Source organism: Passer domesticus, chromosome 27, assembly GCF_036417665.1.
Source record: "Passer domesticus isolate bPasDom1 chromosome 27, bPasDom1.hap1, whole genome shotgun sequence".
Classification (NCBI taxonomy): domain Eukaryota; kingdom Metazoa; phylum Chordata; class Aves; order Passeriformes; family Passeridae; genus Passer; species Passer domesticus.
The window spans coordinates 222,602-344,220 of NC_087500.1; the positions used below are offsets into that span (position 1 = coordinate 222,602).

General features: G+C 47.1%; 3 protein-coding genes and 1 long non-coding RNA gene across 30 annotated transcripts; 1 reads left to right on the forward strand and 3 right to left on the reverse strand.

Annotated features, from left to right (window-relative positions):
• Positions 1–6,299: 6,299 nt before the first annotated feature.
• On the reverse strand, positions 6,300–34,847 carry MRC2 (mannose receptor C type 2). Its single transcript, XM_064399642.1, has 30 exons — positions 34,701–34,847; positions 23,718–24,116; positions 23,275–23,448; positions 22,921–23,085; positions 22,640–22,753; positions 21,812–21,955; positions 21,107–21,295; positions 20,193–20,347; positions 19,813–19,920; positions 17,405–17,520; positions 17,119–17,267; positions 16,785–17,002; positions 16,427–16,569; positions 15,880–15,982; positions 15,653–15,791; positions 15,380–15,415; positions 14,725–14,885; positions 14,342–14,409; positions 13,978–14,078; positions 13,734–13,879; positions 13,210–13,324; positions 12,966–13,129; positions 12,647–12,755; positions 11,958–12,196; positions 11,702–11,870; positions 11,379–11,528; positions 10,986–11,105; positions 10,320–10,499; positions 9,889–9,915; positions 6,300–9,038 (listed from the first exon to the last, which is right to left on the reverse strand). The coding sequence occupies exons 1-30, from the start codon at positions 34,813–34,815 to the stop codon at positions 8,818–8,820; spliced, it is 4,437 nt and encodes a 1,478-aa protein (XP_064255712.1). The 5' UTR covers positions 34,816–34,847; the 3' UTR covers positions 6,300–8,817.
• A 6,625-nt stretch (positions 34,848–41,472) lies between these two features.
• On the reverse strand, positions 41,473–98,336 carry TLK2 (tousled like kinase 2). 15 transcript variants are annotated; one of them, XM_064399933.1, is made up of 24 exons: positions 98,130–98,336; positions 92,990–93,090; positions 82,074–82,162; positions 80,274–80,339; positions 73,676–73,747; positions 71,253–71,322; positions 70,184–70,227; positions 69,006–69,101; positions 66,183–66,347; positions 65,534–65,629; positions 62,703–62,795; positions 61,035–61,145; positions 59,742–59,878; positions 58,215–58,367; positions 54,348–54,414; positions 52,387–52,484; positions 51,934–52,015; positions 50,182–50,273; positions 49,041–49,130; positions 48,394–48,563; positions 46,815–46,953; positions 45,598–45,709; positions 44,582–44,689; positions 41,473–44,106 (listed from the first exon to the last, which is right to left on the reverse strand). In XM_064399933.1, the coding sequence occupies exons 1-24, from the start codon at positions 98,180–98,182 to the stop codon at positions 43,933–43,935; spliced, it is 2,478 nt and encodes an 825-aa protein (XP_064256003.1). In that variant the 5' UTR covers positions 98,183–98,336; the 3' UTR covers positions 41,473–43,932. The 15 variants fall into 15 exon arrangements, with proteins under 15 accessions (XP_064256003.1, XP_064256009.1, XP_064256011.1 ...); XM_064399939.1 differs by lacking the exon at positions 92,990–93,090 and having other exon boundaries at positions 98,130–98,269; XM_064399941.1 differs by lacking the exons at positions 92,990–93,090; positions 98,130–98,336 and adding an exon at positions 83,982–84,383 and having other exon boundaries at positions 82,074–82,159.
• Positions 84,828–94,096, forward strand: LOC135286744 (uncharacterized). Of its 13 annotated transcripts, none has more exons than XR_010350818.1 (5): positions 84,828–87,713; positions 87,820–88,940; positions 89,101–89,991; positions 90,162–91,113; positions 93,070–94,096. It is a non-coding gene; the product is annotated as an uncharacterized LOC135286744 (long non-coding RNA). The 13 variants fall into 13 exon arrangements; XR_010350811.1 differs by having other exon boundaries at positions 89,101–89,176; positions 89,621–91,113; XR_010350810.1 differs by having other exon boundaries at positions 87,820–87,932; positions 88,383–88,940; positions 89,101–91,113.
• A 6,102-nt stretch (positions 98,337–104,438) lies between the features above and the next one.
• LOC135286743 (tRNA N(3)-methylcytidine methyltransferase METTL2-like) lies at positions 104,439–118,961 on the reverse strand. Its single transcript, XM_064399947.1, has 9 exons — positions 118,812–118,961; positions 117,199–117,290; positions 113,105–113,466; positions 110,791–110,840; positions 110,117–110,177; positions 108,791–108,930; positions 107,942–108,048; positions 107,680–107,745; positions 104,439–106,391 (listed from the first exon to the last, which is right to left on the reverse strand). The coding sequence occupies exons 1-9, from the start codon at positions 118,898–118,900 to the stop codon at positions 106,240–106,242; spliced, it is 1,119 nt and encodes a 372-aa protein (XP_064256017.1). The 5' UTR covers positions 118,901–118,961; the 3' UTR covers positions 104,439–106,239.
• Positions 118,962–121,619: the final 2,658 nt, after the last annotated feature.

The following is a 121,619-nucleotide window of genomic DNA, read 5'->3' on the forward strand; positions in this document are numbered from 1 at the left end:
TTACCTTGAATTCCAGACAGGAATTTTAAAGAGGTGCTGGTATTACTGATTTTAAAAAAATATGTTTTCAGCAGTCTTTATTGTTCAACAAACTCTTTCAATCTGTGCCCCCTTTCCCTCCCTTCAAATTCCATTTTTCCTCACAGCTTTTCCTGAATGTGACCATTACTGCAGGAAAATAAAATCATCTTCAATCCTGCAGTACATCTAAGCCACTGCAATACCTACCCTAGAACATATTCTATGAACAAGAGGGTTTTTTATTGAATCAATGAGAAAATGAGAAGAAAATTTCAAATGTTGTTATGAAACTTGCTTGAACTTATTTTTTTATTGATACTTCTATAACCTGGTGAGTCAGGGATCACTCACTTCCTATGTCTGAGTATAACATTTTACATTTGCTCTTTGCCTTGCAATTGTAAATCTGCTGCCTCCAAAGTTCCTACTCACAACCTTCACTTTGATCTTGGGGTTAAACTGTCCAATGCACAGGTATTTTATCTATTTTCCATTACAGAGGTATTTTCTTTGTCCCCAATTCTGTTTTTTTTAATGGCTATTTAGGCAAAGTAAACTTCATATTTAACTAACTTTTGTGGACAATGATTGTTAGCTATAAAGAGATTAACTCCCTGTTCCTGATGTAACACTGCTGAATTGTGTTACAGAACAGGAACTCCTGTCCCTCAACTGATAAATGGGTTTGCATTTCTTTAAAAGGTTGAAATAAAATGCAAATACAAGGGCAAGAAAACTTTCTTAATAGTAAATTATTTATTACCATAGCATAATAATATTCTCCAGAGTGTGAATTTGCCTTCTTTGGCCAAACCAGATGCTTTTCCTTCACCTTCCAGGTCCTATTGCAATCTATTGTCTGTGCAATGAAAAGAAAATTGAGAATGCATATTTTAAACAGGCATTTTCCTGGTGACTGACAGATATTTTGTTATCTTGTAGATCCGTCTACTGAGGAGCTGATGATGAAGTTGCAGATTGTGATGCTGCTGCTAAAGTGACATTTCTCTTTCAAACATGCCAGTTACAGGAAAAATACCACATATAAATTGGATTTAAAAGGCTTGAAATGACTGGGAACAATGTGAAATGCCAAATGAGTGGAGCAAGGCTTCAGCTCCTGTGTCTGTAACACAACTCAGGTTCTCAGCAAAGCATGAGCAGCTGGAGTGAGTCCCTTTCTTTTCATGGATGCGCTTCCCCTTCCATGGGTTTTGGCCAAAGGAGAACTCTTCTGGTGCTGTTGGCTGGAGCTGCAGTAACATCTAGTAACTGCCTGCCTGATTACAGCTGGGACTTTCACAAGCTCTATCCCATTATCTCCAGCAGTGAGGAATTCCTATAGCAGGACTTGCTCTTTCCATTTCCAGCATATCATCTTCCATTACAGCACGGGGCAAAATATTCTCAAATACAGAGAGAAAAAAAGTGATTTGTTCATGCTTACACATTCCTTAGAGTATAAAATCGTGTTTTGAATTAAATTTTAATTAATTAGTGATCATGTCTCTTCTAAATAGACCTTCCTGCTTTTTTTTTTTTTAACACTGTCCCCATCTAGCCAGTATGCCAAAAGAACTACATCTGGTAGTTACTGAATGGACTAAATTTACTTCTTATATAATATTGGAGAGTTAACAATGCTATAAATTTGACAAACCCATCAAAAAGAAAACTGCTTTTTCAGCTGTATTGTAAATAATAGCTAAGCTAAGCAAGGAGGACTCTGCATGATTTTGCATGATTTGCAAGCAGTGGCTTGAAAAGCTTTTCCACATATTAAAGCTTACCAACACTACTGTAAGGATTACAAAATTCCCATTTTAAGCAAAAAGACACAGCAGTTCTTAGAAGTTTATCTGTAATCAGAAAACCTTATTTACACCTTATACTTTCTCACAGTAAGTCAAACTGTATAAATGAAGGCTACATCACAGCCTTTGATAAACAGCCTTTGAATGCGGAGGAAGCTTTTGTACCCTCAGATGGGCAGTAGAACCAAGTTTGGAAGGGATTGTGCAGGTGCCTTAGAGAGCAGAACAGCAAGATAACTGTGCAGATAACTGGCAATCAAAATAATTATTCAGTGATTGTTCTCTATTTCCAAGCTTAAGAGAAAGCAATGTCTTTTCATCTTGAAAACTTCACTTAGTTTTTTTTCTTGTTGATGAAGAAAGGAATTCTAAACCACCCTTCGTTCTTCCTGAGATCCTGACTCTGAGAAAAACATTTAAACTCTTATGACCTTGGAATTCCACCAAGAAGCCTTTGTATTAAGTACCCTTTTCACTGTTTTTTTAATACTCCTACTTTTCTCCTACTTTAACTAAAGCTAAAACAAGCATGTTTATGTCACACAGTGCTTTTAAATTTCTACTGTTGTCTTTTAAAGTCCAAGCACTGACAGCTAATTACTTTCAAAGACCATAGGTTAAGGTAACTAGTAGTGAAGTCAACGGCATTTCTGTTGATTATGTCCTAAAACTGCCTCGCCTAATTGGAAACAGTTGGCTAGTAAGTTGTGTTTATAACTAAGCTCCTTTAACCTTTAAAATCACAAGCTGTGGAGATTCCTGCAGTCCCCTGGTGTGTCTGGAGTCACATCTAACACTGACATATTTTACTTCTGAGGTTTCTTCTGATTAGAGTTTGAGCTTATAAAGTGATGTGATCCTGTCCACAGCTTCCAGCCAAGGGGAGCAGAGCACACTTTTACATCTGTGAATAACACACAGAGTGTTTTCTCTCAGCTTGAGTGTGATGAACTTTCAGGAAAGTTCTTGTATTTGACATTGTCTAACAAATTCCATGGCCTCAACAAAGTGGGAATTTTCCTTTGTTTTATGAGGGAGAATGTAGGCAGAAGGAAAACAATTGCTCAGATCTTGACTTGAATGCTGACACACAGAGTTGAATCCATGGAAAGCAACTAGAAAATGCAGCTATTATTTGGAAGTGAAGCTAGGAAAGAGCCTGAAGGCTTCGCTGCACTTTACAGTAAGAAGCCTAGACCATTTGCATCTCAGCAACATAATTGATCAGTACAAATTTGCTGTATGAATTCTTTTAAGCTTATTTTTAAGGCTCAGATTTGTACATGAATGTTGTAGTGTGTTTTTATACTTTGTAATGGTTTTGTCTTTGTATCCCCTTACTTTTCCCAAATGGCTTACCCCAGATTGTATCCCCTCCCTCTGTGTATTCCTTCTCCTGTGTTGAGATCATCCCCAAATCCCCGCCCTGGCTCTCTGTCAGTCACTCAGCATCCCATCCTCTCTATCTAGAACTTTTGGTCCAGGTCGTCAAGTGATTAGTCCGAGGCCAGGGGTCAACCCCCCAAGTGCTACCCCATACGCTATCCCAAATATCCATTCCCTAAGTTTCCATCCCTGAAGTTTCTTTTACTGGTTAGCAAATGTATCTACTTTTGGTTTCCACCTTCCTTTAAATGTAACCTTGGCACCTCTCCGGGGGCTCTCAGCAGCAGGCCCCCTGAGGTGTGGGAGCTCCCAGGAGCTCAGAATAAAACCTTGGATTAACCCCTGCTAAGAGTCTGCCCTTTTACCCTCTACCGACATCTCTAGCGTCTCCTCTGATGCAAAGGCGACTAGCCCACCTGCCTTCAGTATCCTCGCGGCACCAGAGAGTGTCCCCTTGCTGTCAGTCGGGGCTGGCCGGGGTTCTTGGGAGGGACCCAGAGAGACGGAGACACAAGAACTTTTTGAATTCTTGCCTGATTTACACATTTTCTCAATTACATGAACTTGGAACATATTGCTTAATACATTTCAATTCTTTTTACTCTGTGATGAGATGGTATAATTTTGTACATTTTAAGGGACTTATTATCCCCTATGTTGCTGGTTAACTCCATACTGGTTATTGTCCATCACTGGAAACCTGATCCATATGTGGAACTGTGCTCACTGGTGTTCACATTGGACCTTAAAAACTGAGTACTGACTGTGTGAATTATAAGGCAACAATTAAGCATGAACGAGGAATCATCCCAAGTGAGGAGCACCCAGCATATTTGATTATTCCTGAACAAAATCACTTACTAAGCAGACACCACATTCACAGAACATTGGATTCCCCCTTTATCCCACACAGATGAGTACCTTCTGAGTCAGGCTTATTCTTGGCTTCTGGGAATGAGGAAACAAAGGTCTTGTGGTGACTCGTTTTGCACAAACTGGTTGTTTTCAGAGTAGCGGCTTTTACCACAGGGTGAAATAAAAACAGCTGCCAAGAGCAATTTGAGTCAAAAAGGCAGTGGCCACTGGTCACAGCCCAGACACATCCATGGCTCTGCAAAGCCCTGACCTCTGTTGTGCTGCAGCCCCTCAGCATATTCATGCTCCTGAACATATAACATTGAATTTTGACCTTCACAAGCACTACTATGTTGAATCTGAGTGGCAAAGAGCAGCTCAGCTGAGCAGGCTCCTCACCCTGTCTGCACTCTGCTAGCTACAGCTTGTAGACAAACCTACCACATGCCTTAAGTAGAACTGAGCATAGTTTCTGCATGGCCTGTGCTTCCCACACACTGTGGATATTGGGGCCATCTCAGTGCATGGCTACAAGTATTCAATGCAGATGATGAGTAAGGCATGAGCAGCTTAGGTCTGTTTTTACCTATCAAATTGAGGGATTTAGTCTTTGAGGGCAGGATTCTGTTCACCTGCCATCAGGTGCGATGTAGACACTGCAGCTCACCAAGCTGCCCTAGTCTCCTGTTTTTATTCAAAATAGGTACCTGTTCACCTGACCCAATTTAGATCTCCCAGCGCCCAGTGAGTGCACCAGAGCAGGCACAACGGCAGGCTCAGGCTGTGCCAACACCCTGAGCTGACTCAGATTTATCAGATGAAGCCCAGCCTGGGGTCTGGGTGTGGTGTGCTGCCCTTACATGCGCTATAAACGTCTTCTGAAAATAAAAGGGACATTTCCCTTCCACACTCCCACACTAGCCCATGATCCAGGGCTGATCTGTGGGCTAATGGGCAGCTCACCTACCAGAGACTAATTTAGAATGTGCTGGTTGCCTGCTTTGGATGCGATGCCTTCCCTCTATCTGATACCTTGGTATTCAGCAGGGAAATTAAAGGGGATTGCAATAATGAGGCTATTTTGTATCCTTCTCCAGATTAACCCATTCTGAACCAGATCTCATGGAATTTTCTAAAACGTCTTTTAAAATGAGCATGCTCAGTTCAAGTTTAGAAGAGTTGATAAAAGGCATTCTTCAGGCCTGTGAGGAAGGGCCTCTGCCTACTAGAAATTTTTCTTTTCCCCAAAGGCCACATTCCTTTTAGATTAAAATATAAATAAAACACATTCTGATCTTCACTGTCTCACACCAGTAGTACAAGCTTTGCTGAGCTTTGTTTGAAAAGGAAACACATACCTGAATTCAGGTCAGGTCACCCTGAGGAGGGTTTAAGCTCCAGAAGGAAGGTGAGTCCAGTCTCCTTTTCCCTGCTGCAGTGGAGTGTCCCTCTGCGTTGTTTCCACTGCTGTTTGCAATTAAACAGAGCAGCCCTCCCGAGATCCTCCCATCTCTTGGGTGAAAAACAATAGAAGAGAGAAAGAATTTCTTCCTTCAAAGCATCCTGAAAGTTTCTGCTCCAGGTGCCTGCCCTGTGGTCTTCACCCAATCAAAGACAAAATCAAATGGCCCCAGCAAACCCAAAAGAAACTTCATTGAAATTTAAAAGCTGTGGATGAGGCAACTGGGAACATGGGTTAGTGGTAGGCTTTACAGTGCTGGGGGAACAGCAGAACTTGAAGAGCTTAGAGGATTTTCCCAACCTAAACAATTCCATGATTAAGTGATTCTGAGATTATGAAATTGCATCTCTCCCGGGCACAGTGAGCAATGGGGGACAGTGCTGGTTCTGACCCCAGGGAAAGGAGTGGTGGGTGTGGACAGCCCCAGCCTACTGAAAGGACCAGGAAGCCCCAAAGAAGAGTGAGGTGAGGAAACAGCACCAAGTGACCAGTGCAAGCAAGGGAAGGTGTGTGGGAGCGCTCCAGCCAACGCTTCAAAACAACCAGTGGAGCAGAGACATAATATCCATGGGCCATGCAACCAAAAAACACAAGGAATCAATACAACATCCCCCTCACCTGGGCACCTTGGAACCTCCTCTGCTGCAGGCATCTAAGTGTCATTTCAGCTTTATATTCATTACTTGTTTGAGACATAGGGAAAGACAAGTTTTGCTTTTCCCAATTAAAAGGAAGGGGAAAAAATAAAAGGAAGAAAAGAAGTGGGTAAGGAAATTTTATTTCCAAGCTTCTAAAAGGATCTTACAAATCACAGAGAGTAAAAAAAAAAGCATATATATATATATGAATATATATATATATATATATATTTGACAGGGTCCTGTTAAGCAATTCTTCACATTATCTAATGGTGATAGACGATGCCATGTAACCATATATGCATTTCCCTGTAATCCTGATCACTGCCCACAGCTCACAGAACTCTTCTCAGACAGTATTTCTCCTAGACAGTACAGATTTATTTTCTCAAAAGCAAAGGAGAAGGAAAAAATACAAAGTAATCCAGAAGAAAGGAAAAAAGAAAACACTGTTAAGGTCTTCTCACTGCGTGAGAGCCAAGTTTAATACCTCCTGCATGGCTATGGAGCTCCTTCCCAGCCTCTCCATGGCACAGAATTTCCTCCAGCACCTATCACTCCCCACCATCTCACCCAAAATGCCTTACATTGCCCTGCTCCCACCCTGCACAGGGTCTCACCACTTCAAAGGAGCCCCAGCACCCTCAGCACTGCTCCGCTCTCACACCTGCCCATCAATCCTAACCTCAATCTTTATTTTTTAGGACTTCCTAACTCCTCTGCCCATCCAAAAGGAGTTAATCCTAGACCTCCACCCCACCAGCAGCACATCTTCCAGCTCAGTATGCTATTCCAAGCACCCCTGCAGCAGGAATTCCAGCTGCTGGGGATGATAAGGGATTCACACTTGGCTTTTCAGGCTCTAGCTCCCACATCAGGAAGGCATGGGCTCATGGACAGAACCAACTGCTCCAAACAGAAAGGACCTCAGGAAATAAAGGCAGAGAAAGCTGAGAGAGAGAAATGGAGCTGGGGCAGATCTATGTGCTCCAGATTCTTCCTCACCCTGAAATGTCATGGCAGCTTTTGTAGGTTGCCAAAAATTAAACAAAAACTCAGCGGTACCTGGTTCCCCCATTCCACCCCCCAACAGTTTCTTAAACACTTAATGTCCAGCTTAAGTGAAATCAACAGATTTTAAAATCCACACGGGTGTCAAAAAAGTGACTTACATAAATTTTCTTGTTCCTGTTTTTGCAGCAAAACCAACCCCAACTCGAGCCTCAGAGGCAGAGGACTAAAGGCAACATCTTTTGTAGGGCTGTCACCCCACTTCAGAGGTCCAAGGGGCTCTTTGGATCCCATTCTTAGCAGGTAACCATCGTCAAGGTCCTAACAACTCTTGCTGTCTCCAGGCATCCTTCATCAGAGGGATGCTGCTGCATGCAGCTGATGGAGGATGGCTCAGCCCTGGGCACCCCCACTCCTCCCTGCACAGCTCAAAAGCAAGGCAGGAAGCCACACACTGCCTTCCTCCTTCTCCTTCTCCTCCACCTCCTCCTCTGCTACACCCTACATGGAAACAGGCAACCACACACACCCCAGTCAGCTGTGTGAAAAAACGTATATATTCAGCACGCACTCAGTACAGTATAGCAACAAAAGCTACCATAATTTCCTTAAAAAACCAACCACCAACTTCAAAACAACCACAAAAACTTCGAAATCCTCCCCACCCTGCAGCACTGATCCTCAGGCTTTTGGGCCCAGCAAGGCACCAATGGCAAGTGACCTCAGCCTCATGCCATCCCCGCCTGGCAAGGCACAGAGGGTGGTCCCAGATCTCTGGCAGCATCTCCTGCCTCAGCACCCAACTCCTCTTGAGGGGTCTGGGGTGCTGAAGGTCCTCCATCAGAGGGGCTGGGCCAGCAGTTTGCTGTGCTGCTCTCCCATGCAGTTATTTGGGAGATATACACATCAAAGAAAATGGGTCAAGCTCTGGCTTACGGAACAGGGAAGCTGCCACAGCGTCACTGGGCCTGTACACAGCCCTAGGAATGTGCCAGGGAGGAGAGGATTCCATCGCTGATCCTGTGGGGCGCCACGCTGGGATCGCTGCAACAGTCTCTCTGCTGCTTTCTGGTGGAGGCAGGGATGAGGCCGAAGAGAGGGAAGGAGCGGCACAGTGGTGGGGCTGGGAGCTGGCAGGGCCCTTGCCGCTGCACACAGAGGGGAGGTAGATCGGCTTTGGAGACCTCTTGCCTGGGACTATGTCTTCGCGGACACCAGCTCGGTTCCTGGAGGAAGAGCCTGCTGCAGGGCCCTGAATCCCTGCCCTTGCCTTCTCCCAAGGCAAAGGTGTCTTGGAGCCTGTTCGTGCCGCTGGAAAGCTCTCAAACTTGTGCAGCAACTTCTCTCAAAACTTTTTAGCTCTGAAACTGCCACCACAGCTGCTGCAGGGAAAATCCCAGCACGTTGGGACAAGCCCAGAGGTGATGGCAGTGACATGTGGGGCAGGAGGGACCCTGGCTCCCTCCTCTTGCCCACCTGGCTGGACTGCAACCCTGACCCCAGCCCCTCTCCCTGCCCTGCTGCACCAGTCCTGCTGCCACCCCTGCCCCGTGCACCATGGGGATAGCGTGCATGATGCTCTCCATCCTCCCCCCTCCCCAGATCCCCATCCCCAGCATCCCCTCTGCCATTAGTCTTGCTGCTCGTTCATCTCCATGTCCGACACCAGGATGTTCTTCTCAGCAGATTCACTGGGGTTGGAGGTGGTGCGACTGTAGCGAGCGCTCTCAAAGGCGCCGCGCGCTGCGCTCTGTCGGCGCTTGTACAGGAAGACAACAACCCCCAGCACGGTGCACAGTGCCAGCGTCGACAGCACAACCACAGCGATGGCTGTTGTGTTCTCTGGCAGAGCTGCAGGGAGGAAAGGCTGTTAAGAGGCAGGCAGATGGCTCCTGTTCCTCCTCAGCCTGCAGGAGAGGCTGAGGCTGCTGGGGCTCCAGCTAGACCCATGTTTCTGGGCAGGGTGATTTAATCATAGAATGTCCTGAGTTGGAAGGAACCCACAAAGGCCACCAAGTCCAACTCCTGGACCTGCACAGGACACCCCAAGAATCCCACCCTGTGCCTAAGTGCTGACCAAACACTTCCTTAGCTCTGACCACTGCCCTGGAGAGCCTGTTTCTCCTGGTCTGGGTCAAAGCAGGACAGGACTGGAATGAGATTACTCAGTTGGTTGAGCATGATGCTAATAACACCAAGGTTGTGGATTTGATTTCCGTATGGGTCGTTCACTTAAAGAGCTGGACACAATGATACTTGATCCGGTGGGTCCCTTCCAGCTCAGCATATTCTGTGACTCTGCCAATCTGCTTAGGTGTTTTGTGGACATCTTCCTCCTGGCAGACCTCCTGGGGCTGGGCAGACTCCTTGGGTCTTTTATGGTGTGTATGAACATTTAGCAGCTGCCTGGGATGGATCTTTGGGATCCTACCAGCAGACATGCTGGTCATCCCCCTGACTAACCAGGCAGTGTGGACACTGGAAGGAGAGTCTGGCAAGCAGCTGGGCACACACACACCTTCATCAAAGGATGGCTCCTGCTGCTGAGGAGTGCTAAGTCAAGGCCAAAGTCACTTGGGAATGGCATTCCCCACCTGTAAACCCCATTCCTTTTATTATTTACACAAGTCAGGATGCGGCACAGGCTCCCAGTCCTGGTTTCCAGTCCTAGTACTATGCCCAGGCTGATGGTGCTACTCACCTGCCCTGGAAAAGCTGCTCTCCTCCACTGCAATGGCAACATAGATAGGTGAGTGTATAGCCACGACACCCTCCCATCTTCCCACAAGCAGCACCTCTGGACCCACACCCTGCACTGCTCCCAGTGCTGCACCACATGGGCAATGGGTGATGAATAGCTGGGGTGGTCCTCTGGCTTTGCTCTACCACTGTACCACCGGCCCCATCCTACCCCAAGGAGCTGATGCAGCCAATGAGACATGCACGCCCATCACTGAGCCCAATGGAGACCTGCAGACCCCAACACCAACCCATACAAGCCCCTGCACGGGAATTACCCAAAACATGTGCTTGGTGCTGCCACTGTGCCAGTTCTGCCATGCACCACCCTGCCCAGACCCCCAGCTCACCCTACATCAGCCCAGAAGCCTTGGGCAGCAGAGGGAGCCCTACCTCGGGGGATCTTGCAAATGACCCCCATGGTTACGTTTGTGCAGGAGCCTAGACGCCACACGCCATTGCTGCTCTGGATCCAGTAGCAGCTGTTCTGGCTAAGCATGCTGGGCCCTGTGTCGTGCTGGCCCCAGTTGGAGTAGTTCACAGCACTGTTGTCATGCCAAACCAAGGTGCCACCTGGGAAATGGGAAAATTAGACTTAAGGACGCTGAAGAGGACACCCCACCTTTGCCCCAGTTCAGAAAGTACAAGGAAGTGTGACAGAGCTCTAGGAAACCTGGTGTGGTGGAAGGTGGCCCTGTCCACGGCAGGGGGTGGGACTGGATTGGCCTTAAGATCTCTTTCAACCCAAATCATGCCATGATTCTGTGATTCTATGGTGGGGAGGTGTAATGGGGAAGACCAGAGGCTACAGCACACCTTCCTGAATTCGCAGACTCCGGTGCCTTGAAGAAGGCTTTGGGTTTCCTATCCCATCAAGCCAGAGGAGGACACACGCAGTATGTCTAGCACAGCCTGAGACAGTGGTGTGCCTGTCACACTATGGTATAAGCCCTCCTCACTGGTGCCACCACCAAGGGCTTCCTCTGCTCACCACAGACTTGGTGGGAATTCATGGAGGTGCCTGACGGAGTATTTCAAACCTCAGTCCTTCCTTTGTACCTTTGGGGTTGAAGGTCATGCCCAGCCAGGCTCCTTTGGAAAGGCCCTCGTATGCCTGGAGATGCTCCCACACAAAGACATTCTCCATCTCATCCTGGATGGACAACACTGTGCCGCCAACTGCAGAGAGAAGACTGTTAGGGAGGAGCCCAGAACTAAGAGGATTGAGTTAGGAAGCAGCAGTGACCAACAGGACAAAGTTCAGGACCCACCTGTGAACCACATGATGATTGGGGAACCCTAACACAAAACAGCAAGGAGACAGCTGACCAAGGCTGGACAGGGGCACAGGGACAAGGGGACTCTGTTGCACCCACAAACATCCTGGGGATCCCACTCTCTTCCATTTCCAAGAATTCATCACTCTCCTTTACAACCCCAGCTCCCTCATACCTTTCTGACACCTCTTCATGGCATCCTTCTGCCCAAGAGTGATCTCCATGTGGAAGGTGTAGCAGTGGTCCCGGAAGGGGATCCAGGACGAGTCCTCTAGTGATTTGGGACAGCTGCCACTGTAGGTCCACTTGTGCATGCGGGAGTGACCTGGGGAGCACATAGTACATTAAAGGTGTGGTGGGGGACAGGATGTTGGGATCCCAGAGCACACTGGGGCACCCAGACCCACAAGGACATGTTCCAGAAGATCCCTGGTGGGATGCCACCTCCAACCCTTGGTCACACCCCACCCAGACTAACCCAGGTCCCCTGGCCAGCACCTGTTTGGAGCTGGCAGATGCCCCCCTGCAGCCTGGTATCACAGCCAGCTGTGCGCCAGCTCCCATCCGTGTCCATGTAGGAGCAGCCGGTGATCTGCTGGGGCTCCCCATCCTGCCAGTTAGTGTAGATGAGATTCTCCTCCGTCAGCCACGAGTAGCTCCGGCCTCCCTGGAACACCACAGGGTGGAGGTGCCTGGGAGGCTGCTATGATCCCTCTGGGGACCCATGCCCCAGGTGCCTGCCCCCTTCCCTCACCTCATCATTGGCCAACCCAATCCAGAGCGGAGCCTGCAGGCTGCTGACGGCCTGCGTGAGGAAGGCCTGGCTGTAGGGATTGGGGATGGTGGCCAGGGTGGCATTGAGGGTCTCACAGAGCAGCAGTGCCTCGTGCCACCTGAGGGGTTTCTGCAGGATGCGGTAAGTGCTGTTGTGGTAAAAGAGGGTGCCGGTAGGAGAAGGGGGGAATGGTGCCTGCACAGGGCTCAGGACCGGGTCTGGAGGAGCAAAGAGATATGGTCAGAGGGCACAGAGGACATTCCTGCATCCCAGGTCGGTCACCCCTTTGTCCATCCCTACCCAGGCCAGGCTGTCCCTGGCAGTATTGTGCTGGTTGCACCTGGCGACATCCTTGTGCAACTGGGGAGGGCAGAGGGACATCCTCAGGAACGAGAAGCAGTGACACCCTAGCACCATCCCCACCTAGGAGCTGTCCACCAGGATGCACGTCCCTGTGGGGACACACTGAACCTGGCTGGTGTGCACAGGTTTGGGGCTGTCCCAAAAAAGGCTGGGACCAGGGACCCACCTGCCCAAGTTAAGTCTGTCTCCCCAAGGTAAACCCATTGCCCCAGGCTCCCCAGTCCTACCACAGCATGGGGCACCAGGGTGGCAGTGGCAGATCCCCACCCAAGAGAGCTGGGGCTGTCCCCTCATCCCCCTCCTACCTATGCTCCTCTGGCAGATATAGCCATGTTTCTCCTCCAGGCAGTTCCGGTCATCCCAGCGTCCCGTGAAGAGGGGGGGTGAGCCATGCCACACCACAACACAGTTGGTCTGCACAGCCAAACCACAAGGTCAGCACTGCCCTTAGCACTGCTGTCCTACACCAGAGATCCCTATGCCAGAAACCCCCACCCTGCAGGGCTGCATCCTGCACTGCCCTTGGAGAGCCACCCCAGCCCACTCAATCTTTCCTTTTCCAAGGCTGGGCCTGGCACTGAAACCTTCCTGGGGGATGGGGGTGCTATGAGGAATCTCCCTCACCAGCTTGTCACTGGGGCTGGAAGAGCTGGAGCCTGAGGGCTCTCCAGGTGCCCAGCTCACGTGCCGCAGCGGTTCCCCCTCCACCCACTGGAACTCCCCCTGGGCATCGTGTAGGCCAATCCAGAGGTCCAAGGAGATGTTGGGCAGCATGGATGTGATGAAGGCTGCAAATGACAGGTGAAATGTTGAGGACCACCCCTGGCAGGTAGAAACCTGGTGGGGTGGTGGGGCAGAGGAGACCTACCCTGCTCCAGGGGGCTGGCAATGGTGGCCAAGATGGCGCCCTGGCTCTCACACACTTGCTTTGCCTCTGGCCACTTCACTATCTCGCCTTTGTTGTGGCCATTGAAGCTGAAACACTGCACAGGCAGGGGCACAGGATGGGCCAGGAGGTGCAGCTGACCCCAACTCTGAGCGCTACACCTTCCCCACTCATCCACCCTCTGCAGCCCCATTCTGCCCCAATGGTCCTTCTCCCCTTCACACCCTCATGCAGGCCACCCCCAACCCCTCTGGACCTTCCACATCTCTCCTGGCAAACCTGTGCACACACCTCACCTTCGCCATCCCAGAGCATGTTTCCCAGCATCCCTGTAAATGCACCCCCCAGCACTCCCCACAAAACATGTGCACTTTTCCATCCTGCCATTTTGCAGCCACCCCCTCTGTGCCTCTGCAGGGCTGGTGGGAAGACCAGGAAGTAGCAATCACCTCTCCATCCTGCCATCCCCTCTCCCATCCTGCTGTCCCCTCTCCCTCCAGTGGTACCTTGTTGAGGAAGGGCACCCAGCCTTGGGGACAGCCCCCACTTGTGGCAGCAGGTACCGGAAAGAGGGAGGGCTTCACAGCTGTCCCGTTGCTTCGCTTGCAGATGTAAGGCAGCGCCGTCATGCACTTCTGGTCCCCCCAGTCCTCTGCAGGAAGGGACGCGCTGGGCATGATGCCCCCCTGCATGGGTACCAGTGCCCCAGCCCCTCAGAGCCCCCCACGTGGAGCCCTGCCCTGCCCTCACCTCGGCTGGCTGTCATGTACACACACTTCCTGTCCTTGCTGATGGGCCGAGGCTTGCCTGGTGCCCAAGAGACAAAGTTGAGGAGGGACCCATCAGACCACCTGGAACAGCATCAGGAGGATGAGCAGTGACTTGTTGAATGGGACCACTTGAATGCCCTAACTGGGAGTGTTTCCCACCACTACTCTCTTCGGTGAGGAACCTCCAGCCCAGCACCCCAGGATGAGACCCCTGAGATGCAGCTGCTGAGTCACAGCACTCTGAGATGTGGGGACAGTAGTGTGCAGGGACATAGTGGTGTGGGGATGTAGTGGGGACTGTAGGGTAGGGATGTCCAGGGATACAGTGGCTGTCTGTGACTTACTTGAACCTCCCGTCGTTCTCGTAGGTGTGCAGCCCAATCCACCAGTGCTGCTCCTGGCCCCTGGAGAACTGCATGCCCAGAGAGGACGTATCAGTGCCCTTCAGGGACTGGAGAGTCTTTGGGGGCAACCGAGGCTGCCATGGGATCAGACACCCTTCCCCAGCTTGCAAAAGCAAGGTAAAAACCATCACTCTGCTAAGCCCCAAACCCACCCCAGGCATCAGGACCAGCCACCACACAAATCCATCATGACCCCAGCAAAGTCCAGCACCCCCAAATATGGTCCCTCCAGAAAAGGGTGAAAAAAGACAAGGAAGAGCAGCCCGCAAGGCAGCAGAGCCTATGGCCACTGGTGCCCTGGGAAGTTCCTGTCCCCTTGGTACCTTCTTCAGGTTCTGGCCCAGGAAGTGCAGCTCAGCCTTGCTATGCACTGACGTCAGCTCAGCCTGGAACCAGCTGCAGATGCGCTGTGCCTGCAGCCACGTTGAGTGGTGTTCAAAGAACTTGTACTCGGCCTCCTGGTACTTCACCCACTCTTTGCTGCCTGCAGGCAGAGACCAGTGTCACGCTGAGGCTGACACCCCTGCCATGGCCACCCTGCCAGGACACCCACGTCCCTGTCTGTTGGGCTGCTTTGCTTTTGTCCCTCTCCTGCAACGGAGCTGCAGCGGGATGCCTGGGTTCCCTTCCTTCCCACAACCCTGCCCACGATCTATCATGTGTTAATGACACTGCAACAGACACCCATTGAAGACATCAGGTGGTCTACGCATGACCTGCAGTTGAGCCAGGAGAGGTTGAGGTTGGATATCAGGAAAAGGTTCTTCTCCCAGAGGATGGTCAGGCTCTGAAAAGGCTCCCTAGGGCAGTAACTATGGCTCCAAGGCTGCCAGAGCTCAAGGAGCATTTGGACAACACTCTCAAGAACAGGGTGGGATTGTTGGGGTTGAGGGCCAGGAGCTGGACTCAGTGGTCCTTGTGGGTCCTGTCCAACTCAGAATATTCTGTGACTGTGTCAAAAGGCTGTGGCTAACACACCTTGGGTTGTGATCTCCGGCTCCTTCACATCGGCACCTGGAGAAAGGGTAAGGGAAGTTGTCAGTGGGGTGCAGGCTGGGATGCTTCTCTGCAAACCATCCATGGGCTACAACAGCAGGATGCCCCTCCAGAATTCCCCCAGAAGTGACAGCACCTCTCCCAGTCCCTGAATTAGGAATCACCCTCCCTCCTCCCAAGGATTCCACCACCCCACAGCCCATGCTCCTCCAGGTCAGACACAGCTGATGGGTTTGGGGACCCCTTTGCCAGTACCTTTTGGCAGTTTGCAGATCCAGTCCAGCTGGGCCTCACACTGCATTGGCATCCACTGCAGGGAGGCCAGATCCAGCACTGCGCAGCTCCGGATGTCATCGTCATCATAGTTACTGCGGTCAAAGTTGTGGTAGAAAAACTGGGGATTGAGAGAGATGGACAGTGTTGGTCCTTTCCACCAGCACCAGATTTGTCCCTCCCACAACTCAAATGCCCCTTGGGCTCACCCCCAGCCCGTCGCTCCACCTCCAGCTCTGGTCTCCAGCAGGGTCCCGCCGGTTCAGGCCGATCCAGAACCAGTGCTGCTCATGGAGCTCCGGCTCTGACTCCCTATGGGGACCCAGGGGGACAGATGAGTATAAAACCCCCTCCAAACCAGAGGGGTTTATACTTATTTACAAATATACATTTATAATCAAGGCTTTTTCTGTTTGTTTTCAAAGCCTGCCATCCCCCACACACCTGAAGATAGGAACTGGGATAACAGACATGCCATCTCAGGACTGGAGCCGCTTTAAACCCAAGCTGCATCCCCAAATTACGCTGAACTTCCTGCACATCTCCCATATTAGCCACACCAACTGATGCACCTTCTGTATACCAGTCTGTGCTCAGAGAGATCCATCCATCCATCCATCCATCCATCCATCCATCCATCCATCCATCCATCCATCCATCCATCCACTCACATGTGCTAGACCATCAGGAAGGCTGTGCCCTTGTGGCAAGCACACACCAGCAGTGGGACACACACTGATGCCCCCAGCCTCTCACCCAAAAATCTTGTTAAGGGTGTTGGCGACAAAATGCTCCTCCTCGTAGCTGCCTAGGCTGAGCAGCTGGGCTCCCAGCTCCCGGCAGAATTCCAGTGCAGTGATCCACGTCTTCTTCTCTTGCAGCTTTTCAAAGCTGAATACCTGGGAAAGGGAAAACCCACAGCATGGGGGGCTCAGCAGCAGAACAGGAGCAGAGCCCAGAGTTCCCACCTGCAGGCAGCCACGTCCCAGTGCTGCCATCCAGCCCCAGCCAGGGCTGTGGAGTGCCTCTTGCAAGCACCAAAATGTGCCCCTTCACTCCCCTGCACTGGGGAGGCATGTGCATCCCCACACCAACCTGTCCAACCCCCCTTCACCTTGTAGCAGTGACGAAGTTTGGGGTCGGAGCTCCATCCTGGGGGGCAGGTGGCAGTGAGGCTGGGTGTGGGGAAAGGACTGGGCAGTTCAGGATTGACTGGGGTGCCCAAGTTCTGTCGACAGATGTACTTGGCTTTGAAGGTGCTGCAGTTCTTCACCTCCCATAGCCCCATGGAGCTGCCAGTGGCCAGGGCCACGCAGCCACCCTTGTTGTAACCTGGAGTGCTCACAAGAGAAGGGGAGATGCCAGCCTTAGAGTTGGACTGTGCTGGAGGGCAGTGCCAGCCCTGCCCTGCATGAAGGGGGAGTCCTCATCCCACCTCCATCCCTTACCGGGCTGGTTGCGGTTCCAGTGAGTGTACATCACTTCATCCCCGCTCAGCCAGTGGAAAGCGCCTGTCTCATTGATGTCCTGCAGAGCTGTCCAAAAATACTCCCCATCCCAGCCATAAATGAGACTGCTCACGTATGCCTGCTCGAACCTGGAGGGACAGTGAGAGTGGGTGATGCAGTGAGCTGAGACACTGAGCTGCCCATGATGCTCCAGCCCTTGGAAGTCACTCCCCACATTGCAGGGCTTGTTTTGGGGCAAACCCACCACCACTGGCATGGCACTGACCTGTTGGTGATGGTAACCAGCGTGGAGCTGTAGTCAGAGCACGTCTTGCGGGCGTCACTGTAGGGGACACGGTCCTCGCCCAGCCAGAAGCAGGATGGGCTGTGCCACTTCCAGCCCTGGGGACGGGTGACAGGGAACATCCACCACTGCCCACCTGGACCTCCCCAGAAGGATGGAAGCAATACCAGGGCACGAGAGCAACATCCCAAGTTCCTCACCACCACCTCTGCCTTCTCCTGGGAGGTCTTCTGCCCCCAGCTACCCCAGCTTGACCCCGCTCAGCTTTGAGCTTCAACAAGCCCCTGGCCCTAGAGGACATGGCTACAAGGGAAAACAAACACCCAGGCAGCTTCAAAGCTGGGAAAACAGCTCTCCCTGCCAGCGTCCAGCCCTGGCCGGGGAGCAGGCAGGGAAACACAATCCTCCTCTTTACACTGCAGGACAGAGTCCAAAGCGAGTACCACCACGGCCAGCTTTAATCCCTTGCCTTGTTGATATTGGAGCCTCTCCGGGGTTGGAGGCACAATAGTGTCTGTTTTCTGCCAGAGCAAGCAGTGGTGGTGGTAGTCGGGAGGAACATGGGGGCTCATCTGCAAGAGGGGAGACACACACCCTTCAAAAGGGTGAAATGGGTCAGCCAAGGAGCTCAGGGACCCCCTGGAAGGGGGAAGCATCACTACGGTTCTACTCCTGGGTCCTCCGAACATTGGAACAACAGTGGGGGCACATGCCATATGCAGTGTCATCAGCACAGTGGGGAAAGAAGCAGGAGAGCAGCTTTGGGAAATGAAAACAACTACAAATCCCAGATTTTCCTCCAAGTTCTTGCTCCTACAGCCTTTCTCCGAAGCTAGCAAATCTAGGTACAGACCCATAATCTGCATCCCTCTGGAACAGCATCGATGCAACTGAGCAGACAAGAAAGGAGGCCTATCCTGGGACAATGCAATGTCCCCAGATGGGTCCCCAACCAGCACCAGCCTCAGCACCCCTAATACTCCAAGGGTACACTCCCACACACTGAGCACCACAAGTCCCTGTGATCTAAAAGAGGACCAGGACAGGATCCCCAACTCCAAGTGCTGCCTCCAGCTTCCAATCCCAGTGCGCCCCCACATCCCTCTCCTGATCTGCCTTTCCCATTGCCGAAAACTCTATCCTTCATTGCTTCCTTTTTAAGGTTGTCCCTGAAATAAAGGAGATTTTTAAAGGGGGGGAAATGCAGCAAGGTCACCATGAAAAACCAGCACAGTGGCTGGAGTGGATAGGACCAAATGCCTGAGCGAGATCTGCCTCCTCTCCACCAGCTTCTGCTTCTGGGTGGCAAAAGTCCTCATTGAGAATGAGTAAGTAGAAGAAGGATGGTTCTTGGTTCATTTGTCCCTTGCACTGGTTCATTGGTTCATTTATCCCCACAGTTTGTTTCCCAGTGCATCTCTGCTGGGCACCCAGGGCCAGGATAAGACTGTGGCTGGAGAGCCAGGAGGGAGTTAAATCTGAGCAGGGAGTCCTCAGGACTGCTTTGGGGACACACAGATGCATGATAGCAGAACTTTGCAACTGAGTGTCTCATCCCCAACACCTGTGGACACAGGGGCTCTTCCAGCTATGTCTGGCAGCCCTCAAATCTGGCTCTGCATGGCAGCTCTCCTGGCTGCTGTGCTCCCCTGAGCTCTGGTATAGCCAAGCAGCTGCTAGAAATGGGGCAAGGACAAGGGAGGAGCCCAGCAGCACCTCTGGGAGCTAGCCTGGAGTGGCTGTTTGCTAGCCAGGGCACAAGCATGCTGGCCAGCTATGAAAGGCTGGGAGAGGTTCAAGAGCCAGACTGCTGCCAGACTCAGTGCTTGGAAGCTTTGCAGAGAACCACAAAAGCCACTTCTCAGCAAGCGTGGGAACAGGCCGGCTTCAGCCCCGTGCGACAGCTGGGGAAACCAAGGCAGGGCACAGGCTGAGTGAGAATCTGCTGGTTTGGTGTCCCCAAAATGCCCATGCCCTGCCCCAGAGGAGGCAACCTGCCATCACGCCAAGGCATAGGGCTGTCAGCCACCTCCATCCTGCCAGGCTCCCACGTGCTCCTGTATTTTGGCACAAAGAGAGGGAAGGGGGGATAAAATGAACATCCCTGCTGGCAGCCAAGGCTGCCTGATGGGGAGAGTCTTGGACAACATGCCCAGACATATGTGTTTTGTGTCCCAATTTCTTCCCATGGATTCCTCCACCACAGCAGCGAGGGGCTCAGCAGCCCCAGAAGGCTCCAGCTCAACAGCTCTCAGGCACAGACCAGCTGCTCTGGGTGCTGCTCATCGGGGCTCCCCAAAATGGTTTTAGGGAAAGGTCCCCTTGAAGCCTCAAGCACCATGCAGAGCCACGGAGCAGCCAGAACCACTGCTGCCCCACGTGCCCCTCACCTTTCGGCAACCGTGGTCATCTTCCTCCTTCTCCTGGCTCACCCGACCAGGCTTTTTGCAGATGGAAGGCAGGGTCTGGTTGCAGGGGCTGTCATTCCACCTCCCTTCCTGCAGGGTGGTAAGAAGAGCGGCAGTGAGCCCATCTGACAGCCTGGGAAATGTCCCAGCCCCTTCATCCCTACCTCGGGTCCAAAGACTTTACTTCCCTACACCAAATCCCCAAGGATGATGAGATAGATTCCTCCTGTCCTAAAGGCTCAGATGAGCTAGGCTGAACCCAGCTGGAGACACTCCCTGAGGAATGCCTTCCTCAGCAATGAGGATGCTGCAGTACTCCCTGCAGAGACACAGGATAACCCCCATCCCCTCCAGGTTCTCACCGGTCCCCAGATGGTAACACAGTCCTCCAGGCTGTCACGGAAGTTGTTGGGCTCAAAGGGGTGCCAGTATGTGAACCGCACAGGCGTCCCATCTGACCACTCAAAGTTCATCTGCAGCTTGAGGTCATTTAGGCCAATCCAGAGCTCCTCCACATCTGCCAGGACAGGAAAGGAGGCATTGACGTTCCCTCCTCCTGGCTGACCCCATGCAGAACCCCCCATGACTTCAACCCTCGTGATGGAACTGGTCTCTGTACCAGCACCTGCCAAAATTCACTCAGGGCTCAGCTCTGACGTCCTTGTGCCAGTGGGCAGGAGAGGGCAGGACAGGGCAGGGCAGCTCCTGCCTGCAAGGATGGACCCCTGAAGTGTGAAATTACAAGGACATGGACCCCCAGAGTGGGAAACACAGGGACATTTGCCTGCTGCTTTCAGAGAGGGGCTAGCAGTTTGGGAGTAGAAGTCCAGGACTGCAAGCTCAGATCCAATGAACTACTGGTTTTCAACCATTCCTTTCCAGCACATCCCAGTCTGCTCCCAGCCTGGGAGGCAGAAGTATTTCCTCTCCTTCCTCCACTCTCCTATGCCTTCTTGCTGGCCTCCTCCAGCAAGTCCAGCAGGATTTTTTTTCCCATCTTTTCCTACATTAACTAGCTGGGACTAGCACCATTCCCAGCTGCAGCTGTGTAGTTTTGACTTAGCACTGCAGGCTCTGGGAACAGCTTTTACATTTGCTGGACAGAGGATGCACGCAGATTATGGGCTTCTCCAAGGAACACAGCACCTCCCAGACTGGGACCTCTGCTCCCAGCACAAGCACAAAGTCAACTCTGCAGCCTCCAGCACATCCAGGGACTTTTCCACGGACCCCATAAAACAGGAAAGGGGCTGCTGGCACAGAAAGCTCCTCTTACCTTGCTTGATCTCCTTGGTGACAAATTCCAGCTCAGAGAGGGTGTGGATGCTGACCAAATCACCCCCGCTCCGCAGGCAGGTCTTCTTCGCGTCCTGCCAGCTCTTCTTCTCTCCTACCAGCCGGTAGCAGTTGGACTGGAAGGGCTGCCAGCTGGGCTCGCAGTCCACCTTCACCTCCGACCACGAGTCTGGCAGGACACAAGGCAGCCTGAGAGTTCTTGCCCAGCTATCCAGCCCTCTCCTTGGCAGGGAAAGGATTGCAGTCCTACGGGTGCTCAGCAGGCGAAGCCAAAGCCGCGGTGGGAAAGCCATGGCCCAAATATAACAGGCAGTGCAAGGTGTGGGAATGGTGGCTTCAGAGCTCCAGGGACAAAACAAAATAAAATCCCTTCTGTCTGCAGAAGAATGAGGGCAGAGTAGAGCAGAGAGCATCCCCTCCCCTGGGGACCAGGAGTACAGGCTGCTTTCCATCCCTCCTTTACCACTCAACCTGGAATGGCACCAAGCACTTCTTGGAAATGTTCCTTGGGGATGACTTTTCCTAAATCTAGAGAGCTCAAGCCCTGCTCTGCACACCTAGGACACCTGCAAGCTGAGGACACCATGGGCACCTATATGGGCAGCATCCCCTGACCATGCTTGGGTGGGAGGACCAGATGGGTTACAGAGCTGCCCATTCCCAATGCTGGTCATCCCCTGCTCACCCGTCAGGAAGGGGTCAGCCGTGGCGTTGGGCTTCTTCTTGCAGACATAGGGGAGGGCGATGCCACAGTCACGGTTCTGCCATCCCCCGGATGACTCAGTACGAATCACCCCGCAGTTCTCCTCACTGGGGTTGTCGGGCTGGTCTGCAGAGTGGGATAAGGAGGGGACAGGCTACTGGGGATAAAGAGGAGTCAGGACAGAGCCACCAATGCAGCTCTCCTGGCTTCAACACCATTAAAACCCCTTTTAGTTTGTTATTTTGCACAATGAAGACATGACCCCAACATGCCCAGTGCCTCAATGCACAAGAACCCAAAGGGTCACTGTATTACCTGGAAATGTCAATAGCAGTCAAGGGGTCAAAATACCAGACCTGAACTTCTCCTGACTGTCCTCAAACCTACTCCAAGCGTATCACTGTTTTCCCCTAAGTGTTGTTAGGTGATGGCACCAGGCATGATCAATGGGCCCCCTTCCCTCTGAGTACCCCAGGGTTAGGGATGGGTGTCTGCAGCTGGGAACCATTCCTCAGCCACACTCCAGCACTAAGCAGGGATGCAGCAACCCACCAAACAAGGAATGTCAATCCACGTTATCCACAGGGTCAACGAGTGTTTGCAGAGGGCCAATTCCCCCTCAGTACCCTGTGTCCCTGCTCCAGCCTCACAGATGTCCCAGGCTGTTACAGGCCCCTGGGGCTCTCTGTCCCCATGCAGCAAGGGGACACCCTGCAGCAGCCTGGGCCACCTCCCTTGCCATGGAGCCACCTCTGGTGGTCATAGGGTGTTCCTCAAGCCCCATCACCACCATAACCTCCCCTGTCTCACCATTCTCCCAGTTGAGGTACTTGAGGGGTGAGTTGTCTGACCACTGCCAGCCTCCATTGATGTCCAGGTCATTCAGGCCAATCCAGAGCGTAGAGCTGTACCCGGTCAACAGGCCTGGAGCCAACACAGCCAGAGAGGCAGAATCAGTCCCCCAAGCCCAGCTCAGTCGCCAGCGTGTCATCCCCCCAAACCTGGGGCAGACAGAGCAAACTGGCTCTGCCCACAGTGCCATCAGCTCTGCTCCAGATGAGTGGTGCACAGATAGGCTGCCAGAATCTCACCATTGATGTAGGTCTGCTCATGGATCTCTGTGATGCTCAGCAGGTTGGCCCCTTGTTGCTCACAGCTATTCCAGGCTTCCTGCCATGACAGGGTCGACTGGAAGTTGAACTGGTAGCAGCTGTTTGTGAGGTGATCCTTGTCCCAAAAGGTCTCACAGTCATTGCCTGTGGGGATGAGCAGGGTGAGCACCCAACACAGACACAAAAAAAACCACAATAACCCAATAAATCCCAAAAACATGCTGCTCTGGCACTGCAGACTGCTCACAGTGGGAGACGAGAAACCTGGAAGTCCCCAAGAGGGATTGGCATGGGGTTTTTACTTTTTCCCATGGGATGTGTCCCCCTACTTACTCTTTATGGGGCAGAAGCCCCACCGCTCGTCCTTGCCATAGTCCTGGGTGGTGGCACACCAGAGGTGCCCGTCCTCCCGTCCTGTGCTGGTGCACTCATGAAACCACTGGTTGTCGTACTTGAAGGGGATGGTGCAGGGCTTCCCGTGAGAGTTGCCCTGGATGGTGTAAATCTCTGAGGAAAAAGAGGAGCCCTTGCTTGAGGATGTGTCTATGGAGGCTGGAGGGAGATTTGGGGTGAGGGGTGCAGGTTGGCCCAGTGTGGGGAGCTATGCAGTGCCCGAAGGCTTCCCAGTCCCCATCGCCCTGATCCCGCCTGGTTCTGTAGCCCCAACAAGCTGGGACTGAGCTTCCCAGGCAGGACCCAGTTGATGCAGCACCATAGCCTCAGCTCACATTTTGGGGTGGTTATTAGGATAACACTAATTCCCAAGGAGGTGTTACCAGAGTAGGACATGGAGCACAGATCTTCCTCAGTGCCATACGTCCTCCACTGTGAGCCATGCACCTGGTCCCCTCTGTCCAGGGAGGAATTGCCCAAGCGGGCACCTAGATGCTGCGAGAGCTGCTCCCCGAGCCCACGGCAGCTCCAGCGCATGTTGACTGACTCGCGGTCGCACTCATAGGTGGCCAAGAGGTGCAGCCCTGCTGTGGCATTAGTCCCATGCCATGATACTCCCAGGCACTGCATGGCCCCCACATTGAAGAGGCGATTTCGGGAGACCCATTTCCACTGCTGGGCTGGGGTACTGGCGTTGCAGCCCTTGGCCAGTCGCACCAGCGAGTCCTTGGTCTCCAGGCAGCCCTGCACGCCCGTGTTGTAGATGAGAAAGACTTTGGAGTCTGGGGAGAGAACACATGGAAAGGGTGAAAGCATCACTGGGTGAGATTCAGTATGTGCCATGCATGGTCCTGAGTCCTGACAGGACATTCTGGCACTGTGAAAAGCAAGTTTTGGCATGCATCCCTGGGCACAGCACCCGGGACCACCACTTCCCTTCAGCATTGACTCGGGATTTGCCCCACTGCCTATTCCTGCTGGAGGGCTCTGGGAGGAGTGACACAGGTGGGTGTCTGTGTCCAGCGTGGCATCACCAAGGGTGGCTCTTGGGCATCAGAGCCAGCACAAAGTGCTCACCCACTCTAACTGCATCGTCTCAGAGCCGTTCTGAATTGACCTCCCATGGGCAGCACCTGGCTGCAGCATTCCCAGGCATTGCAATGATGCCAGTGCTGGAGGAGCCAATGGCTTTGGCACCAGCCATTTGCTCCAGGCGGAGAAAAACAGAGCAGGGAAAAGCACATCCATCACTGCTATGCATGTCTGGGGGACCTGTTAAAAACTGCGGAGCAAACAGGAAGTGCTGGGGAAGGTCTCCCATCCTGTGAAGGAACATGCCTGCACAGGCCCAGCCCCAGCAAATACAAAATGTCACGTCAGGACCCTTTGGAATCCCAGCCCAGGCATTTGGAGGCAGAAGCCAAGTGACCAGAATCGCTGCCAGCAGACAGAGGTACAGCCAACAAGGGAAGACAGGCCGAGATCAACCCTAACTCCACACACATCCCACAGTCCTGCCTGCTGCCACGGGCCAACCATGCTTCTCCAAGGAAATTCCCTGACCCACAGCATCATTGGGGGCCACTCCACGATGTGACTTTATCCCAAAACCTGCATAAATCAGTAAATCCCAGACATTATGCTGGGACATGCTGCTTCAGCTGATGTGTCAAATTTAAAAGACATTTTATTTCTTCAAATGAATGCTTCTAAGCTAAAAAGCTACCTCAGGGCTTGTCACTGTCTCTTCTTACCCCAATACCCCAGCAAGAATCTTCCTAAAGCACCACATCAACACCACCACTTTTGTTGTTCTTTGTTATAAAACAAAGATTCACCACAAACATTCACCAGAAGTCCAAGTGAACTCACGGGCCCCACTATATTTAGCTTTGGTTTGCTTTGGTTTTTTGCCATTGTATGAATTTTTTGGGCTGAAAAGGTTTTCATTTACTATTTCCCCACAACCTCACCCTGCCCCAGCCCTGCTGTTGCAGACAGCTCCTGCACATTCAAGCAACAAACATCTTGGCTCACAGAACTTCTCTGCCCTGTGTATGAAAGGAAGAAAGAAGTGGAGGAAGACAGGACAGGCATCCCCATTTCTTCTGGGAGTTCCAGCATTGACCCAGCTTTGTGTCCGAAATTATGTCAGAGGCCCCTTCTCCAGCCTAGATGACATTTTTTTGATGATGAACAAAAGTGAAGCTTGTTGGCGGGGCTTTATTTAATTTAAAGGAAACATTTAATTTCACTGAAAATATTTTTTAAATCATGGCAAGTGAGAAAATAAGCAAAAATCTAGACAGGGCTAATTCTGGCTGGCCGAAGCTCAGGCTCCTTAAGCTGGTGCTGGTGTTTCTCCAGCTGGAACTGGCCTGATCCCGACCTACACAGTGGGAGACCAACTCATCTCCCACCAAACACCTTCTCCCCATGCCAGCACCACCCATGCCACACCCAGCCCATTGCTTTCCCCTTCCCACCTACAGAGAGGGCAGTGAAGCCCTTCCAGCACCAGAGCTATGGGGGTCTTTAAGCAGGTTTGGGTGATGTAGCATCAGTGCTGTGACCCCATGGAGCAGGATGAGGCCTCCCTGGGGCCTGATGCCACAGTGGCTCCTCTGCAAGGAGCCAAACACCAGTCCTTTGCTCCTTAGAACAGAAAAGATGCTGCTCTATCACAGAGAGCATCAGCAACAGGACACCTGTGAGCCCTGTCTTGCAAGAAAAAAATAATAATGAGTTGGAAAAGCCCTGGAGCAGCTCAGGAATCAGTGTCAGGTGCTCAGTGCTGCACTGGGGCTGGCAGCAGCACCATGCAAGGGCCACACTCACCAGTGGTCGTGCAGTGGCACCATGTTCAAGGAAGCCATCCAGACTGGAGGGGGCAGGCCTGGGGCCAGAGAAGCACAAAATACCATTTTACTTTAAAAAGAGTAAAATGAGGAAGAGCTGGATGCAGGAAATTATAGGCTATGGGATTTGGGCAGCCTCTGCATGCTGCAAGCAGCTCAGCCCCTTGGCTCAAAGAAGGCAGGAGAGGCCATGCAGTGTGTGTCCCCAGTGTCTGCTGGGCCATGGAGGAACAGCAAAGCTCCAGCACCAGCTCAGCCCTGGCACCACCCCCAGCTCTTCCAGCAAAACCGCTCGCTGTGCACTGCTGGGGAGGAGCTGGGGGGATGACCCGCATGAGCTCAACACAAGGCAGCAAAGCTGTGCTTCATCAGAAATACACCTTTCTTTCCCTTATTTCTACGGAATTTGGAACTGACTGGGTCCATGGTGTCCATGACATTGGCAGTGGTGCTTGGACAAGCTGCTGGGTACTGAAAGGAGCATTCAGCATTCCTGACCCCAGGATAGATGTGTAGTTGGGTAGGAGGAGACACGTTGGGATCAATGAATCCCTTTTCTCAAGATGGTATTCTGCAGAGCAAACCCAGTCCTTGTAGGAGGTGGCTCCAGAGGAGCATCCCAAAGGGACTGGGAATGTCCCCGTCCCTTCCAGGGCCTGCTCTCCTTCACTGCCCTCAGTAGCCACGGCACAGTATGGCTGACTCCTTTCAGAGATGTTCCTCAGGTTTTGGTACCCACCTGAAGATCTGAAATCACACAGGCAGAGCTTTCCAAACGCCCCCCAGTTATGCAAACCCACCTACATCAACACCTGAAGATCCTTCCCAAAGAGGAGCTGTCCTCTGGCACAGGACAAAGAGCACTGGAAAATGCAATCCTGCTGGATGCTCTGCCTGGAATCACCAAAACTAAACCAGGGCTGGTATTAGCATGCTCTGTCTCTCCCTCCTGCATCCTCCCTCTTTTGAGCAGGGCAAGCTTGGAGCAGCTCTGACCCATCACATCCTGGTCCTCCTCCTCTGCGGAGGACTTGTGAAAGCAAAGCAAAATCCCACACACTTCCATCAAGGATGGTGTCTTGCTCCAGCCATGCAGCCACGAGGATGCTGCCTTCAGCCTACTAGTGGGATCATGGAAAGCAGCTGGTGCTACACAGCAGTGTGATGGTGGGGACAGGGGGAACTAGGACTGAAAGCAGGACACTGGCTCTGCCAGCAGAAACATTCTCCTCACCCATGTGGGAAATACTGGGTGCTCATGCCTGAGCACCACAGGAGAAATTGTCCTTGGCACTGGTGGCTGAACACTGCAGGGATGGAGTAGCTGCCATCTTTTGAGGCAGCCCTCAAGGGAGCTTTTACACCCTGTGCTGGCTCCAGGTTCTTTTTCTTACTCAAAAAAAGCAAGTTCTTGGCCAGCAGGAAGCCTGAACTGAAGGAACTCAGCTCAATCCATCCCACAACAGCTTTATCACCTCCAAGCAAATATGGAAAACTTAACAAACTTTCAGCAATTTTGGGGACTGTGGACAGCACCAGATGAAAGAGGCCACAAGGACAGCGGACAGAAAAACCCTACAGCACAGCATGGATGGGCATCTTTGGTATCACCGAGCCCCAAGCACATTCCAGCTCAGCCACCCACAACACCCAGAGCATCCTTGCTCCATTGCATTTGTCACCCTCCTATCACCATCAGGGAGCAAATTCAAGAAAGGACTCCGGCCCCAGTTATCCTGGACTGGAGCAGCTCCAGGGTTCTGGCTTCAGTTACAACTGAAAGCAAATGCTGTCCCAAACCTGTCAGCGCTGCGAGGTTTGGGACAGCAAAAATACAGCTCCAAGTTGCTTGTGCAGGAGGCTGAACACACTTGCAGGCACAGGGATGGATCCCTCTCGGAGGTTCCTGTGCTGCAGACACACGATGGGTATGATTTGCTCCAGCCTAGAGGGTAAAGGCAGCAAAGCCTTGGAGCCCACAAGGCGCCCTAGCCACTCCAGCAAACAGGGCTCCACTGGCACTCCGAGACTCATGAGCTCCCTCAGGGCCTGCAGACCTCTGTGCTTACTAACACCTTCATTTGGATTTGTGAGCCCAGGAAAAGCTTTTACCTGTAACATCCTACAGCAAGAAACCCACCCTTCACTTGGAAGGTGCAAAGGAATCCCCATTTCAGCCTTAATATCCTCATGTAATGTGTCTCACCTGCCAGCAGACAGGGCACAGCAGCCCCAAGCCACCTAGTCCAAACCACCATCTTTTCACCCCATTTTTGCAGCCCAAGGGTGAGCAGTGGCTCTGAAACCCACATGGCACCAATGAGTGAAAAACTGCAGGAACCAGGAACTCATTCACAATAAACATGGTGGGGATGCACCAAGTACAGGGGAAAGATCAGCAGCAAATAAAACTTCCCCTGGAATTTAAAAAAAAAAAAAAAAAAAAAAAAAACACAGAAAAATATGACCAAAAAATGCAGACAGGCTGGGAGAGCGGGGGATGTTCAGCCTGGAGAAGTTTCCAGGGAGACCTTAGAGCCCCTTTCAGTGCCTAAAGGGGCTCCAGGAGAGCTGGACAGGGACTTTGGACAAGGGCCTGGAGTGACAGGACAGTGGCTTGAAGCTGGAGGAGGGCGGGGTTAGATGGCACATTGGGAAGAAATCCTTTCCTGTGAGGGTGGAGTGGCCCTGGCACAGGTTGCCCAGAGAATCTGTGGCTTTCCCACCCTGGGAATGTCCAAGGCCTGGTTAGATGCAGTCCATACTGGTGGAAGGTGTCCCTGCCCATGGCAGAGGGTGGAAGGAGATGGTCTTTAAGTACCCTTTCAACCCAAGCCATTTTGGGACTCCACAAAGAACCAAAAATCACTGCTCGTGGAATACAGGAGAGTTTCACCTGACAGAGCCTCAGCTAGGCCTAGCCTGCACAGCCCTGAGGAAGAGAAGGAACTGCTGGAATGGGGAGAGACCAGCCCAACAATTCACCTTCCAGTGACATTTGGGACGGCAGGACTCCAGGACTGCCCCTCACCATGCCCAGCCATTTCTGCTGAGGGATACAGCAGGGTCACAGAAAAGTCCCAACTCCATCTTGAATTTCACATTACTAGACAAATTATTCCTCTGGAGGAAAATCCCCTTTCTGGAGAGAAGTTCCCAGCAAAGCCCAGGTCCAGCAGTCAGCCCGGGCATGGCTGATGCTTACAGTCTTGGTGTGGAGAAGAGTAAAAAGCACAGCCACTGCCATGAAGAGCATCAATTTTTGGCCAAAGGAAGGAGGCCTGTGCATCCTTCTGTGGGCTGGGAATGGGAAACAGTGACAAAAGCTGTGCCCATGGGAGCTCCCAACACCAGAGCTGGACCATCCCTGCTGCCAGCGACCACACGACACAAGAGCATTCCTAGCCTGCAGGAGGGACATCACAGCTCTCCCCAGCTGCTTCTGGCATCAGTAACTCCATGAAACTACTTAGAGAGGAACTTCAGACTAAAAAAAAATAAAGGGGAAGGAAATGCAGCCATTCCGGCAGGCCCAGGACACGTCTGGCTCAGGAAAGGCACCAGTCCCGTCTCCAGAGCTGAGAGGAGACACAACCCCCAACCCTGATGCTCCTAAATTAGAGGTTTACAGCAAATGAGCAATGATGCCCAACATCCCACAGCATCCCCCAGCACAGCACAACCCTGAGGCTTGGCTGGGGCCAGACTTGCCAGAAGCAGCTCTGGGTGCTCCAAGCCAAGTTCCAGAATAAAAGAGGGTGGTTGTTGTTTTGTTTTAAAAACAGACCTCAGGGAGTTAAGACCTCTTGCTACAAAAAAGGAAGTGAAGTGTCTGACAGTCTGGTTGGGGGTATGGAGAAGCTGGATGTGCACTTGGAGCTGAGAAACTCCTCTTGGCTGGCCCAGCAGACAGAGAGAAGCTGCTGTTTATATGGTGGGAGCTGTATGTGATGAGCCCCTTACTTGGCTACAGTGATGATGGCTACCCACCACCCTGCTCACTCCTGCTCTCTCACAAAGATTTTGGAAAGGGGCCCCATACTTCACTTCAGTCTCTCTGCAGACATTAAGAAGCCCATTCTCCCAGCACGCTGCCTGGGTGACAGATGAATGAATGCATTCCAGAAGGGATGCTTGTCCCTTGGCAGCCCAAGGGACTCACCACAGCAGTGGCCACAAAGGAGACAACAGCTCCAGAATCTGCCCTCCGGTACCCAGCAAAGGATAGAAGGATGGAAATTTTCCCCAATTTCTCCTTTGACCTGGCCCAGGCTCCAGCCCTGCAGCAGCTGCATCCATCTGGAGGTTCTGACTCCCAAGGAACACAGGGAGATCAAGGCAGCACTATCCATTGAATAGGTTCCAGCCAGGATGGAGGAGTGCAATGGATTCCACCAAGAACACAGTGGGAGAGGCAAAGGCTCTTTCCCAGGACACAGTGGTAAAACACTCACCCCTGAGCACTGCTCTGGCCCCAGATCCTCTGACTGTTCCCATTCCTTAAACCACCAGCACACCAGACCCCTGGACAGCAAAATGGCCAGTGGTGTGATATCACGTGCAGGACAGCTCTGACATGTCCTCATAGACAAGGTGGCACAGTTGGCAGAGGACTTATCAAATATTTCAGAACTACTAAAGAAACTCCCCCCAAAACGATGAAAGATCCATAGATTTCTCCTCCCTTGTTTTTCCAGTACCACTCCTAATGATACTTTCCTGAGCAGTGGTATCACTGTCTCTGGATAGGGACACCACTATTCACCAAACCCAAGAACATTCACACTTACCAGGGGCAGTCTCTGGTGTCCCACATATATATATATTTATTTTTTTTTTTAATTAAAATTATATTTACCATGGAACTTCCCACTGGCTGCCCTTTGTCTGCCTCATGCCCAGCACCTCCAGACCAGGCATTACTGGGGTAATGGGGTCTTTACTACAGAGCCCCAAGTTGCTGTGTCGGGATTCAGATGGAGAAATGGGAAAAGCTCAGTCTGTCCATTCCACCTATGCACCATCCTGCAAACAAGGCTATTTTACATGGAAAATCCCATATGCATCCCTATTGTGACATCACGAAGTGCAGTGCAGGACTGAGCAGTGGGATGGAAATTAGACTGGAAAATACCCTTGAAACCACCAAACCTTTGCTCCCAGACTAAAGAGTGCTCCCAGGAATTTGCAAGTCAATCCACTAATCATCTTCTAATCCTTAAGAAATTACAGATGGGCTCTTTAAGAACAAGAGCATCTGTGTGGGTCTCTTTTGGGCTCCAAACAATCTTAGGAATGAGAAAAATGTTGATGCTGTGTGAGCTGTGCACAGTTCAGATTATTTAAAATCCTGCTCCTCACTGCACGTGAAGAACCAAATTTTACAAATTGCTTAAACAACCCTTCAGGAAATGCTGGCTTAGGCTGGGCTGGAGTGGGTGGGAGGGCAGCTACCACTCCCCCTCCCACCCAAGATCCAGCCACATTCATGGAGCTGAGCAGGGCTTGATGGTCTAGTGTGTAACACTGGGACCTCTGGCAGAGCTGGACCAAAGCCTTCCCTTCCCTGCTCCAAGCACCCACTGAGGCAATGGGACCAGAGCCTCTTGTGATGGATTTATCATCTGGAAAACATTATTTAGTACAGAGGGATGATAAGACCCTCAGCACACATTTGCTTTGATTTTGGGGCAAAATGTTTCCTTGGAAAACACTTAAGGAAGTAATACTTAAGGAGAGTGCCTCTGCCTGCAGGGAAAGGTGAAAAATCCAGCCAGAGAGAAAATGAAACCAGAGAGAAAAATCTGCAACGTGGCTTTAACCATCACCACGACCTCAATGCCTGAAAATGCCTTTGCACATGCTGTCAAGGAGCACCTCCCCATGGGAAACCACCTGGGGTCCCCACACCAGCTGAGTGGCTTTAGGGGAAGGAGACATTTTGCAGTTGAACAGTTTTGCATGGAAGGTTAAATTAAATCTCTTTTCACTCTTGTCATTCTTGCACAAGCACCATCCCCAACCCTGCTGCCACGTCCCAGTGGCTGCTGTAGCTGCAGATGGTGGGGAGGTGAGATCGCCAGTCCCTTGTGCCCTGCCAAGCTCCAGCAGCAAAGCTAACACCTCTGACACCTTTTCCCACTCCCAAACAGTCTGAAGAAGATCGAGATATAATTTCTTGGGGCTGCATTTGCCATGCAACACGCTATTTCCATTAGGAAGGGGAAAATGGGGGGGGAAATTCATGTAAAGGCTGCTCTGTTTGCTCTACAGGCTGTAAATTCTTTCCAGGTCCCTTTTGCATTCTCTTTTGCCCCACAGAACACTGGATAACTGGGAAGTCGATCTAGCACCAAGTCCTGGCATTGAGACAAGGAGCTTGTCCTGCCTGCAGCCATGGCAGGATGGGAGCTGCTGCCTCAGTTTCCCTGAGAAGGTATGTGGATGCCCACACAATGCTGCACAGATGGGTGAACTGCCCCAAGCCTCCGGCCAAGAGCTCTGCTCTGCCTTTCTGGCTGTCCTGGAGGTAAGGGTTTGGCACAAACCTCTCAAAGAAGCAAGAGCTCCCCAGGGAATCAATGCTTGTCTGCTGGGCTGGCCCGCACTGAAAGTGTCCTCGGGAACAAGGAACTCTTAGGACTACTCCAACCTGATCCCAAACTCCCAGTAAGGATCCTCTCTGAGCTGCAATGCAGGCTGGTGCTGGGGGATCCTGGATGTGGCACTTACATTGGCACCATCCTCTGCCCCCTTCATCCACCAGGCCCAAAGCAGGACGGACACAGGGCAGAAGGAGCTGAAAATGGGGATGGGGAGGAGAAAGAGCTGAGGGTGCTCAGCACCAGCAAGGCATGAGTGACATGGCCCTGTGGGCTGGCGGCCGCTGAAAGCTGCCTTGTTCCTCGCCCAGGCCCGGCATGGGGTCGGCGGCTGCCACCGCTCCCGCCCCACGGCCGGGATAGAGGTGCCTCTGTCCTCGAACTGCCAGACTTGGATCCCACTGACATTTTTTGGGATGAAACAGCCTGTAAAGGTAGCAAAACCTTGCTGAAATGAAATAACCCCCTAAAAGCCCACAGAAGGAGGAATTCACGGCCCTCAAGTAAATTATGGGGAGGTCTAACAGGAATTCAGCTGTGAAAAGTCCAGCTGAGATGTCTACACACAGCAGCAAACCCTGACCGCTCTTCCAAGTGCCCCAGGATGCAGGGGTCTCCTTTCCCATTGCTTTCTACTTTCTCCATCTCCCAGCCAAGCAGTTTCCAGTTTCTCCTCTGATCCCAGAACCAACCCTTTGCTTGGCATGGGATTGCTGCCCACTGTCATCAAGTCCATGACCACATGTTTGCCCCTTGAGTGAGGCATCTCAGCCCCAAGGCACTGGGAGACTGAAGGGAGAGGGGAAAGCCCTGGAGGGGCAAGGGGAGATGGGGGAGGGGATCAGTGTCTTCCTATGCTGCCACTTCCAAATCTGCTCTGGATTTGCTAAATGTGCTCTGACAAAATAGGCCAAGGGATTACAGTTGTTATTTTTAGGTAAAAGTAGCCAATTTTGCTTTCTTTTCAAATCTTAAAATTTCCTGAATAGAGCCAAAATAATTCAAGGAAGCCCCAAAAGCAGTTCCTCAGTTCTAGGCTAGACTGTCCCGGCATGAAAAGGGTCTCAAACGGCAATTTCAGGGGCCATGCAGAGGAGCCTCCAGTGTCAGGCTCATGGTGCCTTCAGAAGGTTAAAAAAAGGTAAAATACAACCCGTTGACTTTATTGTGAAGACTTACTAGAAAAAAAAAAAAACAACAAAAAAGTTTGCAAATACCCACTCGGGCCCCGATCCTATCAGTAAAAGACTTTATGAAAATCTTTTTCATAAAATTAACACATCGGGAGAGGGGAGTGGGTCAGGATGGGAGAGAGCGGCAAGCTCCAACAAACCCCTTCGGCTGCTTCCCGACCTCCCGCTCCGCGAACTGCCCTCCCCGGAGAGACAAAGGGCTGGAGCGGGCTGCGGAGCGCAGCGAGCCGCCGGCCGCCCCCGGCCCCGGAGCCCCCCTGCCCTCCCCCGCGGCCGCAGAAGCGTTTCCGCCGCCTCGGCCGGCGCTGCGTGGCCGCTCGGCGCGGGGAGTTAAACTCAACAGTGATAAAAGGGAGTGAAAACGCGGCGGCACGGGAAGAAAACACGGCGCGACCAAAATGGAGAAAACAAAACGCGGCGGAAGGCGCCAGGACCGGAGAGGATGGAGTAAAACAAACCGTAGTAAAAGCAAATAAAACATTCCGCGAGGAAATAAGCCACAGCTATGTGACCCGCGTTAGAGCGAGGCGGCCCCCCCGCCCTGCGCGCCGCCGCCGGGGTCCCGCCACCCCCACCCGGGGGAGCCCGGACTGGGGGGCGTCCCCAGCCCCGGTCTGGCTCCTCGACGAGGTCTGGCTCCTCGCCCCCCTTTTCCTCCCGATAAGAAAACTCGGGAAAGTGGAGGGAGGGACGGAGGGAGAGCGCGGTCCCACCTGGGTGCGCAGCGCCGAGCACCAGCTGGAGCCCGAGGAGGCAGCACAGGGGGCCGCGGAGAGGGGGGCACCGCAGGGAGCACACGGGCCGCGCTCCCGCCGAGCCGCGCCCCATCCCCGGCGCTGCCCGCTCCGCTCCGCTCCGCTCCGCTCCGCTCCGCTCGGGCCCCGATCGCGGACGGGGAGGGGGCTGAGGGGAGGGGGAGAAGGAGGAGGAGGAGGAGGGACGCGAGCGGGAAAGGGAGGGAAAGAAAGGGGGGGGAGAATGTTACAAAATAAAATAAGAAAAAAAAACGAAGCGTGCTCGCCGGGCTCAGACACTGCGTCAGCAGACCGGGGCCCGGCCCAGCGGCGGCGCGGCCCGAGCCCGGGGGGGCTCCGCCCGCTGCAGCGCATCGCTGGGACGGGGGGTCCGGGGATGAAGAGGGGGAGTGGCAGAAACGAAACCCAGCCTGGCCAGGGCATCCCTGCAGACGCTCGGGGATGCCTGGCTCCCCCAGCACAGTGCCCATGCAGCCTTCTCCACACCCCGGTGGTCGCAATGCCCCGGTGCGGGGCGGAGGCTGTGGGGCAGATGCCGCCGGTCCCGCGTCGGGTCCCGCTGCGGGTCCTCAGCGTGGGAACCCACCTCTCCCGGGAGAGGAGCCAAGGGCTGCCTTGAGCTCCCACCACACATCGTCACTTGCGCCTCTGGATGCCCGGCAGTTATCTCATTCCAAGCGCAGCTGGCCCAGCTGGATCCTGTGGCACAAAGCTAGGCAGCTCCCAGTCCAGCTGAGGATGCTGAAGTTGGACATGGCTCACTGCACCTTCCACCACAAGCCCAGTACCTCCAGTCATGGGGTGCTGGTGTAGCTCTCCAGCTTCTGGTGCTCTGCTTAGGGCATGAGACAAAGAACATACACAATATCCAATGTAGGCTCCACATCCAGAAGCTGAACATAAAAGGCTTTTAAAAACTTTTAAAGAACTTTAAAACTTTTATTTTCACACCTCCACTCCAGCAGGCCACAAAAAACAAACAAAAAACCCAACCAATCAACCACCCAAAACAAACAAACAAAACCCCAAAAAGAAAAAAAACAAACAAACAAACACTTCCATGGCCACAAAAGCCACCCAAAGAAGGCAGTATACATGGAAAACACTGGAAGTTAGCATATTTCTGGCTTCTTATATCCATTTGGTGTATTTGGATGATGGTCATGGTGCCCATTCTTGTGGGAGCATCCCTCAGTCTGTAGAAGCCCCACCTCCTCAAACTCTCCTGGGATCTGAGCAGTGCAGGGAAGGTCAGTCAGCCCTTGAAACACAAACTCTGCCATACAGATTCAGGGGAGATGATGCTTCGAGGAGACCAAGCTGATGGCAGAGCTCCCTTGAGCAGGGAGCAGGATCTGGCACCAAGAGCACAAACCCCGGAGGGGGTGAGGAAGGGGTGTGAGCCAGCCATATTTTGGCTGTTTTTCAGAAAATGAAGGAATCTGTTGTTTCCCAGTGAGGCAGGAAGGACCTCCAGGCTGGTGCCAGGATGGGCTTTGGGGATGCAAACCCTCTGGGGGGCTAATTAAGCACATCAGCATCTGGACTGTTGGTTTTTCTAAAGCAGGGATTATTTTTTAATTGAAATAGCACTGAGAGAAAGGCCTTGCTGGCCCCCATGGCTGCCACAGGAAACAAGCATGACAGCCCAGAGGAAAGGAAGGAATCATCCAGATCCTCTCTCCTATCCCAAAAACTTGGAGACCACTCCAGAGGGATGCCACCTCCTGAGACATCAGTGGCTGGACATGATGGGGCTGTGAAGTCCCATGACTGGGACCCTCCACACATCCTGGACAAACCTGACATCCATTTCAAGGAAGTTAAACCCATCCAAAAGAAGGAACATATTGGAGTCAAAAGGTTTTGGATCCCATGGAGCAGTGCTGCTTCCTGGCCTGGTTCATCCTGTGTCTTGGAGGCCCCTATGCTGCATGTGACTAGCAGATAATTAGCACTTAATTAATTTCTTCAACACAGGCCAACAGATCCTTACCTACTCTCTTCCTAATCCGGTTTAGTACCACTTGAGTCTCTGCTCAGCAGAGTGGATCAGGAGGAAATGTGTTTTTTTCTTGGAACGTTTCCAGGCTGTCTGATCCCTCTGGCCCTATGAATTGTTGCCAGGCAAGGACAGGGGAACATGGCTGAGTGCAGGGGATGGCCAACTGCACCTCTGACCACAATCTCAGCAGAGCTCCTTGCCTCAGAAGATTGATTTGGAGCAATGGGCTTATCCCAGGTTTACCCTGAACTTGGGATACTCAGTGTCAGTAGCTGATTTCCAGATTGAAGCATCTGTATCTTGTAATTTAATTGAAAAAATAAACTCTGTGTTTTGGCCAGAGCAATATCCCATGTAGGGAGTGGTCACAGTTGTGGGACTGCAGTAGGAGGGGGTGAAACAGCATTGGCTCAAGTGAAAGTCTTTCTGCAGAAGGTTTGAAAAACATTTCTGGAGGTAGATCCAAGCCACTTGCCTGCCTTTGGCTGGAGGTCAGGAGCACTTGGGTGAAAGCAGGTCAGTCAGGATGCTCAGCAAGTTGCAAAATATGTCACCAACGTGGAGGGGGACCCAACCATAGTGGTGGGGGAGAAACCTCGGATTTGGAGCTGGGGTGCTCAGTGGCAGTGAGGCACCCCATGGCTTCCTAAGTTTGCGGCTGTCACGGGGCACGTTTGGTGATTGCTTGTATGAGAGGCATTAGAGGAAATGATTTGGGGACCTCTGGACAGCAATTGTAGCCTTCAGAATTTTCTGAAGGAAAGGTCTGGCCATTTCTGAGGACTGACAGGTTCTAGGGGTCTATTTATTATACGACCAGGGAGGCAGCATGTCCTGCTCTGTTGCACTCTTCCAAAGGTATTCCCCCCAGCCCATGGTTCTCTGTGGATCTGAGGGCTCCAGGAGAGCAAAGCTCTGTGTATGGGCAGCCGCTGTTGGGGAACTCTGGTGTCAGGGATTTTGCTTTTTGAGGGACCAGCAGGACTTGCCAGGTTCTGCCAACAGCTCAGCACCACCTTGGCCTCATTCTGGCCCCAAATAGGACTGGTTGGGCCAAGATCAACACCCACCTGGCAGGCACTGTGCACTGAGGTCACTGCTTGGGGAAGAGGCTGTCTTGGCGTCTGCTGGCTCCTTCTCCCCCATGCTGGCAGCAGCAGCAGCAGGGAGTGGCCATGTTGCTCTCTCTATTGGAGACAGGCAGGAACAGCCAGTCCACCTCAATCTCCAAGCTCCAGGCTTCGCACGGCAGGCAGCAAGGGTGATTGGTATCCTCTCACTGGGATGTGAGGTTTGGTGGGGAATCCCATGGGGGAACAGCAAGGGACTCATCCCCAAGCTTTGCATTTGCACCCTTCCCTTTGGGGAGAAGCCTGGGGACACCATGCAGGAGCTCAGCTCCTGCGCAGCCCCAGGCATGTTGGTTGTCATCAGAGCCCCATAGTGATGCCCCTGAGGGTTTGGTTTTCTCATTATGGTTCAACATTGCAACAGCAGTCTCAGTGCTGGTGGCTGAGGCTCCACCAAGCAGGGAGTGTCAGGAGGCACCTCCTGTTTTTGTCCCATGCTCCTCCCCCAGGAGCTGAAATGCAGTGTTTGGGATCAGCCCCTCAACACTCAGCTGCGAGTAGAGGGATCCTGGCCAAAATGAAGGGCCCTTTCCCTGCCTCCAGCCCAACCATCCCTTTGGCTCTTGCAAGGAGCAGATGGAGCTTTGCCAGGGTCCCTTAACATGCTTGGTCAGCCTCATTCCCCCTGACCTCCTTCCCAAATTTGCTGTCTCCCAGCACTGCAAAGGGGGTCCCTTTGTGGGCGCCCCACACAGCAGCTCTCGGAGCTCTTTGCTGCTCTGTCTTCTGCAGCCCTGAAAAGTCAGACAAGTTCAAGCTGCAAATAGTTTATTAAAACCAGATGTGCTCACTTGGAGCTGCCATGAGGAATTTCAGGGCGCTCCAGCCTTGTGAAGACCAGCGCTGAGATCCTGGCCTTCCGCTGCGGGGGCGAGAAAAGGCTGGGGGCTGTCCAAAGAGAAGTGCTGCCTTCTGAGCCTGTTGCCTCTCCTTCCTGCCTGGCCTCTCCTGGAAGGCTCCCGGAAAGGGGCAGAGAGAGAATTCCAGCCATTTACAAGAAATTTTCCTTTTAGAAAAACAGTTGCTCCGCATGATTCAAGAGCAAATTGGCAGAACTGGACTGCAGAGTGGGGAGGGAAAGCAGATGGAGAGTAGTGAGGACAGCACATCCTGAACAGCATCTTCCTCCTGCCAGAAGTGGGTATAGGACCACAGAGCAGAGATCTCACCCTGTTCCTTGGCCCTTTCCAGCAAGAGCAGCACGATCCAGTTGGCCCCGAGTGTTTCATTTCCACCTCTGCCACTGCCTTACTTCACAGCCACGGGCACGTTCCCTTCCACTTCCATGCCTCACCAGTTCCTTTAGCCTGGAGGGGTTTTGGCATCAATCCCAGCCACTCTCCTGGGTTTGGGTGTGAGTGCATGGATTTTCAGGGTTAGTGGGAGCTGGGATGAGCCAATGCTGAACAAAGCAGGTTTGGAGTACTGATCCTGATGTGGAGCTGAGCCAAGAGCAATGCAGTTGCCGACAGGGCAGCGCGTGCTTGTGGTTCCTACACAGCCAGAACCTTCAGTCGGGAGAGGACAGGGCTGAGCAGAGCTCTGGATTTTTTCTTCCCCTGAATGCAAAGCAGAGCCAATCACCTTGTAACTTTGCTGCTGGTGTTCCCCAGGGCAGCCCAAGGGCGAATGGGAGATCTGGCCTGAACATGAGGCTGAATCTCCCTGTCTTCAACCTGCTGCTGCTCACAGCATTCCTGCATTTTTATCTCCATCCCTATATTTTAACTCCATTTGGACCATGGCATAGCTCTGCACCATCCCTGCAGCCCGAGCAGGGAGGATGGAAAAGCAGTTCCTGGCCAAGGCTGCCTGGGGGCTAGTGAGCCTCATCCCACACTAGCAGGGCAGAGGGTGGATAACCTCTATTTTCAGGCTTTCCTGAATCAGCTTAAAGCACTTCAGCCACCCACCCCTCCACTGACTGTGTTTTGAAATGAGTAGCAACAGAGTGAGCGAAACACAAGCTGCAGCTGAAGGTGGAGAGAGAAGAAAGACTACAGTAACCCATCATCCCGGGAGGAGATGCAGGCTGGGAGCACAGAGGAGCAGGGAAGAGAACATGGAGCTGGTGGTATCATGCAGCTCCTCACCATCAGCACATCGCAGCAGCTTCTCCTGGCCTTCACACCCTCATGCAGCTAAAGTATGGAATGGGGGTGTGTCTCAGGCCCACTCCCAGAACAGACAATAGTGTCCTTGTGGGCAAGAGCCTGCTCCTGGGTGTGAATGTAGCGAGCAGAGGCCGAGCTGCTCTGCGTTTGTTTGGCCTTTTGCCCCCACCCAGGGTGATGGCCAGGGGGCACCCAACTGCCCCTGAGGGCAGCACTGGGGCCAGGGAGAGCCATGTGCAGCTGTGGAAAATCAGTGCCTTGGTGCAAAGATGCATCAGCATGTGGTAGCAAAGTTTAGGTCCAGGCTCGGTGGCTGTCAGGGTTGTGCCTAATTAGGCTTCCACACACTCCAGGTCTCCTGTCCTCCTCCAAGCTGTGACTAGGAAGATTTAGTTTAAGGCTGCTTGAGCCAAGCTTGTGTAGCACCATAAAACAGCATCCTCCAGCAGCAGATCCCAGGCAGACAGTGGCAGCAGTTGCAAAGCTCACACTGTGGGTTTGTCAGGTCACAAAATAAACTGGGACTGGCCCATTTAGCAGAGGGGAAGCTCGTTTATAGCATGACTCCCAACTGCGAATGCAAGAGGCAAAGCATCCAGTAAGGCAACCCCTTGGTGAATCTTGGTCCTGTGGGTGTCAAGGTGTGTCCCCATGTTGAGACTGCTGTTGCACATGTCCCTGCACGTGTGGGCACCTGCCTACCCACTGCAGGACAATGATGATGCTGCTGAAGTACCATTGCTGCCTCTCCTGGCCCAAATCCGTGTCACATCATCTGAACTGGAAGAGGGGGCTGGAAATGATCAATCACAGCAGCAGCGAGGGAGCCAAGCTCGCTCAATGTTTGGTTTCACTTGCACTCACTGAGTTTGACTTCAGGTACCGTGAAGGTCAGGTCAGGTCTGCAGAGTAACCTGGGGCCTGGTGACTGTTCATCTGAGGAACAGAGAGGGCCTCAGCACTCCCCACTCCAGATACAAACAAACTCAACATTTTCAGCTACCACCATCCTTTTTCATTTTCTGTTGCGTTCGTAAAGCTGACAAAGCCCAGCCCCAAGAAATCAAAGGAGCAGAGTTTCATCACTGCTCAGGGTGGTTATTATGGGTGACTGAGACTTGGGTGTCCATGGGCTAGGGAGTGGATGGGGGGTTGTGACCCACAGATTTTCATCAACAGAAAAGGTGTTTTTTTATGTCCTCGACATATATGGCTTCTAAAGGGCAGCTGCTATTCTACAGGAAATGAGGGACAAATCGACCTCAGCTTTATAATTTATATTCCAGAACAAGATCAATACCAGTAATTGACTCAGTGATTTTCAGCAATTCCCCCTCTGATGCAGAGATCTCACTGCTCTGAGCTATGGAATACACCCTTCCTCCATCCTTCCTCATCCTGTCTTGTGTCATCTCTGCGGAGCCCATGCAAGAGAGCTCATGCCAATGCCAAGGGCAGAAAAACAGTAAAAGCCAAGCAAATCAGTTTCTTAAAACTTATTTTAATATCCATATCTCATCTGTTGGGTAGAGCCAAAACAGTCTGGCCTGGTTTAAGTTACAAATTCTTCATACACTTTAAGTAAATGAACAATGTGGCAATAGGGTCTGTTATTGGAAGTGAAACCCATCTTAACAAGGGAAGTGTTGCAGCCAGAATTCTACCAGGGTTCTTCCCTGCTATGAGCCCCAAAAAGCTGTCACTGTCCCCTGGCCCTGAATGGGTGTCGCACAGCAGGAATAAATGCTTTTGACACAAAACTAATCACACCCACAGAGATGCACACACTGGATGGCCAAGAAACAATGGGACCAGGATAGAAAAAAACCCTTTTAGAATTCTCCTCGATGTGGACAGATACCAAATCACCAGTTTCGGAAAATGGGATGAAGCACCAACCCCGATTTCTCCTGACAGAGGCTTAATAAACATGTTGAAGCTCCTTGCTGGACAATTAACTTCTGGCTTAGAGCAGCAGGCATGGAAAGGGCTAAGAGAGGATGGCTGAGAATTTAAAAATGCAGTATTTCTGTTCTTTGTATAAAACACTACAGCAGTTTAGACACCACCCTAAATGCAGCTGCAAGGGAGTAAATCCAATTAAAAGCCCAAGAGTCACTACAAAAATAGTAAGAAAAATCAAAGCAGCAGAGTTCTCCACTTCCCTGGCCTGTTGCTTAATTCCAACAGACTGCTCCATTTCTCTGTTAACAAGTTCCTGATCAGGTTTAAGCACAGTATTTGCAGATGATGGCTTACAATAAGGCGGACAAGTGGCAGTTCTGAGTGCACATGATAGAGAACAGCACTTGCCACGAGATGCCAGTGGGGTGACAGAATCACCCAAACAGCCCACAGGCTGCCACAGTTGTGGGTACAATCCTGGAGCTGTCCCACAAAGGATCCCCCAGCCCACAGTGGTCCAGGGACTGAGTTGGGAAGTGCACACAGGGTGGTTTGTTTTTTAACCAGCATCCTGAACTGCAGTAGTGCAGGGCTCACCCCCCACCCCAGGACAAACCCTACTCCTTGACACTGCATCTTTAAATACTTCTGGCTAAGAACACCCACCACATGTTAGGAGAACTCCAGCCTGGCCGCCACATGTTCAATTGCTGCGCTTTTTGTGTTTTCAGTTTTCCTTCTGTGTGGGAGGGAAAAGGAAGCAAGAGTGGGAGGCTCCCATTTCACAGCAGGCAGATCCAGCTGAAGGTACAAGACCCCTCCATGCAGTCTACATGAGGGAGACAATAATTAGGGTGTTTGCTGCTTTCAAGAACATTATCTCATTCCCTGCCATCTGAAATCGGATGCAGTGATGGCAGCAAGTTTCATGAGTCAGCAAGTTTGAAATTGTTGAGGGAGAGAGAAAGCTTTGCTGCCAAGTCACCCAACAGAGAGGAGCAGACAAGGCTTCAGCTTCAGAACACTCTAACATGAGAGCTGTGTGGGCACAGATGTGACAGCTGAGCCATGCTTCAATCTCCACCTGCTCTCTGACTGCCAAGCCAAGATCAGGCTCACAAGTGTGGAGAGCAATATGAGCATGATGGGCTGGGTTTGCAAAAACAACAGCACTTCAACACATTAAAACGGTACAACTGTTGTCAGAGTGATGAAGCAGCAGCTGAGACCTTGTGGCAGCCTGAGCTGTGATTCACTCTGATCATAGAATGACGCAGGCCTGTCCTCCCAGGGCTTCACCACCCTCCTGAGAAGGTGAATCATTCCTAAGAGACCATCCCAAAGGAGCAGAAAGCTGCACCAGCTGCAGAATGGACACTGCCACAAACCTGCTAATACGGGTTTCACTGAGACCAGAAAACTGTTTTCTTCCAAAAAATTGTTATTTTAAAAAAATTGAAATTAATTAGGGGTAAAACACTAACTCTAGTGCCATGAACAGGCAGGATCAACTTTTTTCCCCTCCAAAGGGCAAAGAGTCATATACCATCCCCAGCTGAACCTTGGTGCTTCGAGCTTTTCAAGGAGATGTTACCTAAACTTTATTAAAAGAAAAAGAACAATGTTTAAATATCAACACTGGACTAGCCCAGTCTTTTTCCAAAGTCCACATTCTTCATATGAAGCACACACGGCGTCCTGGATTCCCCAAGGCTGCATGTTCAGAAGTTCACAGTACATGAAACCATGTCTTTTTGTATTTTTTCTTGAGTTTCCCCTCCTTGCTCAGAGCAGCCACCCTTTTGTGGTCACTGACTGGATAAACCTTAAGCCATCTCCTATCCACATGGCTTGGCCTAGATGCTGAAGGCTTTCTTGATGAGAGTTGATGTTGTCATGCTCTATGGATGGAAAAAAGCAAGAGAAAAAAGCACCTGGTACAGGTTTCTTGAGACCCTTGTGGATTCCTCTGTTCCAAAGGTGTTTCTGAGTCTTTTTGCCGGTTTCTCAAGCAGTTTTTGGCCTATTACTCTGTCTCAGTTTGAAGAGCTGTTATTGGATGATCCAGAGGTTGATGCAATTGCAGCTCCAGCTGGGCTGCTTGTGGATACAGATTTGCGGATGTGAGGCAGCAAGTAGGGGTCACAGGCCAGCTGCTGGACATCTATCCTGTCCTCCTTTCGATAGGCCAGACACCGCCTGATGAACGCCTGCAGCACCCCAAAGCCAAAGCAAGAATTAGTTTCTACTACAGAAACAGGAAGCTTTTGATTCTTTGGGAGCAGGGCCAGTGTGACAACCCCAGTGCCAAAATTCCTTCCCTAGACACAGCCCAGCTCTTGCACTAAATCTCATTTTGGACCAGGAGAATCATGGGCAGAGGCACCCAGTGTTCAATGCTCAGCCTGACAGCTGCACCGATCATGGAATCACAGAATGGCTTGGATTGGAAGGATGTCATAGCTCATGTCATTCCAACCTCCCTGCCGTGGGCAGGGACACCTTTCCCTAGACCAGGCTGCTCAGAGCTCCACCCAGCCTGGCCTTGAACACCTCCAAGGATGGGACATGCAAAGCCACTGATGACTGTGTGATAGGTGAGCATTAAACACAGGACTCCTGCTGGTTTTATGAAAATCAGGAGGCTGGAACTGCCTGTGCTGCCTAACCCTCAAGCAGATTTACCTTTGCTTCTGGTGTGACTACTGGTTTTGGAGGGAACTGCACCTCAGTAGCTTTCAGGATTGTGTTCTCCTGCAAAATATCCTGTTGTGACTGGTTGTGACCGAAGGGCTACCAAAAGAAAGAAAAAAGTTGTTAAAGGTTGGTGACAGGCATAAAAATCCCATAGCTCTACTGTTTATCATCACCTGACATCAGCATTTTTCCAGGCAAGCAGCCCACAACTGCTGGGAAGGTGCTGTGGATACCAGAGGACCAGGACATATTGCTCCCATGCTCAACTGAACAAAAGGGATCAAGCTGGAACATGTCTGGCTTGCCCAGCAGGGATCTTCACCTGCTTCCAGACCTTGTGGGTCTGTTACAGCATTTGTCATCCATCTGAGCTGGCAGAGATTCACGCATCTCTGTTGGGCTGGTTCCACGTGTCTGACTGGCAGCACTGAGCAGCACATGTGTCAACCCCAGCTTTCACAACGCTTAGTTACCAGGGACTCCCAAAAACAAGAGCCCATGGACTCCTTTCCCTTCTCCATCCTATCTTTCCTGTTGTCATAAAGCTGACAAATTACTTTTTCCTGATCCATGCTTTTCCCTTCCAAATAAGCCATCCTAAAAACTTCTAAAGTGGGTCTTTGTACCTACTTTTCACCCCCCAAGCACTTGCAGCCATCAAGACCAACAAAGATTCAGGGCATGGAAAGTGTCACAGACAAGACCAGAGCAAAAACCTCAGATGACAAATGACACACCTGTCCTGCCCAAAACAGCCTCAATGGGAACATGCCCAGTGGAAAGAGATGTTCTGCAGAATGTCTTTTCTGCAGGAAATGCTAAAGGTGCACGACACAGCCTAGTCTATGCCCCCCACTTCCATCAGCATGCAGTCTGCCCTGGAACTGATGGCAAGGAGATAAGGGAGCACATTCTAAGTCTGTGGAGGAGGAAGCAGAAACCTGGGTTGCCCCCCAAAAGGTTTAGGAAACACCACTAAGAAAAGAAATTAAACGCCTTCTTACCTTTCTGCCATATAGACACTGGTAGAAGATGACTCCCACTGACCAGACATCAACTTTATTTGAAATCTTTGGAGGTTCTTTCCCAACCACAAAACATTCCGGTGGCAAATACCTGATTAGAAGGAAGCATTAAGAAGTTATGAGCAGCAGCTTCAAGTATTTTTGATGATTTCCTTTGGAACAGAAAATTTGGTGATAAGATACTGGCTTGGGATTCAAGGGTCCCATTTCGTTCCTGTGCATCTCTGGGCCAAGATCACCGATGCCTACTCCTTCTGGGAACAGTGATCCCAAGGACTCTCCAGAGTCTCGTGTTCTGAGCTAGTCAGCACAGTCAGTTTCTTTTCACCAGAGCACATAAAACAAGCCCATTCTCTTTTATCTTCAGAACTCGTATTTGCTGTTGAAAGGGCTTGGCCAACAATTCCACAATGAAAAGCACACAGCCATATTTTTAGAAATACAACCCCAGATGACATGCCCCCATTAAAGACACTCAGCTTCACTCAGGGTACAGCTAGTTTAACTTTTAGGAACAAAACAAAGCTGTACAACACATAAAGGCTCAACAAATTTTCTGTTGCCCATGGTGACAGCTTGCAGCTTAGGTGACATCTAAGAGTCACACTCGGCAGCACTCACCAAGGGTCTGCTCTCAGCCAAGGGTGATACAGTGACACTTGGCACAGAAGATAAAGAACTGCTGAAAACATGGCATTCAGGTGAAGCTCTGGCTATGAACAACCGTGAGATTTACATGTTTTTCGAGAGCTAGCTATGGATCTTCACCTCCTAATTTCAGAGGAATACTCTTTTCATCTCCCTGATGCACCTGAATTTCCAAATAGGTACAGTATTTCCCTTGGTCTTGCTTAAGATGCGAGACAGAGCCACTCTGGATTGTGAAAGAGCAGCCAAGCTCCACTCCAGAGCTCACTATCTCAGCAGCATATGCAGCTTTTCACCAGCCTTTTGAATATGAGCTGATTTTCAAATGCTGACCTGTTAACAGTGAAAAGCTGCCAGCCTCAAAAGGAGCTGTGTGACAACAAAAGCAGTTTCCAGTGTGATAACAAAAGCAGTTTCCAGGGTCTCAAACCTCCGGTGTTATCAAGCTATCACAGCTATATAGCAGCACACACAAAGCTGGCACACTTCCAAATCTGTTTATACACTGTTCTTGATCTTAACTTGCAAGGGCCCCAGGCATTGCTTACCAGTAAGTACCAGCCCCCTGCGATGTCAGCTCCATGCCATCAACTGAGTTGTAGCTGTCATCATCCATGATTTTGGAAAGTCCAAAATCTGTGATTTTTATCTCTCCACATGCAGTACCATTGACTAGAAGAATGTTACCTAGACAGAGGAAGGAAACAGCCCTTAGGACACACATTTAGCAAGAATAAAATTGCATTGAGCCCTGCACTGCACAAGAACAGGGGACCTGCAGTGAACTGCACACCAGATGTTTTTACTCTCAAAACCTTGAACTTCACAGACAACTCAGGGACTACCAAGTGCTACAGCTGATCTGCTCATTTTGAATGACCTAGTGACCTCATATTGCTTGGAGCCTCCAGATCCTGAGCCCTATTAGCCAAATAAGCTTCAAGCCCAGGCTGTTTTGACCCCTCCCAAAGGTCTTGTTGGAAGGACAGGTCAAAAAGGAGGATTAAGGAGAGAAGTACACATACACAGTTATGACTCATTCTGCCCAGAGATTCTGACTTGCCTGCCTTCTAAACATGCCAGAAACTCTCTCTCCTTCCTGGGAGTGCTCCCAGTGACTTTCTAAGCTCAAAAAGGACAATTACAGCTTAGGCAAGAATCTTTCATAAACCCATCAAGAAGTCAGATCATCACTGTTTTTCTCCAAGCCTACAATAAAGTAGCAAAACTGTGTGTGATGGCAGCAGATGAATCACAGCTCTAGGCAGCTGCAGGCAGAGCGCAGACAACTTGAGAACAGCCAGGGAGGAAACAGGGTCACTACAACCAGTGCAACAGCACCATCTCCTGTACACATTCCTCATGCTGATGCAACAAACCACATCACATACCAGTTACACAATGCTGATGAGGTGTCACCAGTACAGGGAGACAAGCCAGGGATAACTGCCCAAAGAGATGGATGAATTTACTGGACTAGGAAAAAAGCTATGTAGCCCATATGCATCATCCCAAAATGGAGCATTTCCATTTTCTCCCTTGTGGCTCTGCCCCAGTTGTAGAAGGAAAATATACAACACCATTTGGGGAGGATCTTCTCCCCAGCAGATGTAAGGGAATTAACTCAAAGGCAAACCTGAGCCGTCTGTGTATCCTCAGCTTTGGGAGCTGACACACAATATGAAAAAACAAACATTTCAAAACAAAACATTTCAAAGTTAGCTTCTGCCATCAAATTCTCAGCTGGATGATTACAGAAAGAATAAGCCAGAAGAATGGAACATGAAGCACACCACTAATTGTGGGAGCCTTTATGAAGCAGTAACAAGCTCTCAACAGCAGAATATAAGCAGGACATTAAGAAAATGAACACAGCCACTTGGTGGTTCAAGGTCTCATTCTTGAAAATGTTACTCCTCCTTGTTTCATGTTGCAATTCTGGCAGAAAACACCCTTTACACATTTTCCAAAGGTTTATGTTTTTTTTTTTTCTTGTTGCAAGTTAGCCTTCCAAGACAGCCCTGTCTTCTTTTTGCTGTTTTGCTGTCTGAACAAAGGAAACTGCCTCCTATTACCTGTAACCCATTACATTTTCTTAGCATCCTTAAGCATGCCAGCACAGCATACCTGGTTTAAGGTCATAGTGTATGATGGGAGGTTTGATTTCATTTAAGTATTTTAAAGCATTCACAATCTGCATGATAATGGATCGTGCCTCTTTCTCCGACATCAGCTTGTGCTGTTTCAGGTAGAAGTCCAGATCATTCCCCTCACAGTATTCTAACACTGTACAAAACCTGAAAGAAAAACAGGAGTTGTTGCAATTAAGGCACCTGATAGAAACCAGAACACTTTGTTACTGCTTGTCTGTAACTCATCCATTTGGCCAATATATTACATTAAGAGTACTTCAGCCTATGAATCCCTTTCTAAAAGTAAGCTACCAGGAGCACAGGCCTCAATGCTCAACAGTACAAAGGTCAGAGATTCCCCATTAAAGACCCAGAGGCTAAAAGCTGTATCAGCTGTGGCATTTGCCCAGGGCCAAGAGCAGGATTTACCAGTAAAGCACCATATCTGACAGAATATACCACATTAGTTTGTGAGCTGAAGTCTCCAGAAAACGAGTGTCTGCTGGAAGTACACCTTCGTTATCTCTGCAGCAAAGTCTAACATTGGTGTGGACACCTTCTGGACTTTCCGGAAAAGTTTTAAATACTTTGCTTTTAGTGAATTGGTCAAACCATGGGAAAGGACAGAGCAACACAACTTACGAGTCAGTATCCAGTGAGAAGTAGTCGTATAGCTTAACTATTCGAGGGTGATCCAGTTCTTTGTGAATTCTGTACTCTCTACATGCATGTCTGAAAACAGCAAAGTCTGAGCATTAGTCATACAAGTGACTTAATTCTAATTTCTCCAGATAGTGAATCCAGACACATCACACAGTATCCAGCTTCAATCAAACCCATGCATGTTCCTCAGACAGCTTGAGACAAATCAAGTGAAGGAGGAACTGCACAGAACAGCTCTTGAGAACCACAAAACGCCAGTGCAGCTCCAACCCTGGCAATGCTACAAAATAACTCATCTTGATTAATGGTACTGCTTGCCAAAATAGAATAGCTTCATAAATCCTTAAGAGACCCAAGACAGCTGAATACAAAAAATCAGCAAGTTCTAGAAGAATTCCATGATGCTTAGCAGCCTAATTTCCAGGCTTCAAATTCAGCTTAATTTGTCCCAGTGACTTTTTGGGGAATTAAGAACACAGCTTTATCTTGGAAGTCCGATACAGAAGGCTTGGCTGTCACTCTGAAGAGTTGTCTAAGCCATGGCATTTGGGAACAAGAGCTACCAACAGCAAAAGGCTTCCAGTAAAGAATTTCTTCCTAATATTTAATTTAACCCTGCTCTCTGTCAGGCTGAAGCCATTCCTCCCTTGTCCTGTCACTCCAGGCCCTTGTACATAAGTCTCTTTTCATCTTTCTTGCAGGCTCCCTTCAGGTAGTGGAAAGCCACAATTACGATCACTTATTCTATGAAACAAAGGGAAGGGGGAGACTTCCAGAGAGCACAATTCAGGTGTGTACCTGAATGATGGGGAGGAAAAACCATTTCCCATGGAACTGCTTGAACATTTCAGAGAGAAGCCACTTCAGCACTTTTCTCACAGAGCACTGATGCTTTAAAATGCAGAGGCACAGGGCTTATACAAAACTTTGTGTGAGTATGCACACATTTAAAACATCTCTAATCTGATCAGAACTTTTCCAAGTAGCTACTGGGATAGAAAGTGGCTTTTGAAACGTAACAGAGACAGGAAACAAAATTGGCAGCCTGTTCACAGGCACTGAATAACCAAATGCAGGAGGAACTGGGAAACATGGCTGTCTGCTTTACAAACTCACTTACTTGTGATAGTTTTCTTTCTTCTCATCCCTCCAGTTTTTATTTAACTGGTGTATTTTCACAGCTACATATCTCTGTTCTGTTAAATCAAATGCCTGCAGAGAGAAGAGCTGAAGATCAGTAGGAATCACAGGCTCAAGTTAATACTGCACAACCAGACAAGCTCTAACACCAATATCCTCACCCAGGAAATCAGCATTAAAACAGAGTGAGGGAAAAGCAAACCCACATTTTGATTTGATAAGTTGCACTAATGAATTCAAGCAACTTTGATCTGATTTTCCCCATGGGATCTAACTTGCACTGCATTGATTTTGGCGTTTTATTACCACAGTTACAAAAGGATCAGAAAGACCAAATTACGAAAATATAGACAGTTTTTATACTGGGATATTCCCCCAAGTCCAAAATTCATTTTCTACACTTGGATTAATAAACCACAACAAACAAAATACAGAAGACTTTTCAATGCTTTGTTTCACACTGGTAGCACAGCTCTCCAACTTAGAGCATAACATTTCAGCACATATAAAAGCTGGAGAATTCAAGAATTTAGCAGAGCTGTGTAATCTTGTGCTTTATCCTTCCCTCCACTTCTTTATTATTTAAACAGTCCTTAATAAATGGACCTCTAAAAATGCACTCACAGAGCAATGCAGAAATCTTCTACCTTGCCTGAGAGCAGCAACAATAACATGATTTCCAGGACAGAACAAAATGCTGTGGTAAGCAAACAGGCATAATGTGTGTTCATCTCAAAAGCTGTCTACTTAATTCCTAATGCTTAATAGATTGGCCAAGAGGAAGGGCTAAGCAGTTCTTTGTTTTAATAACAGTTACAACTCTTAAGAGCAGGCAGGTAGGAAACATTCATGCCCTCTTGCTTTCATCTGCAGAGCCAAAACTTACTGCTTAGTCAGCAAAGCAGTTCAAAGTTCTTACACACAGCTCACACTTCCCCCCCACCACCTGAGCAGTCTAGACCCCTTAGTTTAGGTTCCTATTGTTGTGCTACATCAAAACAAAGCACCACAAAGTTTCCAATATTTGCACTGGCACAATTATTTCCATTCTAGCCAAATTCAATATGAATTCTAAACTTCTGAGTACAAATGGGGAATACTGAGAACTGGAATAGCTCTGAGTGTAATAGTCAAATAACAAGCACCAAAGTATCCCAGGTCTTGGCTGTTAAGTGTGTTGACACCAGGAATCCTCAGCTCTAAGGAATTCCCAAAACTACATACACACACACACACACACACACACACACACACACACACACACACACACTGCCCCCAGTCTGCTATTTCAGAGGGTAAAATGAAGGCACAAGAAAAAGAGGCACAAGAGCCTTATACCCTCAGGAAGTACAGGCTTTGCTTTTATTATTGGAGTTATTTTCACTTTTTTACAGAGATGTTCAGACTTGCTGTGCCATCTCAGTAAGGCTTAGCCACTGCAGGTATTTGTGCGTAGAATTTGAATAAACAAGCGGTTTTCTTCTCTGTCCTAACAAAAATTGAAGACTCGGTGCAACACTTTTTGACACACGTTTGAAGGAAACTTGACCCCTGAGGACACGGCCAGCACCTGGAAAATCTCAGCTCTGATGAGATGTCTAATACAAGCCAGATGCACCATGACCTTTGTATTCCTTTCTTCCCTCCATAACTCAGAAACATTGAGAAAACAAGTGTAAAAACTCTGCTTCCTGCAGATCTAGATTACACCAGATTGCCACTTCCAAGTTACCTTATATACTTCACTGAAGCCACCTCTACCCAGAAGATGTAGCAACAAATATCTATCATTTAGCGTTGGATGGTCTTTAAATCTGGTAAGAAAGACACAGTTTAAGAAGACAGAAATAATGACCTCCTCTGCACAATTACAGCTACTGCACATCTAAGAAATGACGTTGTTACTTTTAGACAGAGAAATATAATTGTGTTAATGACTGACAAATTTGATGCTATTTGATCAGTTTGCACCAATTAAAGACTATTTAAGGGCACCTTGATGAACGTGGAAGCCTGTCTTACATGAACTTCAAGCTATACCTGTACCACCCCACAATTGAGTGACTATTGAGTTATAACATCAATTTAAAGAGGATTAAGTAAAAGATTATTAAAATATTGTTTCTCATTATGAAGAAAATAAAAAATTACTTTAAGTTCTTATCCCTGAATTCCATGTACTTACTGTGAATTATCTTCATTGTGTATCCTTTTCAATTCCCTGATGTGCAGATTTCTAACCCTCTCTAGCCGTTCCAGTTCTGCCTGGATCTCAGCTTCTTCCTGCACAAGGAAAAACCAAAAAGAAAACACAACACTCTGTAAGCTACTGCAGGCAGCATTTCCACCTGACTTATGGAAACACAAATGCAATTCAATTTCTGAAGAGGTTACTGGCATAAAACTTGTCTGGGAGATCAGAGAGATGTTCAGAGTTAATTTGCAGTCATGTGGCAAGTAACAGGAATGAAAACTGACTGGGCAGTTCTGTTCACACCTACACAGACAGGAGGAGACATATCTTTACACCTCCTTGTTTATACTGTTTACAGTATTTTCTGTAATTAAGAAGCCTTGTTGCTGTGGTCTCACTCTTTCCCTGAATAAGTGCCATGCAGCTGTTTTTGAAGGAATTTCAATTCTGGTGGAACAAGAGAAAGAAGACAGCCCTCAGCAGTAAGAACAGGGATGTCATGATGACATATGGGATGGGGCAGCATCTGGACAGGGTGGGAAGTGTGGGAGAATGACATTGTATTCTACTAGTGGTAACTGCTCAAACAGGTCAGAGGGTTGCTCAATGCCACGCGGAAGTTCTGACATAGTGTTTGTCTAGCTGGAAGTTCTGGTGCCCTCCAAAATGACATGAGAATTCACATCACTGTGGCCAGGGCTGCAAACCTCAATTCAAACGTGCTCCCTGAGCAGTACAATTTGTGTATGTGACTCAGGGGACACTGTTACCCATCTGTCTTGTGACTCCACTCCTTCCCTTTCCAACTGGTTCTATTTTTAGACATAAAGAATGAGGCAGTTTCCAAAAGTGGAGAAGGATAAGCATAGCTTCAGACAATGCCGCGATCCCAACACATTACTTCACTTTCTATTAAGGTTGATTTCCAGATGGATTCCTCCATTCCAGGGTGGCAATGTTATGCCAGGATAGATGGACCTGCAGTTAATCCCCTGAAGCAACCTGTAGAGCCAGCATGTCAGCAGCATTCTCCTGCCTGTGTCACTTCTCTTTGTTTACAGGTCAATAAAACATAATGGGCAGACTGCCAGCAGATTCTGGGTGTGCAGTAACTTTCCCTTCCACAGAAAATAACAAGAAGTACAGATACATTTATGAGGCCTTGCATTCAGCTTGTGTGCCAAGGTGACAGGAAAAAAACTAAACACAGAGCTCGAGCACCACCTGAGAAAGGAAGGGGTGCTCCAGCAAGACATTTACTTCTTCTTTGGTTCATTTCCAAAAGAAAACACCTTGGCCTCAGCAAAGATCACACCTAACCAGGAAATGGCAGAAGACATCTTTTCTCCCCAGTATTTAATCTGTTGAAGTGTCCCGGAAAACTTATTTATAGGTCACTGCAATCACTTTCAAGGTAACCAACAGCTTATCTAAATATAACCTTACTTGCAGGTACAGTTCCTACTGAGTCCAAGGTATTTGAGAACAAACATGCATTGCCACTGCCTGAACAGGACTAGTTTGCAACAGCCCAAGAAATTTTATTGGAGTGATAACATTGGTTACTCAATATTGCAAAGAACTGAAAAAGTCAATGACTTGCATTTTTTTTTGTGTGTTTTTACAATTTTCTTCCCTTGGTCCATTCCTTATTGTTCCCTCATGTTACACACATTCAGAGTTGACCACCAGGCAGGTCACAGTGACAGAAGAGGTATCAAAAAAGTAGAATTTCTGCATGAAATCCTAATTGTAAGGACAGAGAAAGCTATTTATTGAAGCAAAGAACATCTGTGAATATCACCGCCCCAAAAAAACTATTACAAAATTCTGGCTATCCCTTTTAAGTGAAAAACCCTCTTGATTATCAAACGAGTAGTGACCTCTACAGAGAAATGCTCTTGTGTCCACAGAATACTGCACAAAATGCCCTTGCTGCAACTAGTTCTTACCTTTTTAAGATGACCTAGTCGGAGCTTGAAGATTTCCTCCTGTTCATGGTATTCTGCTAATGTTAACCTGCATGAAAAAGGAAGACTCAACATATTAGGTTTCCAAACATTATAAAGTGAACGATCTGCAGAATGCACAATGCCAGTGGAGTAACAAATCCACAGAGTAGATCAACCACCAGCACAAAAATTTTTAGGTAAATTCTGCAACCTATATTTTTAAATAATCAGTCTAAAGGAGAACACAACCTTAAACCTCAACAATATCCATTAACTTCCAATTCAAGTACCTAAATAAGACCTATCTAGGCTACTGACTGACTTTTAAAGAAGACAGCTAAACCATAATCTAAAAATAGAAAAGTGAAGCTCAAATATTCCACATCTTATTTTTCGATGTAAAGTTTGCTTTACTGACTCATTTTCAAATTTTTCTTTGTAATAAAAGCTGGATAATTCAATCCAGCATTCACTCTGAGACTAGAAGCACACCTGGCCACACAGCCACGTGTGCTTCTAGTCTCAGAGCAATGACCTGGAATTCAGAACTTTTTCCTGTTTCAGGTTCTGCCAAGCAGCTTCCAGGGAAACCTTTGGAAATCTATTTTATCATATTTTTGACCTCACATGTAGTTAGGAGAAGCAATGGGATAAGGGGAATAATCCCTATTTTATTGATAGTAAATGATGTGCAAAGTTTCTGCTCTAGGTGGTTGGTCAAAAGAAGTTTCATAATCTTTTCAACCTCTCTTCCATGCCAAGCATGCTACGTAGGACAAAGCAAAGCCTTACACTAAGTGACAGAGCCCATCACTAGCAAAATGCAATGACATGCTGAGGTCTTTAGCACTAGAAAAATGAATCACTATATTAATTGTCTCATTACTACCATCAAGGAATTGGTAAAAGTATCACACGTGAACATAAAACTATGACATGCTTATCAATTGCACCTGCTCACTTTGTAAACAAGACCTGCATATGACAGCATACAAATATATTCTCTTAAACCTAAACTGAGTTCAAAGCATATCTCAGGAGGATTTATGCAACAGCAATTATGCTCTACACAGTGCTTTCACACAAGGTTAGTGCAGGAGGCCTCCAGAGCATCAACACCTCAACTTCTTTCAAGGGGGGACCGAGTCCTGTGTCCGTGCAGGGAGACCTTACTCAGTAAATGGAGAGGAGAGAGCATTCAGCTCATCAAGTGCTCATCTTGAAATGTTCCAACTTCCCTCTGTTGCTAATGCAGAGAGTCCAGGTACTTAAAACAAGTCCTAAAGCAGTTGTCACCTGATAAATTTAATGAAAAACTCATAGGCCCTATGAAAGAATCTTGAGCAGAAGGAACTGCTTCTTACAAATTAAAGATATATAAAAAACAAAGTCAGTACCAAAGATGGTCACATGTTGTCTCATTTCTTATAAAACTGCTGACAGCCCTGAGGATCCTTGGGAGATCCCCCCCACCCCAGCTCAGAATATTCTGTGATTGTAATTCATGCACATAGTGTGAATTTTAATTAGATTCACATAATCTAAAAGACCATCCCAAGAGTTTAGGTCTCTGTGATTTTGCGATTCTTTGGTTGCTGTTGGTGTATAAGGAACAAAGAGTAAACTGAATAAACCAGCAACAAGGTTTGCACATATGTTTGTGCACAAATAACAAACACCATCAGTCTACTCATTAGGGCAGAGATGTAACGAGCACCACCAGGCTAACAATGCCCAAAATAGCTGTCTGTCACAGCAACCATCACAAAAATCAAGGGGGCTCTGAGACAAACACCGCCCTGTTTCACAGAAACATACTAGAAACATCTCTAGCACAGCTGAAGGCTGCCCTAATGAATCTCAACCAGCGCCAGCAGAATAATCCTCCTGAATGAAACCTCTTTTTCTCATTCACAGGCTAGAAAACTCATTTTGGGAGAGCTTGTGTTTAAATTTGCATCTCAGAACCTTCCTATCCTTTTTAAGACACAGCAGCAGCCATAAACCAGAGAGGAACCAAAAATCAAAATGGAACTTGGCTGTCTGCTTCTCATTCGACTTTTAGAAACATTTATATTTAAATTGCCTAAAAAATCAGCCTCTGTAAGAGTTCCACAATGAAAAGCCTCTCTCCAGAGGTCATAAAATTTTGTTCCTGATACACAATGGTCCAACAAATGCACTTACTGGATAACTAATGATTATGCAAGTTGTCAGTCAGTCCAGTTGCTACAGCTGACTTGCAAAAATCCCAGTGTTTTTACATAAGTTACAACACTTCACATGAACCATATCCATACCCTGGGCAAGCAGTTTTTATCAAGTACATGACAAGAAGCTTTTCTAAACCACAAAAATATCACCCTAAAATGTATCAGTGAAGAATGATAAACCAGTAAGAAACAGAGAAAAAGTCTTGGGAGCGCAAGAGGCTTCCTAGCAGAGCATGGTAAAGGTGGATTATGCCAAGGCAGGCTCACAGCACAACCAGAAGCATCACAGACATGACCAGGATTCCCAGGGCACGCCAGGACCTGTGCTGCCATGTCTCCAGAATAAGCCACGCTACAGCTGCACCAGACTGCTGGAGAAAAAGAAGCCCACAAAAATGGGGAAAGCTCATCCTGCCCTTTGGAAGTGAAAGGTCACCACAGTGAATAGCAGTATTTCAAAATATCAATGTACAGACATGCCATTTGCTTCTCCCAGCTCAAACCTGGCAATAAAAAGGATGACTTTAAAGTTTTATTTAATTATTTTCAGACTCCCTTGGCCAGAATGAGGGGGAAATGTCTCCAACCAACTTAGTTATTTGCAGAAAGCACACAGTACTCTCCAACACAATCCACCTGATCTGCAGGCACCTGTATCCCACTCAGGAGGCACAGCCCTGGAGGTGAAGGCACCCTGAATACCAGGATTCACACAGCCTTGTGCCATCTCTGCTGAGATTGTGAAGGCAGTGGGAGCTTTTGCTTTCACATGTCCTTTTAAAGATTAAGACCAAGAATTCAAAGGGCTTCTGGAACTTTGAGTTCAAGTCAAGTCCAGGAGATTTAATAATGAAAAAGGAAAAGTGTCAATGAGGGTTATGGTATTAGCCTACAGCAAAAAAATGAAGTCTTATAAAGGAAACTAGGAGAAGGCAGGGCTAAGTCTCTGACTAAATCCAACTCACAAAAGCTTCTGAAAAAATAATGTTCTAAATTTATTTCAAGCCCCAGCTTTACTCTAGAAGAATATCAAGTCTCTTAGAGCATCAGTAACTTCAGAAGAGGCAGGGAAAAAAAAACACATAAGAAGAGTAGTACTTCCACCATTTCCCTGAGTCATGTATGTGTGAAGAACTGTTTTGGAGAACAGGGCAACGCTCAATGCACGGTCTCTATAGAGAGCATCTTATTGCTTCAGTATCCCAAATGAATTGTTTCAAAACTCTTAACTCAGAATTCTCCACCGTAAATATATAAAAAACAAGGCTTCTAAATGTGTACAATTTTGTTTTCCTTAAAAAAAAACACCATGTATACCCTGATACTGATATCAATTCTGAACTTACAACACTAAAGTCAGAGCCTACTTTTCAAACCTGACCACAACAGAACACTGAAAAAATTACTGGACTCATAAAAAAAAATAAAGTTAAGCTCATACAAAGTCTGGACTCAGCAAGGATCCATATTTTACTTCAATGAAAACTACGTAGAACTGGAGTAAGATGTTGCTGAATGCCAGGCTAATTCCACAACATTCATTTCTGCATGGAGTGAAGCCTGGAGGCAAGGGCAAGCTTCCATTTCCCAGGAGATATCTTGTGCTCTAATCAAAGCATGTGGCTTTGCCATGCACCAAGGCCACAGAACCTACGTTTCATTTTCTGCTCCGTTAGTCTTGCTCTTGCGCTGCTTCTGCTCGGTGCTTGCTGGAGGGGTCTGGCCCATCGCGGGTGGCTTCCGCTTTGCTAACATTTTTCGTTGTCTTTCTATTTCTTCCCGCTGGGAATTTATCCTTTCCTGCTGCCTGAAAAGCAGAGAGGAGAAAAAACGTAACAGATAATTCAGGGTGTGCACCTGGTTGTCTTCAGCATCTGTTCTTACTAGATTGGACCCATGAATTTCCAATCAGTTGCACTTTTAAGATTTATAACAAAATATTTTTGTACAGAAAAAGGAGATGTGCCAAATATGACGAGTCAGACTTTTAAAGGTATTTTTACGTAAAATGGGATTCTTTTCCTGGCTCACATAAACATTCCAGTAAGTGAAAGGCTTAATTCACGCAGAGGACATCCAAAGGAGTTGCTAACCCCATGGAAACCTAGGATCCATGGCAAGTCACTAACCTTCCACGCACTTTTTCCTAAAAGCCTCTGTTCAGCATCTCAGATTTTCCTGTTAAAACTACTCCTGAAGTCTGGCACTGTCTGAGAAAGTATCCTTACACTTCAAAAGTACAGCTAAGCTATCCTAAATTCTCTGGAATGTAACCAACATAATTTCCGACTTCACTAAGGAACTGTCTCTCCTCCAAGATAAAAAGATTATCTCAAACATTTTACAGTGATAAGAGCACTCTTGAAATTTCAAGTCTAAATGACCTAAGCATTTGTTTACTTATTTCCCTTTTATAAAGGGACTGACACTGCAGCTGAGTATTCCATAAGTATTTTTTTCCAGAACTTCCAGCATAAACGAAGGAAGAATTATAAAGTCCTTAATCTGTGCCTAACAAGAGCTGCACCTCCCTATCAGAGTACAGAGAAGTGGTGTGATTTTAAAGGATCACACATAACTCTCTAGTGCAATTAATTTGCCAAGTCCTACTTAAAGGTCTAGGCCAGGTGGGAATTGACTAGATATTTCCATTAACATCCTGCATAAAGGGTCTCTGATCTTCATTTCCAGGTTTCTGCAGCCCCTTTGATCACTGTTACCAGAAGGCACAACAAGTTAAATAGTATGGATTTTCTCTTTCAAGCTTCTATACTTTCTACTTAAGGAGGGGAAAAAAAAGTGCAAGCTAATTAGCCTTCTTTGACTAATATATGCAACGATGCAAATCAAATTACTGACTCACAATATACGTGAGATTTTGGTCCACCCCAAGCACCACACAGCTGGGTGGGTGTACTGAGGATTCCTGACAGGCAGTAACAGTTGGCCCAAAGGCCAACTCAAACCATTTCATTCCAGTTCAAGTCTCTGGAAGTTTCAGTGGAAATGGGTTTCTCACTTCAGTGTGAAAAAGTTCCCCACTGTCAGGAGTTCCTATCTGATCCTTCCATGCATCAGTCACACCATTCTCACATTCTGACATGCAAGACATCACACACAACTGCTAGGTTTTTTTTCCATTTCTGCCTCTGAAGTCAAAGACAATCCTGTTTGTCCTCACTTGATGAGGTTCTGGAAGGCATAGCCATCTGTCCACTGCTCGGTGAAGGATGCGCCGTGCCGCACTGTGGTGAAATGCCCCAGCCTCAATCGATCCTGCATGCTCTTATCTCGGCATGCCATCTTCTCCTGCTTTGACTGAAAGCAAAAGAAAGCCACGTAAAAATACAAACCATAAATTACTAGCTAAGGGCTGTGTTGCATTATAAATCACCACCAATTCCTTCCACTTTCTATTATTTCAGTTCTGATTATCTGAAACCCAGCTGAATATCACCGATTATTTCTGTGGAATATCAAATTATTGCTGGGGCTTCACACTGGTCTGGCAGGCATTTGTTCACCTCCATCATGACATTTCAGCCTCACTCTTCCTTCCTGATGACTACCTGGGCAGCTCACCCATCCTATCATCAGCTGAGATCAGCCTGGCAGTAGGATTAAAACTGTCTCTTTGTATCAGTAGCTCAGACAGACTGCAGGCCCAGCTCCGACCAGGCCCTTATTCAGGAGATGAAGAAACAAAATGTACCTTGAATCACTATTAAGACTAAGATACAGTGATCAGCCAGCTCAGTCCTAGTCTTCCACATGTCCAGAAGTGACACAGTCTCAGCTAGGTCACCAGTCTGGAGAGGGGAGCCCTGCTCAGCCAAGAACGATCAGCTCTGTGACAAAATCAACTCAAACAGACTGCATGTCCCAGCCAGCACCCGGGTAGTTTTGCCCATCCAGTACCCACAAACAATAGGTATAACTGGCCAACAGGTGAAAGAGCAAACAAACCCTCACACTGTTTAACCATCAGGAAAGCTGGAAATCTTTCCATAATGAGCCAGGCTGGATGCTGGTGAACCTGGCACTGTCCCCAGTGTGTTTTTAGTGTTACACAAATCAACGATCTCCAACTTTGCCATTTGAAAGGTCTAAATCGCCTGCCCATGTCCCAGAGCATATCTGCAATTCCAATGCACAATGGGACACTTCTCCAGCATTCCCAGAGCTGCACAGTATTGCTTTTCAAGTGTATGGGTTTCCAAATCAAGCAATGCCTGCTGCATTTAGAGTGCTTTCATTTAAGCAAGAGATCACTCTGTCACTGTAGAAAGTGACCAGATCTGAACATTGTGAACCACTTCAGTCTTTGGATTACATTCCTATTTGCAGGGAAGTAATTCAAGACAGAATTCCAGTTATCTTCTATCACTGAAGCAAAAGGAGCAGGTTTTTACTGCTAAGAAGACAGATGTTTTCAAGGACATGAACTGTGGCCGCAGAGATGTCCCCTGCTCACCTTTTCTATAAGAAGCTTCTTGCTCATCGTTACACATCGATTCAACCGCTCCTTGTACTTCTCCAGCATCTTTTGCTGCTCATCTATCTGCCGTCTCAAATCACAGTTGGCCTAAAAATGAACAGAGAACAAAGCCTGAGACTTCAAACCACTCAGAAGAGCTAAACTAAGCATCACTTAGGAAGAAGTTTCTCCAGTGAGCCACGTAGCTCAGATTAAAGTCAGCAAACCAGCAGGATAAAAGAACAGGTTTTGTTTAGCAAAACATCCAAGACAAACTCTTAAGTTTTTAACTCACACCTTAACAGCCCTCTAGAAGAGGGAAGTTCTGTTATCCTGGTTTACACATAAGGAACTAGGGTACAAAGAGACTGAAGATAAGCAAAAGTATTGTATTTTTTTTTCTTGTTAAGCATTTAAGACCTTGCCACAGCTACAAAGTCTCAAAATAGCTTAGTCATTGCTGGACTATCCTCCCACTTTAGCCACAATATTGACAGAGTAAAAGGACGGGGGAACTCTGTATTTTCAGGTAAATTCTTGAGTCACTTTCCATCAGTCCTTCTACACAGACTGCTCCCAGTGGCAGCTGCTGTTTCACACCACCACAGTATGCAGCAGGACTGTACATGCAACCACTTTTATTAACAGAGTTAAATTTAACCACTTCCCTTCCAACTAGTAGTCTGGTAAAAGCAAAAATAATAATTTAAAAAAAACCAAACAACTATTTCCTGCCTCATGGATTGTTTCCCACAAGCACACATGTGCTCCATGTCTCCAATGAGCTTGACTGAGCTTTTTCAGGTGCTGAGACCAGACACACAAAGCCTTTCCTCTACTCCCTTTAATGTGCTTTCTAATGCTTTCCAACACTTTACAAGTGCCTCTCCCAGCTGATGAAAGCTAAGTCAATTAGAACTTCTCCATTAAAACAAGATCGTTGATTTAAAGGTATTTATCTTGTACTGAAAAATACTAATGGGTTAAGAACTTTATTCTTTTGGTTTGGCCAAAGGATATTCTCATCTCTATACATGTCTGATTCTCCTCAATGAGCATTTCAGAACACTGCTTCCCAGGCTACTGAGAGGCTAGTGAACATGCTGCCAAACAGAAGGCAGAGTCAGCTCCTCAGGACTTAGAAGAGGGGAGTAACTGGCTGGAGGGAAAAGGGAGTCACCAGTCACCATCCCTGGAAGTGTTCAAAAAACATGCAGATGTGGCACTTGAGGACATGGTTTTATGAGAACATGGTGGTAGTGCTACACTGATGGTTGGACTTGGTGAGCTTCAAAGTCTTTTCCAACCTTAATGATTCCATGATTCTGTGCATTCTGCAGAGAAGCCTGTTAGGTTAACCAGCAAAATACACAAGTGTGCAACAGATCAAAGGAAGGCCAACACTGCTGAGGACACAAACAACTGAGCTACAACAACTCTGCATTGTACATCCCCAGATTCTGCTTAGGTTCAAGCAGGCCCAAACAGTGTCCCCAGGCCAGACAATTATCCTGCTGGTAAGGGATTATTGGATTTGTTTTACCGTGCAAGTGTTGGTTCTACACCTGGTATAAAAGCCCCTGCTCTGCAGCTTGGCTGGCACAAGCATTCTAAGCACCTTTAAATAGCAGCATTTAGAAGAGTTGCCCCACCTTAAATACTTACTCTTAATAAGTCATCTATCCTCCCCTCCTTCTTCTCCAAGTCAGAGTTCTTACTGTTTTCTAGTGCAGATATTTTTTCCATTGTGAGGTCAGACTGTAGGGAAAAATCACCATAAACCATGTTTAAGACAAATGGATAATGTTTCAACAGTCAGCACTAAAGTCCCAGTGTAACCCCCTGACATTCAGGGGAAGAACGTTCTCCATTATTAATTTTGTTGTTGCACGGTGGGCTCCTCCAGCACAGGAGGTGCAGTCAGCCAGCACAGAGCTCTGAAGAGCACAAACTGGTAACTCTCAACAGCCTAAAATATCCTCTGTGTCCTGTGAATTTTACATTTATAGCTGAGTTTTGCACACTCTTTGGTGGTCTCTATGCAGGAGAGCTTGCACAGAAAAAAGGCTTAAGAAAAAAACCCACACCAAATCCCAGTCCTTAACTGGAATATCAAATTTATGTTCTTTCATGAGCACACACAACCATCAGCAGACAAAGACAAGACCTGTGGGCTCCAAAGTGGTCCTGACAGAAAACACAGTATTCATCTTAAAATACAGTAACAGACTGACAGCAAGAATATTGGGCACAAGCTTTTATTTCTGATAAACTGATGTATTAGTAACCAATGGGGACAGGAGCTTTATAGCTCTTGAGTGAAAACTACCTGCAAAATTTTATGGGATGTAGAACATCTCAAATACCTTCAGTGAAGCAATGAAGTGAGAGTTATACCTAAGAACAGAAGATACACACTATATTCAGCACTCCAATTAAAGGGTGGCAAAGGGGAAGGAGTCAGTATGTACCTGAACACAGAATCTAAAACAGCCAAGTCAACACAGAGGAAACTCTTCAGGACTGTACACACAGATTTCACACTTGTGTTAGCAGGCACCTATTCCATTTCTGAGAAGAGATTGCAGAAGCTTACCTGTGGAGTTGTTATATAACAACTATTCTCCAAATTTCAAGCTTGCCTGGAAGCCAACACCATGGAGTAAGAGACAAACTTGGCTAAGTGTTGCTTCTCAAAATATGCCCAAGTATGGAAAAGCTCAAACAGAGCTCCTGGTAGCACGGCATATCAAGCAAGATGGGTCTAAAATCCCAAGAGACAAAGAGGTCTGACTCAACTTGGTGCATGCTTCCTTGCCTGCAGGAAAAGCTTTGCCATGGGAGGCACCATGCAGGATGTCTGTGCAGAACCTGGTGCAGCTGGTGGCCAAACAGCAGAAAGTTTCTTTAGTAAGTGACTGTTATTTCACTTCGGCAAGTGCACAGACATGCTTGCCCCATGTCAGATGAAGTCACAATACACACCCTTACATGTGACTTCACCCCAAGTCACCTCAGAGCACTCGGGCCCCAGCACTAACTGAAAACACTGAGGAAATCATGCTGATTTGTTTCTGGCACTGCCGCAAGTGATTCAAGCTGGGAATCACTGAAGTGTATCTATTTTTTAACTCTATGAACTCCTAACAGGCTTGGGAAGGAAAAACCAAGAATGCGTACAAGACCTCATCACGCCACCGAACATCTTCCTAGATTCTTTCCTGCACATATATGCCCCACCTAGACCTCTGGGGAATATCATGAAACTCAACACCAGCAGAAAGCTTGTTTAGATAATGTCTTGTAAGAACACAGAACTTGTGAGTGTGTTAAACACAGAAGAAAATAAAAACCTTTTGTATTTTCCTCCAGGCAGGACCACTGTTTTAAGCACAGGTGTTTGGACAGTAAAGATTGATATAATCTCTGGCAGGTTCTCGAGTTGTGGCATCATTCTCACACACAGACCTCTCCACGCACTGCCAGGAAACAAGGATCTTCCCAAACCAATATTTTAACATTACAGACAAGAAATGTGACCCTAGTGGCAAAACAGAGCCCAGACTCGAGCAAGTGAGTACCCCCAGGTGGAGGACTGCTGTCCTTGAACAGAGAACTTGTACAACCTGCAGGGTTAATGGAGAATGGACCTTCCCAGCAACAAAATAATCTCTGACACAAACTAGTGTGAGGAAATAATTGTTTAAAAATTGCTCAAGGGAAGGCACAGAGAGATCTGAGATGAAAATCCAAGACTAAAAGCAGGCTTGGAGAAGAGATAAACCAAGTGCATTGCAGATAGAGCTGGGCATCCTGGTAAGCAACAGAAGACGACACAGCTAAAAGAATCTCAGTAACTTAAAAGGTACCAAAAAGATAGCAGGGGAGCCAGAAGAGCTACTCCTCTTCTTGACTCCACGTCAGTGAAGTTGCTGGGAAGCACTTTCAGATATACACCATGTTCCATCCTGACAGGACAACTATTCCATGAGTGGACTCTGCGGAGGTCAAAGAGCTGCCAGTAAGACTGTGGCGATCTGTACTGTAAGCAACATGACCATGACCCAGTGCCTGAACAGACCAAGCGCCTGAACAGAGACATTCACAACTATCACTCAGGTTTCCTTCTCACCTTCACTTCCAGAGAGAGGAAGAACATTGAGGATACAACAGAGCAGAAACAGACAGAGCTGAGGTGTTCCTCTCCCAAGCACAGTCACACACAGCTGACAAACTGCCCACAGCACTGACACAGAAAAGCCTCAGTAGCAGACTGGACAAACTCCAGCAGCAGCAACTGAAAACGTTTTTTACAGGATGAGGAACAAAGCTCAGAACAATTAACTGCATTCAGTAGTTACAGATGGACTTGGGAATACTGGTTCTTCTCACTGGAAACATCAAGTCCACTACCAGCAGCACTCTCTAGCACAGCAGATAAGCTGCATCAAGCTTAAACCTCACATCCAAGAGCTATGTTGTCTAGTGAGCTATACCTGTGACTGTTTGTGCTGGATGGAAATCTGTTTTTGGGAGGTGCAGGAATGCTCAGTGTTCCCTGATCCGGTAGAAGATGGGCTGCCTTGCTGGGCCTGTAAAAGAAAGTTGTGTATTGTTACATGTCCCTCAGCACGACCAGCAGTGCCTGTGCAGATATATTTATCTCCACACTGGAGCTGCAGTCTGGCCTGCACCACACTTTCATGTTTAAGGATGCTTTAGAGATACAGTTCACTAAAAGCAGAGTCAGTTTCTTCCAAGAAGCCTGGTCCAACCTGCTGAAGACAAAGCTTTTAAAAGCCTGATATAATTCATAGCAGCTGAGATTAAGCAAGGCTAAACCAAACACTTCTCGCAACAAGACTATACTTCAATCCTCTGGTTTTCTGCATCTATCACATTATCCCCTCAGATGACATCATTTTGATCTAGGCAATATTTTGAGCTGTTAACTTAAAACTCACGCCATTTTTTTAAACAAGCAAAGCCTGGGACCTAGAACTCTTCACAAGGAAGATGAACTTACCAGAGGTGACAGACTGGGGTCTGCAAAAATGAGGCTGCACTTGGGCAGAAAAGCTTTAAATTCCCCATCTCTTAACTAGACACATGCCTTAGGATTCAAATCTTTTCGGAGCTGCTCACCGAGACAAAAGTAAAACAGAGGCCACCTCCCCTCTGTGCCAGCTGCTCATTCTCTAGCCGCTGCTTCAGCATCACCGACATCAGCGTTGGCAGAGCAGAGTGTTCCTCCTGCGGCTCCTTGGCTGCGCTGCCGTCTACCCCATACAGCGGCTGCTCCACTCGCCGCTGCAACACAGTCAAAAAACAGACAATGAACTACTTTTTTTTTTTAATTAAAAGAAGCGATTCTCTGACTCTGCCAAAACTGTTGTCAGCGAAGCAGCAGCTCAGGAATGAGCAGGCAGCATGGTGAGGATCTGATAACTCACACAGGACTCCTGCAGTCATAGTTGCAATGGCAGGCAGCAACAAGGAAATTAAGTTAACAATTGAAAAAAACTCTAACAAATGAACACAGGACAGACTTCCTTTTGAGTTAACACATCCTCTTCCTTTGCAAATACATGTGCTTCAGAGTCAGTGGAGACTGACTGATTACAGGTCCAAAAATCTACATTGGGAATGTGGTCAATGCATTCACAATTATAATTTTTTATGTTTCTTAAGGACTCATTTTCAAACAGCCAATTTCATGATACATTGCTATTCTGGCAGAGCAAACTGAGTCAGAAGTGCTAAATGTCAGCAACCTAACCATGTCTAGGACCCAGACAGGGTATGCTCACTTCTATCATTACAGCTGGGGCCCATCTCCTGCAAGGTAAGCGAAGTACTAATTCATTACCAAAATCCTTTAAAGGTTCATTACACCTCTTAAGGGCCAGCTCCTTTCTCCTGTAGTAGATTAGTTTTCCAACTGTGGTAAAGGAACTGAGTTTAACAAGAAGAATCATCTGAGCTACACTGATCACAGCACACAGCATCTCAATGCCCTGGCTTCCAAAGCCACACCATCACTACTAAGACTTGGCAATCTGGGTAATAATCATGCAAGTCCTTCCAAGCTGTAACTCCAGGCCAGGCAAACGCCTCCAAGAAAGCAAACAGTCAGGTCAGGCTTCAGTTTTTCTTAAAAACCTAAATTGCAACCTGTTTTCCGGTTAACATTACCAATTCCTAGTGTGCATTTCCTTCCCCAAAAGAATGCTTGTGCCTGACAGTGGCCTCACAAGAGTCTCAAGACCTGCAGATCATTCTAATCAAATGAGAAGTGAGGCAATTCAAATCAGCCGAGAGATTTGAAGAGAAGTAGTTACATCCTGAGGCCATTACAATTCCTCTGCAAGTTCTGATTGCAGAAATTTTCCAGTACAGTACAGATAAATTCATATCTGGAGGAGGTTTGTATCATGTGAAAGACATTTTAACACTCTGCTTCCTTCCAAGATCATTACTAACACCTGTAACAGGTAAGACACTGAGCATGCTCCAATTTTCACTCATTCCCCCATTTTTCTGGGGATTAGATCAAACTGTTGACATTCAGTTTGTAAGAAGAGGACAGATCTTGCAAAGGCCCAGAATAGTTTGTTATGAATAAGCAAACATCACAGGTTTAGCTGCAAGAGCAAAGAACAGCAGATAAGCACCTGTGTAAGGAGAGAGATAAACTGGCCTGGCTGAAACTGCGACGTCAATATTCATCAGAAACACTCTGTTCAACTTGTACCTACTCAACATATACAAGCATAGAAGAAGAAAACCAAAGGAAGAATCCACTTGTTCCATTGTGGATTATCTAATCTGCCTGAATAAAGAATTGTCCCTAATCCCTCACACATCTGCAACATTCAGAGATGCTATTTCTTCATTAACTTCTCTTTAAAGAGATGTATTAGTGAATTGATACATGATAGCATGAAAGTCCATTCAATTAATAAGATACTTTTTAATGTTTCTAAAAATTAAAATATATCTAGAAGCATATGCGAAGCTCTCCCTACAAGCAGCATTACAAAGCTTCTGAAATTTATCAACACATGGAATTCTGAGCAGTGTTTAGTGTTGGGGTTTAGCTCAGTACACTCAGGAACTGCGCAAAAGTCTCTGCAGAATAATGTATCCAGTGAAGACTTTGCATTTGGCTTTGGGAATACCAACCTTTCCCACAATGTCTCCAGTCTTTTGTAACACTCAACAAATGCTGAAAATTTTTGAAGAGGAGTCCAGCCAATGATCAATACTAAAGCCCAGGTAACAGAGCCTCTGAATACTGCTGTGCTAGTTGCAACAAATTTTTTTAGCTGCTCTGTCCTAAAATGGTTTAAAAACACTTGTTACTTCTTCACATCCAGACCTCACAGAAATGCTGCAAGTAAAGTGAAATTACATGCCAAAAACCAGCACCAGCTGGGCATGTACACACATTTCTCTGGAAGCTTTTGCTAATGCCCCTTGCAAGTCATGTGCACACAAACAGAAGTAAAAAGCCTTCCCAAAACAATTATGGTGGGCACATTGTTCAAGATACCCAAGGGGTCCAATCAAGATCAGAATAGCCCTGACTAGTGCTGCACAAACACACAACATAGTCCCAACTCCATGGAGAAGTTCATGTGCTAGAACAGAATAAAGGGTAACTAACAGGTCAGTTAGTTTTATTAAGGACCGGCATCCCTCTGTACTCCGACAGCATGTTAGAAACATTCATCCTGTACAATTTAAGCTCAGACATTCATGACAGCTATGGCTGGAATAGCCGCTGTCCCAGGGTCCTAGACATGGCTTTGCTCTCAGAACCCAGTTTCACATTTTAAATGGAGAACAAGCCAAATCACTCACCAAGAGACACTTCCCTGTCCAGAACCTTGTATCACCTGTCTGAAGCATGGCCAACACGTTAACTGACACCAGGCCACCAGCTGTGTCCCCAAGAACACTCACCGGCAAGGGGTTGGACAGGGAATGCTGTGGAGAGGATCTGGCAACGGGCGGCACGCTTCTACCGGGACTAGTTCCTGGGCCACTGCCCCCAGCAAACTGCGCACACAAACAGATTTGATCATCAGGATTTCCACAGAGATACTACATTTAATCAAATTTAGCACAGACAGAAGAAACACATTCACCTTAAAATTGAAGCCGTATAGGCTTCAGGGAATAATTTACATAAACTGAACAAAAATTAAGAGGAAAACCTTAACAGTTCACAGAGTTTTCAAAATAATGGAAGTACCTAAGACAAACACTTGAATTTGCACTGAGTATATTTTCCTTTGTAACACAAAAATATATACACCTGCATGCTTGGCCATGATCACTTATTTACTCTCTGGTATTAGGAAGCCCATTCCCTATGAGGAGACATGTCTGATATGCACCACAGGAGTGGTAGGGGATGTTCATCTCCACTGAAGCACCTGTGCCAGTCACTGTTAAGAGGCAGGACAGGTAAGGAGCTGGGAAACTGCTGCAGTTGGCACAGAAACCCCTACAGTGTAGTGCTCATAAAAAATTTTACCCGGGAAAGAAGTAAGCACTAATAAGCACTTAATTTCTGACTCCAAGTTACTTCATAAAATAAAGAACAAATTTGAAAGAAAAGATACAGCTCTGGATTGTGCAGACCTAGATAAACTTTAGATATTATACAGTGCAAAAAGAATACTGACTTTAGAATGTCCATCACTGTTTTGGGGAGGGGTTTGGCCCCTATAGCGCCAGCCTCCCATGGGAAATTTTTCTGAAGAGGGAACTCTGTAAACAACTTCCCACTCCAATCAGCAGGATTCTGCAGGTGGGCTCTTTTGCAACACTGGATCCTTATCAAAATTGTTTGCAAACCTAGAGATATCCTCAACTGAGATGCAGGTTCCAATGGAAATCAACCTCAAACCTATACTTAAGTGGAAAAAAATGCCGTATCAACTATTCAACTAACAGTTAATTTAAAAATAAATTTCCTCATACCCTCTGCCTAATCAGATCTGAGCATATCAGGTTGACATCATCAATCCATGATCCCAATGACAGATCAGTAACACATGTCACATCACAAATTTCTATCCACAGATTTTGCAAAATGTGAATTAAGGCAGATTTGTCAATGAAAAGATTCTTACCTCAAAATAATCACTAATTTTATGTCCTCTAGGAGTGCCTTTCCCTAAAAAGGAAAGCAAAGGATTAAAATAAGAGTTGTACTTTAAAGAAGTTACCATGTCATCCTAAATCTCCTCCAACGTCTTGACACTCCTTTTCTTGTTCAGTGCAACACCTATCACAACAAAGCTTCCACACGACAAAAGCCCACCCCAGGGTTACAGTCCTTGTGCTGTTTTTGGGAGGCTCTACAGTTGACAATTCAATTAACTCTCAATTCCAAACATGTCACATCCAATCAAACAGCATTTGCACTTGCTGAAGTACTTAGAAAACACTAAAGGTCTTGACTGTTGCACAGGTTCTCCAAAATGTCCTTCAAGATAAGGAGAGAGCAAAGGGTACTTTTACTCCTCCGCCTTCAGCTAAATTACTGCATATTAGATCTCTCACAAGCATTCCTGTAAGAGTTTGAGAGATAATTAGCAGTGGCTTAACATCAGCTCATTAAAACCTAGTCCTTTTTTCTTACTATCACATTATCAAAGCAGTTCTGTCAACACAATTCTCATTACTTTCTTGTTGAAGAATGAAAGAACTCAAAATCCGCCCCTCTTCCCATTTGCTAGAAAATGTGAGCTTGGATTGAACACATCAGGTTTTCCACTCAGGACAGCACTGCCTGCTTGGGCACAGCTTGTTCCTGATTTGTTGTGGTGAGAACTTGCTCCAACAAGGCAGGCACGCGTCTTGGAAAGTAATGAAGAGAGTACAGGCCGTATTCTGAAGTCTGGTTGCTGTATATGTAGCGACACAGGACCAAAACAAGACTTCAGAGCAGAATACAAAACCTCTGGGCAGCCTGTCCCATAAAAATGCAAGAGTTTGTGCAAATAAGCCAAGTATTTTCCTGCCAATAAAGGTAACAAGGCTCCCATAAGAGAATACACCATCATGGAGTAGTTTATAATAAGCTGCCTGACACACCCTTGAGAAGAGCCATTAGTTTCCTAGGACACTGCCTGTGCACATGGTGCCCAAGTTACAAAGCAAGCAGCAATCCTTTGGCAAGGTGAGAGTATGGATTACCTTGACTGGTCTCGTAGGCTTCTGCTTTCCTCTTCCTATTCCGCTGGTCATTCTGCTTTTTCTCGGGAGTCTGTTAAACAATACTTCAAAATTAACGTTACTGCAGTTATTCCAAGATTTAAAGAAAATGTCCAAACACAATGACCTGTTCCATACCCCCAGTGGCCATTTCATTTCTCTGGTTGGTACTTAAAGAAACAACTCTCTCAAAGAGTTGCTACCTTCTCATAGATGTGCTGCAAGAGGGAGAGAATGTGGTTAACAAGGAGGTAATTTTTTCTATTTCAGCTGCTGCAAAGCCAGTGACCTTACAGGGTTAGCAGAGCAAGCTCAAACATTTATAAAAACCTATGTAAACCCCTTCAAGGTGATCATAGTACTGGTACAAGGGGAATAATGATGAGAGGTTTAAGTACTGACATCCAAATCTGCAGTCCAATCACAGTCTCTTAAGCCAATTCACCTTGCCTGCAGGTAATGCTTCTTCTCAAAGCCCACTGCAGATGGCTGCAAGAACTATCCCGGGACAGCAGGCAGGACAAAGTTGTTACAGATGCAGCAATTCACCAAGACTTCTGTTTGCCCCTCACCAGATGTCATTAAAGCCATGGGTCAGTTGCATGTGCCATTTCTGTGAGCACCCAGAGACCTGATGGGCAGCTGATCAGTGGATTTGTGCACAATCAATTTATTTATGCACAGGCACAACATAGAGCACAGCTGACAGGCCTGATGGCTCCAGAAGTGTCATGCCTATCTGTCTACATGAGGCTAGCAAGCCTAAACATGAGAATGGAGGAGACCCTGGTGCTTTCCCCATCACCAGGGTCACATCTCTGGCCAAACCTGCTGAAGACATTGGGAAGCACTGAGGTTGCTGGAAAGAGATGTCTTGTCATTCCAATTACCCACTGTCATTTTAAAATTGCCCCAAATAATTCCCAAGCTGTATGTTCTCCAATCACTGCAGCCACCACTGAACTATAGCCTGGGGGCAGGGAGGAAAATGCTGTGCAAAACACAGCTCTGGAGGAGGGAAAGCCATGGTCAGAGAGTTGGTGGTAAACGTAAGTTTCATGCTCTTTGGAAACCCAAATCTCAAGCACCCTCTTTGAAGATCTCTACCAAAAGACTTACACATGCTGAGCACAGAAATCAATCTCCCTCCTTTAGTAGGATAAAAAGGACAAAGTTGAATCGAAACCTGGCTGTGTGTTCCCAGTGGGTGCTGGACATCTACAGCCCCATGTTACCAGCTGGGCACTCACAGACAGAGTATTGTTTTGGTAAGAGGATGGAGGGGATGTTAAGACAAAAGTGGTTATTGTGTCTGAAAGGTACTTTTTTAGAATGAGGGGACTGAAAACTCCAAAACTAACTAGAGACTTGCTGCTCCAGCCTCTCTATGTATAAAAGTCAGAGACATTGTCTCCTCAGTGTAGTAAAGAGCAGCTCCTGAACAGCGTTGGTGTGACTGTAACACCACAGGCTCCATTACAGCCTCCATGGAGCTGTGAGCATATTAATGAGAATCAGTTTAAGTTGTTTTTCCATTCAAGTACTTACATAACAAATGACATACAACATTATCTGTTACAGACTGAAAAAGCAAGGAATGGGAGATTCGAGTACATCACCTTGGTCAATTTACATCTCTCCACAGAAGTTCATTAAAAAGAAAAACAAAAGAATGAATACTCAGATTTTCACTATTATCTACACTTACTTTATGGAGTTTAAGATATTGCATTCCCAAAAGCCCCTCATACTAGTACGCCATATAATAGAGGGAAATATGACCCAAAACTTACCTGGTAACTGTGGGGGAAGTTCGTAAGAAATACATAAGAAAACACACTTAAATTTGAGGTTTTGGTTTACTAACATAGAATTTTAGAATAAAATTAGATTTAGATTTTAGAATAAAAATCCAACTACAATTTATTTTGCTGCTTTAATGAGTATTTTGAAATTGTTAATCCTGAAGAAGTGAGACTAACCATGGACAAAGCATCAATTTTCACCTCCCCACACTTCTACAGAGTAAACTACAAAATGCTCTGCCTTGTACAGGCTTAGGCAAACTCACATTTTTTGACAGATATGGCAAACTTCCCCATTAATGCTCTCTGGCTCTTTATGCACACCCAAAAATGTATCCCAATGAGCTGAAAACAGTTTCTCAAGCCGAGCCTTTATGAATGCTGTGTTTGGGATTAGGTAAAACCTTCCTGGAATGGTGGGAAGTTTTGAGGAGGAGCTTCACAGAGTAGTTGAAACCAGGGTCAAGCTAAATACTTCCCTGGTCCATTTCACTCTCCAAACTAAGATGACTGTCACTGACTCTCACAATTTCTTCCATGCTTTGAGATGGATCATGTTCACCTTAAACCCAGCTACCCCAAGCAGTTGTGCCTGCTTACCTCCAATTCTTTATCACTCAGAGAGCCCACGCTGCACAAGCTCTGGTTGGAAGACTCACTATTTAACGGACCCTGGTGAAAAGCAAGCAAAGACTGTTAGAAACAACTTCCCTACAACGCAGACCCATCCTAAAAAAACATTCAATCTCTGGACTAACTACAGTTGCAGCAGCACCATGGGTCAAACTCCCAGACAGGGGATGGGGTACTAAGAGGCTTCAGAAGCCATCTACAGCAGGACAGCTGGATTGTTCAACAATTTTTTCTCAGGATAACGATCCAGCCTTTGCAGTATTTCTGCATCAGTTCATTTCCTAACTGGTCCATTTACCCACATCCACAAAACAGCCAAAGTGGTATTTATAGAAGCCTAAGGCTTGAGGAAGAAAACCTAATTTGTTGAGTAGCAGGAGTTCCAAGCTCAACTCTCCAGGCAAGCATTTAGACATATCCTCATCTGGCAAGCCAGCTACTACTGTTATCAGATGCTGGCCATGTCATTGATTTAAACGTGTCATTTTATGCTTTTTTCAACACTAGGAAAGTAAACAAATAAAACTTGTGTTAAGAGCAGTACAACTGGTACCCACAATACAACCTTTCCCACTTGGCTATTTTACGGACCCATGTGTCACCTGCCCACAGAGCAGCTGCTCCCACTAGGCCAAAGCAGAAACTCAAGAGCCTAGAAAAGATTTACCAAAATTGTAACCAGGTACCTCAAAAGTCTGCCGCATCTTTGCGGGCTCTGCTGGATATACATCTGCATTTTGACATATCCAAGTAATCTGAAAATTATTTAAGCTCTCTAATAAAACTGGTTTTAAAAGGAAAAAGTGAATCATGCAAAGTCACTGTGTTTTATCCTGACACAAAAGTATCCTCCTACAGATCTAACTTAAGAAATTAAGACAAATTTGACAAAGATGTAAAAACAAGACTCACAATTAATGATGGAATGTATTAACAGGAAGAATGACATGATAAAGCCCGTTCTCCATTAATAACTTGCAAGCATCTTTTCCCAAGATGCATTGTATTTCAGCATTTTTAACTTTGCAGTAACACTTCCCACCAATCAATCTTTCCTCAAAGCAAAGCCACTTCTCACTATACACTTGAGCAGAAGACTCAAGTGGTGGAGCAGGGGAGAACACCACAGAGAAACCCCACACTAGGTAATTTTTGAATAGATCAGTTCTCTCTCCCCTGTTTAAGGGACAAACACCACTATCAAATTGTGACATAACCTAGCTATTACTAACCCAAATTCCTAAGCAGGCATGTGCTGAAAGTAAAAGTTTACCTTCTGTGTTCCCTGTGAGTGTTAAATATCAAATTCACTTCTCGTAAACCAACATGCTCAGTTGCTTAAAAAAAAAGAAAAAAAAAGGAAGAAAGAAAGAAAACCCAACAGCTGAATAGCTCAAGAAGTTGAACATTTAGGATTCCCTTAAGGAAAAATTACAGGTTTACATTCTTTAAGCCATACTATTATCCCTTCAAGGGAGCACACAAACAGCTCAGGACCAGAAAAAATGTTTCACCTCATCTCTTCAGCAGTAGTTTCTTTTAAGCAAAGCAACAAGCTCCTTACCACCCAAAGTGATGGCTCACAAATGTTATAGGTACAACTCCTGGTTATTCCAGGAATTTACTCATGGGCCAACAAGACTTAACAGAAGTGCCAACACTAACCTTAGTCACATCCACATGAAAGTCTCACTGCTAAAAAAATTATAAAATCTTATGGCAAGTGGCAACAGAAAGTGAATCCTTTCACCCATGAAAAAAACTTGTTTATAAACTGCTCAAATGCTGCTCTCCAAAATCTTTCCATTCTCTCAGGAACTCCAACCTCAACAGCACATCCGAGGCATCAATCAATCTTCTGTGCCAGGTGAGAACTTTTTGAGATACAGGAGCATCTCTCCAAATGAGTGTTTGCTGGGCTCACACTGGGGTTCTGACATGATAAAGATGAAAGTGAAAGTTGTTTCCACATTTGCTTAAATTTCGCTGCCTCCATTTTGCAGATGGATAGCAAATGACAGGAGCAGCTGTTTCAAAAACACCACATTTGAACTTTCCACGAACATTATGATTGAAGGGGAATGTCAGTGGCTCACACAAGACCATTCCTCTGCAAGGTTCCTGTATTCTGGGATCACCTGGAAAATAAACTGATGGGGCCACTTCTAGCTAGAAATGATACTAACATTTTTTTCAGAATTACAAGTTTATATTGTCCAGTACAATAAATCCACTCAGTTTGCACCTGAATGTAAAGTTCTGGGATGCAAGAAGCTGGAAAAATGCCTAATACAAAATCCACAATGTTTTTCTTTCTTTCAGTACTACAAGTACCTGCACTGACTATCCTGTGTGGGAAATTTTTAGCTCTACCAGCTAGAATCAAAACCATGTCTCACATCAATAAAAGAGGAGTTCGATGCTGCTCAGATTCTTGACCAGAAAAAGCCCTTTTCTTTTTTTCTTTATTTTAAACCTTACTCTAGAACCTACACTGATGATGTGGTGAAATTCAACTCAGTGCAGTATTAGAAAGGGTGAAAAGGAACCAACTTCTTCATTCCGGAACTGGAACATAACAGCTTGTCATTGTCTACAGGTATCCAGCAATTTCACTGTCACATGTATTGATTTGTGAACAAATGCATAATTAATTCTTTGTAGACATGTTCTAACCCATGCAATGGATCAAATGCATCACTTTCCTTTTTGCTTGCTTATATCTAAGAAGACCTTCCATCGACACTTTTCTTACTCTAAAGGTTAAGACCCTTACAGACAAGAGCAGAACTTGGCAAAAAGTCTTGTTTTGAGGCATTTTGGCTATGGAAACCCAAACTGTTCACTAGAATGTGCTGTACTCAAAGCAACAAAGATGCAATACCTAGGATGTTTCAGGAACATGACCTCGTGCTCAGCTGCACCTCTTCTCATGTAGTATGTCAAGAGAAAGGAAAAGCACATTTTTGTGATTATCCAGATAACATGGGGTTATGTGTGAAATTAGGTATCAACTGCTTATAGCAACAAGTTTAGGTATGGATGTGAGAAACCACATATCCAAGTATGTCCCTTCAGCTAACAGTCAGTTAATGTGTCTATAAAAAATGTTTCAAATTTATATTTTATCATTTAACTCAGCAACTGACTTGGAATAAATGTTCAGTACTTAATTTAGCATACCATTTTTAAGTGGACATGACACAAAAGGAATTAAAGGAATGAACGTGAATTTTGGAAAAAAACCCTGAAGTAAGCAAAGAACATTAACATGAGTATATTGCCAGGGAACTACAAGGTAGTATTAGTGCATAATAAACATGCAATAGTTTATACAGATAAGGCTTATGAATTTTATTCCAGAAGTTATCTGATTTTTCCAGCATATACCACTCTGGATAATACTGCACCTTCTCTGCTCTCACTTCCAGCCCACTCATCCACTGTGCCCTGTCAAGGCACTTGGTGATGGGGCTCAGCAACAATTCAAAATACGTGGGTCATCTGAAACAAGCTAATAGTTCCTATAGTGTTTACCCAAATGACAAGCACAAGAACAGCACACACTTCCTCCTCCACAAGGAATTTCTCTCAAAGATAAGCTGGCATGCTTTTTTTCCCTTGTGATTCACCTATCAACCGCTGCTTCGAAGTCTGTGACCTACCTATGCACAATAAAGCCTCCATGTTGAGAACTGGATGCAACAGCAGCAGGCACTTTGAAGACTCCTACTCAAGAGGCAAGAATCTAAAATCTGGCCACTCACAGGAGCTGGTTAGTCATTTCTCCCTTTGCCAGAGCCCCTGGAAAGCCCACAGTGAGGCTTCAACCGCTGACACTTCTAAAGAAACAATTTATCCTGTTAATAGCTCCCACCAGATAATCTAGAACAACACCAAGCTGACTCAGCCCCTCTTACCATTTCCTACCTCCCATGACTTGTGCATTTCCACAGCCTCCCCAAGTTCCCAGAAATGATCCATCACTCCACAACTCAAGCTGGGCAGTCTCCATTTTGTGCTCTCCAATTCCTCATACTGAAAGGGAGCACTAGGAATTCCAGCTGCCTAGCCAGAGTCTCCAACACAGGCTTACAGCAACATGCACAGCAAAATTCTCTTGCTGTCTAAATGAAGGAGACATGGAGATAGACATGCTTCATTACCTCAAGCCAGGATAACCCAAGTTCCTCTGAATTCTGCAGCAGATCAATGGATTTCAAAGGCAAAGAGTCAATCTTTCATTCCACTAAAGGTTAGTGCTGACTCCACACAGGTTTACACCAAAGTGTCAAATGGTTTCACAGTTACTCTAGTCTAGTGCTACTATGTCAGGTTTAAGTAACATATTTCAAGCATCACTTAATTATGAGAATTACAACCTACTTCTTCACTGGACTTTTCAAAAATCTCAGTATTACTGCTGATAATGAAATCCCTGAATCACTGAGGAGGTCTTTTTGCCATGAGAAGCTGATCTACTCCCAGATGTTCACAGGTAACCCCCACTCTATCAGATGGGCAAGCAGATTTGCATCAGGATTTGCTTGGTTTCCATTATGCTTTGAGAGTTCCCTCTGACTGGAAATACAGTATTTTTATTTTACTGATGGCAAACTGGACAGAAGGGTCACGTGACTCATCCTAACCCTCAGCTCAGGAGCAGAAATAGGGCTGAGATCTGACAACTATTTCTGGGCTCTAGCAGCCAGACAATACATTTGAAGTAATGTTGCACACAGAAGCATCCAAACAATTTTCAAGTATCTGGCATAAAGTCCTGACACATTCTGTGGTAGCTTCAAAATTCAATTCTAAGTTTTAAAACTCTTATTTACTGGTTCTTCTCATGGCCTATGACACCTGTTGGGGACCACCACTGTGCAGCACCACTTCCCTTCAAGTAAGACATGATTATCCTCAAACACGAATTCTCAACATGGCAACCTTGCTGCTAAAACTATTGCTGAGTATATCACAGAACTGGAGTTGCTGAAGTAATAAAGACTTCAAAAGTTTCAGAGAATAAGTAAAAACTAAACTAATACAAGCAAATACTGATCTTTATGAACAATTCTTTGGCAGCATATATCCTGCATCATTACCTCAAAGCAGGAGGCAAGGGAGCACTAGCTACCAAGACCGAGACTTTTTAAATTCTGACAGTCAAATGGATCTACTAGATTCCTACAGCCCAGCTACACCCCTTAGAAGTACTTCAGCCATTTTCGTTTAACAATAAAAGTGGCACAGAGAGCTTGCTTCAGAGATCTTCTGAAAACCAAACCGTAGAAGATACATGTGCTGCTGTGAGGACCCACCCTGGTTAAGCTGAGACAGGCTGTGTACAAACCAGGTTAACCCACCACAATTACTTACTCAAATTCTTATCCAGGAAAAGTCTTTGGAAATTACACAAATCCCTTCAAGTTAACTCGCTCGATATCTTAAAGGCAGCACCCAAATAAGAGGAAAGGAGGCAGAAGATGAGAACAGACTAAATTAAACAATACTATCTAGAGAAACAGCTCACATTTTGTCTCCTGGGCCTCCTGACCCAAGGAAGATGTCTAGTCAGCATAATGCCTCATGGGAATACACTTAGGTTTTCCCAGTACGTAAATATAAACAGGAGCTAAATAAGCAGGAACAGTCAATGTCAGTGTCACGTGTTAATTCAGGGACTTGCTCTGGGAATTTGGGGAAAAATGGCACTTCACCATATGGCAAGAATAGACCTCTAAAGCATCACCAGCTTTATGAAGCTATCTAGTGACATGGGTGAAGCACAGGAGTATAACAGTTGCCTAGAAACATTCCTTGCTCATAAATTTGATTCAATGAATTAACTCCAAGCTTCTAGTGAAATACATTCTTCAGCTACTAAGAAACTTCATCACAGACCTGCAACAGAATTTTGAGGCTTCTGGAGCTGCAAGTGACCTTGGTCATTGGGTTGTGCCTTCAGCTACCACAGGAGGTGACAAACACACAGCTGTTTCCAAAACAGTTCAGGATTTCTGTCCTCTACTGTTGTTACTGGAAAGCTCTTCCAAAATCCCATGACTCTGAAGACTAGAAGCTTTTTTCTTGTTTCCAGCCTGAAAACTTGTTCTAGATCAGCTTGCTCTCGTTCGTACTTCCAAACACTTACAGCTGCTCTTTAACAACACAGAGGGCTTGAAACTAAAGTTGTATTAAGGTATAAACAAATGCTTTTGTTTTATACAGGTGCAAAATATACCCTGTGCTTCTAAACATTAAAGTAAGAATCCGTACACAGCAAGATACACCCAGTGGGAGGAAGGCAGGAAGCTCAATACAACTGCCTGCTGCCTTCACCCAATCACATCTGAGATGACATTTCTTCCTTTTATGCAATAAACAGCACCAGATACCTTCCATCCCAGGAGGATGGGCCAGGCCCTGTCCCACTAGATGGCACTCACTTACTCCACAGTTCTTTCCTTAAACATTTCATTGGAGCCAGCTAAAAATCTTAGCTGAATCACACAAAACCGTATCACAGCTTTCCCAATATATTCCCTTTAAGACAGTGACCTACCAATGCCAGTGCGGAGCATGACGGACGGAGGCTTGGGGGGGTAGGGAGGGAATTTGAAGCACCAACCTGGGAGGGAATGTAGTAGCTGAAATTAATATTGCAACCAAGATTTGCTGCAAAATAGTAGTCATGCTAATTTATATCAATGGTTGGCTGATCTATCGCAAATTACCAAGAATGCAAGTAAATAAATAAATATATTGTTTGCAGTAAGTGTAATACACTTTAACAGTTTACTGGCTAGTACAACATAAAACCGCATAACAACAGGTAAAAATACAACCCAGTAACAGAACAGCTTTGCTCAAAGTGACGCCTCCAATAAATGAGGCTTTTTTTCCCTGGATTGCTTTAAAAACGAGTTCTCAGTATTCACCCCTACTGAAAAGGGCATGTACTTTCTGCTCCAAACATATTGGAAACATAATTAAGATTTGCATTCCTGTATCTCTCAAAGATTATTCCTTTAAAAGGAAGAGTTCCTAACATTCTTTGTGAAAGCTGAGTACATTGGCACTGCTTTAAAGCTATACCAGTGTCTAATGGTTTTAGCTGTTCCAGTAAGATGTTTGGGTTTATCTGTGCTGGTACAGCTAAAGACTCTGAAGTGACAAAATGGGGGAAAAGAGGCAAGAAACAGGTGATAAAGTACATGAAAAGTTGTAATGTTGTATGAAACAAGATCATAAATGCCATCAACTTTCATGCAATAACAAGAACTTAACATATTAAAAGTCTTAAGAGTAGGGAAAAAGATAAAAAAGCCCCACACTCTTACTTCAGCAACTGAAATTGTTACCTCTTAACTTCTAGTGTTAATCTTTCTTACAGCTGAGCATTTGGCTTCCTTTCACTCTCTTCCCAGACTCAACTTTGTCTGAGAGGCAGAGCAGAAAGAAAAGTGAGAATTCAAACAATACTCTTTCAAGTTTTGAATCACTGTGTTTTTCTCAGAAATGCAGCATCTACAAGGTTTTATCTCAAAATAATTCTAAGTGGCTTTAGAAAATCACCTAATGATGTGTTGCTTTACCTTCATGTTCAAAATTCAGTATCTCCCTCAAAAATTAACTCATTATCCCTGACCTAGTTTAAAATGAGTTCTGTCACCATTCATTGCTCAGAAAGTCTGACATTAACACTACCAGCACCTTGAGAACTCACAGCTTAATGCCAGGACACCAAGCAATGACACAAGGTTGTTACTCAGGTGCCTTGCTTTAGATAGGGCCTGACCAAGTAGAAGCTGTACATGAGGATAAAGATGGGATTTTATTAGCAGGTTGTGGACCAGACACAGGAGAGCTGCCATGCAAACCCTTTTTTTGTGTGTTCCATGTGATGGGGTAGACAATTTTAGCTCCTGCACCCCAAAGAATAGGACTCAATGTTTCAGTCTGGTTATGTGTTGTATCCAACACACAACACTTGAAACTGTATCCCATCAGCAGCCAAATTCAGCTCTCAAAGGTATTCTTGGAGAAAGGAAGAGCCAGATGAGATTCCCACTTCTGCAAAGTTGTCATGGAGTTTTTTGGGCATATAAGCTGCCTTAAGATGGAACAATTCCTAAGAACTTAATTAGAGCCCAAAATTTTCTGTACAGCAAAACATCTGCTCAGAGATCCCATTTTCATTCCTCTCTAAGATACTTCACATGTTAAGAGTTCAAAACACAACGAGTGGCACAGAATTTGTTTGCAACGAAAAATTATCCATGTAAAAATTAAAAAGCCCAATCAAAGCACAAGGCAGGATGGCTAAGCAGTCACACCTGTCACCACAGGTACTCACACTCACCTTGGCAACCCCAACCCCGGTGAATCTGGCCTCCAGGAGCTCCTGCCTGCGTGGGTCCAGGCTATGCAATTCTTCCATCATTTCTGCTGCTATGGAAGAATAACACTCAGATTATGAAATGCAGGGAAAGGAGAGAGACATTTCATATTCTGTGCCACTGATGAGACTTAAAAGCGCCTGTTCTCCAGCACAACCGCGTAGAGAGCATTTTCTTGCAAGAGAAATGCAAGATTACCACGTAGTAACAACATGACTTTGCCACCATATTATAGTATTTAAACCATAACCCTGCTGGAGTTTCCTCTCCTCTGTTGTACCAGCCATTTCAAGATCTCTAAATCCAAGAAACCAATTATGTCACATTCTCCCACTGGATGCTTTATTAAAACGAAAACATGGGACCAGAGTGTTATGACTAAAAGCTTCAGAGCTTTTCATCCGTGCTGCATGACTAGAAGAAAAAAAAGCAACATTCTTTACCCCATAATTTATTTTTGGCCAATCCTGGAAATACTCAAGCTCCACGAACTCCAGATTTCACTGATAACAGCTTTGCTTCTTCCAAGCACAGAATGGGATTATAAGAAGAAAATAACGCACGATTAAACCTTTTAATTTACAAGGCAAAGCATCAGATACTTCTAAAATAACAGCAGCTTTTATACCCTGGATGTACCTGGGGTACTTCTTGGCAACCCAACACTATGGATACCTTATTTGAAGGGTCAAAAATCTACCCTGCATAACTGTGTAAACAGGTTAAAAATCAGAAAATACATAATTCAAATCCTGAACTGAGAAAAAATGGGACAAAATTCACTGTTCATTATAACCGTGAATCACATCTTCCCAACTGCACCAATCAAATTCATTTCCAGAAATGTCTGTTCCAGTTTCATTTTCTGGACTAAGGTAGGAAAAAAAAAAGGCCAGAAACAGAAGATAAAGATTTGCTGTGTAAAGAGCATATGCGATGAGGAAAGTTCTTGAAGGGCAGCAAGTGCCCTCTAGAAGAGGCAGTGCACAATTGTTCCTTTTATGAACTGTCCATTTTGTCCCTGCCGCTTCCTCCAAACACTGCGGCTCCAAGTCACAGGGGCAAAGTGAATCCATCCGGGGGCATTCTCAACTGCTCTCCCAAATCAGTCCCAAGCTTCAAAAACCAATGGGATCCTAAACCTGGTTATTAAACCATATTTCTGCCACTGGCTCTAAAAGCCCAACAAAGCTCTCAGCCCAGTTTTCAAAACAGGAAATCTGAGCAGCGAGGAAAATGACAGACAAGCTGCAAACGCCAAGATGTTCAAGCGCTCCCAGGGCTCTCGTCCATCATGGGGCGACCATCCGCAGGGAATCGCATCCCCGCACCGTGATGCTGCTCTGGGGAAGGGGCTGACACAAGTTCCCCCCGCCGGGGGCTGCTCCGGGACCCGTTGCACCCCTCCAGGCAGGGCTGGCATTCCCTCCTGTCCTCCTGGGAGGGGATTTCCAGCACCCCTCTCCTACCCACTCGGGGCGCAGAGGCACCAGCCGCCAAGCGAGCAGCCTTGCCCCGCTACCAGCTGCTGCACCGCCTCGGCCTCTTCCTCCTCCCCTCCAGCACCGCCTCAACCCTCATCCCGAGGCTTCGCAGGCCATGCCCCTCTGCCGCCCCCGCGCTGCCCCCAGCTCTCACCCCCGCCCGCCAGGCCGCAGGGCCTGCACTGCTCCGTGCCCGGCGAGGGGCCCAGGCCGCGCTGCCGCCGCCCTGGGTCTCAGGCCGCGGCCCTGTCACCGTGACCCGAGCCGGCCCGCGGTGCCAGCCCCCACCACCGCCTTCGCCGTGGCCACCCCCACCCACTCTCGGGCCGGGCGGGGACGAGGCGAGAGGTGTCCCCACGCTGCCCCCGCCGCCCCTGGGGGTCTCACCTGGCGCTGCCGCTCCTGCCGCCGCCGCCCGGCCCAGCGCTCCCCGGGCACCGCGCGGATCCCGCCGCCGCCGGGGGCAGGAGCAGCAGCAGCAGCAGGAGGAGGAGGAGGAGGAGGAGGGAGGGAAGGAACCTGCTGCAGCGGCGGCGGCAGCACAGGCGGGAGGAGGAGGCCGGGGGCGGCTCCGCGGCCTCCGCCGCGGGCACCGGGGCTGAGAAGGGCGGAGGGGAAGGGTGGCGGGGGGTGGAGAGGGAGAGCTCCGGGCTGGGGGTAGGCCGCGGATCCCCGGCCTCGCGTGAGGGGCCTGGCCGGGCCGGAGCGCGCGCGGGCCGGCGGCGGCAGGACAAAGGCCTCGCGGGAGCACCCGGCGGCCAGGTGGGGCAGGCGGGCGGGGCGGGGGGTGCACGGGGCCGGCGGGCGCGGCGGGGCCGGGGCAGGTGCGGCCCCTCGTCCCTCCCGCCCCGCGGCGCTGGGCCCGGCCCGGCCGATGGGGGCACACGCGCTGGGGAAACCGCGCCGCGTCTCGCGAGACTTGCGCGGCGGGAGGGGGGAGGGGGGTCAGAGGGGGCGTGGCTTGAACGGGGTGGGGCCTGAGGGGGCGGCAGGTGGGGGGGGGGGGGTCAGTGGGGCGGGGGTCAGGGCAGGTCGGAGGGGGCAGGAGGAATGGGGGGTCACACAGGGCAGGGGGGCAGCAGAGAGGCAGAGTTCCACGGGATCCGCGGTGGGGCTTGGCCGTCGTTAGGACGTGCGAGTCAGGGCAGGTCTGAGGGGGCAGGGGGCATGGCAGGTGTCACACAGGTCTGGGGGAGCAGCAAGGGCTCAGGATGGACCGTGGGGTTACGGGGTTCGGGGGGGCTGAAGGGGCAGCAGGCTCAAGGGCAGGTCAGACCTAGCTTTGGGATGGGGACAGGTCTGGGGGGCACTGGGGAGTAAGGCACGTGTGGGGAAGAAGCAGAGGTTCAGAGTCCCGTGGGGTGCGGGGCTGGGCGTGGTGGGCTCAAGGCGGGGTCAGAAGGGCCTGGAGGTCAGGGCAGGTCCGAGGGCGCAGGAGGAATAGAGGGTGGTCAGACAGGGCTGAGGGGCAACAGAATGTCGAGGTGGGCTACGGGGGCAGGCACAACGCCCAGCCTTGGGGTGAGGTCAGGGCTGAGGGTCACCAGGGTGGGGGCAGGGGGTGATCACAGGTGGCAGGACAGCAAGGGTCAGGGGGGCAGAGGGTGCTGGGGCATGACAGGCACTAGGAGGGAGTCAGATCCAGCCAGGGCCAGGGGGGTAGGGCAGCGCAGGCCTAGGGACATGCCACCACCATGGGAACGGAGGTTGACCTACGCCCTGCCCCAGATGCCCCAGAGAGGGCATGCAGGTATAACATCCATGCACCCCCAGTTCTTCACCTCCTCTCCAGTCTCCATCTTATACACCCACGAGCAATCTCGCTCCCCAAACCACCCTCATTCCCCCAAGTAGAGGGTGCAAGGGCACCTCAGCACCCCCAAATCATCCCCACTCCATCCTTTCCCCCTGGAAATACCACCTGGAATGGGCCAGGCCCCTGGTTCAGGGCTGATCCAACAGGTATATCATCTGTGAGACACAACCCGGGTGCCTCAGCAGCCTGCAAGACACACAGTCCACTCTTGCCTTTCCAAGGCCAAACTGCCACCACAGTTGGGAAAACAGGCCCCAAAATTAATAAAGATAGGGCTTGTTCCAGCTGGAATGGAGCAATTCCATTGCAGTTCATTCAGCTCATTGCAGGCAGCAGGGGCAGGACCCAAAGCGCTGCGGGTGTTGCACCCACTCGCTCCAAGGCTGAATCAGCTTTCCTAAAAGCAAACAAGCAGGAGAGGGTTGTTGGGAAAGGAAGTGGCCAGGCCTGTCCAAGGGGAGGCAGGCGCGGATCAGCAATGGCAGCAGACGTTCGTGGAGCTCGATAAAGGATTTGCCAGGGCTGGGAACACATCCGTCACCTCCCCTTCACTACGTGACATCGAGCGATTTATGACTGAACTGGAACCGACTAGTTTGGCAAAAGGGATGTGGAGAGGAGCCGGCAAAGCATCATGGAAAAACTGCTTCTGCGAGGTGATGGGGGAAATTGTGTTATTTTAAAATTGCTAATTTATTGTACTTTGTTAAGCTGGTGCAGCAAATGGCTCTGGGAGTGCTGCCTGCTTGTGCAAGCTGCTTTTCCTGTGCTTTAATCTGTTTTTTTTTCAGCACAAGAGCCACTCCAGTTTCAGCTCCTGCTCTGTAAGTCACATTTTCAGCATGATCAGTGGCAGGAATTTGTAGAATAAATAATTAAATAAATAGTTGTTTGTGTCTGTGTTGGGTTGTGTTTTTAAAGAAAAAAAAATCCTGGAGTAAATATTCCATCAGCTGGTAGTTAATTACAGCCATTTAGGGAACGTTAATTAGGACCACTTGCAGTGAACATTGTTCAAGGAGGTTTAAATTTCATTTGTGCATTTCAGTTTGATTTTGGGTGGAGAGAGGAGGAGTTGTGGGAGCTGTTACACCTAATAAAGGGACTGACTTACTGAACCCCCCAGCTCTTCTGGACTCCACTGCCCTAAGAAACACCTCCAACTTCAAAGGGAGCAGTTCACCCCCTCAGAGTGCTGGAACTCGACACCAGTAACAGCCAATCTATGGTACTGTCCCCCACCTCTGTGTTTTAGGGGTTATGGGGGATCATTTTGGTCTAATTTTTCCTGTGCTTTTTGACAGTACTTGATGGGGCACTTACTCCTCCTTCTCCATACATTGCCAGGGACTGCATTGCCAGGTATCACAATGCCATCAGTATTTCCATGTAGGCCACCAGAAGAAACTTTTGCTGTCACAGGATTACAAAATGGTTTATGTTGGAAAGGTCCCTAAAGCCCATCCTGTCCCACCCTCTACCACGTGCAGGAACATCCACCAGACCAGGTTGCTCTAAGCCCCATCCAACCTGGCTTTTTACACTTTCAGGAATGGAGCAGCCACAACCTCTGTCATTTCCTGATGGTCGTTTGCTCACTGTCATTTTCACTGAAATCACAGACCAATGTCCCTCTTCTCCTTCCCTCCAGCAGGACCAAATTCCCAGTGAGAGCCTCCTGGAGAATCCACTGCAGCCAGGAATGTTTTCCAAGACATCCCTTGATGCACCGCTGAGTTCCAGGCCTGTCGGAGGACCCATGGCAATAGCCCTGGGCTCTGTCAGGTCAGCCTAGAACAGGTGGTGACATCTGATAAGGAACAGATAAACTGAGGTTGCACTATCTTCCTCCTGTGACTCCCCCTCTCCTGCCCTGTATTCCTCTGAAATAATTGGGGTTTCTCTTCTCACTCTCAAATTCAGGATTGGGGCACATCCACTTCAGCACATTCTGTAAAGGCAGCCCTTGTGTTTTGCAGTCCAAGTGCTCTGCTAGCTCAGCTCTGCTCCTGGATGTCCAGCAGCTCATCCTCAGCTGTAGTCACGTCCTTCCTGACACTCCTCTGCTGCACACTCAACTATGGTCCTCTCCACCTTCATCCTCCAAAGAGAGCTCAGAGCAACACTTCCAGCTGCAATTTTCTTTCCAAGATGCCAAAATTGCACCTCACAACAGACATGGCAGCTGGTCCCTTTATGGCACAGAGAGGGAAGGAATCGACAAGTTGTAACAGTATTTCTGGCAGTAAGCAAGAATTTCAGAGCAGCCTTTAAGGGTCCCACTTGCTGTCAGCAGAGTACAGGTAGTTACAAGGGATTTTAGAAAAGTTTGTCAGATAACAGTAGGGAGGAAGTTACTGGATGAATTTCCCAGTGATCTCAGAACTTTTTCCTCCTACACTCCATCAGGACACAGCTCTGAACAGGGATGCACTGCACAGTCCAGCCTGGTACAACACTTCCAACTGTGCTGTGCTAGCACATGTGAGATTGGGCTCCCTGGAACAGCAAAGGTCTCTCAGGTAAAAATATAATTATCAGCATTGACATATCACACTTGGGACTACTTTTTATTACACGTTCTCTCCTGGGAACTGATCCCCCAGGTTTGGATTCAGCAGAGAATTGGTGGAGTGTTTTTTTGTTTATGTTGGTGGTGTTTTTTTTGTTTTGTGAGTTTGTTTGTTTGTTTGTTTTTTCAATAAGGAAAGCCAACTTATCACAAGGTGCTTCTGGTCAGAAAGGTTAGTTTGTTTCTGTTCTTACAGGGAAAGGTTTCCTCTTCAAAGTGGCTAGAATGTGTAAATAGTTCATAATTTTGTACAGGAAATTTTCTGATTCAATTAAAAATTCTAATGTCAACTTCTAAGATACTACTTCCAAAAGCTTATAAAGCCTCAAAATGAAAGCAATGTAATGTTAGAAATCAAGATTCTGTTGACCTCAACTTGGTTTTTCCCATCATATTACAGTTAGGGAGCAATTTCTGAGTGTTTCACATTCTGGCCCAGCAAGAGAAGAGACTATTTGGATCTCCAAGAATTCTCATGTAGGAAAACTCCTCCTCCCAGCCCACCTGAGTGATGTATGAAACTATTCTGTTTTCCCTTTTTCTCATTAACTTTTTAAGAGCCCCTAAGCTTTGGTCCTTTCAGAGGAGGTCGTTGTGAGCAACAGAGTATATACATGACTGACCAAATATTATCTCATCCATGGGGACAAGCCAGCCCTCCTCCAGCATCAGCTCTGCCAGATCACTCCTGTGCACATCCTGCTCTCCAGGTCTCCCATCAACCCGTGATAATGCCTCTGATTACATTACTGTGGTATCTCTCCTCTTGTCTCAGCCTCCTTGGATGTCAGTAATATGCCTAGTACACAGCACTTGTATCATGTTTGAAGAACTACTCAGCTGCCACAGCCATTTTCTTTGTCACTGGAGCTTGGAGCTCCCCTCCACAAGCACAGCATACTCAGCAAAACAGCAGCAAGCCCTGCCTTCCCACCACAGCTTCTCTGCTAACCCACAGGTTAGATTAAACCAAAGCTGAGTAAGATTTTATAGAAATTTTAACAGAGCATATAACAAGTTCCTTCTGCCTTCAATTTTGAAAAGATAAAATGTCAGAAGTAAAGATTCTGATCTGTTTAATGTGTTTTTGGTGACTTTTCTTTGTCTCTGCTTTCCAGGCTTGTGGAATACACTAACTGCATTCTTCCAAGCATTTCTGTACTGCCATAAGGTCTGGAAATCTACTGATATAAGGTACAGAACAGAAGAGCTGAGATTCCTCAGTGGTACTAGGACACAGGCAGCTGGGGACTGGAGAAAACAACAAATAGCCTGAACCTTTATAATGTAAAAGCTGGCATAACTGATCTCAAATCCAAATATTTTATAGCACTGGGGAAAAAAAAACTCCAACCAAAATCCACAAGAGTACAACACTCAACAGGCTTTTTAAGATTTTAGCACCACGGGATGATGTCACCTCCAGGCATCACATCCTGAAGAGGCCTACCCTTGTCTGCACAGTAGATATTGTTAGACCTAATGAGGCATGAGCTGCCAGTGAAGATTTTTCTAGGCTTGGGGCATTCAAAACATGTCCATTCAAAACATGTTGCCCTTGTGCGGATTCTTGTCTGCTAAGGGTAGGGCTTCTGCCACACTAGGAACATTAAAAGTGTCTTTCCTCATTTTCTTTAGGGAGACAACCAGTATTTGAGTGCCTCAGAGATAACATGCCATTGCTTGACTCCTTCCTGAGGCCATTCCAGAGTCTCCACCCTCCTACACAATGGAGTTTATCTCTGAGGTTGTTCCTGCCCCTCCCTCTGTCTACACCTTCAGGTATCCCATTATGGAGGCTTTGATACCCAAACCCAGTAGGAAAGCATCCAGGTCACTCAGCCTTCACAGAAGCAGCAAGCCATGTGCAGTCTCAGAGCCCTGATCCAAGGCAACCAGTGTCCTGCTGCTGGAGGAGGAACGCAGCTGTGTGCAGGCACCTGGAATCATGCAGCCACCTGGAACTGCGGAGCTGCCATGGCCCAGCTGAGGGGAAACAAGCCTTGCAGGTAGGAAAGGAACATCTCTGCCATCCCAAAGCACACGGTACCGGAAGGAAACATCCCTGGTTCTGCAAGCATTTTTAACAATGTGATCCTCCTGAACGTGCCAGCAAGTCCTTCCCTGTCCTTGCTCACTCCTGGATTCCCAGAATACAAGAGGACTTTATTCTCAACAGGGATTGCCCCCTGCTTCTCTTTCTCCTGCATAAAATGGGCAAAACTGTGGGAAGAGATGGGACAGAGTTGAGCTGCAGGCCATGGCACACACCCGCAGGAGCACATGGAGCACAAAGAAGCACATGGCAGCACAGAGAGGCTTGTCTCTGCCTGACCTTGGGGAGAGGAGGTGCCACGTGGCAGAGCCCTGCAGAGAGCAGCCTGCCAGAAGCTGACAGACGGGTGAACAGCCGTGACCACCCCACAGAAGGATAGTAAGAAAGCGTGTTGCTGACGTGGCCATGGGTGATAGGTCACTTAGTGAGAATTACCATGTAAGGAAATACTGTGTCTTGAAGAAGTGTATAAAACCAGCTTGTTTCTTTGAATAAATGATTCTGATTTCTTGCTGGTCTGAGTCCATGCCTCAGTTGTTAAAAATGGCATCCCAAATTGTGACTTGATGGGCAACTAGTGGTTGTACCAGTATGGTTGCACCAATGCTCGGCTGAACTTTACAGGCGGCTGAAACAAAGCCTGGGAGCTGAACCAATGCTCAGGAGCTGAAACGAAGCTCATGGTGCCAATCAACTTTTCTTCAACTGAGGGTAGCAGCTGAGAACGATGGGGGATGAACAGAATGTTGCAGAGACGTTAGAAGAGATTTTAAAAAAGCACATTAGGAAAGTTGAATCTACAGATTTGGACATTCTTCTTCTGGGCAAAAGACTGTGATTCAACTTCAGATGACACCAGTATTTTTGACCCTCGGACATGGGACACTTTTGGGGATGCACTGTTATAGGGACGAAGTTATGCAAGTCAATGCAGTGCTGACAAAGCTTTTCTGTCCAAGGTGGACTGTGTGCAAGGCACTCATGGTGCATGCGGCACCCGCAGACCAGACAAAGAAGGACACTTGTGCCACTGCAGCAGCCATGCTGACCTCTTCTGCACTGCCAGGAAATGACCGTAAGTCTGTTGGGGGTGTGGGAGAAGAACCAGAAGATGGCTTCTGGTTCCCCGACCCATTTGATCCTGGAGGGGACCCTGATGGTATCCTAGAAGTGCTTGTGCCATCACCTGTGCCATAAGGTGGAGCCGTGTTGTGGTGAGTAGCTGGAGCCGGGTGGGCCGTTCGCGATAGTGCGTTCCCTGTCCATTTGCCCTCTGCAAGAATGTAGCAGCAGCAGAGGCGGAGGCGGGAGGGCATGGGGAGCCGCAGGGGCGCAGCGCTGTAGCGGCAGTGGTGAGTGCAAGGTGCCAAGCACATGGTGGCGAGCACATGGCAGGCCGTGCCATGCTGGCAAGCATATGGCACAGGCAGGGGACAGCGGCAAACGCTGTGCCGGTGACACAGCAGGTCCAGCGGGACGTGTGCGGCTCCCTGCATGTGGGCAGTAAGAAGGTGACCCAAGGAGCCTGGTGGCACTGGCAGGTACAGTGCCACATCCCTGCTCCTTGCACAAGGCAGGTATTGCCCAGGGAGATGAGGCCGCCATCTTCTGCAGTGGTGGCTGCAAGCTTGGCATAAAGTTCCTGCCACTGGTCTGTGAAACTCACCTGTTCTTGTTACTCAGAATGTTGCCACAATCCTGGAGCCTACCTCAAAGATTGCTTTTTTACCATACCACCTTGTGACCCCCTGAATTGTTCTAATGGCTTTTTGTTATGGATGCTCCTGTATTTTTAAGTAGATTTCTGCTCTTGTTAAAAACTAACTTCATATTTTAACTAAGCCGTAGATTTTGACATGACTGTTAATTAGATTTAAGTTAACTGGGTGATGGTAGTATATTTCCAATCCAGACAGCATTAATAGAATTTTTATGAAGGAATTTAGTTGTAAGATAATTATTTAATGTTAATTATATGCATTCTTTTGGTTACATTAATAAAGGTTTGCTTGTAGATATTGTAGGGAAACCCTCCCAGTCAAGGCTTAGGCCCTGGCCTAGCCCTGGCCCTGGCTGGTTAGGGAAGTATACCACCAGACTCAAGTATTTCTGCACTAGAAGTGTAATCAATTAATTTTGACTTGCTGATTTGGTCTTATAAAAGCTGGGCCCCCTTTTGAGGTAAACTTAGAAATCTTGTCCAGGAACTGTTTTTCAGGTCCTCACTGTGAAATGGGTCTCTGTGGTGGCAAACAGCAGGCCTGTATAAGGCCTTGCAGACTGAATCGTAACTTGGTCTGACATAGCTGTGAGAAAGCTAACAGCTCTTCATGAAAACAAAACCTGTAATGGCGAAAAACAACTTGTTTCCCTGCAAAAGAATTCTACAGATTAGGACTGTTTTCTTGCACCTGTTTCAACAATCCAAATCATCTCAGCAAAAGAATGAAAACAATACCTCACAAACAACCCTTTCTTGCATGTAGACACATTGTCCAAGACTGACCAATTACTATGGGGTAACAGCTTATTACTGACCAATAGGGAATAGACATGGGAGGGTTTATAAAAGTATATAAAGGGATGTATAAAATAAAGTGGTAGCTTTTTTCATGCCTTGAAAGAGTGTGTCTTGTCTCTCTGAAATGAGGTCAACAGCAACAGGGCTCTCCAGAAATGGCAGACTCTGGGTGATGGTAAAGTATTTAGCCAGTTAAAGGTATTATCTTACTTATTTTTGCTCAGTAGTGCTTGTTGTTTTTTATATGCATTGTTTTACCGGGTTGAAATATGTTCATGTTATAGTTGTTAAAAGAGAAAAGAGGGAGTGTGGGGATGGGCTATATTCCCCACAAAGGCCTTACATGTTCTTAACTTTTACAATCACATTCAGAATGACCTAACTGCAGTCCAGCAACATTTTTGTGAATCACAAGCTCACTCAGACTTACCAAGAATCTTGAAAGTAGAAAATAGGAAGGACCCTTTCCATTGAAAACCTGGGAGCAAAGTTATGCTTGTGTTTTCACAGATTCCAGTCCACGATGGGTACCTGCAAGAGTGATCCAACCAGCCTTGGTTGTTCTGGCTTTATCATCAGCTTGTGGGGAAGCTGAGAGAACAAGATGAATGGAGCTTGTTTGGTTTGGGTTGTGGGCCAATGCCAATGTTGGAATGTTCTAATGTTGGGAGTGTTTCATTTAGTGATTCTTGTTCATATAAAACAAAAACCAGGGAGTTGTGGTCAGAGAAGGATGGAGTTGAGCTGCAGGCCATGGCACACACCCGCAGGAGCACATGGAGCACAAAGAAGCACATGGCAGCACAGAGAGGCTTGTCTCTGCCTGACCTTGGGGAGAGGAGGTGCCATGTGGCAGAGCCCTGCAGAGAGCAGCCTGCCAGAAGCTGACAGACGGGTGAACAGCCGTGACCACCCCACAGAAGGATAGTAAGAAAGCGTGTTGCTGACGTGGCCATGGGTGATAGGTCACTTAGTGAGAATTACCATGTAAGGAAATACTGTGTCTTGAAGAAGTGTATAAAACCAGCTTGTTTCTTTGAATAACAATTCTGATTCCTTGATGGTCTGAGTCCGTGCCTCAGTTGTTACACATAATAACATTCTACCTTACAGGGCCTTGGAAAGCCTTATTTAGACAATAAAGGCTCTAAGATTTGTGTAAGAGGAAAATTAAATCAACATCCTATTGTAAAGTTGGAGTTACTGCACACACTTTTTTCTAAGTATATTCAGCCTCTTTGTGAATGTCTGCAAATACATTCCAGCCTTCCTAACGAGGCTCATCTCAGTAGGGAAGAAGTCACTTGCAGTTGTGGAAAAGTCAGATTTAATTTTCTGCATAACCTCCATTGACCTCTTCACATCCACTATTGGCACTGAATGTGGAAAAAGCTATGTGGCTGTATAATTACAGAGTGCAGTGAGGTGGCCCTGCCCAGGTACTGCTCCCCAGGTGAGGGGGATATGCAGCATGCCTTGAGCCTGGTCCCAGGGATGAAGAAAGAGTCTGAGGGGAGATCAGGCAATTTAATCTCCAAATGAGGAAAGTCATATCCAATGACCCCTAGGGAAAGGTAGCACCTCTCTCTTTACACCTGAGCAAATCCCCTCGTGTTCAACACACAGCACAGAGGTGTGAGCCTGGCCCATGCAACCAGGGACTACCAACAGCAGCTTCCCGCTTCATGGGAGCTGAACGCAAGTTTCATATTCCAAAGATTTGGCAATCACACGGAACTCCCTAACTTCCACATAACATGAAATTGCAAGAGCTACAAGGGTTCTTATCCAAAGACAACCTGAATACAGCAGTCAAGCTCCACCCCAAAATCAGGATGCTGATCCCATGCTATGTTTGTGCTTATAGTGAGGGCTTGTTAGGGTTAACACCAGAGAGCACAGCTTAGAACAGCAGGGTCCAAACCTCACCAGGGTTTTCTTCTTTCCTGGAAATTGCCAACAGGCTGGGAGCTGCTGGCAGGTGCTGACATGTAGACTTGCCAGTAGTAAGTTTTGCCATCACTGCTTTCCAACCGCTGCCATTTCCTGCTCATCCCACTGTGGGTCAAAGACCAAGAATTAAAGCCTTCACTGGCATGACAACTGCTATGCCATACAATCCCTGGGCAGGAGGGAAAAGCAGAGGCACACATGGCTCAGATTCCCTTGCCTTTCCCTGCCTGTGTTCCAGCCAAGTGTCCAGGCCTGGCTCATGCTCTTCTGACTCATGCTGTATCCTGTTTAGTTCAGATTAGCACTCAGGGCTGCCTACAAAGGTAATTTCCTGCAACGTGTCCCACTTTTTAAGCAACACAAGTTCCCATTCAGCCAGGCAGTCACACATAGGAACTTACTGCCTTCAGCAAGAGCTAAAAGCACAAAGTCCAGAGCTTTGCTGGTTAAGCACAGAGCTGACAACTTCTTTCCTCCAGAGCACCTCACTTTGCAGGAAGGTCCTCCAAAAAATTTCTCATTGTCATTTTCCTGGTAATTTCTATCTTGCCCTGAAACACAGTTAAAATCAGAACTTCTGTTGAAGTCAGTGTCTAGAGACACTACACACAAGAACGTGTGCCAGGCACCCCTGTCAAGGAAGAGAAATAGTAACAATAGCAAAAATGGTCCTGATTGTGGCATCCTCCCTCATGGATTTATTTTCCCCAATATGGCAACAAACCAAAAATGGTGGCACTTCTCTGACTGACAAATCAGAACAGAGACTGCATGACTCAGTTTCCCTTCATCTGTGTTTACAGAGACGGAAGGATGGTCCCCAAATCCTATAACAGCTTAATCCCTGCAACTCCAAACCTGCATCTTTCAGCAGTGCTCAGGAAAAACCGTTAAGTTCAGTCTGGGGCTGCAATTGCTGTAGGGAATCCAGTGGGGACAAGCCAGAGTTCATTCCAATGCCAATGACACTAAAAGCTCTTCCAGCTTTCGTTATGATGCAGTGCCAAAAGCTGCTGGTGTGTGCACAAGGAGGTTCCCCCTGCTCACACCTATATTGAAAATAATCAGGTCTCATTTATCCCAGAGCTCTAGAACTCACTGCAGATTAGAAATGGTGGTGGCATACCCAAAGAAGGCAGAGCAGAATTATTTGGGAGAGAAGATAATTGTGTCTGATCTCACATACCCCTGCTCAAAAGAATTTGATGACCATTGTTTTAACAATCCAAATCACTATGGATGACTGCTGTGCTCACCTTTGCTGTGCTGTCAGGAAGATAAGGTGAAAGCTCCGATTTGCAGTGGAATTTACAATTTACTTAGTTTTGAAGCGACAGCATGAGAAATACCCTGCCCCTTGTTCACATCACCTCCCCTGTTCCCTCCTGCCTCCCAATTCATAGCCTGTCTGTGAAACCACAATGCTCTGAGAAGAATGATGTACCTGGGGAGGCAAAAGCTTCTTTGCCATTCACTGGAGCCAAGTGAAGGGAGCCCTCAGCACCATGTCTGGATCAAAGTCCTTTCTGAAGGACTAGCTCCAAGTCCAAATCAAAGTCACAGGCTTGACAGCACTATCCCTACATGAAAGGATTATGTGAGGGGTCACAACAGGTGATGAGAAAGTTCCCTTCCAGCCAAAACATTCTATGAATCTCCAAGGAAATTCACCATCTTCTGGCAAGACTCGGGAGCAGATTTTCCAAAGCGTGATAATGTCTGGCTCCAAGATAGCCAGGGCAGTGCATGTGAAGAACTATGAAATCATCTCTTCTGCTTGGAAGGCTCATCAGGCCACGCTGGCATTGCCTCTAAGCCACAGACCAAAAGACTTGGAATGCTGGGAACAAAACCAGAGCAGAAATGCTCAGAAAGGCTTTAGAGTTAACGTTACTCTGCTAAGAAGGAAGAGGGGAATAAAACCCCCAAAGCACTAATGGCACTTAACCTGTCTTTTCAGCATGGTAAAAGTCAATGTGGAGATTTCCTTCAAACATGCTGGAAAGCTTGAGCAACCCAGACTGCTCAGCAAGCCTAAAGCAGGAATGGCAGAAGCTGCTGCAAGTCAGGACCAAGGTACCTGAGCAGAGCTGTGTAGGAGGCAAGGCCTGGAGTGGCAGGAGAATAGCAGCTTCTGAGAGAACAGGAGCTGGTAGGGATTAGTTAAGGAAGCTCAAGCAGTATCTGTCTGTAGGAGGCCTGGCTTAACTCAAGGGCATTAACTTGTTGCTTTCTGAACACCAAGAGGACAGGAAACAAAAGCACGTCTGCCCAGCATGGGCCCTGCTGAGTGACTGCTTAAACACTCCAGCAGAACTAAGAGTATTAAGAAAGGCAAAGAGCTACTTCAATGGTTCCAGGCTCACTGGGCTAAAAGTTTTTGCTTGCAGTCCAAGCAAGCAAACCAGACAACTGGGATACAGCCTTGAAAGCACAAACAAATAAGCCTTCATTTTCTCCCATTCAGGAGTTTGAATTTAAAGGGGAGTCCATCAACTTACATAAATTGTGTTTATAATTAAAAACATATTTTCCTGCACTGCTTAGAAGCCTTTGGATGATTAATTAATAAGGCATTTTTCAAATTACTTTAATTCACACTAATTATGCTGACTGTGTACCCCAATAATTTTTTCTTGCGGGGAGATAAAGCTATCCCAGGAGGAGGTCTTCCTTCAGGGACCAAGAGGGAAAGGACTCCGGGGAACTGCCTGAGGCCCCAGTAACACAGAGAAGGTCTGTCACTGAGGCGGTCACATGAGTCATGTCAGGTCTAACGCTCACAGGGCTCTTGCTAAACCTGATTCTGCGCCTGGATAAGCTGAGGAGACTTCAGCTTGCTCACCTGCTGCCAGAGGACTTGAGCTGTGTTTTGCCTAGACCTTGGCTGAGGCCTCAGCCTTGCCAGGGAACCAGACTTTTTAAGTTTAGCATGAAAACACAGCAGTGACTGCAGAGCTTCTGGGGTCAAGCTTGTGCTCAGCAGAAGCCAAATAGGAATCTTTACCTAGTGGATTCCCAGAGGACAAGAGCTACATAACCATCACTGAGGAAGACAGACCTTTCTACAGGAGCATTGCTTCAACAGAACCACATCTATCACTTCAAGAGGACTGCAGTCACTATTTAACAGGACTATCACCACCCTGACCAACAGGGTGTCAGGCTGTATTCTGTGTAAGCCTGTGTTTCTTGCCTTTATTTACCTTTCCTATTAAATTGTAGCTCTGACCTGGGATCTCCCATTGGTTTGTTTTCAAACAAGCACAGCCTCTCTCCTCTGGTTCAAGATAGCAGTTATTTCACAATCTATGTGGCTCTAGAGATGACAATGTCAAGCTCCAAATACAAGTGTCTGGCTAATAAAATACAGGGGAACTGAGCTTCAGCCAGCAGGACACATACAACATATCTTGATGCTTCGTTAACTAAAATAGACAAGAGATACCAGCCAAGGCTTTTTCTTCTTCAACTAAAGGGCAGGCACTAGTGAGACTTGTAACAGGAAAACTGTAGTTCCCTAATGGCGTCTCAGGATCACACAAGCACATGAAGTTTTTTGTGGGATATGAGATTATAACTGTTAAAGTGTTGAAGTTGCTAAGGCTTATGCTCACCAGAAAGCCCTGTGGGAAAGGCACAGCAGCAGGCTGGATGGTTGGAAGTTCATTGAGAGGTGAGAGGCAGTTATGAGTGAAGAGCCAGTTGAGTGACAATTGGAAGTGAGGTTGTGATTGGCTGGAGGAATGCGTGGACAGTGAGAAGGGTATGAGTGAGAAGCTGATTGGGTGATAGGATGTGTGGACAGCAGCACTGCAGCTGAGCCACTGCAGCGCACCAATGGGTGTGCTCTTTCTGTTAAGTTCTGTTAGGCCTCGGTTTGGTTTCAGTTATGTCAGGTGGAGATTAAAGGTATAAAAAAGGGGTGATTTCTATAATAAAGCAATCTCCTTTGGATGCATAAGGGGGTCTGTGTTGCTTTGTTCCCCATTGCTACAGAATGGCTGGCCCAAATTGGGACCTTTGAAGTGGTGCAGGGTGTGTTATCGCTCCGGTAGCAACTCCCACTGGATCAAAGGGATGCGCCGGCTGGGAAGAGTCTGGGAGGGATCCAGGGAAAAGGATCCAGGACAGTTTGGGAAAGAACTCAAGAATCAAAAGTGCATGTACCTCACCTAGCATAGGTGAGTATACCCGTGGAAAGAATATGGGAGATGGAATATCCCTGGAACAAAGCAGGAGCTTGGACCAGGTATGGCGGTTCCTACATCAGCAATCTATTAATATGGCTGATGCAAGACTGAGGACCCTGCTGGACTGGGTCTAGCCATGTTAAAGATTTTCCCTTTAATGGACCCCTTCCATCAGACTGGCAAGCAGTAGGGCAGAGACTTTTTGATGATACCACCAAAGACAGCTATGCTGAAACTTGTGAGCACCTGGCCACATGGGGGAAAATCATGGTGGCCATTAAATTGTGTGAATGGCAGCCATTACGCAGCTTCAGAAATTAATTTCCCTGAACCCTCAGTGCCACCAGACTCCGTATTCCATCCTGAGGTTAACCCATACTCTGCAGAATTGCCTTACCCTGAGACTAACCCAAGTCCCATGGAATTGCCTTACCGTGACAGAAAGCCTTGCTTAGTTGATCCCCTCAGTGCGGAGTTCCCACGCCACAGGCAGGTGGCAGGCTCTCTCCCTGCCCAAAATGGTGACACAGTAGTCCAGCATTGGCAGAAATGCAGGGAAGCCGCTATGAAGAAGGGCGACTTGGCAGTTGTTACAGGCTGCCCAGTAATATATGTGTCGAAAGAACACTGGCGTACTGAGAGCTAGACTACAAAGTAATTAAAGAACTGAGGATGCGGCATATCTTCCCATCACGCCCTAAGCTACCTAGAGTCTATAAGTACTGTGCTTGTCCTCATACCTCATGACTAAAAAAGCATAATGAAGATGATTCTAACAGCGACGCAGTTTGCAGTCTGGCTAACCAATTACTGAGAACTGTAGGCAACCGAGGCGGAAGCACTGTGAGACAGAAATTCACCAATTGTCGTTGTGCAGCTGACCAGAGGGTGCTTTCACAGTCCCTACAGCACAGGCTGTACCTGTGTGATGTGTATGATATCATCACCCACCTAGCTTTGCAAGCACTGCAGTGACTCCAGGGGACGGGTATCAATTCTAACACGTCGTTTGCTAAGATTTTACAGGGTCCGGAGGAGTCGTTTATGTAGTTCCTGGACAGACTACAAGCCGCGCTCTCCTGGCAAGTTGATAATGATGAAGCCAGAGTTATTCTGTTGTGGCAGCTTGCTTTCACAAATGTGAATGAAGAGATTCTTAGTTCATAAAGACATGCCTAGAAAGGCATTGGTCGTTGTTTGCAACTCGCATCCTTGTGACATAGCAGATATGGTTAGAGCATGCCAAAATGTGGCAACTACTGTTTACAATAAGAACTCTCAAGCAGCGGCTTTAGCTGCACATTCCAGGTTTTGGACACACAGGAGGGGGCTTGTTTTAAATGCTGTTCAATGGGTAAATTTAAAAAGGATTGCCCTCAACAAAGGGATGGGATAAAAATACCACCTAGAGATTGTCCTTGGTGTGGAAGAGGGAAGCATTGGGCTGCTGAATGCTGCTCCCAGTATCCTGTAAAAGGGAAAGCTACACAGCCGGGAAGCTTCTGGCAGGGGGTGAATCTGTGCACCCCAGAGAATAAAAAAAATGCAACGCAAAACATTTGGCAAACAAGCTCCTGCCTGCAACCACAGGAAGTGTAGGGCTGGACCTTGCCTCCAGAGAATTAGTAACACTTATGACATCTTCAGTGCACTTAGTTCCTACTGGAGTGGGGACCCCTTGGTAATAACATCCATGCTTTGCTAATAGGGCATTCCTCTGCCACTACATTGGGACTTTTTGTACTGCCTGGAGTTATTGATTCAGATTATGAAGGCAAAATACAAATTATGCTATGGACTCCTATGCCACCCTGCTTTATACCTGCAGGTCAATATATAGCACAACTTATTCCCTTTTCTAACTTATACCCTTCCCTAGTGGAAAGGGTAAACATGGCACAAATAACTTTGGTAGCACAGGTCAGCCACAGGTTTTCTGGACAAGCTCTATTGCAACAGCTTAGCCAACCTTAATTTGCAGTACAGATGGCAAAAATTTTAAAGGGCTTGTTTATACCGGAGCTGATGTCTCTATTATTAAAAGCAATGAATGGCCTAGTAATTAGCCCATAATCAGACCCACATCAACCCTAATTGGGGTGGGAGGAATGCAGTGCCCTAGACCAAGTGCTCACCTTCAGCTTCTCCTTGGCTCTGACAGGCAAACTGCCCGGATTGCCCCATTCATTGCCTCTATACCATGCATATTATGAGAAAGAGATGTTCTGGGACAATTTGGAACAACCATACAAATAGACTCAACCTCATCAGAGAACCTTTTTTCATAGGGGCTATTGATCAGCCACTCCAAAATCAAACACTGGACATAGGTAAACTCACATGGCGAACTGAAGACCCTGTGTGGGTTGACCAATGGCTCCTACAAAAGGAATGGCTACTATATTTAAAACAGCTTGTAGAAGAGCAATTGTCCTCAAGCAATATCTGCCCATCTTCTAGCCCCTGGAATGCCCCTGTATTCTGTATACCTAAGCAAAACAGCAAGTGGTGATTATTGCAGGATCTACAGGCAGTAAATGCAGTTATTGAACCTATGGGGGCTCCGCAGCCTGGGCTTCCATCACCCACAATCATTCCCCTCAACTGGCCCTTATTAATTTTAGACCTAAAAGACTGTCTGTTCAACATCCCTTTACATCCTGATGATGCACCTTGGTTTGCCTCTTCTGTGCCTACCCCGAATCATGCAGAAACAATGAAGAGATTTCATTGGACTGTGTTGCCACAAAGCATTTGTGTACATGTACACATTACAGTAGCATGTACAACTACATGCTAAAGGCTAATCAATCTTGTCCTACAGCCTGTCCATCGTAAATTTCCTGCTACAACCATATATATTATACGGAAGAGATTTTATTTGCAGCTCACGATCAATCCATATTATGTTCTACGTAGCTGTCATGCAGGCAATTAAAAATGCAGAACTCATCGTGGCACTTGTAAAGCTGCAACATGAGTCCCCGTGGCATTATCTGGGATGTAGAATTACTCAACAGACCATCAGCCCTCAGCCTTTAAAGGCTTTTGTGTTGAAGACATCTAACTTTAAATGAATTACAGAAACTCCTGGGTTACTTGAATTGGTTGTGTCCTGTTTTGGGTCTATCTACAGAAGTTTTGCACCTTTTGTTCGACTTAGAGGAAACCCCTATCCGCATTTGCTTCGACAGCTGACCCCAGAAGCCAAAAATGCCTTAGTACACTGTGCTCAAGCACTAGAAAACCAACTAGAAAATTGGAGGTGGGATTCTGATTAATCTGTGCACCTTGTTATAATTGCTAGCAAATTTCAACCTTTTGCTGCTCTGTTTCAATGGTTTGTTAACGATAAAGACCTTTTACATGTGTTAGGATGGTTATTCTTACCTCACACAGCAACAAAGACTGTGGGGACTGTTAATGATCTCCAATTTAATTAAGAAAGGCAAAGAGTGACTACAAACTCTCAGTGGCCAAGATCCACGTACCATTTACATACCTGCAAGTAAAGGCATGGCAAGAAATTTCATATGGTTGCTATGAGAAGACACTAACTTTCAAATTGTACTTGCAGATTTTTTTGGACAATTATCCATTATTCCATTGTTTATGGACAGAGATGGCTAACCTCTCCTTGTACGCAAAGCATCGCTGCAGCATGACCCCCGTCAACAGACCAACTTTTTACTGATACATCCAGCAAAACCAACCAAACTGCAGTGATTTGGCGTGGAGGTGACTCTGCCCAGTGGCATAAAAGGGTATTAATGTTAAATTTTAACATTCCATGTAAATTTTAGAATTGGCTGTTATCTGAGATGACTTTCAGTTATTTCCACAGGAACCACTTAACATCATAACTGATTCCTCATATGCTGCCAATGTTGCATCCTGTTTAGAATTTTCCTATTTAAAGCATGTTAATAACCATCTTTTCTTTAGAGTTAAGAACACTGTGGACTTTGATTAACAGCCAGCAGCATGATTTTTATGTGTTACATGTTTGCTCCCACACAGGTTTACCTGGGCCTATTGCAGAAAGTAGTAACTATGCAGATATTACTGTGATGACAGGTGGTACCAAATACTTTTGCTCAGGCCAAGTTATCTCATTACTTTTTCCATCAGAATGCTCGTTCTCTTCACAAACAATTTCAATTCATCTCCTCACAGGCTTGTGATATCCTGTTGTCTTGCCCCTCCTGTCGTGGGATTGCTCCTGCTCCTTTAGCAGAAGGTACTAACCCCCGAGGCTAAATAGCTAACTCCGTTTGGCAAACTGATATTACCCCAGAGCTGGGTCGTTTGAAATATGCTCATGTTTCTATTGACACCTATTCCCATTTTCTAATGGCAACTTCTCATAGTGGAGACAAGGCCTGTGATACTATGCAGCACTGGCTTACTTGTTTCACCACTCTGGGCCTTCCCAACACCATCAATGGATCTGCCTACACCTCAGAGCAAGTTGGTAACTTCTTGCAGCAATGGGGTATGTTTCACCATACGGGCATTCCCCACTTCCCACAGGGCAAGCTATTGCTGAGCATGCCCATAGAACCCTACAAATTATACCTGAAAAACAAAAAGAGGGGGAGTTGGGGTGCCCTCAGAGCAGACTAGCTAAAGCCTTATATGTCCTGATTTTTTTAAACTGGGATGAGATGGGAGAAACTGCATGCTAGAGACAGTATTCCTTCAACACAAAGGCTCATCTAAGACCTCCAGTAATGGTAAAGGACTTTGGTAAATTAAAATTTAATGGTAAATGGTAAATTAACTGGACAGTGAAAGGGACCCCTGGACTTAATGACATGGGGAAGAAGTTATGCCTGTGTTTCCACAGGCCATCAGGTGGAGTGGATTCCATCACGGTGTGTGCGACCTTTTGTCGCACTATCCTGATTCTATGTGCATATAGTTGCTATTTTATAAGCATGTTACAGTTTTTATAGTTATTGTTGTCACTGTTATTAATGTTTTAGGAGTTGTTTAGGTTTTTTCTAGTAGGTTTTCGTTGCCTAATTAAAAAAAAAAAACAGTGGGGGGGAGATGCGGGATAAGGGGCTGTAATTGTTAAAGTTGCTAAGGCTTGCGCTGACCAGAAGCCCTGTGGAAAAGGCACAGCTGCAGACAGCTGGATGTCAGCTGAGGGGTGAGAGGCAGTTATGGGAGAGGAGAGTCAGCTGAGTGACAGCTGGAAGCGAGGTTGTGATTGGCTGGAGGAACGCATGGACAGTGTATGAGCAGGAAGCTGATTGGCTGATAGGATGTGCAGACAGTGTATGAGCAGTAAGCTGATTGGCTGATAGGATGTGCAGACAGCAGCACTGCAGCTGAGCCAGCCAATGGGTGCGCTCTTTCTGTTAAGTTCTGTTAGGCCTTGGTTTGGTTTCAGTTATGTCAGGTGGAGATTAAAGGTATAAAAAAAGGGCGATTTCTATAATAAAGCAATCTCCTTTGGATGCATAAGGGAGTCCGTGTTGCTGTGTTCCTCATTGCTACAGTTTTTGCAAGCCTGATTTACATGAATCAAACCACCACTGAAAAGCACAAAACTCACTCTAATACCTGTCATACCACACCGCAAAAATAACAGAAGAAAACAAGCTGAGATAAAAGGTATTTGCTGTCAAAAGACAGGGGAATACCTTCTGAAAGCCACAGTGTTGGCTTCCTCTTAAGAAATTAAACAAGAGTACAAAAATTAAACCTCCTGGAGATTTCAGATTAAAGAAAGTGTCTCATGTTTTGGTTTAGCACATCACAATGGCAGGGTAGTTTGTGACCTGGGAGCTGCAGCAGGTAGGAAAAGCAAGGAATTATTTATAAACATAGGTCCTGTTAGCTTCTTCTGATCTGCTGCACTCTGAAGGTGCCCTAAAATTGGCATCAGCACCAAACTTTTGAAAACCTGAACCCTGCCTGAGAGTAATTTATAGCACCCGAGCTATTGTTTGCTGGTTCCCTGGGAGGACATCCTTGTGGATAGTGAGGGCAGAGAAGCATCATTTGCTTTCTCCACAGGTTATCTTCACACCTTGAATCATCCGGGGAAAGCTGGTACACAGAGACTCACATAGTCTCAATTCCTGCTCTCAGATCAATGTATTTTAACTCCTGGATTGGCACACACCTGAATGACTAGGAAATAGCTGCATGAGATAAGCTGGCCAAGGGATTCATATCAGCAAGCAGTTGCAGAGAAGAGCAGGTTTATCCTTTGTATGTTTGTTGCCAAGACAAGAGTACACAAGACAGAGATAAGGTCAGAGCTCTCCTGTTTCACATGGAAATCCAGAGTGTAAGCAAGTCGCTCCTCAACTTGCTCAGCTGCTGTAAGACACCATAACCATCTCTTAGGTTAAAACCATAAATAATTTTTAAAATGCAGAACAGTAGCATGACATTTAAAGGGCACCCTTCTCAAGCCTGTGCTCTTCAACATCCACATTAAAGACCCGGATGTAGGACTTGAAGGAATACTAAGGAAGTTTGCTGTCTGCAGTGAACTGGGAGGAGCTGGCAAGTCTCTCAGGGGCAGAGAGGGCCTCCAGAGAAACCTTGACACATCAGAGCAATGGACAATCACCAGTCGTGGGAAGTTCAACAAGGGAAAGTGCTGGATTCTGCATGTGGGAAGGGGCAATCCCGGATGTGTGGGTGGACTGGGGGATGAGGCTGAGAGCAGCTGCAGGAAGGGACTTGGGAGTCCTGGTCCATGGCAAGTTGAACATGAGTCAGCAGTGCCCTGGCAGCCAGGAAGGACATCTGTGTGCTGGACATTAGGTAAAGCATTCCTGGTCAGGCAGGAGATTGTCCTGCTCTGCTTTGGGACAGCCCCGCCTCAAGTGCTGGGGGCAGTTTTGGGCACCACAATATAAAAAAGACATTAAGCTACTAGAGACCATCCAGAGAAGGGCCATGAGAATGGTGAAGAGCCTTGAGGGTAAGCCATATGAGGACTGGCTGAGGGCACTTGGTCTGTTCAGCTGGAGAAGAGGACACTGAGGTCAGACCTCGCTGGGATCTTCAACATCCTCCTGAGGGACAGCAGAATGGCAAGAACCAGAACCAATCTCTTCATTCTCCTGACCAGGAATAAGACTCGAGAAAATGGCTAGAGCTGTGTCCAGGGAGGGTTAGGCTGGATATCAGGAAGAGGTTCTTCCCACAAATGGTGGTTGGGCACTGAACAGGTTCCTCAGGGAATGGATCACGGCCGCAAGGCTTCCAGAACTCAAGGAGTGTTTGGACAACGCTTTCAGGCACAGGGTGGGATTGTTGGGGTGTCCTGTGCAGGGCCAGGAGTTGGACTTGATCTTCACAGGTCCTTCCCAACTCAGTATATTCTGTAATCCTATGACATCTAAAATGCTTGCTCTACTCTCAGGGCATTCGTCCTTAGCAAAACTCACTTGAAGTGATGCCAGGCATGGTACAAGGCACTGAGGTCCTGGGTGTGCAGAATGGCATCACACACATGTCACCAGGAGGACGTGAAGAGGCTCCAGCCCAAAGTTCACATGCCTCATGGCTGAAGGGTGGTGGGTTTGCAGTACTTGCACTGGATCCACACCCTATACATCGTCATCTGTTTCCCACGGTTCACTTGCAATCGCCGATCAACCAGATTCTGGATTTTTTCCAGCCCAGCTGTGGTGAAAAGATGATCTAATTCATCTGGAAGCAAAGAGAAGGACACTGAGGAGACCAGTTCTTTAACTGATACTTGTTCACACTGAGGGCTAAGCTAAGCTCAAAGATGGGCCAGAGGAAACCCTGGTCTCACCCTGGCAGGAAAATGATCAAACAAGACTTTACTACTTTACTAGGGGAGTTTAACATCACAGTTTTTCAAGTTTTCCTTTTAGCAAAGAAGGAAATAATTATTTGGAGTACATCTAGAACTAGAGACTTGACAAAGGAAACAACAGCAGTTTCAAATAAGGATACTGCTTGTAGTAACCAATTAAGGAGCACCTTCTGGCAAGCTGGGACAGAGCCATCCCTTCCCCCCTCCCCAGAGGAATTTCAGAGTCCACAAGAGCAAAGAACAGGAGCAGACCTATGCTTTTAAATAGTGGCAGTTAGATCTGTGCTGCCTAGGCTGGAGGGGAATGGGATTCATTAAGGTTAAATTTGAAAAAAAAATAAAAAATCCCTCAACCCCACACCCTGTTGGGGCCCAATTAAAGCATTAAGAGCCCTTGAGGCTTCAACAATTCCACTGGCAGGTAATCCTGACAAGTAAGTCTCACAGTGCCCCAGTCCTGCTGAGTAGCAGAGCTTACTCCCAGAGCACGTGATTTGTCTGGAGTTTCTATAGGAAAAGTCTGACAGGTCTCAGCTTGTGCTTCTTTATCAGATGCTTTCCATTGTGAGATGTTCGCCAAACATGCACTAAACATTAATTTTGTTGTGCCAAACAAGACTCATGCAGTGGGGAACAATTCAGTTGTGCCACTGCTCTAGAACTGACTGTGCACAGGGGCCTGTAGCGGAGGGACTGGAGGTGCCGCTGGTGATAAACTGGGAGAATAACAGTTGCTGTTAACACCAAGCAGCAGCACTGGAGGGGCTGCCTCAGCTCCATGCTGAACCACACCCTTCCGATTTCCTTATAGGAGAGCAGGAAAATTAAGGGAAGTTCTGCTAAGCGGCATCCATCTCTCTCCATTATCTGCAGCCAATATACAAGGAGAGCTCCTCCAATCCCACCCCTCCAGGGTAGCAAACACACCACTTCCTGTTAAAGGATTTTCCACTAAGGAAATTGACCATGCCATGCTTGCACCAGAAGCTGACAAGCCCAGGTCACTGTTTAATTGGGAGATACTTAACATTTCACAGTGCTCCACGAAAGAGGCTGAAAAGACCTAGTGGCCAATCTGAAGGGCACAGGGACAAGTGGTCAAGAGCATCAAAGGGATGTTTTTTGATGGTCAGAGGCATGTTTCTGGCCTCCTACCTTGTGTGAAGAAGTAGACTCTGGTGCCATCACCTCTCACATAGAAGTTATCAGACAAACATTGACCTAAGAACAAGACAGACATAAACAGTTACTACTGATCACTTAAAAAATCAACAACTGCCATCCAACAACAGGCCCTTCTCCAGCATGCACCGTGCTTTGCAGAATTAATGGGCTGACTCCCAACAGGGCAGACACAGCTCCAGAGAGGCAGAATCTACTAGTGATGGAGCAAGAATTCCCAGGGGAAAGGAAATACCTTTCTTAAACCGAAGTTGGGCGAGATCATAACGGCCGTAATCTCGTAACAAAATCATTCCCCCTGGTTTCAGAAGGCGACTCAGTCTGGTCACAATGCACTGCATCCTGAGAGAAGAACAAACCAGGAGCACTCAACAGGCTACAAAATCGTGTTTGTTTCCTTCCAAAAAGATGGAATAAAGTTCTATAGTTTCAACTTCATGTAAAGAGCTGCCCAAAGCCAGCAGCATTCTGAGCTCTCCCAGAGTCAGGTAGGTTCATTTTATTTGGCCTCTATTTTTTGACATTCCCCAGTTTTGCTTTTTTCCCACCAGGATAACATCCTGCCATAGCAGGGATTAACTCTCTCTTACTGATTACGAAAGGATCTTCACTGGTTTCTGCAAAACAAGTAGTAAGTGAACTTGAAGTGTTGTGAAGTAAAACTAAAGGGAACAGAAAAAGAGACTAGTGTAGGTTGTAACAATTATCACACTAAGACTGCAGCACTTTCTTTACCTTTTTTTCTGAACCTGAACCCTTCCTTCTTGCCGCCTCCCACGTAAGAAATTAATCTACCCTCTGAGCCTGAAAATCCAGCAGAATACTTTCCAAAGGGAGTGTTCAGTGTGGCTGGGGTTCAGAACAGTGACCCCAGCAATGATCACCTGCAACCACTTAAAATCACCCTATCCTCTGTCAGAACTGGTTACAACAGCAAATATCTGCAAATTTCATTTTCTGAGGCTTCATGGAAAACTGGACCACAAACAGAACAAACTTTAATTTTCCTTAATAGGAGATTATTAAAGAACTCTGGTTGTAGAAGAATTATCTTCTGCAATCAGAAGGAATTATTAAAACTTACTTCTCTGGGAGAATTGCTGAGAGGACAAAGATAAGAATAACAATGTCAAGACTCTCCTCTGGCATTGGGAAAGGACTTTGGTCATTGCACAGGTCATGGACAAACGCAAAGCAGCGAGAAGAATCATATTCTGCATTGTTCTGTATTTGAGGAAGAAAAATTAAAATCATTAGCAGCAGACCCTGATCTCAGTATTAGCTGGACTATATGGATTATTAGTATTATATGGAGTATTTTAACTTTCACATTATCAAGAGGTGTGTCCAGAGATCTGTTTCAGTTTCACTGGACTTCTGTGTCAGGTATGTTCCTTGGTCAGGCAAGGAACAGGTGTGAAATGTGAAAAAATATTTACACACAGGAGATTTACAAAGAGCTTTGGTCTTGTTACAATCAATCAGCACTGAAAAAAAGGCAGAACTGGATCCAGGGTTTCAATTTTAAGGTCAGAATTTCCACTAACAGTCGTAAGAAATGAGAGATTTATACTGATAAATTGGAAACCTTTACATAAGTGAGAGTGTCAGGGCACCTCTCTGCATCACTGAAATCAATATTACTTTCATCTACAAGCAGATATTCCCTATACCCCAAAAATCAAACTTGGTTGCTTAAAGTTAGTCTTAAAAATCAGATTTATATGTCTTTTAGAAGTTGCATATTTTTCTAAAGCTGCTGCTACAGATTGCAGAAGCCTCTACAAACAGTGCTTGTGTCACATACAGAGCACAAAATGGATGCCGACTGTGGTGCTATGCTCCCCTCTCACCTCAGGAAGTGACTGATTGCATTTGATACTTCATATATTCTCAGTACTCCCTTGACTGGAAATTTATCAGTGCTATTTGTCCTTTGACTAAATCCCAACCTCTTACACCACAAACATGATCCCTCCTCAGCTGCCTGTGTAGAAGCAATCAGACCATGTTCCCAGAACGGTGGTGACGGTAACACACACAAACCAAAACCAGCTTCAGTTCCTGTTAAAAAATAGCCTGGATGTTTTCAAGGTTTGAGTTTGTTTTCAAGTTACTCAGCTAAAAGAACACTGTATTGAGAAAAGTACTGCCGACCACAGGGGAAGAAAATCTGTCTGACTTGTTTGCTGCCAATATGACATTTTGAGAACTTTTACTTCCCTAATATCTACAATCTTTGATGGCTTCTTTTCCAGATTTCCCAGTGCAAGGATCAGCACCAGGGCTCGCTAAAACCAGAAAGGTGCCAGCACAGCCAGAGAGACACTGGCAGTTGGTATAGATTTGTGTTAATGGGCAACTGGCCCCAGATACCCCCCACACTTTCATAAGTCACCATTGAAATTACCTGGACAAGATCCACAGCTGTTGTAGAAAAATCACAGCAATAAACGAACAGGCCTGGGTCACTGCAATAAATCAAAGAAACTCATTATTTATACTGAGGAATTAAGGAATGTTTCAAATGCACAAAGCCCAGAAATCCTGGGCTTTAGTTTTTGTGCAAAATCTGGTGGATTCCATTGCTCCTTTATGCCCATTATTTTCATATGGAACTGACTGCTTCCTTTTTCTTTTGGATCTAAAACCAAGGGCTTCCAAGCTCAAAGCACAATAACCTGAAGCTGCAGATGACAAAGGTACTATTTGCATTTGGCTTTTCTCTGAGATAGTTATGAAACATTTTTCCAGTTGTTTTGCAGAGGCTGGTATCTCATGAAGGTAAAAGCCTACTGAGAATTACTTCACAGAATCCCAGAATGGTTTGGGTTCGGAGGAATGTTAAACATCATGCAGTCCCACTCCTGCCATGGGCAGGGACACCTTCCACTAGACCAAGGGGCTCCAAGCCCTGTCCAACCTGGCCTTGGACACTTCTAGGAATGCAGCAGCCACAGCTTTTCTGGGCAACCCATGCCAGGGCCTGCCCACCCTCACAGACAACAATTCCTTTCCAATATCCCATTTATCCCTGCCCTCTGGCAGTGGGAAGCCATTTCCTCTTGTCTTGTCTCTACTTACTTGTTGGTTTGTAAAATTGGGAAGACTGTATTCCCAGCCCCACAGCCAACCTGCATAAACAGAGCAGATATATACAGTGAAAATAATTCCTTCAGCATGTTCATGCAGATAATTTTCAATCATCTCTCTACAGATATGTAATGAAGAGCTACGCATGAGTAAAGCTGAGAGTGGCAGTGACCATTCTTAAGTGTCCATGCAAGATCCAAGCGTGTTAAGGTCTGAGGAACAGGATTACATGCGTGGAAAACCACTAAGCAAGCTCTTGTCAAAATCTTAATAACAAGCTATACATTGTTACTCTTTTGAAAGCTGTTTTTGCTGGAATTCCAAGCATGACAACCAGTATGAGTCACTGAAGCACTGGCAAAGGCCATGGATGAGTTACATTCACTTCCATAGAAAATCAGAGCAACAGAGAAGTTAAGTTTGCTTCACTCTAATTACTCCTTCTGCTTGTTCCCATTTGAAGAGATGATGGCTCACGCAACTGGGTTTAGGGAATTTGCCTCTGAATGTTTAAAGAATCAGTACAATTGAAACGGACTGAGCAGAAAACACCACAGAGGGTTTGCAGTGACAGATGTTAGTTAAAGTGCTCAGGTGAGATAGGAAACCCACGCTGAGAACACCGAAGTCTGAGAAAATCTTAAAAGTGTCAAATGCAAAAATTGGGACAGTTCATACTAACTCTCCCTGGAAGAGTAGGACTTTCATATAATAGTAAGTATTGAACAAATCTAGTAGTATCTACACTGAACAACTAGAAGTGGCAGAGCAAAAAGTCACAACCAGCTGTCAGCAGTCCAATACTTAGAACTGCCACAAACTTCTCTGGAACAAAGCCTGTATCAGTTTGGGATTCCCTGTTATCACAAGGCCCTAAGGAACAAACCCAAGAGCATCTTTACATTCTTGGCTTAATTGCTCTGTTTCAAGGCAAACAGGAGTCAGCACAAACATGCAGAAGATAATGACAAGGTGTCCTAGGGTGACTTATATGAAGCTTGTATCCCTGTTCGTCAGTTCTGTTTATGCTGGATATTAAGTTCTGCATCTCTAAGACTGGTTCTGAGAGTGAAGGGGGAGAGAAGAAGTGTGCAGTTTGTTTGAGAAACTGTACTTGCTCCCCCCACACTGTATTCCTTCTCACAGATTGTGCTGTCTGCAAGACAGACAGCAGGAGAGAACTCTCCTTTACTTTTAGTGATTAGCTAGCTGAGGTAGCGAAGTTCCCTGGACTGTGGTTTTTCTTTTCCTCAGAACTGATCCACCCTGCTCTGGACTAAAACCCCAGAACACCGGGAGCTCACACCTGTTGCCCACTGGGGCCTGGGACGCAGCACTCCAGCGCCAGAGGGACTGAAAACAGCCTGAGTGAGCCAAGCTGTAGCTATGATATTTTATGAAAAACACTTTGCTAGGATTTTTCCCACCTGAGGAACTGAGAGCCTCAGGAAAGAAATGTAAACAATAACTATCTGCTGCTGTAGAATGCAACACGTGCATCTGTGTTTGGTGCATGTTGATTGTTTCTAATTAAGAGCCAATCACAGATGCAGCTGCATCAGACTGAGAGTCACAAGATTTTGTGAATTCATTCTATTCTTGTTCTTTCAAGCCTTCTGATCAATCTTTTCTCTCTATTCTTTTAGTATAGTTTTAATGTAGTATTTTAATATATCATAATATAATAAACCAACCTTCTGAAAACATGAAGTCAAGCCTCGCATCTCTGCACATGGGGAGTTACCAACACCAAGCCACACCCCACAACAGGGGCTTTCTGAAGTTGCCATCTCTTCAGAACAGCAAGAGGTTTTATGGTTTAATACTATTCATTTTTTATGCCTGTGAATCCTTTGCTTGTTAAATAAACAGGTTTTTTCCACTTTTCTCCAAGGAAGTATTTTCCTGAACAAGATGGGGGAGGGGCCACTTGAATCCGCTTTCTAGAAAGACCCCTTTGGAAGTTTCCTGCCAGATTTGCCCTGAACCAGGACACAAGGGAAGGCTTTATACAGAGTAGAAGTCAAAAGATGACTTTTAAATGCTTGTTTGAATATCTGATAGCAATAGTTTGGCTTTTAAACTTGTAAACTTCTTATCGTCCTTGTGCTCTGCTAATTCAGTCTGAACCAAAAGAATCCCAACAGATTTAGTTCAGCTCTAAACCACCCTCTGATTTTTGCATTTTACTGACTGAAGGCAATCATCCACTCCCTTGCTCTTTGGCAGCGACTCACATTTTCATGTCCCAGTCACAATGACACAAGGGAGGCTTTGATGTGTGACTTTGATTTACAGCTCTTACCTCTAATATACGGTAAGATGCAGCTGATCCTGGGTAATGCCCATCACGCTGACTCAGCTCACTGTCTTTCTGTGCAGCCAACTCCTCTGTGTGGCCTCCAGGTGGGCTTTTTATCAGGTTTAACTGACTCTCTGTCTTGGTTTCCAATGAGCAATGGCCATTTTCACAGCTTCCCAGCCCTTCATTTTTGGATTCTTCTGTGTCACTAAATCCATGCACAAAATCTCCATTTTGGCTTGAGTTCCTGTGAGGTGCCAGCTCAGGAAATTCAGTGAACAGCCAGTGTCTGTCCTTGAAGAAGCCATTTTCATGGATTTTATAGAAGTCATCCCAGTATTTCTTAGCATTCACCTCATATTCCTCTGTGAACAGAAGCAAAAACATCACCAGGCATCAAATCAGAAGGTCTCAGGGTTTATCAATTCAGAGAGTGAGGGATCACTGCAGGTATCTATGCACCAACCTGCTGTAATAAGTGACATTATTGATTGAAAATCACCTTTATTTAAATTTGCAATCCCACACAAACACTCAGCCTATGTCCTTCACAGTCACTTTGTAGGACTTAAAAAGGGAAAAGAGAGAAGAGGAAACTGCCTCCTGGTAGGATTTAAAGGAAACTTGCAACAGAAAAAGTCTCTTTGAAGGACACTGGATTGAAGAAATCCAGGTTTTACTTTCACCTCTAACACTGACTTGTTCAGCTCACTGGAACAATTAATCTGGAGCCTGGAGACGTTAAGTGTAAAGCACAACTCCTAAGGAATTTTCTGAGAGCAGCCCATAGCTGAGAGCTCCTGTCCAACACACTGCTCTTATTTTCAGGTGCAGAAACTGAAAAATGAGTGAACTCTTCAGGCCTGGCAGGAAGCTCAGTTAGAAGTTATGCAATCCTGCAGGTAACATGTTTTCCACATTTTGCTGGAGTCCAGTCCAGATAACTTTGCTTTCCATAGCTCTATGCGTGTCACAGCATCACACATTTATGAACTATGACAAAAGACAGTGACCACTGCATTAAAGTACCAGTGGAGAGCTAAGGTGGAGAGGCTAAAGATGAACAGAATTAATTTGAGCAGCAGCACTTTCACATCAAATGGTTCATTCCAGGAGCAAGAGAAGTATTACCGGGAGCTGGAATAGCTCTTACAAAACCATGATTGAGTGAAATTTGAGTCACCTGCAAACTTATTTCTACACACTTTCACAGATTTCAGATCAAGTACAGTCTGGGGAAACTGTTTCTTCCAAGGGAAGCTACAAATCCAAGTGACTTTCTATGACTTCATCAATGTGATGAGTTCTCTGTGCTGGGAATTAACACCTACTTATAGCATCCTATGCTTGAAATCACCTACAGACATTAAGATCCATGGCCAGAAATCCCACTTGCATGCCAGTAACAAGTAACTCCTCAACCCTCTTTGGATGGCAACAAGCATATCACTGAATAAAAATTATTGGAGGGCATTATTAGCTGAACTGCTGTTTATTTATTAGTCTTCCTGAAGAACATGAAACTGTTTCAAAGTGAGGCAGTAAAGTGAACCCAGAACACCTGAAAAATATTAGCCTCAGTCAAATATAGACAAAAATGGCTTTAACAAAGAAGCACTAATCAGTCATATGTCTATTTTTAGTAGGATCTATCCCTGCAGCAAAAAGTGCTATATTAAAAAAAAAAAAAAAATCTTTCTTTACCTCAACTACAAGGATTTTCTCCTTTTAAGAAGCCTGGCTCTTAAACACCAAGGCGAAGGAAATTTAATGTCTGGTATTAGACACAAGCAGTAAATTTGTGCCATGATCTCACTGTAGGGCACAGTGAGCAGGGCCAGGTCAGCTCACTATCTGCATGGAAGAAGTCAATGACTGCTGATGCTGGAAGAAGCGCTATTGATCCAAATCCTTACACACCCTATCCTGAACTGTCCCCCATGTACTAGCAGCAATATGCAAGGCTTCTGAGACTGAAATGCTCTTTCCGCTAATAAAAATACAGATTGCCGCTCATCTTCAACAATCCCATGATAGCCTGACTGCTGTGGAATGGTTACCTGAGATACTGGGACAAAATTCCAGCCCAGCCATTTTGGATAGCCAATATTTTTGTCACATTACGCTCGTGAAGAAGACATTGTACTCTTCCTTTGTTACATTAGTGTGAAATTCTGTTGGATGCTATTGAAGTGCTGTCACACTCCAAACCGCATGTGGGGAAGGTTTATTTAAACCTCATTTACCTTGGAGCCTGCTGTTTTCAAAGCCCTGAATAAGGGGTCAGTAACAATATAAATACAAAAAAAAAAATCAAGGGCCAGCTGACAAAGATCATACAAGAAACAGAATGAAGTAAAAATATGACCATGTTAATTTTTCAGGAAGGTTTCCTGCCAGCAAAGTTCACATCATATTTGTTTCAGGCCCTTTTTGGGCTATTAGCTCACAGTGCCATCAGTGTGCAAGCCAGATTCTTCCAGAGATTTTCTTGATAAGGACTCCTGACTTCCTGCTCACCTTTGTAAGCACACCCCAAAGACAAGCCCATACTCACCCTTCACTCTGCAAAAGAAGAGCAAACAAAAGCAACATTTCAAAAAGACCAGAAGAGAATCAGGAACCTCCTAAATTGCAAGGGGGCAAATTATGGAGCTTCTAAAGGAAACCAAGAAACTTGGATTTCTTTCTCTTTCTTTTCTCAGCCAGGAGACACATCTTCCACATACCCACAGAGCTTCCCTCCTTCTTCAGAAAAAATCCTGACATCCCCAAGTAGTCCACAGAATAATACAGCCATAATGACCAATATTCTGCCTTTGTTCTTCTCCTTGGACATCCTGATTCTCAAACTACCAGACCCTTCAGGCACATTTGCCTGGGCTGCTTTCCCTACTTTCCAGCCATCCCATTGTCTCCACATGCTTCCCAGTGAATAGCAACCATCAACATTTGACTGGCCTCCATTGTTCAGTCTGGGAAATACATCATGGAGCTCTGACAAACGGCTCCAAGAGCAAATTGCTCCACAATTTTCTAGCTGTATATAGGTTCTCAAAGCATGACAGACAGCACCCTTTAATGCTAACCAGATTTTAAAATGAGCTCAACACAATGGGCATCACAATGGAAAACGGCTGGATACCTCTAGCAGTCCAAGAAATTAGGAGGGTTACTCTTTGTTGTAATTAAATTTGCTATTGTGAACACAACTGGAAGCTATATGGAAGAGTCTCAATAGTTCCAGTAGTGCTCAGCATCATCTTACGGGTGACACACTTGATTTAATTTGAACAAAAGGAGCAGATACACCCTAGAGCTCAGCAGGGTATAACAAGATCATCATCAGACAAGTTTCTTATTACATCAAAGAATCATTTCACCAAAATTTGAGGGACTGAATGATCTCAGAATGGCTTCAGCCATGACTTAACCAAAGACCTGAGCACACTGAGCTTGATTCAGAGACAAGTAAGCTCTGCATTCTGGATTGCTAAATATCCTTTAAACTATACAAAATAAAAACTTTGTTTATCCTCAGATAGACAGCAAAGGGATTCCAATCACAATAAAATAATTTTTCTTTCTCTGATGAACTTGCTCTCATGTGGTTTGTTTACTTTGTAGAGACAGATATGGAAACCACTTTTATCAGACCCTTTAGAGAAATTTAGAGAAAATCAGCTTGGATCAGGGCTTACTCCACAGCAAGTCAGCAAAAAGAGATTAACTACGAGCAGTTAAGCTTTAAAGAGCAAAAATAAGCAGAGGCAACAACTCTACACTCAAAGAGGTTCATTGACAACCAACACTAACAAGTGTTTAACATACACAACATAACAGAGAAGCTCAACCCAATCTGACTCCTCCCAAGAAGCAGGAGTCTCTAATGAAGGTGGAGGAGTCACAGAGAGATAAATTAAGAACAGAAAGGTTCCTCCTCCTCAATTTCCCATTATCACACATGTGTTAATGCCTTCTGAGTGACTGGGAGACGGGGAAGGGAGGAACGGATGATGTTCTGATGTGGCTCTGGCCAGACTGTTCCATCGCTGGCACAAAGCCAAGATTCACATGAGGACACTTTCCAAAAGTACCTTGTTTATCTTGTGGCAACAGTTGTGAGCTGTTCTCTTGAACTTTACTCCTGGCACTGGCTTCCTGCTCTTCTGACCATTCCACATTATCCCTGTTGTGAAAAATAAGATGAGCTAGAGCTAAGCATGGTAGGAAAGAGAAAGGTCTGGAGAGCCCCCCAAATGGACAGGGGTGCAGATGTGATCCCCAATTCCAGCCCAGCACCAGCACAACAGCCTAGTCAGTATGTGCAGGTCCTAGTCCTGAAGGAACTCATGGAATTGCACACAGAAGGGACCCTAAATCTGTCCCATTTTGGATGCTCAGTCAAATTTAAAGGGAATAGATCCTTGCTAAAACCATGAGGGCACTCAGCACAAAATTACATCTTTCTCAAGGGAAAACAAAAAAAGGCAGTTGGGTTATTTGGAAGGTAACTGTTAAATTAAATCAAATGATGAGAAAATTACAGGAAGCTTTAAAGCATTATTAATAATGTCAATGCACATACACAGCTATGCAGTCATTAAAGTGATTCACTTGGCCTCTTTTCATTAAAACAAGTCAATGAAAAGCAGAATACAAGACCCAAGAAGCAGTTCTTGTCTCAAAAGGAATCAGTCCTCTGATTTTAACTTACAAAACAAAGGCTTAAATATTAAGTCCATGAAAAAACAGATTACTAAGAATTTCAACAGGAAAACCAAGGATATGCTTTTGTAACATACCTTTTGCATAGAACAGTCTCAGAAAGAATGACAGGCTAACACATATAAATATTACTTAATTACAAATTAAACACACTCGATTCTTAACATGGCATAACAGCCAGAGACCAAGAGTAGATCTATTTACCCCAAAAATGCAAAAACACCCAGCAAATTAGAGAATTTGGATTTAACTGGCTTTTGGTTTAACTGGCTTAAAACAATTTCTGTATCCAAATAAAGAGCTCCTGTTCCAAGCACACACTTGGCACCACCTTACTGGAGGAAAAACAGGTTATGGATTTCTGACAGCAGGCAATTTACCTTTATTAACCACAGCAACAAAACAATTGCTACAACCACAGGAGCCTGAGGAATGCTACTGCTTCAGGAGGGGTTGAGAGCGGCTCAGAATTCCCTACTGATCAGTCCTGAAGATTCAGGACCCTGGGGATCAATCCCAAAGGTTCAGGAGCCCCCACATAATTAGTCCCCAAGGCTCAGAACCCCGCAGGGAGCAGTTCCAAGTGCTCAGGAACCTCGGGGACCAGCACTCCCGACCAGCACCGGCCACACAGGGCAGTGCCCTGCCCGGGGAAGGCGGTCCCCGCCCGGCCTGCAGCCGCTGTCGCCAGTCCTCCACCCACCGTCCCTCGGCCCGCTCCACGCCCTGAGGGTGTCTCTCGAGGCGCGCCCGGAGAAGAGGGCGGTCACTGCGCTAAGGGCTCTGTGAGACGGAGTGGGCACGTTGGGACCGGCCCATTACACAGCGCTTGGCTACAGACACCGCAGATCGGAGAGGGGACGGCGAGCCCGCCCCGGCCACCCCCACCCCACCGCCGGGCGCGGGCCGGCACCACAGGGCAGCAGAACCCCGGGCGCCTCACGGGGGTCTAGAGCGGGCAGCGGCGGCAGCCCTCACGCACCAGGCGTTGTGCTGGAAAAGCCGGGCGGGGTCGGTGAGGAGCCGCCTCCCGAAAGGCCGCCGCTCCCCTGCCTCGCTGGGCGCCGCCATGACGGGCCGGCCGGCGCCGGAAGCGGAAGCAGGGCCGCGCGGCCCGACCCGAAGGAGGACTGCGGGCGGCGGTCACGTGGGAGGGGTGACCCATTCCCGCCGGGGGGAGGGGCCCGAAAGGGTTTTTGTGGAGTTTATCTCGCATTTCAGGGAGCTCCGGAACGGGCTGGGAGGGACCACAGGGCTTCCTCTGGTGCAGCCTTCCTGCTCCAGTAGGGTCATTCCAGAGTACATGGCATGGAGTGAAGAGTGGTTTGGGTGGGAAGGAACTTTAGAGCCCACCCAGTGCCAGCCCTGCCATGGCAGGGACACCTCCCACTGTCCCAGGCTGCTCCAGCCCCAGTGTCCAGCCTGGCCTTGGGCACTGCCAGGGATCCAGGGGCAGCCACAGCTGCTCTGGGCACCCTGTGCCAGGGCCTGCCCACCCTCACAGGGAACAATTCCTCATTCCCAATATCCCAGCTAACCCTACTCTTTCAAATTGAACCCATTCTCCCTTGTCCTCTTACAACAAGGTGTAATGGGTTTAAATTCAAAGGATTTGAATGGATTGCCCAGGGCTGCCTCCAGACAGTTCTCCAGTATCTCCAACAATGAAAGCTCGACACCTCTGGGCAATCTCTTCCAGTGCTTGGTCACTGCACAATGATGAAGTTCTTGTGCATGTTCAGTGGAACTTCTAGGCCATTAGTTTGTGCCTGTTGCCTCTTGTCCTATTGCCCAGCACCTCTGAGCAGAGTCCAGCTCCATCTTCTCAGCACCCCTTTAGATATTTATTTATTTGGCCTTCTGGGAAGAGGGAGGGAAGATGAAGGAGGAAGTGTAAGAAATGAAACACTGGAGATGGAAGCTCTTTTTCCAGAGTGGCAATTGGTAGTTAATGTTGATAAAGTTAATAGGATCTTAACTGGAAGTGTTATTCTGTTGTTGAATGTAGAATGTTAGAGTTCTGAGATTTGCCTTTGTTTGCCATTGTTAAGTGTTACTGTCTTACCCTGTGTTTGTATCCCTTTCTGTTGGGAACCACTTCCCCTGCTCCCAGAGGGACTTGCACCCGGACTGAATTTAATGAGGAGCTGTTGGTAGGGTATGGACTCTCTCAAAAACAACAAACCAGCACATAAACTATGGTTTTAAACTGGCTGCACCACCGGGAATCACCCACCATTTACCAGAGCCAGATTCCATCCTGTCACCATGGCTTGAGGAGTACTCAGTCTGGATGACACCCCTAGACTACGAGCCAACATTGTCCTCCTGAGGACTCTCATGAGAACGGAAGCCCCAGCTCTGCTGAGACACAAAGCTGCACTCCTCCTCCTCAGCGTCATCCTGTGGGAGCAGTGGCGGTGTGTGCGACCCCTCGGGTTCCCTACACAAGAGCTGTTCTTAATAAAGGCCTTTTGAAAGGAGCTGGTCTCCTGGCCCTGTTTCTCACAGAAGGACAGAATTTGAGGAGGCCACCAGGATGATCAGAAGGATAGAACACCTCTTGTACAAGGAAAGACTAAGAGAGTTGGGATTGTTCAGCCTGGAGATGAGAACCTCTGGGGTGACCTAACCATGGCCTTTTCCAGTACCTAAGGGAAGTCTCCAAAAAAGATGGAGAGAGACTTTTTTACAAGGGCCTAGAGTCACAGGACAAGGGGGAATGGCTTCATACTGACAGAGGGCAGGGTTAGATGGCATATTGTAAGAAATTCTTCCCTGGCAGGGTGGGCAGGCCCTGGCACAGGGTGCCCGGAGCAGCTGGGGCTGCCCCTGGATCCCTGGCAGTGCCCAAGGCCAGGCTGGATGGGGCTTGGAGCACCCTGGTGTAGTGAAGGTGCCCCTGCTCATGGCAGGAGTGGGACTGGATGTGCTTTAAACCTACAAACCATTCTGTGATTCTGTAATTTGGTTCATAGCATGCAAAAGGAGGCACAGGGTGACTTTCCAAATTTTGTGGGGCTTCTTTCTGCAACACTTGAGGGAGTCTCCATCTAACCCCACTGGCTGGTGCTGTCCCTGAACTCCTGCAGGTGACAACCAGAAGACAGAAGTGAGAGACATTGGCTTGTGAAACAGCCCAGCCCCACTCAGCACCAGCTGCTGCACCCATGGCTTTGGAGGGAGCTGGTACCTGCGGAGTTTCAACTGCAGGGGGCTGTGACATGCCCGTGGTGGCACTTCCAGCAGTGCCTTTGCAAGCAGATGGCAGCCATGCAGATGCTTCTGGATGTGCAACCAAATATAAAGCTTTTCTGGAAATCTCATCTTGGGGCCCCTGTGTTTTGTGTATGTTGTTATATAAGGCACAAATACGCCAGTAGAGAGGGGCACTTCCCTCTATGTCCCACAGAGGCAACTCACCTGATAATCTGAAACAATTCTCCTGGTGTGGAATTGCCAACTCCACCCATTTCCCAAGTACTTTGAGGTGGAGGATTCCTCTGGTAATTGTAGCTACCCAAGTAATTTTTCCTATGGGCTGAAGAGGAGGAGCGTGGTTAGGGCTGTGACTGAGCCTTGTCCTGCTTTCACAGAGCTCAAAGGGAGATCCCAGCAGCCTTGAGAAGATCTGGACAAGTTATGCCATGGGGATCCATCCCTATCTGTCACATTGCTAGTTAGGTATCTGGCAGGGAGGACAATTCCCTGCAGTTTATCATTAGCCAGAAAAGTTAAAGTTGACTCTTTCTGGGTTCCATCTGGTAAGGGAAGAGCTTGGCCTCTGCTC

Excerpts from the sequence above, each read along its gene's own strand:
- MRC2 (XM_064399642.1), bottom strand. The coding sequence starts at position 34,815 with ATGGGGCGCGGCTCGGCGGGAGCGCGGCCCGTGTGCTCCCTGCGGTGC. Across the intron at positions 22,754-22,920 it reads TGAGCAGACCTACATCAATG|GCCTGTTGACCGGGTACAGC; the intron begins GTGAGATTCTGG and ends TGTTGGCTCCAG. Across the intron at positions 17,003-17,118 it reads CTGGAACCGCAACCAGCCCG|GTTACAACAAGGGTGGCTGC; the intron begins GTAAGGGATGGA and ends TGAGCACTCCAG.
- TLK2 (XM_064399933.1), bottom strand. The coding sequence starts at position 98,182 with ATGAACTTCCAACCATCCAGCCTGCTGCTGTGCCTTTCCCACAGGGCT. Across the intron at positions 71,323-73,675 it reads TGAGTGATAAAGAATTGGAG|ACTCCCGAGAAAAAGCAGAA; the intron begins GTAAGCAGGCAC and ends ATTGTTTAACAG. Across the intron at positions 59,879-61,034 it reads AGAAGCTTCTTATAGAAAAG|TCAAAGCAGGAGAAGATGGC; the intron begins GTGAGCAGGGGA and ends TTTTGCTTTCAG.
- LOC135286743 (XM_064399947.1), bottom strand. The coding sequence starts at position 118,900 with ATGGCGGCGCCCAGCGAGGCAGGGGAGCGGCGGCCTTTCGGGAGGCGG. Across the intron at positions 110,841-113,104 it reads CATCTTACCGTATATTAGAG|GTTGGCTGTGGGGCTGGGAA; the intron begins GTAAGAGCTGTA and ends CTGTTTATGCAG. Across the intron at positions 110,178-110,790 it reads CCAATTTTACAAACCAACAA|TGACCCAGGCCTGTTCGTTT; the intron begins GTAAGTAGAGAC and ends GATTTATTGCAG.